This window comes from Procambarus clarkii, chromosome 10, assembly GCF_040958095.1.
Source record: "Procambarus clarkii isolate CNS0578487 chromosome 10, FALCON_Pclarkii_2.0, whole genome shotgun sequence".
Classification (NCBI taxonomy): Eukaryota; Metazoa; Arthropoda; class Malacostraca; order Decapoda; family Cambaridae; genus Procambarus; species Procambarus clarkii.
In genome coordinates, this window is record NC_091159.1 from 28,232,757 (window position 1) to 28,347,756 (window position 115,000).

General features: G+C 43.1%; 2 protein-coding genes across 5 annotated transcripts; one reads left to right on the top strand and one right to left on the bottom strand.

Moving 5' to 3' along the window:
* Nucleotides 1-9,530: 9,530 nt before the first annotated feature.
* On the top strand, nt 9,531-51,241 carry LOC138363245 (protein APCDD1-like). Its single transcript, XM_069322253.1, has 7 exons — nt 9,531-9,584; nt 13,136-13,200; nt 22,090-22,293; nt 28,635-28,719; nt 33,456-33,815; nt 45,262-45,428; nt 49,152-51,241. The coding sequence occupies exons 1-7, from the start codon at nt 9,531-9,533 to the stop codon at nt 49,726-49,728; spliced, it is 1,512 nt and encodes a 503-aa protein (XP_069178354.1). The 3' UTR covers nt 49,729-51,241.
* A 7,690-nt stretch (nt 51,242-58,931) lies between these two features.
* On the bottom strand, nt 58,932-99,306 carry LOC138363028 (prostaglandin reductase 1-like). 4 transcript variants are annotated; one of them, XM_069321800.1, is made up of 10 exons: nt 99,169-99,306; nt 95,566-95,678; nt 90,035-90,137; nt 84,397-84,579; nt 82,464-82,582; nt 77,434-77,585; nt 72,314-72,437; nt 68,199-68,317; nt 63,417-63,554; nt 58,932-60,873 (listed from the first exon to the last, which is right to left on the bottom strand). In XM_069321800.1, the coding sequence occupies exons 2-9, from the start codon at nt 95,669-95,671 to the stop codon at nt 63,444-63,446; spliced, it is 1,017 nt and encodes a 338-aa protein (XP_069177901.1). In that variant the 5' UTR covers nt 95,672-95,678; nt 99,169-99,306; the 3' UTR covers nt 58,932-60,873; nt 63,417-63,443. The 4 variants fall into 4 exon arrangements, with proteins under 4 accessions (XP_069177901.1, XP_069177898.1, XP_069177900.1 ...); XM_069321797.1 differs by lacking the exon at nt 58,932-60,873 and having other exon boundaries at nt 61,080-63,554; XM_069321799.1 differs by lacking the exon at nt 58,932-60,873 and having other exon boundaries at nt 61,080-63,554; nt 95,566-95,752.
* Nucleotides 99,307-115,000: the final 15,694 nt, after the last annotated feature.

Sequence of the window (115,000 nt, forward strand, 5' to 3'; positions counted from 1 at the left end):
ATGGAGGGAGCTGAGCGAAATGTTGAAAAGGTTTTCAGGCTTGGAAAGTACAACAAGGACAGAGACCGAATGATAAAGGTGGTTTTCATGAGCGAAATCGCGAAAGAGGAACTGCTAGCAAGGAAGTGTTGTCTAAAAGGTGTAGAGAAGTTCAAGAAAATATTCCTGCAGAGGGATATGACAAGGGAAGAGAGAATACGGACAGCAGACGCGAGGAAGGAGCGCAGGGAGAGAGAAGGAAATCAGAGTACCACAACCCGGAACCCTACAATCCCAGAGCGAAGTGGAGAACCCTCCTCAAACAGTGCAACAGCCACAGGGATTGGGGCACCACCCCCAAATTCTACCCAACAGACACCCAACCTGCCCCATCCCCTGTCAGCCCCCCACTAAGTACCCACCTAGGGCACCCTCCCCCCACCCACCCCCCTCCCCCCACTCACCCCCCTTCTCCCCCTCACCCCTCACCCCAGGACCTCCCTTCCCCCCCATCCCCCATGCCCTCCCTTCTCCCACATGCCTTCCCGTCTCCCCCACCCCCATGCCCTCCCTTCCCCCCCTCCCCCCTAAGCCCCCCACTCTCCCCCACCCCACCTAAGTCTTCCCCTCTCCCCCACTCCCCTAAACCCTCCCCTCTTCCTCACCCACCTCAGCCCTCCCTTTTCCCCCACGCCCCCCAAGCCCTCCACCCTTTTCTCTCCCCCCAAGCCCCCCCATCTCCCCTATCCCCCACAGCCTCTCCTCCCCCCATGCTTCCCCAACCCTCCCTCTCTTACCCACCCCCTGTACCCTCCCCCTCTTATCCACCCCCTGTACCCTCCCCCTCTCCCCCACCACCCCAAGCCCTCCCTCCTCCACCAATCCCCCCGTGCCAGGTCCCCCCAGCTCCCACTCACCCCAGATCCCAAAGGTCCCCCCCAGAAAAGAAGCAGAAGAGAGTCAGTTTCAGGGTGATGTACTCGAACATAGATGGGATCACAAGCAAGACAAGTGAACTACGGGAAAGAGCACAAGAAGTTAACCCAGATGTAATCGGACTCACTGAAACAAAACTCTCTGGAATCATAACGAATGCCGTGTTTCCCCAGGAGTATACAGTAATAAGGAAAGAGAGGGAAGGTAGAGGAGGAGGCGGAGTGGCCCTACTCATGAGAAGGGAATGGAGTTTTAAGGAGATGGCCATCCCGGGCTGTGAGGAGTTCAGAGACTACATAGCAGGCACCATAACAATGGGAGGACCAAGAATAGTAGTAGCAGTAATATACAACCCTCCACCAAATGACAGGAGACCCAGTCAAGAGTATGAAAACAACAACAAGGCAGTTAACACTATAATTGAGAGGGCAGCCTCTGCTGCCTGTAGAAATAGATCCCACCTGCTCATCATGGGCGACTTCAATCACGGAAAGATTGACTGGGAGAACAAGGAACCGCATGGAGGCGAGGATACGTGGAGAGCCAAACTATTGGAGGTGGTGACAAGCAACTTTTTAACCCAGCATGTCGGAGAACCCACAAGGATGAGAGGCAATGACGAACCAGCGAGACTCGACCTAGTCTTCACTCTGAACGACTCCGACATAAGAGAAATCGGTTTTGAGGACCCAGTAGGAATGAGCGACCACAGTGTACTGGTGTTTGAGTACTTGATTGAAGAAGGGTTATTGAACTCGAGGAGGGATACCGAAACCAAAAGGTTAGCATACCGAAAGGGAAACTATGAGGGGATAAGAAAATTCCTAACAGATATAGCATGGGAAACAGAGCTCAGGGGAAAGACGGCCCAAGATATGATGGATTACATCACGCAGAAGTGCAAGGACGCAGCGAACAAGTTTGTCCCAGTCCAAAAGGAAAACAGAGAAATGAAGATGAGAAACCCATGGTTTAATCAAAGATGTAGGCTAGCTAAGCAGCAAAGTAAAAGGGCATGGAGAAACTATAGGAATAACAGGACACTGGAGAGCAGAGAAAGATACCAGAATGCCAGGAATGAATATGTCAGGATGAGAAGAGAGGCAGAAAGACAATACGAAAATGACATCGCAAGCAAGGCAAAGACTCAGCCTAAATTGTTGCATAGCCACATTAGGAGAAAAACAACAGTAAAGGAACAGGTTATGAGATTAAGGATAGGGGCGGAAGGATTCACTACAAATGACAAGGAAGTGTGTGAGGAATTGAATAAGAAATTCCAGGAGGTCTTCACCTTAGAACAAGGAGAAATTCCAGAGGTAAGTGAGGGAATAGCTAACCAGGAACCACTGGAAGAGTTTGAGATTACCAGTGGGGAAGTAAGGAAGTGTTTACTAGAGTTGGACGTGACAAAGGCTATAGGCCCAGATGGAATCTCCCCTTGGGTTCTAAAGGAAGGAGCAAGAGAACTGAGCCTACCACTCTCCATAGTGTATAACAAATCACTGGCAACAGGGGAACTGCCAGATATTTGGAAAGCAGCTAACGTAGTCCCGATATACAAGAAAGGGGATAGACAGGAGGCACTGAACTACAGGCCAGTGTCCCTAACCTGCATACCATGCAAGCTGATGGAGAAGATTGTGCGAAAAAAACTAGTGGAGCATCTGGAGCGAAGGAACTTTGTAACACAGCATCAACATGGGTTCAGGGATGGCAGGTCCTGCCTCACAGGGTTACTTGAATTCTACGACCAGGCAACAAAAATAAGGCAAGAAAGAGAAGGGTGGGCAGACTGCATATTTTTGGATTGTCAGAAAGCCTTTGATACAGTGCCACACAAGAGGCTAGTGCGAAAGTTGGAGATGCAGGCTGGAGTGAGAGGGAAGGTACTCCGGTGGATAGAGGAATACCTAAGCAACAGGAGACAACGAGTCTGTGTGAGGGGTGAGGTCTCAGATTGGCGAGACGTCACAAGTGGAGTCCCGCAGGGGTCAGTCCTTGGACCTATACTGTTTCTGGTATATGTAAATGATCTCCCAGAGGGTATAGATTCGTTCCTCTCAATGTTTGCCGACGATGCAAAAATTATGAGGAGGATTGAAACAGAGGATGATAGTAGGAGGCTACAAGATGACCTGGATAGACTGAGTGAATGGTCCAACAAATGGCTGTTGAAGTTCAACCCGAGTAAATGCAAAGTAATGAAACTAGGAAGTGGAAACAGGAGGCCAGGCACAGGATACAGAATAGGAGATGAAGTACTTAATGAAACAGACAGAGAGAAAGATCTAGGAGTTGATATCACACCAAACCTGTCTCCTGAAGCCCACATAAAGAGAATAACGTCTGCGGCATATGCGAGGCTGGCTAACATCAGAACGGCGTTCAGGAACCTGTGTAAGGAATCATTCAGAATCTTGTACACCACATATGTAAGACCAATCCTGGAGTATGCGGCCCCAGCATGGAGCCCGTACCTTGTCAAGCACAAGACGAAGCTGGAAAAAGTCCAAAGGTATGCTACTAGACTAGTCCCAGAACTAAGAGGCATGAGTTATGAGGAAAGGCTGCGGGAAATGCACCTCACGACACTGGAAGACAGAAGAGTAAGGGGGGACATGATCACAACCTACAAAATCCTCAGGGGAATCGACCGGGTAAACAAGGATGAACTATTCAACACTGGTGGGACGCGAACAAGGGGACACAGGTGGAAGCTGAGTACCCAAATGAGCCACAGAGACGTTAGAAAGAACTTTTTCAGTGTCAGAGTAGTTAGTAAATGGAATGCATTAGGAAGTGATGTGGTGGAGGCTGACTCCATACACAGTTTCAAATGTAGATATGATAGAGCCCAATAGGCTCAGGAATCTGTACACCAGTTGATTGACGGTTGAGAGGCGGGACCAAAGAGCCAGAGCTCAACCCCCGCAAGCACAATTAGGTGAGTACACACACACACACACACACACACACACACACACACACACCAACACACACCAACACACACACACACACACACACACACACACACACACACACACACACACACACACACACACACACACACACACACACACACACACACACACCAACACACACACACACACACACACACACACACACACACACACACACACACACACACACACACACACACACACACACACACACACACACACACACACACACACACCAACACACACACACACACACACACACACACACACACACACACACACACACACACACACACACACACACACACACACACACACACACCAACACACACACACACACACACACACACACACACACACACACACACACACACACACACACACACACACACACACACACACACACCAACACACACACACACACACACACACACACACACACACACACACACACACACCAACACACACACACACACACACACACACACACACACACACACACACACACACACACACACACACACACACACACACACACACACACTTGGAGAAGCATTTCACAAAGGAACGATGTCCTTCTCTGTGACGAGTCGCCCATCCCGCCAGCACGTCAGCTGTGGTCTGAGTCGGTCACCTGTCATTCCTCACTCACACCTTAACATAAATTTTGACTTGATTGTCAGGAAATACAACTTGAGAATGAGTGCCGTCAGTGTTGGTGTAGCAAGTCTGTAATCTAGAATAAAACATCTAATCTTGATAAACAAAAGAGCAGCGACACCCGCAGCTGAATCCTTTGAAATGGTAAGGAACTACACCCACAAAGACCCGCCTTATTGGCAACCCGTTCTCGCACTTGCTTATAGTCAATATTGGCTTATTTAATAAGTGCATATGTGACATACTAATTGATTGTAAATATTTTAGTTTACCTTGAAAAGCTTCATAGAAAACACCGACCTCACCTAACCTTCTTAGTATGAAAAGATAAGCATCTTATTGCTTCTTATTTACAATTATTACTTAACCTATACCGTTGATAGGTTAAGTAATAACTGTAAATAAGAAGCAATAAGATGCTTTTCTTAACATACTAAGAAGGTTAGGTGAGGTCGGTGTTTTCTATGAAGCTTTTCAAGGTAAACTAAAATATTTACAATCAATTAGTATGTCACATATGCACTTATTAAATAAGCCAATATTGACTGTATTGGCCAGCTGGCCAGCCAGCATATTAAATCTTATTTAATAGGAATTAGCATCATAAGCATGCTACGTGTTGCCTTGAGAGTGAGGTTGATGCAGCCCGGTCCCTCACTTTGATTGATGTCTGGGAAAATTTCTATAACTATGATATAATCGTTTATATTAATTGTCCATCAAATTTCCTCGCCCTAATTTTATGCTAAGTGATGTCAGTAAGTCTGACAGCTCTAATTGGGAACAAAGCTTTAAGCTTTCTCTAGGGCTGTATAACACCTCACTCCAGCCACAACTGTGCAACATTGAGTCTGCAAGACACTATTGGTCAAATATAGATAACTTTTTTTATAGATCCCCGCGTTGCCCCCTCGAGATAAGATAAGTTTGAGGGTTGGCAAATATGCTGCAACCCGTCCTCGACTCAGTCCATTACATCCAGCGGTCAACCCCACAGACGCATTCTTAAATTTTAACATGCTGTTCATTCAAAACGGGAATTTTCTCAAGTATAAATTAATATTATAATATATTAGCATATTGTGCATATATAGGCATAGGATAGGTTGGGTTAGGTGTTTAGGTTCTGTTGGCGATTATTTGTATTTGTAGTACGTGGGTGAAGCATTTATAGCGTTGTGATTCGAACAAAAGTTGTCAGTGAAGCACTTGTTCCGGATATGTTCGAGCGTCAGCAGTTGTGAGTCGTGTGTAAACCGTTTTTCATTCATAAACAGGGCGGGGTTTGGCGGGTGCTTAGAATGGACTTCGGCCTTTGTTTATGAGGACGGGCTGCCTTGTTAGACAATGTGTTCACTTGAGGCAGTTGAGTGTCCGGTGTGTCTGGGTACAAATGACAGGATGAACAACCCAGCTGGTTTTCTTCCTCTTGGGCTGCTGTACATGCTAGCGTGACATTGGAAAATTAAAATTAGAGAGGGAAAGAGAGGGAGAGAATGTGGTGGGGTGATGGTGGGGGAGGAGGGGTGGGGGTGGTGGGGTGATGGTAGGGTGAGTGGTGGGGGTGGTGGGGGCGCCGCTGTGTCAACAGGAGTGAAGGACAGGCGACGGGTTCAGCCGAGATTTTCTTCGAGAGAAGAAAGGGGGAAAAAATTGTTGGAGAGGGTGAGAGGGGGGGGGGGGGCGGGGGGGTGGGGGGAGGGGGACTGGTGGCCCGTGACAGTTGGTGGTGCTGGCGCGCGCGCGCACCCTTGTGTACATATGTCTACACAGACACGCAGACGCACAGTCATACAAGCAGGTCACTGGAGGCGTGTGTGAGTGTAGTTTTTTTTTTTATTATTATTATTTTCTACCACAGACGTGGCCAGACATTTACAATGCTAACCAGCATATATACATTTTCTTCTGTCCTCCATGGACAGGGTTAGAGATGTGTTAAACACATAGTTCAGGGATTTATTGAACACTCAACCACAGAAGGTGATTCGGTGCTTTTAAAGTGCTAAGCTAACCTACATACGTAAATATATAGATACACAGATTTACGTATGCCCTACATAAAGTGTTAGATGTGTCTTTTACATAGTGCCATTAATGTACATTCACAAAGGTGAAATGTAATTCTGATCAGCTTCCATATATACTTTATACCCATACATATACATAAACACACACATATACATACACACACACACATATACATACATATATACACACACACACACATGCATTCACATACATTTGTCTCATTTACTCTGACAGGGTTAGGTAGCTGATAAAGAAACTAGTGTGCAATTAAGCACTTAATCACTGAAGGTGATGAAGGTGCTTTTACAAGCTCAGGTTATGAGTGTAGTGGACGGAGGGCCCAGCGTCCGTGTAGGGAGGACTGGCCTACACACCCTTGGGCTGGTAGGCCTACACCAGGCCAAGATGGACTTACTGTAAGTATATAGACCCGTGGAGGGAAAGGGGGGGGGGCATGTCACACAACGCACTACACCACAACTACTTGACCACTAAAACTTACTTATAAAATAATGTTGGGTACCCGGTGATGCCCGGGTCTTTCACTTCAACCTCCTATTCAAATGTACCCCCTCTCCCCCCCCCCCGTCTCTCCTCTCTACCCCCTGTCTCTTGCCCCATCCCCCCTTACCTTTCCTTGTTTACCTTAATCCCCTTTATCCCTCCTCCCCATTTCCTTCACGGTCTCCTTCCTTCCTTTCCCCTGATATAAAATATACAGTGTAGAGAATAAATATTTGAGAACCACTTCGTAGGTTTAAAATTGTATCTGAATGAAATGTGCGTGTCATGGGAGCTGAGACACGTCCCCTCGAACTAAGACCAGCCCTTCAAAACTTACCTCTTCTTGCAAAATTTAAGGTCGCGTATCCGTGGAACCATTTTAGCTACAGGTGTGAGACAAAAGTTCTTAAAGTTCTCTCACCGAGATCTATATGTGGACCAAGTTGCATACAAATCTGAGACAGGTGCCGGAAAATGTGCACAAAATCTGGGTGAACTGATATGGAATGACTCATTAGACGGATTCACAAGAAGTCACAGAAATTGTCAGAAACTTGAGCATACGAGTACACGCCCGCATGTGCACAGACACACACACACACACACACACACACACACACACACACACACACACACACACACACACACACACACACACACACACACACACACACACACACACACACCCAAGATGCAGCGTAATGGGAAGGAAAGATGAGGAAATCTCAGGCGAGACAATAGAAAATGCAAGAATTTGTATTTCAAAGGGATGACGGAGAAGATTGTGCGATAAAAGCTAGTGGAACATCTGGAGCGAAAGAACTTTGTAACACAACATCAACATGGGTTCAGGGATGGCAAATTACGCCTCACAGGATTAATTGAATTCTATGACCAGGCAACAAAAATTAGGTAAGTAGCGAGGCGTCACCAGAGGAGTCCCACTGGGATCAGTCCTTGGACCTATACTGTTTCTGATATATGTAAATGATCTCCCAGAGGAAATAGACTTGTTCCTCGCAATGTTTGCTGATGATGCAAAAATTATGATACAAATGATGATGATGATTTGCTAATAATGCAAAAATTAAGCACCTGACAGCTGAGTAGACAGCGCTTCGGATTCGTAGTCCTGAGGTTCAAGGTTCGATCCCGGTGGAGGTGGAGACAAATGGGCAAAATGTTTCTTTTACCCTGATGCCCCTTTTACCTAGCAGTAAATAGGTACCTGGGAGTTAGACAGCTGCTACGGGCTGTTTCCTGGGAGGGGGGGGGGTAACAAAAAGGAGGCCTGGTCGAGGACCGGGCCGCGGGGACGCTAAACCCCGAAATCATCTCAAGATAACCTCAAGATAGGATTAAGACAGAGGATAACAGCATGAGGCTACAACAGGACCTTGATAAGCTAAAGGAATGGTCCAACTAATGGCTATTAAAGTTCAACCCAAGTAAATGTAAGGTAATGAAACTAGGTGGAGGAAATAGGAGGCCAGACACGGGATACCGAATGGGAGACGGAGTCCTTCACGAAACGGACAGAAAGATCTAGGAGTTGATATCACATCAAACCTGTCTCCTTAAGCCCATGTCAAAAGATTAACATCGGCGGCGTATGCGAGGCTGGCTAATATCAGAACTGCCTTCAGGAACCTGTGTAAGGAATCAGAACCTTGTATACCACATATGTAAGGCCAATCCTGGAGTATGCGGCCCCAGCATGGAGCCCGTACCTTGTCAAGCACAAGACGAAGCTGGAAAAGGTTCAGAGGTATGCCACTAGATTAGTCCCAGAACTAAGAGGCATGAGTTACGAGGAAAGGCTGTGTGAACTGCACCTCATGTCACTTGAAGAAAGAAGAGCTTGGGGAGACATGATCACCACATATAGAATTCTCAGGGGAATTGACAGAGTAGATAGGGACAAAATATTTAATACGAGCGGTACTCGAACAAGGGAACACAGGTGGAAGCTGAGTACCCAAATGAACCACAGAGACATTATAAAAACTTTTTCAGTGTCAGAGCAGTTAGTAAATGGAATGCATTAGTCAGTGATGTGGTGGAGGCAGACTCCATACACAGTTTCAAATATAGATATGATAGAGCCCAGTAGGCTCAGGAATTTGCGCATCAGTTGATTGACATTTGAGAGGCGGGACCAAAGAGCCAGAGCTCAACCCCCGCAAGCACAACTAGGTGAGTACACAGCCATCAGTGCTGCCCACCCCACACACCCGCCCGTGCCCACCCCGCCCTTAAATGCCCTAAAAAAGCTATCATCCTCTTTATCAAAACTCTGTAGAAAAAAATACCAAACAAGAGGGAGCTTTTAAGTGGTTGGTGGGAGGCAGTTCTGGTGGCGAGGCCCAGTAGTGCTCGCTGGCACCAGTCCTCTCATTACGGAAGGTTTATGTGGACGGTAACTTACATATGGACGGTAAGGTACCGTCTGCTACGATGAAATGTGTACGACGTGCTGACGGAGGCCTCACACGATGCGTCCGCCCAGAAGTTAGTTGAGCTAATTTATTGTGGCCCCAATACCCATGCTGTGGGCGGTCCGTAAACAGGAAGGGAGTTCGCTATAGCCATATATTTGGCCAACTAAGAATCGCGCGAGTGTGCGCGAAGAGCGGGAGGAACTGTTTAGTCTCCCCAGATGGTTCACTCTTTCCGTTTTTTATGGTATCAGAAGACGCTCTCGGGAGGAAGATAGGAGTAGGGTAAATAGGGATATTTATAGGGTCGGCCGCACTTCAGATAAGGCGCTCCACCTCTTATAAGGGTCTGCTTGGTGAATGGCGGGCGAGGCGGCCTTCTACGGGTCGGGCAAGATCGTGGGTCATGGGATCTGGAGTGACAACCTTTCTAAACTGATCACACAGCCCAACCCGTCCTCCTAATGCAGCGTCGCATTTGGACGTACACTCTACCTAAGGCCAAAAATCGTCGTACTAGAAAATGATAGCGGCGCGTAAACTTGATACACTGTCCCGTTTTCTGTTTTGGGTCCTCTGGTAGGTTAGGATAAGGGCACTTTAGTACTACAGTATCTTGACGTTGGGAAACCTTTGGAGGACGGGTTGAATATTCACTACAAATGAAGGTAGTTATTCCGTACGCACCCCCATGCCCTATCCCGGGGGCGGTGGTGGAGAGGGTTACACAGGCACATAATGGGTTCACGAACTTAACCACAGTTAATTTAGCCAAGCAAGTAACAGTCTTGTGAAGCTAGTTACACACTGAAGGTAACCAAGAGAATTAATTTTTCAGAGGCCACGTTTAGCCTGGGGCGCGCCATGCCCTCCTCAAACGATGGGTAACCTCTCACCAGCTTGCTGACTGATTTAGACTACTCTGCTTTAAATACATCTCTCAGAGCTAAGTCTCTATATCAAAAATTACATTTCGACACCCGCAGCACTTTCCCACCCGATAGATTACAATCATTAATAGACATCTACACAATATTATATAACAGACATCTCTTGGGGGCTACTAAATGAAAATATTAACATTCCTTGATGTTAAATGCTGCCATAAGGTGTACATAAGTATGGGTGAACCAGCACTACGATAACAGGTAAGCAAGCGTCCTGCTCCCTACGGCACGCAGCCTAGTCGCTAGAAATATGATACAGAAGAAATATATATCGGTAGACTCGATAAGCCTAAATACAGTTGTGGGAAATATTCACCATAACTTGTAACCAATAATTTTTAATCATAAAATATTATACAATAAATCTTTATGATAAGTAACTTGTGTGTTTTGAATAATTGTCCTCCTCCCTGCTGGCCTCTGTCCTCCTCACTGCTGGCCTCTGTCCTCCTCCCTGCTGGCCTCTGTCCTCCTCCCTGCTGGCCTCTGTCCTCCTCCCTGCTGGCCTCTGTCCTCCTCCCTGCTGGCCTCTGTCCTCCTCCCTGCTGGCCTCTGTCCTCCTCCCTGCTGGCCTCTGTCCTCCTCCCTGCTGGCCTCTGTCCTCCTCCCTGCTGGCCTCTGTCCTCCTCCCTGCTGGCCTCTGTCCTCCTCCCTGCTGGCCTCTGTCCTCCTCCCTGCTGGCCTCTGTCCTCCTCCCTGCTGGCCTCTGTCCTCCTCCCTGCTGGCCTCTGTCCTCCTCCCTGCTGGCCTCTGTCCTCCTCCCTGCTGGCCTCTGTCCTCCTCCCTGCTGGCCTCTGTCCTCCTCCCTGCTGGCCTCTGTCCTCCTCCCTGCTGGCCTCTGTCCTCCTCCCTGCTGGCCTCTCCGTCACGCACCATAACAACAACTGAGAGATTGAATAATATCTCCAATCATTTCTTACAAAATATATAATTACAAGAAATTAACCAGTTCTTAAAGAAGAAAGTAAAGTGAATGTTGCTAATTCAAATATTTAAATAAACATAGCTTAATGCTCAGAATAAAATAATAATAATAAATATATATATATAATTATAGTTATAATTAATAATATATATATATAAATATATATATATATATATATATATATATATATATATATATATATGTATATATATATATATATATATATATATATATATATATATATATGTATATATATATATATATATATATATATATATATATATATATATATATATATATATATATATGTTAATTGGGATTGTAATGATACATAGCATAGTAATTACATTCTTGTAAAGCCACTAGTAAGCACAACGTTTCAGGCAGGTCCTTAATTTAAGACAATTTAACGTAGGTAAATACTTGCAAAATGTATAAAATTGATAACAAAAAAATGATAAATCATTATAAAAATGATAATTTATAACAAATGATAACCCTGGTGACATGTGTCAGTTCCCGGCCGCTTGAACCACCTCCACGACCAGCAGAGTGTGTCGTGCCCGCCTGTCCGTCACCTGCAGCTAAGTAACACATCATTCCGTCGTGTAGCTCGGTTATTGTGGCCATAATACACGTGTATGGGTCAATATTGGCGGGAGATGAGAGCGGTGACGAGGGAAGGGATCTAACATACCTCGCGTAAGAGAATAAATCTTAATTTAATTATCTGAATTGACGTGAGATAATTTTGGTATACTAAATGCAAACTGATTTACAATAGATGACACAGAGGCCATATTAGACACCACTTTCCTGCTGAGAATTAAATTTGTCCTCTTGTATTAATGATCATTAACTATATTTAAAATTGTAAAACATTATATTATTTTCAGTGACGTTTAATAATAAATTAAATATATGAGATCTTTGAACTTTATATCTAATTTAAACATAATTAGCAAGTATATAAGAGAAAATTTTCATTCAATCTAAACGAATAATTACCCTCCCCCCCCCAAGATTGTGGCTGGGGAACCCACACAAAGTTTGTGGTTAATACGGTCCACTAGACCCAACAAATTATACAACAACAGTCTTCCTGTCCCCGACAACTGAGGACCCGTGAGTGTGTATACTTCAAGTTCAAGTATGTTTATTGAGACAAGAAACAAATACATCTCAAAGGGATTGAGTAGCTTAGGCTATTTCTAACCCTCCCCCGCCCCCCTCTACTTCAAGTCCCTCAAGGGGCGCACAAATTCAGTGAGTACAAATACACAAATCACAATACAAGAATCCCATTTAACATTGCAGGTTAATATAGTAAGCACCGCATATAATTGTTACACTCTTGGGGCAAAACTCTTGTAGCTCTTAAGTATCCTGTCTATCATACCATTATCACACATCCAAACAATTTGATGTGGTACACTACTTATGTGTATACTTGTCCCTTGTTGATGCTTCCCTGGCGAGGCCCACCTTCCCCTGGTGTTTCCCTGGCGAGGCCCACCTTCCCCTGGTGCTTCCCTGGCGAGGTCCACCTTCCCCTGGTGCTTCCCTGGCGAGGCCCACCTTCCCCTGGTGCTTCCCTGGCGAGGCCCACCTTCCCCTGGTGCTTCCCTGGCGAGGCCCACCTTCCCCTGGTGCTTCCCTGGCGAGGCAGGGTTGAGGTGGGCAGGGCAGGCACCATCGTGGCGCGCCCCTTCTTTCATTAACATTCAGTAAGATGTTTGTCTTAATTGGCAGACAAGTAAACCCAACTCTTATGACGACCAGCTCAAGACCATAACTCTAGAGACAATCATGAGAGCGTGAGATCCCCTGATGTGCCTACACCCCCCCCCCCTTACCTCCCTCCCCCCAAGTACCTTAACCACCTGCACCACCTCCATCTCCACCACCTCCACCTCCACCACCTCCTACGACCGTCCCCTAATACCCACTGGTCACTCTGCAAACTTTGGAGAGGTCCTCAAAAGTTAGGCCTCAAAGCTTGTACAGACAGACATCCTCTTTCATTGATGTATATGATACTAGACATGGTAGACCTCCAATGTTATATCGTCGTCTTCGTTTTAAAAGCTGTACCAGAATGTCTCCCTTCCCATCAATATACAAAATATAAAGACTGAAACTAACAATTATTGTATTAATTATGTTAAATTTCACTTTAATATTAAACAATCAAAGTTTCATAAAATCCACTTTAATATGTTTTCCACTTAAGAATTTATTTTTTTATTTTAATCGAATTTACACTTGCAACAGCAGTCTAACAAAATGCTAAATTTAGTATGGTCTCTGTTTCAGCATAATATCCAAAACACCGCCAGAAAATGAAGACTCCTTAACGGTAGTCTTGGGTCGGTACTGGACCATTATCAAGTCGATGTATCCAGGCAAGACTTTATAACAGTCCAGGACGGGTCGAATCGCCATCGTTTCTTGATTTTAAATATTATATCTTCGCCACGTTATTGTGACTCATCGTCAACAGAAAATGAACAAATCCACAAGGGCCATGACGAGGATTCGAACCTGCGTCCGGGAGCATCCCAGACACTGCCTTAATCGACTGAGCTACGACAGGGTAAGAGTTGAAACCGAAGTTCTACTGAACTTACTGGATCCCGTAGCCTCTCCGAGGCATAAACCAGGATTCTGGGATGCTTCCGGACGCAGGTTCGAATCCTCGTCACGGCCCTTGTGGATTTGTTCATTTCCATGCATCACGTTAGTGTGATCTCTGTGTGTAATGATGTAAGGGCGAAGAGGGAGAACGGCCTATTGACATAGCTCGGGTGCAGGGGGGAGTTGTGTAAAAGCCTGGTTTGTGCCTCGGAGAGGCTACGGGATCCAGTAAGTTCAGTAGAACTTCGGTTTCAACTCTTACCCTGTCGTAGCTCAGTCGATTAAGGCAGTGTCTGGGATGCTCCCGGACGCAGGTTCGAATCCTCGTCATGGCCCTTGTGGATTTGTTCATTTGATGCATCACGTTAGTGTGATCTCTGTGTGTAACTCATCGTCAATTTCCTTACCTTGTTCACACCTACTGTGGCGGCAAGCACTCGGCATCACACACACCACGTAGAAGATATCGAGAATTTAGAGCATGAAATACCTCTAGGGGCCAGTGACCATTGTGTCTTAGTCTTTGACTACATGATGGAATTCAAACTTATGACCATGGGACAAGAGATCTGGGAAAGGAGAGTTGACTACAGGAAAGGGGACTATAAGAGGATAAGGGACTATCTGGGTGAAGTGCAGTGGGAGGAAGAAATTAGAGGAAAAACAGTCCAAGATATGATGGACCTAGTCATACAGAAATGCCAGGAGGCCGAAGAGAGATTTATACCAACAGTAAAGGGAAAAAATAAGAAGGAATATAATAACCCATGGTTTAATAGACAGTGTCAGGAAGCAAAAATGGCCAGCAGGCGGGAGTGGAGGAAGTACAGAAGACAAAGGACAGAGGACAACAGAATCAGATACAACAGAGCTAGGAACGATTACATTAACATAAGACGAACATCGGAAAGGGACTATGAGAACGATATTGCAATCAAAGCGAAAAAACAACCTAAGTTACTACACAGTCATATAAGAAGAAAAATGTCGGTGAACGACCAAGTGACAAGACTAAGGAAGACAGAGAGGGCATATACTGAAAGTGACAAGGAAATCTGCGAGGCACTGAATGCCAGTTTCCATGGAGTGTTCACTACCGAGCCTGAGCAGCTCCCATTGTTGGAAGGGGTTACCCTAGATGAAAGACTATCAGATATAGAGGTGACAGCAGAGGAGGAAATGAAACAGTTGACAACTCTAGATGCAACTAAAGCAGTTGGACCAGACAAAGTATCACCGTGGATACTAAAAGAAACAGCACAGGCCCTCAGCGTGCCTCTGGCAATGATCTTTAATGAGTCACTTATGTCAGGAGAATTGCCCAGTTGCTGGAAGAAGGCAAATGTCGTGCCGATCTTCAAGAAAGGTGATAGGGAGGAGGCACTTAGACCTGTATCACTGGCAAGCATCCCCTGTAAAATACTGGAAAGAATAATTAGGCTACGACTGGTTGCACACCTGGAGAACATTAGGTTTGTGAACAAACATCAACATGGGTTCTGGACAGAGAAATCGTGCCTAACAAACCTTCTGGAATTCTATGATAAAATAACGAGGATAAGACAGGACAGAGATGGTTGGGCAGACTGCATATTTCTGGACTGCCAAAAAGCCATTGATACAGTACCGCACATGAGACTGCTGTTCAAGCTCGAGAGGCAGGCGGGAAGGGGGGGGGAAAGGTCCTAGCATGGATAAGGAACTACCTAACAGGAAGGAGCCAAAGAGTTACGGTAAGGGGCGAGAAGTTGGACTGGCGAACAGTAACAAGTGGAGTACCACAAGGATCGGTGCTGGGACCAATTCTATTTCTTGTATATGTTAACGACATGTTTACAGGCGTAGAGTCCTACATGTCGATGTTTGCGGATGACGCAAAGTTGATGAGAAGAGTTGTGACAGATGAGGATTGCAGGATCGTCCAAGAGGACCTGAACAGGTTGCAGAGATGGTCAGAGAAATGGCTACTGGAATTCAACACGAGCAAATGTAAAGTTATGGAAATGGGACTAGGAGATAGGAGACCAAAGGGACAGTACACAATGAAGGGGGACAGCCTACCTGTGACGACGCGCGAAAGAGACCTGGGTGTGGACGTAACACCTAATCTATCTCCTGAGGCACATATTAATAGGATAACGACAGCAGCGTACTCTACACTGGCAAAAGTTAGAACATCATTCAGAAACCTAAGTAAGGAGGCATTTAGGGCGCTTTACACTGCCTACGTAAGGCCAGTCTTAGAGTATGCCGCCTCATCATGGAGTCCCCATCTGAAGAAGCATATAATGAAACTGGAAAAGGTTCAGAGGTTTGCAACGAGACTTGTCCCAGAGCTACGAGGGATGGGGTATGAGGAGCGCCTGAGGGAACTGTGCCTTACGACACTAGAAAGAAGAAGGGAGAGGGGGGACATGATAGGAACGTATAAAATACTCAGAGGGATTGACAGAGTGGACATAGACGAAATGTTCACACGGAATAGTAACAGAACGAGGGGACATGGATGGAAGCTTGAAACTCAGATGAGTCACAGAGATGTTAGGAAGTTTTCTTTTAGCGTGAAAGTAGTGGGAAAATGGAATGCACTTCAGGAACAGGTTGTGGAAGCAAATACTATTCATAATTTTAAAACCGGGTATGATAGGGAAATGGGACAGGAGTCATTGCTGTAAACAACCGATCCTCGAAAGGCGGGATCCAAGAGTCAATGCTCGATCCTGCAGACACAACTAGGTGAGTACACCAACTTATCATTGCTGGGGACGAGGCTCTCAGGGCTACACATCACATCCTGGGTTGTGGATCAATCGACTTGACATGATTGTCTACTCATACTCATTCGTGTCAGCTCTCTCTCTCTCTTTCTCTTTCTTTCTCTTTCTTTCTCTTTCTTTCTTTCTCTCTCTCTCTCTCTCTCTCTCTCTCTCTCTCTCTCTCTCTCTCTCTCTCTCTCTCTCTCTCTCTCTCTCTCTCTCTCTCTCTCTCTCTCACCCCCACCCTTCCTCCCTCCCTCCAGTTGGTACTTTAGTTTTAAGCAGTGTTATTATTGAATTCGTTTTGTTAGGGACATGAAGGTTGTGTATATATCAACCCGTCCTCGCATACAAAGATCCAAGCTCGTTAATCCAGCCGCCAAACCCCGCCCTGTTTATGAATGAAAAACGGTTTACACACGACTCGCAACTGATTTCGTTCGAACACTTCCGGAACAAGTGCTTCACTGACGAATTTTTTTCCGAACCACAACGCTGTAAATGCTTCACTCACGAACTTCAAATACAAATAATCGCCAACAGAACCTAAACACCTAACCTAACCTATGACTGTATATGCACAATATGCTATTATAATATTAATTTATATATGAAAAAATTTCCGTTTTGAATGAACAGCATGTACACATTTATGAATGCGTCTGCGGGGTCGACCGCTGGATGTAATGGACTCGAGTCGTGGACGGGTTGCTATAAATGCTTCACCCACATACTTCAAATACAAATAATCGCCAACAAACCCTAAACACCTAACCTAAACTACGCCTAAGTGCACATAGAATGTGTATGTACAATAATATTAATTTATATATGAGAACAAACCAATTTTTAATACACAGTATGTTGAGGTTGATGAATACTACTGGGGAGGACGGCCGCTGCTTTAAACAGCCTAGTGTGAGGACGGGTTGGTATAGATATATACTTTAGGCTTATATCCAGGTCTCCACAACGTCGGCCTACTGACCCTCCCCAGGAGGCAACCCCACAACACTTGCCTAACGCCTGGGTACCTATTTACTGCTAGGTGAACAGTGGCATTAGGTGAGAGGAAACGTGCTCAACCATTTCTGTATCGCCCGGGAATCGAACTCATGATTCTTCGAATGTAAGTCAAGAACGAAGCCAACTGTACAAAGAGATCCTTAAGCACTTACTGTTTATCATTACCCAATGATACATCACGCTATGTGATATCTGTGAGTAATGTCGTTACCCAAAACCTCTGAGAACATTAATCGCACAGGAGTGAGGGTGTTGGGGCTGAAGAAGATCCACACTGATGTAACATGCAGCTTGTCCCTATTGTACAATGTTCTCGTAGATGTATGTTAGTCCAATGTATAAGTTGCTCCTGCTTGGAGCTGTGTGTTAAATTGGATGATATTTTCTACACGACCCACAAAAATATTATGTTCTATCTCCAAAGCCATTTTTGTCTATCAGATGGATGACTATGGAACATAGCTCATATTTTTGATCGAATCAGTTTTAGTTTATTATTTCCTGCTGATTTTTTTTATTTTCTATATGACAATAAATTCATTGATATTGTTATTTCCTACTAAATATCCTGGCAACTCTTAACCAATGTGGATCCGTGTGTGTGAGGCTAGGATGTCCTCAGAGCCTTTAGGTACTCCGCACCGTGTAAGCGCCGACCTCTTGTACAAATACATATATTTATTCAAAAAACATGTGTACAAATAACACAAGAGTAATGTACAATTGTAGACACGACTTACACAATCAATGAACTCATTATTATGCAAAGCGTTTCGGGCAAAAATCAGGTGTTGAGGTGAACCTTTTACTCGCTTCCCAGCCCAGGTGTACTGGCTTTGTCCTGATTGCTTGTAGTAAGTTGATTGTCAGTATTCACCTGGACACCTGATACTAGTGTGGTCTCACCTGGAACCTGCACACCTAACATTTCTCTCGTCTCGCCCAGAATCGTAGGATGGGGACATGCCTGACGTATTAATATTCCAATTGAAAGTGTTCCAGTTGAGCGCGCACTGATACACAGGCAACACCGCCACTCCTGGTAAAGCGCGGTGTTCCAGTCCTTCAATGTTGGTACTAATCTTTAGGCAAATTTGTAAATACATTTTGTTGATAAAGATGTTAATCATCATCAATCCTATCAAAGTGGCAATTTCTTTCGACTTGGACTGGTCGGAGGAACGACGGCCTCGCTTCTTGCAAGGTCGGCGGTCGATTCCTGATGGTCCAAGTGGGCAGGCAGCGTCCAGTATCCCAGCTCCCATCTAGTCGTTATATTACTTCCAAGTGCTATATAGTTATTCAGGGTAAAGTGTTCTCATAAATACCTCGTCTTGCCTCATTGTTCGTGTACCTCTCTAGGAGGAGAAACCCAGCGTGCAGCGGCGCTGGCAATTGAAGGGTAGCTTGAATGACCAAGTGGTTTGACTAGTTTATACTTCTTTATTACTCTGTTATTAGGCTACCTCCAGCCACTACCCAGGGCGCGCTCCCCATACCACGCGCGCGCGCTCTATATTGACGGGTTGTGCCTGCAGGATCTAGTTATTAGCTCTTGGACCCCGACTTTCTAATCGACGCTTGTTTAATGTACTCTCTTCTGACCTATTTCCCTCTATCGTATCTACTATACATATTTATCTCTAACACATATCCCCAAGATGCAGCCCGTAGCAGCTGTCTAACTCCCAGGTACCTATTTACTGCAAGGTGTACAAGGGCATCAGGGTGAAAGAAACTGAACATTTGTTTCTGCCTAGACCGGGAATCGAACCCGGGCTCTTAGAACTACGACCCCCCCCCCCTTCGAACACTGTCCACTCAGCCGCGTGTGCGTGCGCGTGCGCGCCCGGGGGGGGGGGGGGGGGGATCACGTTCCCTCCTCGCCTCATGCTGTTCTTATTTATATTGTTTAATTAATTTTTTTCTTGGCAATCACTTTTGAGTCATAAACCGCAGAGCGGAGCGTTGGTCCGCCAGGCGACCCGTCGCCGCGCAGGGGGGCGGGGGAGGTCTCCTGATGCTCGGCTCCTGTCCCCCCACACCTGGCGCCCCCCTCCTCTCCCACACCTGATGCCCCCCTCCTCTCCCACACCTGGCGTCCCCCACACCTGGCGCCCCTCTCCTCCCCCACACCTGGCGCCCCTCTCCTCCCCCACACCTGGCGCCCCTCTCCTCCCCCACACCTGGCGCCCCTCTCCTCCCCCACACCTGGCGCCCCCCTTCTCCCCCATACCTGGCGCCCCTCTCTTCCCCCACACCTGGCGCCCCTCTCTTCCCCCACACCTGGCGCCCCTCTCCTCCCCCACACCTGGCGCCCCTCTCCTCCCCCACACCTGCACCCGCTCCTCCCCCACACCTGACGCCCCTCTGCTCCCCCACACCTGCACCCGCTCATCCCCCACACCTGGCGCCCCTCTGCTCCCTCACACCTGCCAACCGCCCCTCCCCCACACCTGACGCCCCTCTCCTCCACCACACCTGGCGCCCCTCTCCTCCTCCACACCTGCCACCCGCCCCTCCCCCACACCTGACGCCCCGCCACACATCACCCTGACATTTACTAGGATATAATTGGTTTTCTTCGCTAACTTAAGGAGCCAATTATATGGTTGTGTGCATGGCAGGCCAGCCGTCTCAGACGTAAAGTGCACCTAAATAGTTTAATGCTGGGAGGAAGAGCCGCCAGGATGGGCGCGTTCCCCCTCACTGCTAATTATAGAAAACGGAAGATCTAAGAGAAAACAGGTCAGCGATGTCTAACAACTAATATGGTAGACCGAAATAAAAATGGCTAAATGTGTATTTTTTTTTATTGCCTGCATTGTTCAGGAGTTATAGATATTAGATACATGATGAAGGAGAGTTATTGAGTGTTATATGTGGATCTGAGGGTAGTGGCCTCCTCCTCTCGTAGCAAATGGTAGCGAATGAGCTGAGGATGGTTCTGATTGAACCATAAACTAGTAAGGAAGTGTTGAATGGTCCAGTGGGCGAACACGCCTCAATGTGCGGGTTGTACGGTGGGCCGGCGTGCTGTGTGTAGTTGGGAGCGGTGTGTTGTGCGGTGTTAACTAGTGCAGGTGTTGTGACGGCCTCGCTGGATGACACCATGATACATTATAGTGTATAGCGGGCACGGCTCGTGGCGGCACCTGCAGCCATGCCTCGCCCCACCCCACAATGGTTCCTTTTGATCTGTACACACTGGTTGGTGACGCTTATTGTGAAAGGCGGTCACTCTCATCTCTCATCTCATCTCTCGCTCCCATCTCTCTCTCCCATCTCTCTCATCTCTCTCTCTCTCTCTCTCTCTCTCTCTCTCTCTCTCTCTCTCTCTCTCTCTCTCTCTCTCTCTCTCTCTCTCTCTGTCTCTGTCTCTGTCTCTCTCTCTCTCTCTCTCTCTCTCTCTCTCTCTCTCTCTCTCTCTCTCTCTCTCTCTCTCTCTCTCTCTCTCTCTCTCTCTCTGAAAATGTAATATTAAGTGTTTTTTAAATTGCTCCAAAACTGTACGGAAACCAAATTACTAATTTCAGACGTGATCAAAATAACGCCTTCGACAGTGACCCCTTTCTTGAAGTGTGTGTATGGGGGGGGGGGGGAAGGGGGCATTATTATTGACACCGACCATCTTCCCGTTTTCATATTAATGTACTTATAGTAACGATGAGGACCATAGTACATATACCGGCGTACACGCAGTTAGAAAGTAGAAATCTATACTATTGAAATTGGACAAACTGGAAAACAATTTTCTACTTATGTTGTAAAGACAAACTAAACTAACCTAAGCCTCCTAGGCCTAATACACACTATCTGAGGCCTAGTATAGTACATATGTGTACTATACTGGGCCTGGGAATATTTTAAGTTTGTGTTTTAGCTTAATTTTTTCGGGCTATAAAGTGAATAGTGCCAAATTCTACTAATTGCTTAATACGTCAGTGTTTGTACTGACGTATTGAATTTAGAAGTGTTTATTGTCTCCAGGCTGATCCCCCCCCCCCCTCCACTCCATGAGAGTGGGAGGAGCATGGGAATAATTTTGTCTGAATTACTATTATTATTATTATTATTATTTAGAGTCGGTTAGACCAATGCGGGGACATGAAGCAGCGACCAGGGTACTTACCCTTTGGCGCACCCCTTAACAAGGTCGCTGGTTCGAATCCCTGTATTGCTCCAATTGATTTTCTCATTGATATGACATTAGTACAATTTCCTTGTGTAATTATATTATAATTATTATTGTGGTAATTAAGTGTTGTTGTTGTTGTTGTGGTCCAGGTGCGAGACGCGTCCGGGACCCCGCCACGTGCTGCGGGCCTACACCTTCCACGGGGACGGCAGCTTCCAGCTGGCCCTCCACACCTACCACGACGCCTTCTGCGCCCACCCCGCCTACACCCTGGCCGCCCACGGCCGCCTCGCCCTCGGCCGCCCCTCCTGGGTCACCCCTGGGGGCACGGAGGCCGACTACACCCTCTCCAGGTGAGAACACAATCTTTAATGCTCTTCACTACCTCATATATCTTTCAGTTAACTGAAAGTGGTGCTGGCATACTGTTGGCACTTTCACCAAATTCAGCTTGTTAAGGGTACTAATTTTATTGTGTTAAAGGCACCAATTGGACTGGGACACAATGGGCATTTGTAATAGCAGTTACCGTTTTTCATTCATAAACATGGGGTTTGGCGGGTGCATGGAATGGACTTTGGGTGCTTGGAGGACGGGCTGCTGTTCTTCAGCCTGTGCTCCGTGGGCAGGTGCCGGTGTGCGGAAATTTCTTTGCGGTTCGCAAAAAAATTCTGCCGAATCATGTAGCAGCTACATCGTTGTGAGCCGAGCTGGATGCACAACCTTCTCCATTGCCTCAAAATTCAGCCCGTCCATCAAGCAAAGTCCATTCCATGCACCCGCCAAACCCCGCCCTGTTTATGAATGAAAAACTGTTTACACACGACTCACAACTGATGACGTTCGAACACTTCCGGAACAAGTGCTTCACTGACGAATTTTGTTCGAACCACAACACTGTAAATGCTTCACCCACGTACTACAAATACAAATAATCGCCAACAGAACCTAAACACCTAACCTAACCTATGCCTATATATTCACAATATGCTAATATACTATAATATTAATTTATATTTGAGAAAAGTCTTGTTTTAAACAGCATGTTAAAATTGATGAATGTATCTTTGGGGTTGACTTCTGGATGGAATAGACTTGATCTGAGGACTGGTTGCAAAATGATTTTCATGTACTGTATATAGAAAGAAATTCGTTAACATTTTGTTACATTTATTTAAAATTAGATTCAGTAATGTGTATATGGTTTAGTTTAAACTGTAGTAATTTTACATGCCAGAAAAATAATGGAAAATGAGTATATGAAGCCGGGTGTGAGACTTGAAGACTGTGTCAGTCAGTCCCAGTTGGTGTTGCTGCCCCCATCCCCCCCCCCCCCCCGCCCACACACACGGGGCAACCCACGTGTGTGTGTGTATGTGTGTGTGTGTGTATGTGTGTGTGTGTGTGTGTATGTGTGTGTGTGTGTGTGTGTGTATGTGTGTGTGTGTGTGTGTGTGTGTGTGTGTGTGTGTGTGTGTGTGTGTGTGTGTGTGTGTGTGTGTGTGTGTGTGTGTGTGTGTGTGTGTGTGTGTGTGTGTGTGTGTGTGTGTGTGTATGTGTATGTGTGTGTGTGTGTGTGTGTGTGTGTGTGTGTGTGTGTGTGTGTGTGTGTGTGTGTGTGTGTGTGTGTGTGTGTGTGTGTGTGTGTGTGTGTGTGTGTGGATATATATCCACCTTGACGTAGTGCTGCTGGAAGCTTGTTGCCCGGGGAGGGGGGCGTGGCCCACTGGGTGCTCCGACGTCCTCACTAAATTTGCCTGTCCTTATGAGACCTTCCGCTCATGACTGTGGACACCACCCGTCCACAGCTGGGACGGCCTCCCGTCACCTCGCTCTCCTGTCGCCTCGCCCTTCAACACTTCCTCTGGATACACTAGAATCTCACGTTGGACAAACAGAGTACATTCATGATGGTCATCACTGGACCATATTAAGGGCCACCTAATGACCCTGGAGGGGGTCATGACCCTCCACGTATACACCATTGGCTGACAGAGATTACTGGACACTTGCCTCCACCTTCACCCCAACCACACGAAGTAAGGCACCACCACCACCACCACTACCACCACCACCACAAATGGTGGTGGTGCTGGTGGAAAATGCCACAATTCTAATTTTCTTTGCCTGGGTAAATAAAATAATTTGTGTTAGTATGTGTTAATTTGTTAGTACAAGAACACAAGCAATATTATCTACATATTGTATTATAGGTTAGTAAATGGTGTCGGATTTTTTCCAATAGTGTGATAGCCCATAATATGAGATCAATAGGAATAACGGGTAAAGTGGGGCGTTGGATTTTCAACTTTGTCAAAGAGAATGCAGAGAGTGACGGTCAATCAAATAAGATCAAACCCAAGTGCAGTGAAAAGCTGTGTACCTCACGGCACAGTCCTGGCACCACTGCTGTTTCTTATTCTTATCTCGAATATAGACAAAAATACTAGTCACAGCTTCGTGTTATCCTTTGCATATGATACAAAAATCAGCATGAAAATTTCCTCTGTAGAAGACATTGAAAAACTACAAGCAGATATTAATAAAGTCTTCGATTGGGCAACTGAAAATAAGATGATGTTTAACGGTGATAAGTTCCAGGTACTTAGGTACGGTGGAAACGATGAGCTTAACGAAACACAGGGTACAGGACCTACTCATAGAAGGAAAGCAATAAGTAAAAGATCTGGGAATTATGATGTCTGATCACCTGATATTTAGTGAACTTAACCGAGCAAATATAGCGGCGGCGGCCAGGAAAATGATAGGATGGATTATGAGAACGTTCAAATCCAGAACCCACAGCAATGTTAATACTATTTAAATCAATGGTGCTGTCCCGTCTTGAGAAGGATAAGTTATCCTGGAGGATAACTCCTCCAGGGTATGTAAAGGTACTTCATTCTTGACCAACACATTACAATTCTTTGCCACTACCTATTAACCCAAATGACAGTTTAATGCAGTTACTGTGCGCTCACGTGCGCGCGAGATCTGGTGACCATAGGGTGACAAGGCTTAACTTGGATACTAATTAAGGATGGCAGAAGGTCATCCTCCTCCTCTGAGCATCAGGAATAACCATTCCCTCAATTCTCTCGGGGACTGGAATTACTGAAGACAATTCCAGTTCAACCTTTGACACATAGTTTCAATTTATTTAAGTGGATGATTCTTTCAGCCTGGTCATCAAATATACCCATGGTTATGAAATTTACTGGAGCCTAGTTTCATAATGACTCTGTAAGGGCCTCGAAACCTTGCTGCTAACTTCCTACTGTGATTGGCGGACGCTGGCTCATTCAGTCGCATCACCAGGCTTCCCTCCTCCGCTGTTTTCGAACCGAACCCGATCACTTTGTACTAGCAAGCTAGCGCCCTTGACCACTACGCCACGACTCGGGAAAAGCAATGTAACCTGGGATTCAGGTGAATCCACTAGGAGTCCCGAGGCTCCCAACCGGAGCCTAAACCTAGGCTTTCACCCCCCCCCCTACCCGGCTGTTCCCGGTGGAATACCCATGCCCTAATGATTAGGATTCACCCTATGAGCTAGGACCATGGACCACACTATGAGCTAGGACCATGGGCCACACTATGAGCTAGGACCATGGGCCACACTATGAGCCAGGACCATGGGCCACACTATGAGCCAGGACCATGGACCACACTATGAGCCAGGACCATGGGCCACACTATGAGCTAGGACCATGGACCACACTATGAGCCAGGACCATGGACCACACTATGAGCCAGGACCATGGACGACACTATGAGCCAGGACCATGGACCACACTATGAGCCAGGACCATGGACCACACTTTGAGCCAGGACCATGGACCACACTATGAGCCAGGACCATGGACCACACTATGAGCTTGGACCATGGACCACACTATGAGCCAGGACCATGGTCCACACTATGAGCCAGGACCATGGTCCACACTATGAGCCAGGACCATGGACCACACTATGAGCCACGACCATGGACCACACTATGAGCCAGGACCATGGACCACACTATGAGCCAGGACCATGGACCACACTATGAGCTATTACCATGGACCACACTATGAGCTAGGACCATGGACCACACTATGAACCATGACCATGGTCCACACTATGAGCCAGGACCATGGACCACACTATGAGCCAGGACCATGGACCACACTATGAGCCAGGACCATGGTCCACACTTTGAGCTAGGATCATGGACCACACTATGAGCTAGGACTATGGACCACACTATGAGCCAGGACCATGGGCTATACTATGAGCCAGGACCATGGGCCACACTATGAGCCAGGACTATGGACCACACTCTGAGCTAGGACCATGGACCACACTATGAGCCAGGACCATGGACCACACTATGAGCTAGGGCCATGGACCACACTGTAATGATCTGGGGCTCAGCTCATTGGTTCTCCCTTCTCCCCTCCTCTCCTGCTCCTTCTCCCCTGCTTTTCCCTCTCCTTGATCTGGGGCTCAGCTCATTGGTTCTCCCTTCTCCCCTCCTCTCCTGCTCCTTCTCCCCTGCTTTTCCCTCTCCTTCTCCCCTCCTTTCCTTCTCCCTCTCCCCTCCTTCCTTCTCCCCTCCCCTTGGCCGTCATTCGTCTCCTCTTCCTCCCCCCCCCTTGTCGCCCATTTGTCAAGGTCAAGAGGTTGACCTGAGGGTAGGGTGGTCTTGGATACCTTGGCTTCTCCCACTCAACTTCCCCCTCTCATCCCCTCTCTTTCCCTCTCATCTTCTCTCTTCCCCTCTCACCGGCCTTTTCCCCATACGAGGCAGAGTCAAATGTCCCTACTCGCTATCTTAGAGGAGACAGGCTTGAACATAATTTATCAGTTTTGTAAACATTGCTCGCAGGTGCCTGGGCTCCATAGACGCGCCTTGTCCCCCTTCTCTTTAGCTGGGGAGAGCTGACTCAATCTTCAGGAATTCATGTAGCTTTCCACGACAGATCAGTGAAGGTGATTGGCCTGAGATAAGGGCCAAGTCCTTATTGGCCCTAGAGAGCCAGACCTCAGGCCTACGTGTTAAATGGTTGGCCATTGCCAAAATAATGGGTGGAGCCCTGGGGCTGTATTAGATGGTGGGAGGAGTAATCCTTCCTAGCAATAAGTTGGAAAAACTAAATTTCATCAGTGTGTCTTGGGAGTGTATAGGAACAGGGCCGCAAGCCCGTATCCTCGGGGCTGAGGGCAGCCATTAACATCGTGGCCGTAGTGCGGGTATTTAAGGTATAGTAGCACTTGAGTTTTGTGTCCTCGGTAAATATCCATTGTGCCTCTAGGGGAATAGAATAGGTGATGTGTTCAAATTGTCTTAATTTACATGTTTCATAAAATAAATTGTATAGCTTGTCCAGTGGTATTCACTTAACTCCCCTTTGATATATTTTGCTTCTTTGTCATTTTTAGGTGTTGTATTGGAAGCCCCCAGGTTCTCCTACTATTAATGGATACTAAAGTTGCCCTTGGATTCAAATAAGTAACGGGAATTAAACAAACTAATTTTTCCAAAATTTATTACTGTAATTCATATTACCCGGAGTCCCATGGTTACTGATTCCTTGCCTTCCTGGGGGATCGGTGATAGACACATTCAGGTATGGTTGGTCAGGAAGGTGGTGGCAGTGTTAATGTGTTTTGTTATTGTTTCAACTAATAACCCTTGTCCTTGGTGTATCTTCCTCATTTAATATTCCTCTTATATACGTGGCCGTCCAGTGAGGGGTCATGCTGGACTGTAACAGTGTTAAGCTGGGGTATTGAGTGAAGAGAGACAGAGATGTACAACAGAGAGCGTATATTACGATCATGAGAGATCACAAGATAACAGGATTAATACTGGGGAACATTGGGTTATTACAATAGAGGTCGCGGTTATTACGGCAGGGTAAGCGGTCATTACAACACTATGAGCCAGGACCATGGTCCACACTATGAGCTAGGACCATGGACCACACTATGAGCTAGGACTATGGACCACACTATGAGCCAGGACCATGGACCACACTATGAGCCAGGACCATGGTCCACACTATGAGCTAGGACTATGGACCACATTATGAGCCAGGACCATGGGCCACACTATGAGCCAGGACCATGAACCACACTATGAGCTAGGACTATGGACCACACTATGAGCCAGGACCATGGGCCACACTATGAGCCAGGACCATGGGCCACACTATGAGCCAGGACTATGGACCACACTATGAGCTAGGACCATGGACCACACTATGAGCCAGGACCATGGACCACACTATGAGCTAGGACCATGGGCCACACTATGAGCCAGGACCATGGGCCACACTATGAGCCAGGACCATGGGCCACACTATGAGCTAGGACCATGGACCACACTATGAGCTAGGACCATGGGCCACACTATGAGCCAGGACCATGGGCCAACACTATGAGCCAGGACCATGGTCCACACTATGAGCCAGGACCATGGACCACACTATGAGCCAGGACCATGGACCACACTATGAGCCAGGACCATGGACCACACTATGAGCCAGGACCATGGACCACACTATGAGCTAGGACCATGGACCACACTATGAGCTAGGACCATGGACCACACTATGAGCTAGGACCATAGACCACACTATGAGCCAGGACCATGGTCCACACTGAGGATTATGAAGAAGAGTGAACCATGGTTGGTGTTTCTCCTCAGGGTGGAGGTGGTGGGCCACACCCACGGTGATGCTGCTCTGCTGGCGGCCGCTGTCAACGCCTCCTGCCCCGGCAAAGTTGTCAAGGTGAGCACTGTACAGTATGTGTCTCCCTGCCTCCCTGCCTGCCTCCCTGCCTGCCTCCCTGCCTGCCTCCCTGCCTCCCTGCCTCCCTGCCTGCCTGCCTGCCTGCCTGCCTCCCTGCCTGCCTGCCTGCCTCCCTGCCTCCCTGCCTGCCTGCCTGCCTGCCTGCCTGCCTGCCTGCCTGCCTGCCTGCCTGCCTGCCTGCCTGCCTCCCTGCCTGCCTGCCTGCATGCCTGCCTCCCTCCCTGCCTGCCTCCCTGCCTGCCTCCCTGCCTGCCTGCCTGCCTCCCTGCCTGCCTGCCTGCCTCCCTGCCTGCCTGCCTCCCTCCCTGCCTGCCTGCCTGCCTCCCTGCCTGCCTGCCTGCCTCCCTGCCTGCCTCCCTGCCTGCCTGCCTGCCTGCCTGCCTGCCTGCCTGCCTGCCTGCCTGCCTGCCTGCCTCCCTGCCTGCCTGCCTGCCTGCCTGCCTGCCTGCCTCCCTCCCTCCCTCCCTCCCTGCCTGCCTGCCTGCCTGCCTGCCTGCCTGCCTGCCTGCCTGCCTGCCTGCCTGCCTCCCTGCCTGCCTGCCTGCCTGCCTGCCTGCCTCCCTGCCTGCCTGCCTGCCTGCCTGCCTGCCTGCCTGCCTGCCTCCCTACCTGCCTGTCTGCCTGCCTCCCTCCCTCTCTGCCTGCCTCCCTGCCTGCTCCCCTGCCTCCCTCCCTGCCCCCCTGCCTCCCTCCCTCCCTGCCTGCCCCCCTGCCTCCCTCTCTGCCTCCCTCCCTCCCTCCCTCCCTGCCTGTTTCAGCGCCCTAACACCCGTCCCCCTGGGGTGTCCCAGACCACGGACGTCCATAATGGCAGCGTCTCGTCCACTCAGGTTATGATAGTCTGGGTTGTGGAGAGCAATGTTGTCTATCTGGAATATTTATGGAGTCCCTGGCAGCAGAGTCCAACGAAATATATGGGTCCACGTCCAGCCATTCTGGGCGCCGGTGGGGGTTTTCAGAGATTTACTCACCTATATGTACTTTTAGGGAGAAGCTTCTGTGAGGGGCTCCTCAGGGCTAGAGAGCTGTTCCACTAATTATTTGATGATTGAGAACTCCACCACGGAAGACGACTGAAGAACTTTTATGACTCCAAGTTGTAATGATAAAGCTTTATATCACAACAGTGTTTCATTACAGAGTAAATCTTGGGTACAGTATGTGTGTGTGTGTGTGTGTGTGTGTGTGTGTGTGTGTGTGTGTGTGTGTGTGTGTGTGTGTGTGTTTACTAGTTGTGTTTTTGCGGGGATTGAGCTTTGCTCTTTCGGCCCGCCTCTCAACTGTCAATCAACTGTTTACTAACTACTTTTTTTTTTTTCCACACCACACACACACACACCAGGAAGCAGCCCGTGACAGCTGACTAACTCCCAGGTACCTATTTACTGCTAGGTAACAGGGGCACTTAGGGTGAAAGAAACTTTGCCCATTTGTTTCTGCCTCGTTCGGGAATCGAACCCGCGCCACAGAATTACGAGTCCTGCGCTCTATCCACCAGGCTACGAGGCCCCCCTTGTGTGTGTGTGTACTCACCTATTTGTACTCACCTATTTGTGCTTGCAGGATCGAGCATTGACTCTTGGATCCCGCCTTTCCAGCTATCGGTTGTTTACAGCAATGACTCCTGTCCCATTTCCCTATCATACCTAGTTTTAAAAGTATGAATAGTATTTGCTTCCACAACCTGTTCCCCAAGTGCATTCCATTTTTCCACTACTCTCACGCTAAAAGAAAACTTCCTAACATCTCTGTGACTCATCTGAGTTTCCAGTTTCCACCCATGTCCCCTCGTTCTGTTATTATTACGTGTGAACATTTCATCTATTTCTACTTTGTCAATTCCCCTGAGTATTTTATATGTCCCTATCATATCTCCTCTCTCCCTTCTTTTCTCTAGTGTCGTAAGGTTCAGTTCCTTCAGCCGCTCTTCATATCCCATCCCTCGTAACTCTGGGACAAGCCTCGTCGCAAACCTCTGAACCTTCTCCAGTTTCTTTATGTGTTTCTTTAGGTGGGGGCTCCATGATGGCGCGGCATACTCTAAGACTGGTCTCACGTAGGCAGTGTAAAGCGCCCTAAAAGCCTCCTCATTTAGGTTTCTGAATGAAGTTCTAATTTTCGCCGGTGTAGAGTACGCTGCTGTCATTATCCTACTTATATGTGCCTCAGGAGTTAGATTAGGTGTCACATCCACTCCCAGGTCTCTTTCTCGAATCGTTACAGGTAGGCAGTTCCCTTCATTGTGTACTGTCCCTTTGGTCTCCTGTCACCTGATCCCATTTCCATAACTTTACATTTACTGGTGTTAAACTCCAGTAGCCATTTCCCTGACCATCTCTGCAGCCTGTTTAAGTCCTCTTGGAGGATCCTACAATCCTCGTCTGTCACAACTCTTCTCATTAATTTTGCGTCATCCGCAAACATTGACATGTATGATTCCACTCCTGTAAACATAACATTTACGTAAATTAGAAAGAGGATTGGTCCCAGCACCGATCCTTGAGGTACTCCACTTGTTACTGTTCGCCAGTCCGACTTCTCGCCCCTTACCATTACCCTCTGGCTCCTTCCTGTTAGGTAGGAACCTCTTCACCCATACTAGGGCCTTTCCGCTTACTCCTGCCTGCCTCTCAAGTTTGTATAGCAGTCTCATGTGCGGTACTGTATCAAAGGCCTTTTGGCAGTCAAGAAATATGCAGTCTGCCCAGCCTTCTCTGTCCTGCCTTATCCTTGTTACTTTATCATAGAATTCTAAAAGGTTTGTTAGGCATGATTTCCCTGTCCAGAACCCATGTTGGTGCTTGTTTACAAACCCAATGCTCTCCAGGTGCTCAACAAGTCTTAGCCTAATTATTCTTTCCAGTATTTTGCAGGGGATGCTTGTCAGTGATACGGGTCTGTAGTTAAGTGCCTCCTCCCTATCACCTTTTTTGAAAATCGGTACGACATTTGCCTCCTTCCAGCAACTGGGCAATTCTCCCGACATAAGTGACTCATTAAAGATCATTGCCAGAGGCACGCTGAGAGCCTGCGCTGCCTCTTTAAGTATCCACGGTGATACTTTGTCTGGTCCAACAGCTTTATTTGCATCCAGTGTTGTCAACTGTTTCATTACATCCTCTGCTGTCACCTCTATATCTGATAGTCTTTCATCTTGGGTAATCTCTTCTAACAATGGGAGCTGCTCAGGCTCGGTTGTGAACACTCCATGGAATTTTGCATTCAGTACCTCGCAGATTTCCTTGTCGCTTTCTTTATATGCCCCTTCTGTTTTCCTCAGTCTTGTCACTTGGTCATTTACCGACATCTTCCTTCTTATATGGCTATGTAGTAATTTAGGTTGCTTTTTCGCTTTGACTGCAATATCATTCTCATAATTTCTTTCCGACACTCGTCTTATGTTAATGTAATCATTCCTAGCTCTGTTACATCTAATCCTGTTGTCCTCTGTCCCTTGTCTTCTGTACTTCCTCCACTCCCTCCTGCTTCTCACCTTTGCTTCCTGACACTGTCTATTAAACCATGGGTTATTCTGTTCCCTCCTGCTTTTTTCCTTTATTGTTGGAATAAATCTCTCTTCAGCCTCCTTGCATTTCAATATGACTTGGTTCATCATACCTTGCACTGTTTTTCCTCTAAGTTCTTCCTCCCACTGCACTTCTCCCAGGTAGTCCCTTATCCTTCTGTAGTCCCCTTTTCTGTAATCAAGTCTCTTTTCCCGGACCTCTTGTCCTTTGGTCACAATTTTAAGCTCCATCATGTAGTCAAAGACTAGGACACAATGGTCACTAGCTCCTAGTGGTATTTCATGTTCCAACTGCTCGATGTCTTCTACATTCTGGGTGAAAATGAGATCTAATAGGCTGGGCGTATCCCCTCCTCTTTCCCTAGTATCTTCTTTCACATGCTGTGTTAGGAAATTCCTGTCAATAACGTCTACCAGCTTCGCTCCCCAGGTCTCCTCCCCGCCATGGGGATTCCTCGTTTCCCAATCTATCTCTCCGTGATTTAGGTCCCCCATGACCAGCAGCTTCGCTCTCATTCTATGCGCTATAGTTGCTGCCCTCTGCAGTTCATCTATACATGTCTTGTTGCTGTCCTCGTACTCCTGCCTGGGCCTTCTACTGTTTGGTGGGGGATTGTAGAGTATCAAGATTACAATCTTCTTCCCATCCACTGTCAGAGTTCCATGTATGAAGCTCGTGCTTTCATTGGTACCCGGATTTTCCAGCTCATCAAACTTCCATTTCCGCTTTATTAGTAGTGCCACTCCTCCTCCCTGTCTCTGTGTCCTTGTGTGTGTGTGTGTGTGTGTGTGTGTGTGTGTGTGTGTGTGTGTGTGTGTGTGTGTGTGTGTGTGTGTGTGTGTGTGTGTGTGTGTGTGTGTGTGTGTGTGTGTGTGTGTGTGTGTGTGTGTGTGTGTTTGTGCGCAGAGTACAGTACATCTGAACAGTCAGTGTGAAGTCACTCAGTACGTATTGTTATCTTCAAGATACATGGTTTCTCTTTCAAAGTTTTGACACTTTGCTCCAGAATCAACATTCAGACTTAAAATCGGCCTATTATTAATAATTCCCCATTTTCCAATTATGTATTATCGTCCTCCCCTCCACCCTCCGTCTCGATCACCCCCCCCCTGCTCCCCCCCACATTCCAGTCTTTACCAAATTCTTTGATGATGATTACATGAGTCCATTTGGTCGTGCCGCCACCAGCCGTGGAAGCCTCACAAGGCGCACACCGTCCTGGCCTACACCGACACTGCCAACGAGGTCACGGAGGACGATGACTGCGCCAGGGGCCTGGGTGGTGCCTGGCACGAACTGCAGCTCCTGAGGGTGGAGATCACTGGCCCCGTCCACAACCACCACCACCACCGCCAGCAGCAGCAGCAGCAGCAGCAGCAGCAGCAGCACCAGCAGCAGCAGCACCAGCAGCACCCGCGCGACGCCGCCGCCGCCTCCAAGACGGGCGCCAGGAAGGAACTCTTCCTGGGTGATATTCACACAGATGTCTCCAAGCAAGACCACTACCGCCCTACGGGCTACCAGCCGCCTCTCATCAACGCTGAATACGTGAGTACCTTCATGTGTTTGATTTTATTTATTTCCATATATAAGAGTTGTTACATTCTTGTACAGTCACTAGCACATACAGCGTTTAAGGCAGGTCTTTAATCCTAATTTTCCCCGGAATACGACCCACCAAATCGTTTAACATCCAGGTACGTATTCCCTGCTGGGTGAACAGAGGCTACAGTTAAGGATTGGCGCCCTATGAATCATCCTCGGCCAGGATACGAACCCAGGTCAAAGCGCTCGTGAAGCGATGGGTGAGTGTTTTACCACTGCGCCACGGTGACTACCAGTGTATGTATACTGCTAGTTGATGTGTTCTCCCGTCAGTACTCCCACCTCGGGAGTGACTCAGCCCACCTCGGGAGTGACTCAGCCCAGGTCGGGAGTGACTCAGCCCAGCTCGGGAGTGACTCAGCCCAGGTCGGGAGAACAAGTGTAGCAGGTACTGGCGTGGTTGGGACCAGTGAGGTAACTGGCGGGTTGAAGCATGTTAATGATACCGTTGTGTAGTTTAGCGGCTCTTGGCTTCTGCCAGCTGTGTTTATTGCTACCACATTAGCCATCTTCCAGCAGTCTGGCAGCTCCCTCTTTCTACACAGGTATTTAATGTTATATCTTTGGATTTTACAGTGCGTCCATTGCATCCTGTAGTATATGAGGTGCTATCTTGTCTGACCCTAAGGGGCTATCTTGTCTGACCCTAAGGGGCTATCTTGTCTGACCCTAAGGGGCTATCTTGTCTGACCCTAAGGGGCTATCTTGTCTGACCCTAAGGGGCTATCTTGTCTGACCCTAAGGGGCTATCTTGTCTGACCCTAAGGGGCTATCTTGTCTGACCCTAAGGGGCTATCTTGTCTGATCCTAAGGGGCTATCTTGTCTGACCCTAAGGGGCTATCTTGTCTGACCCTAAGGGGCTATCTTGTCTGACCCTACAGCTTTTTGTCATATCCAGTTCCTGTAGTTGCTTCTTCTCGTGTTTCTATCATTTCCGCGAGTCTCTGCTGTTGGGGTGGGGGGGGGGGGGGTCTCTTCCCTTAGGGCTAGTAGCAGGTTAGGGTCAGGCTTGAAAATTTCCTGGAAGGTGTTTGTTAAGCTCTTTGCCAGCTTGTCCATCTCCGTGTGACCCCCCCCCTCCCCCCACCCTTCCCTACCTTCTGTATAGGCTGATCACTTGGTCGTTCCCTCATCTCCCTCCTGATGTGCTTATGGGGCAATTTACCCTTGAGCGCTATGTGATTGTCGCACTTCACCACCACTCTCCTTCATACTGTGTACTACTGTCTTGCCCTCTTGTGTACATTATGGCCTCCTTCTGTACTGTCTGCCACGTGGACTGTCTTGTCCACGTGTCTCCTGTCTGTCTCTCTCATTCCTGTTTGTTCCCTTGTGTGGGTGGGTGTTGGCGGGGTGTACAGGTGTGGGTGGGTGTGGGGGGGTGTAGGTGTGTGTGGGGGGTGTAGGAGTGTGTGGGGGTGTAGGTGTGTGGACGTGTACACACGAGCACACCCTACATGTGTACATAAAGATTGCTTGTTTGCATAATACTCTTCATAATTAAATAAGCCTACCTATGTGTACACGTGCTCTTGTACGTCTATAAATACACGCACACACACGCGCGCGCTCACACACACACACACACACACACACACACACACACACACACACACACACACACACACACACACACACACACACACACACACACACACACACACACACACACCCCACATTCAAAATTCTCAAGGGAATCGACAGGGTTGATAAAGACAGGCTATTTAACACAAGGGGCACACTCACTAGGGGACACATGTGGAAACTGAGTGCCCAAATGAGCCACAGAGATATTAGAAAGAACTTTTTTAGTGTCAGAGTGGTTGACAAATGGAATGCATTAGGCAGTGATGTGGTGGAGGCTGACTCCATACACAGTTTCAAGTGTAGATATGATAGAGCCCAATAGGCTCAGGAACCTGTACACCAGTTGATTGACGGTTGAGAGGCGGGACCAAAGAGCGAGAGCTCAACCCCCGCAAGCCCAATTAGGTGAGTACACACACACACACACACACACACACACACACACACACACACACACACACACACACACACACACACACACACACACACACACACACAAACACACACACACACACACATTAAACTCCCAGGTAGGCCTAAGGTGGCATAATTGGCCGACAGATTTACGCTAATATAAATTGATGGCGAAACTCTCCATATAGGCATAGAGGCGGGCGAGGCGGGAGTCAACCTTATGAATAGTCAAGTGTATCTTTACCTGTGGTTACCTTGCTGGCTCCCGCCCCCCCCCCCCCCTCCCCTGGGGGCCATCCATCATGGTGGGTGGTGGGGGGGAGGTGTGGTGGGGGTGTGGGGGGTGGCCCACGGTGATGGTGGCGGTGGTGGGGGGGGGAGTACTTTGAAGAATTTACCAACCAGTGACTATACAGGGGAGTATAGTGCTATATGCCCTACCTACCAACATTATTTTAGCTGTTGTGTTATAATTGAACTATTCTGATGTTGTAATTCATCATCCACAGCCCCGCTCCTGTGCCAGGTAAGTCCACAACGGGCTCACCATAGCCCGTGCTACTTGGAACTTTTTGTTCCAAGTAGCGAATCTTAAACAACAACAACGACGTTGTAATTGCTTGTGGACGCAGGTTATATCCACTCTCAAACAATTGCCCTTCTCCGACTCTTGAAGTTGCTCTCCCAAGTTTACAATGTAAATACCTTGTGGTCTCCTTTCACTCTTTTCCCACCATCATTACCTTACACTTGTTGGAACTGAACTCCAACAACCATTTGTTTGGCCAATGATGGAGTTTGTCAAGGTCATCCCGTAAGACATGTGCAAGTCTTGGCCGGTGTTTACACTCCTCGTTACCTTATGATCGCGTGCAAACATTGACCTGTATGAGCTCACTCCTCCAGTATATCATTAACATACATTAGCAATATTAGTGGTCTCACCACCGACCTCGGCGCCACTCTTTACAACCCTCAAACTTGTAAGCTTATCTCACTGTAATGCCTAATGTTCTGTCCTTTAGGTACTCCTTTAGTTATCCCTCGATTATATTGAGGTTATCCTGAGATGATTTCGGGGCTTAGCGTCCCCGTGGCCCGGTCCTCGACCAGGCCTCCTTTTTGTTACACCCCCGCAGGACGTAGCCCGTAGCAGCTGTCTAACTCCCAGGTACCTATTTACTGCTAGGTGAACCGGGGCATTAGGGTGAAAAACTCTGCCCATTTGTTTCCGCCTCAACCGGAGATTGAACAGGAAACCTCAGGACTACGAATCCCGAGCGCTGTCCACTCAGCAGTCAGGCCCCCTTGCTTGCTTCTCGTCTCTCAAAGCAGGAGAGATTGCTGAAATATAGGGAGTACAGAGAACATATACGGCGTACATAAACGCGATAAATTATCTAAATTATTGGGATCGTCTCAAAGATCTCCAAATGTACTCACTAGAAAGGAGACGAGAGAGATACCAAATAATATACACATGGAAAATACTGGAGGGACAGGTCCCAAATCTGCACAGTAAAATAACAACGTACTAGAGTGAACGATATGGAAGAAAATGCAGAATAGAACCAGTGAAGAGCAGAGGTGCCATAGGCACAATCAGAGAACACTGTATAAACATCAGAGGTTCGCGGCTGTTCAACATCCTTCCAGCGAGCATAAGAAATATTACCGGGACAACCGTGGACATCTTCAAGAGGAAACTAGATTGTTTTCTTCAGTGAGTCCCGGACCAACCGGGCTGTGGTGGGTATGTGGGCCGCTCCAATCAACAGCCTGGTGGACCAAACTCTCACAATTCAAGCCTGGCCTCGGGCCGGGCTTAGGGAGTAGATCTCTCAGAACCCCATCAACCAAGTAAACTATTTAGCACGGGAGGTATGGGAACAAGGGGACACAGGTGGATACTTAGTATCGAAACGAGACACAGAAACATAAGAAAGAATTTTTCCGGTGTCAGATTAGTTAAGTGGAATGCATTAAGCAGTGATGTGGTGGAGGCTGATTCCATACACAGTTTCAAATGTAGATATGATAGCGCTCAATAGGCACGGGAATCTGCACACCAGTTGATAGACGGTTGAGAGGTGGGACCAAAGAGATGAAACTCAACCCTCGCAAGCACAAGTAGGAGAGTTCAACTAGGTAAGTACACGACACCCTCCCCCCCCCCACACACACGCTAAAAACACACACTCGCTCTGACAGAATCGTGGGAGGATTGACTTAGAACCAATTCATAAACAGTATACTAGTTCCTCTGTGTTCAGCGAGCAGTAATGGTCAACTGGGTTTTACTGGCAGTAAAACTGCTGAGCTGTGGTGGTGTAGGGGGCAGTATAGGGTAAGGTTGACTGTGTTATGAGAGGGAGAGCTCTCAGGCCACTAACACCAGTCACGACATGTTTACTTCTGTAAAACTTCAGGTTAATTACCACCACCAACACAATACCTAATGAACGCTGCCAGTGGTATAACAGGAGAGGCGGCGGCGGACCGGACCCGGGCACCGCCAGCTACACCTTCTAGTACATATGTACACCTTCTAGTACATATGTACACCTTCTAGTACATATGTGCACCTTCTAGTACACATGTACACCTTCTAGTACATATATAGAAGCAAGGCGAGTCACGTGTTATAATAATGAGAGCCGTAAGAAGTATCCAGCAAGACTGAGAGCGCCATACCCGTCACCCCGGGAGAGACTGGTAGTGCGGAATATAATTAACGAGGCTTCACAGCCCATCATACTGGGCGCAGCTCCTATGTTCCGCCAAATGGTTTTTATTCCATTTTTTCTGGTCTATAACTTACGACGAGGACAAGGCAAGCGACATTTATTTTAGCTCGTTAAAAAGGCATACATTTCGGTGTTCAGATGGACGGGGGGGGGGGGGTGAAGTGATGGGGGGAGATGTGGGGAGGGAGGGAGGTGATGGGGAAGATGGGGGAAGGGAGGTCTGTGGGAGATAAGGGGGGGGGGGTTGTTGGGGAGAGGAGAGCCCCAGCTCCTACAGATATAATGATGTCTGCCCCCCACACATGGGTGGGTGGCCCTGCCCCATAGGGTGTGTTCTACCGCAGACATGGTCATACAATGGTAGCTGGATTATATACATTGTCCTCTGTCCTACACCGGCTGAGTTAGCGATGCTAGGCAGTAAGGTGATAGCCGGCAGGGAGGAAGACGGGAAGGCTTAGTACTTCACCGTCTCAAAGGAGTTATTTAGCGTGTGTTGCGACCATCATGTTTGTCAAGACGTGAGGCTCAAGTGACCAACCAGCAGCAACAGCCACAACAGTGTAGTCATCTATCAGACACCAGTGACGACGGACGGGTGTTGCTGCTCGCTGCTCTTTGTGTTGCAGCACTATTGGTCGCCCTGGGAGTGACTTGTTCCACTGTTGTTGTTTTAGATTCAGCTACTCTGAACAAAAGTTCCAAGTAGCACGGGCTATGGTGAGCCCGTAGTGGACTTACCTGGCACAGGACCGGGGCTGTAACTGTTGTTCCACTGTTGACAGTGGAACATATAGTGTGTATATGGTGTGGTGTGTGGGAATGTGTGGTGGGAACTATAGTGTGTATAGCAGACACACTAATAGCGATCTAGCCAACACACTAAGTGATCTGCCAGACACTATAGCTAGTTACCACACACTTCGAACTACCAGACACAATATTGATCCACTAGACACACTAGTGATCTGTCAGATGTTATACAGCGATGTATATATAGTGATCTACCAAGCACAATATAGTGCTCTACCAGACACTTGAGGGTATTCTAGGTGCAGGTGGACCGGTGTTGCCGGGTGTTCGGGCTAACGTTGCACAATCCCCTCAGATGTCATATGTTCTTTTGCTTTATTTATTGTCCTTGACGTGAGTTTGCATTGGTGTTGTGTCCTGCCTACACCAGTATGCTGGGCTGTCAAGGGTCCGGCCTCCGGGTTACCTTATACAATGTGTAGGGTTTTTAACTTTGCTTTGTTGGTACTTAAATTCCATTGCTTTTTTCACAGTTCTTTATGACTTCTATTACCGTCTTGAGTTTTGTTGGCCAGTAGCGTCTTTGGCTGTCGAGATGGGCAGGTTTCAGTTATGTCTTGTGCATAAGTGATGCATTCCCCGTGTTGGGGATGGGGCGAGTCAGGTGTGGACATTCCCCGTGTTGGGGGATGGGGCGAGTCAGGTGTGGACATTCCCCGTGTTGGGGATGGGGCGAATCAGGTGTGGACATTCCCCGTGTTGGGGGATGGGGCGAGTCAGGTGTGGACATTCCCCGTGTTGGGGATGGGGCGAGTCAGGTGTGGACATTCCCCGTGTTGGGGATGGGGCGAATCAGGTGTGGACATTCCCCGTGTTGGGGGATGGGGCGAGTCAGGTGTGGACATTCCCCGTGTTGGGGATGGGGCGAATCAGGTGTGGACATTCCCCGTGTTGGGGGATGGGGCGAGTCAGGTGTGGACATTCCCCGTGTTGGGGATGGGGCGGGTCAGGTGTGGACATTCCCCGTGTTGGGGATGGGGCGAATCAGGTGTGGACATTCCCCGTGTTGGGGATGGGGCGAATCAGGTGTGGACATTCCCCGTGTTGGGGATGGGGCGAATCAGGTGTGGACATTCCCCGTGTTGGGGGATGGGGCGAGTCAGGTGTGGACATTCCCCGTGTTGGGGATGGGGCGGGTCAGGTGTGGACATTCCCCGTGTTGGGGATGGGGCGAGTCAGGTGTGGACATTCCCCGTGTTGGGGATGGGGCGAGTCAGGTGTGGACATTCCCCGTGTTGGGGGATGGGGCGAGTCAGGTGTGGACATTCCCCGTGTTGGGGATGGGGCGAATCAGGTGTGGACATTCCCCGTGTTGGGGATGGGGCGGGTCAGGTGTGGACATTCCCCGTGTTGGGGGATGGGGCGAGTCAGGTGTGGACATTCCCCGTGTTGGGGATGGGGCGAGTCAGGTGTGGACATTCCCCGTGTTGGGGATGGGGCGAATCAGGTGTGGACATTCCCCGTGTTGGGGATGGGACGGGTCAGGTGTGGATATTCCCCGTGTTGGGGATGGGGCGGGTCAGGTGTGGATATTCCCCGTGTTGGGGATGGGGCGGGTCAGGTGTGGATATTCCCCGTGTTGGGGATGGGGCGGGTCAGGTGTGGATATTCCCCGTGTTGGGGATGGGGCGGGTCAGGTGTGGGGATGGGGCGGGTCAGGTGTATATATGTTATAAAAGTGGTGATAGGCAGCTTCCTTGTGGTACAACACTTTTCATTTCGGTGTTGTCACTCCCAAGTAGCTACCAATACTGGACAGTACTCTTGTGTTGTCTACGAAGCTGCAAAGTGTGGCAGTGTATCTCTGTGTGGGATCTTAGTTCTCATGGCTTGTACTTTAGGCCTATTTTCTCTATGACCAGAAGAAATGGATGGTGGGGGGGGAATAGCCTGGTTAGGGAATTTTGAGGATGGAGAGTGACTGGTGGGCAGTGTCAGGGTGTGTTAAGGTCAGGGAAACTCTGCCAGCCTTGTGTATAGTGATCATTGTGTGTGGTGCCGGGGGATAATAGTTCTCTCCTGGGCCCCGGGGTTGTATACCCCGGGGGGGGGGGGCGGTGGCCATGCCTTTAAGTTTATTTTTTTTCACTACGAACTCTTGTCATTCATGTACAATGCTAACTCCACATATATTCTGTCCTCCGTGGACAGGGTAAGTTTTATCTTACTTTTTAAGATAACTCTTACTAATGAGTTTTATCGCTCGTTATAATTACATAACATATAGTAAATATTGGGTTCAGTATATCATTGTCTAGACAATAAATCACAAATGTGAAAATAAAATAAAAGAATATACATTTCTTGGACCATTATCAAGTCGTGTAATGACTTGATAATGGTACTCCTTTACCTGGGCGAAGGAGTACCTGAAAGACAGAAAACAGAGTCACAGTCACAAAAGATGTTTGGAGCTGGAGGCATGTAACAGCGTTCCCAGAGGGTTGGTCCTGGTTAACCACTACGGCTCCTAGGTCAAGTGCACGACCTACCCGAGGGAGTGAGCCCGTACATGGCAGTGTTTGAACACCTTCAAAGCTGATTAATGTAAAAACCGAGGAGGAGGAACGCATAAAAGTTACAAGATAACCTTGACAAACTCCAGAAGTGTACAAACTGTTAATAGAATTCAATCCCAAGAAGTGTAAGGTAAGGATGATGGGGAAAATGAGAAAGGAGATTAGGAGGTGTCTGCATCATAACATGGAGGCAGCTACAGGAAATGGAGAGATTTAGGAGTGAATATAATTGCACCAGGAGGGGCGCGCGCACAACAGGGTGACATCAGCAGCAACCAAACTTACAAACATTAGTCTGTCGTTTAGAAGCCAAAGTCAGGCATTCTGCACAGCCTTTGTTAGACTAATACTTAAATATGCACCACCGGCACGGAATCCACATCACGTCAAGCATAAAATCAAATGTCTTATATTATAAAGGTTTGCAAGGAGTTTAGTGACAAATAGGCTTCCCAGCTGTACCCAATGAGAGGCTTCCCCTAACTTCCAGCAGGGTGGTGCATGGAATTATGTGATAACTTCAAAAGTTTTGAACAATTTCTGTAGTTTTCCTCACGGTCCATGTATTTAAAAACGGTTCTGAATTTGGAGAACGCGGCATATTCTCTCGCACAATTTCTTTTATGTGATCCTCAGATGACACAACTATCCATTGATCTCTTTGTCCAAATTCTTTGAAGCCTCTTCACATTATTTGCAGGTGTGCGCGCGCGCGCCGTTGTTCTATTCCATATTCCTCAACGTGACACTTATTGACGTTAAATTCTATCTGCCACTTGTTGCTGCGTACATTTATTTTGTCCAGGTCATCTGGACCTGGACAAAATATGACAATTGGGTATGACAATTATCTAAGTCTCTTATCTTTCCTGATAATAATCAGCAAACATTTTAAAATAATTCTGTGTTTCTTCAGATAGATCTTTATATAGAGAATATCACTGGGCCCTGAACTGAACCCTGTAGTACTCCACTAGTAACATTGCTCCTGTCTTATATATTGCCTCTGATTATCTTTCATTTTTGTCAGAACATATTTTATCCATGTCAGAAGTCTTCCTGTCATCCCTCCAGAATGTTTCAGCTTCCATAATAACCTCTTGTGGGGACTGCCAAAAGCCTGCCCCCCCCCCCTGATAAATTTAGTCAACCCATCCGTCTTCTTTCCAGTATACTGTCCACGGCTCTATCATAAAAACTATGCAAATGTGTTACACAGTATCGTCCTGTTCCGAAGTCATACTGTGCGTGTTATCATGTCATTTCTCTCCAGATATTCTACCCATTTCATTTTAAATATTTCTCTAGTGCTTTTGACTACCATGGTTGTCAAGATTGAGTTCTGTAATTTAGAGGGTCTTCTCTGCTACCATTCCTTGTAGAGTGAAACCGTGTTTGTTTTTCGTAGATCTGCTAAGATTCCTGTACGTAGAGTTGTGTGAAAAGTCAACTGGAATGGAATAGTGAGCTGAGGTGCACCTTCTCTCAGCACCCAAGATGAAATTCCATCTGGTGCAACTGCTTTATTTCTACCTAACAACCTGAGCATTTTTTCAAACTTCATCTCTAGACACTAATATGTACTCTATATTGTTCTCTTAAATTCGTATTGTGTCTGGTTCTGGTTCATTTTGTACAACACACTTTCGAACTGTTCATTTAGTGTTTGAATGAAAGACCCCAGCACCTAGGGCAAGCCTCGCCCAACTTTCCAAGATGACACTGGGGGAAGGGAAGGGGGTATGGGAGTGTCATGGGTCAGCAGAGGTAGCTCGAGTGCCACACTTAAATATCTGAAGCTCTAAGTCTCCGTCCTCCCGGTGATTTTCATAAAGTCAAGTCTGAAATGTTGTTTCCATAGAATTATTTAGAAGCTTCATTGCTTCTTAATAATCATTTTTTTGTGAGAGGGGAACTGATGTGATGACCGAGCTTTGCTCGCTGCACACACCACTTTGAAATTCAATCCTCACACATTTGCCTATTGAGACATGAACCTTTTCTCATTAAGTGTTTATGTAGAGCATGTATGATAACAGGAGACGTAGCCCTGCTCCATGGCTGGGGGGGGGGGGGGGCTCGAGGTGTCTTGATGGCCATGACAGCTGCCACACTGGGCACGGGCGCGCCTCCGAGACGGAGGGCAAAGGTGGCGTCTCATCAACACGTATTCTTGATTTGCCACGCCATAAAAAAGGCAAGAATAGGTGTGGATATGAGGCCAGGCAGGAAGTGTAGGTGTGGCCGACACACCTGGAGCCTGGCCTCCGGGTGTGGCCGACACACGTGGAGCCTGGCCTCTGGGTATGGCCGACACACCTGGAGTCTGGCCTCCGGGTGTGGCCGACACACGTGGAGCCTGGCCTCCGGGTGTGGCCGACACACCTGGAGCCTGGCCTCCGGGTGTGGCCGACACACGTGGAGCCTGGCCTCTGGGTATGGCCGACACACCTGGAGTCTGGCCTCCGGGTGTGGCCGACACACGTGGAGCCTGGCCTCCGGGTGTGGCCGACACACCTGGAGCCTGGCCTCCGGGTGTGGCCGACACACCTGGAGCCTGGCCTCCGGGTGTGGCCGACACACCTGGAGCCTGGCCTCCGGGTGTGGCCGACACACCTGGAGCCTGGCCTCCGGGTGTGGCCGACACACGTGGAGCCTGGCCTCTGGGTATGGCCGACACACCTGGAGTCTGGCCTCCGGGTGTGGCCGACACACCTGGAGCCTGATCTCCGGGTGTGGTCGACACACCTGGAGCCTGATCTCCGGGTGTGGTCGACACACCTGGAGCTTGGCCTCCGGGTGTGGCCGACACACGTGGAGCCTGGCCTCCGGGTGTGGCCGACACACGTGGAGCCTGGCCTCTGGGTATGGCCGACACACCTGGAGTCTGGCCTCCGGGTGTGGCCGACACACCTGGAGCCTGGCCTCCGGGGTATATGTGTGGGGCTGAAACATGATGATGATCAAGAATTTACTCCAATACCTGGATAATGTATAACTGCCTTGTTACACTTTTTTTTTGTTTTTTGCTAAATTGTGTCTAGTTTTTTCTTTTATTGTTCAGATCTTTTTTTTTACTAGTTTAGTTACCGATTAAAATAATGCTAATTTAATTTCCTAAACTTGTGAAGGTATTGTATGTATATGGTCTTCCCATTTAATATTTATATAGAGAGTAATAATGATGGGAACATGTATACAATTGATTATATGTGTAGCCCTTGAGCTGGAGTGTTGGGTGTGAGGCAGATGGCGGTCAGTGATAGCACGTGTGTTGACTGTATTGTTTGTTGTTGTTGTTGTTGCAGGCGAGTGAGTGCAGCGTGTGCAGGGAGGTGGGCCGGAGCAACCAGTGGAGTCCCGCCCATCTGCACGCTGGGCCCACCCTCCCACTGATGCTGGCCGGGGCCTGGGCCTCTCCCTCGTGTGAGACCAGACCCTACGGCATGTTTCTCACCCGTAACCTCCTCTTCAGGTAAACTAACACCCACTTGACACTTCTCATATCTTCTCATATCACTTCGTAAATAATCTTTGGCATTATGTACTATCAAAAGGTTTTCCTCAAATTATTTTCAGAGTTTAAGGCCTATTTGAGGGTCACTTTCTTTTTTGAAGGTGAGTACAGCAGAATATGACTTTTGTTAGCAAGTTTACAGCTTTCGTGTCCCACTGTTCATCCCACCTGAGACTGGTAGGTCAGTTGTATACCGAGCCACCAGTCGGTTTACAACTAGGTCCCCATTTACTCACTGCCTAGGGTGAATGAATCTAATGACAAAGTAAATTTCAGTGTCCACAACAGGCACCAAAGCAAATCCTGTCAAGCCACAGTGAAGAAACATAAACACTGGAACCTGAGTATAGATAGTATATTCAACTCAAGAAAGGAAAACCAAAAATTTACCCTCGGGATGAGCAAAGGAAACATCACCGAGGGTCAGAGCACCTTTGGTTTCTCTTCCAGCAACCTAAAACCCCCAAGACCTTTTTCCTCAGAGCCGCAACAAAGAAGAGAGACTGGGGTTCCAACCAGAGAAGCACACGAATCCTGGAAAGTAGATTCCTGAGGTTCAACTCAAAAAGAGAAGGGAATCAATGTGGAGGGTCGCTCTGATTTCTTTCACAACCCCTTAGTGGGTCAACCCCCTGATGCTGCATTTGCCAGCCTCGCAACTGGCTGGGCGTGTGAGCCTCAAACTGCTTTAGCTAGACTCGGTAAATGGAACACACACACGAACTTGGTAAACCCAACAAAAACGAGGGACACCGACCACTCACTATAGTATAAGTAAGGAGGCAAATCAGCTGCAAGGCAGACACAATTCCAATCAAAACCACTTGACAAGGGAGAGTGAAATCTGTCATGTTAGAATTGACCCAAGTGCACCTTCAGTTAACATGCACTGCTCCAACACACAACTGGAGCTGAGCTAAGTAATAGAGGCTGGTTATTTAACATGCCTACAAAAGTATAAAGTGTGAAGTGTTACAGTTCAAAACAAAGGGGTCATTATATCAAACGAAAGACTCATCTCCTTGCATCAACCTCCTTGCATCAACAGGGTCTGCAAATTATAAAACAAAATTCATGCACTGCCAGGAGACTAAGATAATTTGAGGAGTCACTCATACAGGAAGCCTCCAGCCCCTTAGAGAAAATATCTCTGGTGGGGTGAAATGAAATGCAGGCTTAACCTCAGGAAAGGGGACCCTGGCCATGGTTAGAGTGAAATAGAAGCTAGGAATGGCTCTCGGTTGAACAGAAGTGCCATGGCGTGCCAACTCCACTTTGCCTGAAAAATTGGAGAGAGCCCAACAGAGATAAAGTGGTGAGGATCGTGTCACACCAGGTGAAGGAGTAAGCAGGTAGGCCAGCTGACACCGTGGATATCCTGGGTTACATTCTGATGGGGTTTACCCTGGATATGGGTTGATCCCCAGCCTACCTTTTCCTTCTTAGAGCAAATCAGATTTTGGTTCTAGTTTCTGGTAGGCGATGGATGATCTCAGATGTTTAGTTTGGGAATCTAAGGATTAGTTACTTGGTGTATAAGTAAGGAGAGCTACTAAGGGAGGGGCCTTGCCAGAAAGATTGATTGATAAAGATTAAGCCACCCAAGAGGTGGCACGAGCATGAATAGCCCGTAAGTGGTGGCCCTTTTGAACCATCACCAGTATCAATAGATGATACTGGAGATCCGTGGAGGTGCGACTGCACCCTGCGTGACGGGAGATGTCTCCCGTGTTGCCTGAGAACTTTGCAGGTTTTCTTAGATGACAAAGGCTAGTATAATACTTTTGGCACAGGAATTTTATACTCTATAATGTTTTTGTTTGATTTGTGTCCGTCACCCTTGAGCTGACGATCAATAAATTTATATTTTTAAAATTTTGATTAGTGACAATTACTTTGTATGAAGATTGGATTGTTTTAAATCGAAGTACATTCTTGCCAAGCCACTAATAGGTTCTGCACAACATTCAGGGAAAATCTTAAACCAAACAAAATTGATGTTTAATACATAGTACTTGTATAAATTCATTACTATAATGCAAATACTTTAATTACAGTAATAGTAAATTTGCAAAACAAGGATCTATAGTTGTATCACGTTGGCACTAGGGGGCATGTACTGTAATTTAATACAGTACTGCAGTAATTGCATGATATGGAGAAAAAGTAATTATCATGAGAAAATACTAAACAAGTGTGGCTATATACCTTTCTTAAGCAGTACAATACAGTATGTTTGGCATGTTTGAGTTCAAAGATACCGTATCATTCAGGATACCAATATGAGTACAATTTTTAAGTAAGATAGTTGATGTAGAGTCATTTGATGGGGAAGTCTCCAAAGATGACCTAGGATCAGAGGTCATGGAAATTGTCATATGACAATTTTGCTTACGATAAAACAGACCCGTTTTGTCGTAAGTAGGGACAGGATTAGTTAAATTCCACTGCCTGCTCTTAAGGGGCCGTCTGGTTATTATAATGAAAGTTGTTCAATGTCAACCAATATTATTTTTCTAGTTGTATATGAAAAGTGCTTAAATTGTCCCAAGTTTCAGTACTGCAGCGTAAATAGAAAGGGAGTTTTTTTTTTTTTTTTTGAACGTTTTTTACACATTTTCAAGTCCACACGTCAGAACACACGTTTCAGATAAAATTATTCTGTGACACTTTTCTGACACATTAGCATATAGTAAAGGATTTGGGGATTTAGAATTTCCAAAACATCTTTAGTTTTCCTAATACAAATGTTCAAAGTTCCCCAAAATTTTTTTGCAAATATGGCATGTTTATTGCTATTATAAAATCAATAAATGAACTTAGAGAAAAATGAAAGCCCCCCAATGTAGAGACATGCCCTCCACATATACTGTGTAAGTTTCATGTAAATTGAATAAAAAATGAATCAGTTTTGTAAACGTTTGTGTCAATTGAAAAAAAAAACAGAAATGAATAAAGTCTAAGGTTCTAAAATCTGTGGCTGAGGTTGACATCAACCAATTTTCTCCAAAATTGGCATCCTTACAGATAGGCTTACGTACAGTCAGGTGTGTAAGTTTGATGCAAATCGCCCAAAAAAAATGAAAAAAAAAAAATTTAAAAAAAAGAAAGAAAAAAAATCCTTTTTTTTTTTCCTTAAAATTTTTTTCCAATTAAACTAATTATATTATTTGTTTAATATATGCTATTGTGATAGCAAAGAGTCGTAGCTATGATTTCAGTTGACACTTTTGATTGATAATCGATTTTGACCATTTTTGCATAATTTTCACAACTACTTCAACATTTTTTTTCTCCCTTCCTATTTATGCTACAATGCTGAAACTTGGACCAGATGAAACACTTTTCATATAAAACTTGTCAAAAAAGTTTGATTGAAATCGAATGAGTTTTCATTTTTGCATTTTTGGACCCAGATGCCAACCAGACATAAGGTCAATACACTTAAGGTCATACACTCGGCACAATTTGCTATCATATCGAATTCATTACATAGTTGTTACCCGGTTTGCTTTACTTCTCTTCACTGTATTATGTGATCATTTATGTTACTTTGAGTTATATGAGTTGTTGTAACATTGTAATTTAAGCATGGTTTACTTACCTAAAGGAACACCTATATCTTAACAACCATAGTTTGTCTTATCAATGACCCGTTGATCTGCTCTATCCTCTCCACAGCCCAGTGGGCCAGGAATGGTCGATGACACTACGCTACTACCACGATCCCGAGTGTTCCAGGCCTTCCTTCACTCTCCATGCTACTGGCACATATGCCCTTGCCACACCTGCTCCTTATGCCCACGACTTTATTGTTAGTCATCTTGTGATGACACCAGAAGACACAGACATGGCCAATGCTCTCAACTCATACAAAGGAAAGGAGTGTGGGCGACCAGGAAGGTGGCTGCCAAAGAAATCACAGGATGTCACATCCACCGGAGGGTGCAAAGCTGTTGGTGTGCGGGTGCCTATCGTCGAGAAGGAGATTATTCGCACCGGTGTGGACGAGATGGGTGGCATGTGGCTAACACTGGGGCAAACACCCACCACTCCACGACAGATGGGTGACTCCCCAAGACCCACCAGCTGGGGGCCCACCCTCATCAGCTGCAGACATTACAGCTCTCATGACCAAGACAACTCTATCCTACCCATGATGGGGGCCCGTACTGCTTCATCCTGCACATCCTTGACTTACACAAAATTCCTTATCATCCCGCTCCTGGTCCTGTCGCTGCACACTAGGGAACCTTGAGACTGAGAGCAAAGTTTCAGGGAAGAGTCATAAAAAGTATAAATATCAGTAAGCTGTCATAGAAAGTGAGGAAGCTTACAGCAGATACTAAGAGCCGTGTAAGTTATGATTGAACGTTAGAATTCTGCGACAATATTAGCATTCATTCGTAGTTGTCATATCCAATGTAAGTTATCTTAACTTACTTTTTGTCGACAGTGTAGAATCACAAATGTTGTTTATGCAGCACCCGACATTCTAACACGGGATTAAAATCTTAAACATTGTACTATACATAAAGCTCCTAATGATGATGATATTAATTATAAAATAATTTTTATAATTTATCAGTACTGTATATGAAAGGAGCACAAGAGCTTCATGTATAGTACAGTGCTTAAGATTTTGTTGGGCTTAATGTAATGAATGGTTTAAATGTGCCATTACTTCCAATATTTAATAGCAACATCTGTCTCAAGAATTGGTTTCGAGAGAATTTATATAAATTGCTTCTCTTCTGCCCCATTTGGTTTTTCAACATTCCATTTAGCTATACAAGGACATAAAAATAACAATTAGTGTGTTAGCTTTAAGTAGATAGTTTGATATGCTCCTATAAGCCCACCTGTAACATTCTCCCTAGACTTTAATATCTTTAATGTTTACATTTTGTATACCAATTCGTCCAGCTAGAGTTGTTGTACTAATCTGACAATGTCTTTAGGAGCTTTGTTATTGTTAACAGGTATGTATTATAAACTGCATCTTCGTCAGTGTAGAGAGGTTAGACATGGATTTACTATTCGATCTTACCTATGCAACCAATGGGGTGGTCCAGTGGATGATAGACATGTGGTCCAAGCTGAGCACAGATGTGTCGGACCAACACTGAAAACGTCATTGGATAGGGAGACCTTGATAAGCCTAACAGGTATTCTCCCTAACAGTAGTACACTGTACCAGAATTCCAGTAAACATAATGGAAACAGGGATCTTGTGCTATACTGAGTACTACTGCATTTTTTACCCTGAATATTTTATTGCTGTACGTAATCATGTTTGGATTTCTAGCACCATTTATGATGATTCATCATGCAATTTGCCTCAATCTATGTTTAATGTGAGGAGTTATTTAGTTAAAGTATTTATTCACTGTATATAAACATAAAAATACAGAAAGTCAGTATAGGAAATTAGCTCCAATATTTTTTAAGGAGACTTGGCTAACTTAGGACCTGAATGATGATTATTGGTAGTGGAAATCACACAATGTTCCTTAAACACAAAGGTTACGTAACTTTGCAGCAACAGCCTGTCTCATGTGGAAAAAGGTATTCAATGCTTGAAATTAATTTGGTTTGAAATGTCATCATTTAATGAAAATGCTTGAGATCAGGACTACGTATGTATTGTACGGTATCTGATTTAATGTTACTACAGATGCTCAAAATTACTACAGATGCAAAATATTTTATTTATATTTGAAACTATTTATACCTACACCCTTTAACAAAATTTAATTTTTGAAAACTTGTTACCATTTTTGATAAACTTTACTAACGAAATAACCTCAAATATGAACATTCTCAAACTATCTCGGGATTTTCAATGCAAGGACAATGAACATACTTTTATCAACGTCAGATGAATACTTAAATTACTTCATCTTAAAACAATTCAATATCTGGCAATTCTCAAGACATTCTGCAGTCCATCTTGCCTATGGCTGCCCTACAGCAGTTCAAACCCTGAACCACCTACCTCAACCTCACGTCACAATACTACATCCATATAAATTACTTTTAAAAAGTATAAAAAAATAATCACCCCAGCATTACCATAATTAATTATGTATAATTTTCAAGTATGGTTAGGTTTTCTTGTATATAATTGTACTTTACTTTCTGCTTTAGGCAGCTGTATAGTTACACTGCAAATGTGTAACAATGTATGTTGTTGGTGGTAAACACAGACCCAAGTTGACATAACTGGGATGCTTTAGCTCTCTGGTGATTGTGTGCCGATTTAAGTGTTCCTCCCTAGTGGCTTGGTAACCACTTACTTACTTACTGAATACTAAATGTGTAGATTTTGTGTGTAAGACAATAGGATTGTGTGTGTGTGTGTGTGTAATACTGTAGTCGTCAGTATTAACTAAGAACTACAACTAGTTCCTGTATTTATCGTGCACTACTCGATTTGAACCATGAATGGTCTTACTCGACTAAAACTCGAGAATGATTATCATTTGCAGTTATTATTATTTGTGCTGCCTGGGGTATTTGCTGTCATGCCAGGGCAGGTGTCAACAAAAACATGTTATAGGATATCGTTTCACATTATTTTTTTAGCAGGTATGGCAACAGGTTAATATTAGTTTACAAAATTCATAGCACTAATATAGTGTAGTAAATTTTTCATAATTTTCTAGTATAAATATTGTAAAGTTTACAGCATATTGAGACATTAAACCTTTAGTAGAAAGGAAACTCTAACTTTAAATACAAATTTGAAAAGCCTAGTTATGGATATGAGAGAAACTTTGAATAAGGTTAACACAAGTTTGTGCTCATTTTACTCTGGCTCATCATAAGCTAGCACTTCTGACTTTAATAAGCATTATCTAGTCAAAATGTTTTGTATTGCATCTGATAGTTAGCAAATAATGATGTTGTAAAAAATGTGGTGTCAGACTCGAGCTTCCTGTAACTTACACCTATGGATGCTTAACACAGACAAAATTCTCCACGGAAGTTAGCACACTGGAACTGTACACAGAATATATATATATATATATATATATATATATATATATATATATATATATATATATATATATATATATATATATATATATATATATATATATATATATATATATATATATATATATATATATAATATATATATATATATTATAACATATTGCTTAAAAACTTTTTATTGCAGTTTATGAACTAAAATTGAAGGTTGCCATTTGTAGTTAACAGATCTTGAGTGGATCTGATCGTAAGTTACAAGTGTGCAATTCCTACATTCACATCTGCAAAAGTATGTCCAAGTCACTGTGCCCATCCAATTTATTTTTTTCCAAACACTAAGGCGCATTATATGCTCATATTTATATCTAACCAAAATGTAGCAAGGAATCAACTCTCCAAAAGCTAACAGTAGTATTAAATTTCAACTTTGCTATTACAGTATTTGTCACCAATGCCCCCAACTATTCTACCCAATTTGGCGCACTTTTTTCACCCCTTTCCCTGCTTAGTAGTGGTACCTCCGCTCAGCTCCCACGTCCACCACTTGGAGGTTTTTACCCTCCACTCAGTATGCTACTCCCCCACTTATTACTCCTAGCATACCTATCCCCTTGCAAGGCTCTTACTGCTTATATTCAATACTCTTACTCCACATTTACAACTGCCAACAATCAAATACTTAGATATCTAGTCCTCATTTGTGGTAAAATGTAGTTTAAAAAAAAAAGTACTGTCCCTTAAGTATTGTTTTCATCACATACAACTGTGTGCAGCCTCTGTTGTGAGCCTCAACAACCGCCCACCAATGTTAGGAACAAGAAGGTAATCATCAGTGGGATGTCACACTCTGGGTCCCACCGGAAAAAAATATTATGTAAAATTTGATTCATGTAAATGTAATAAATAATGAATTTGTAGATGATAGCCAACGACAAATTAAGCTTTCACCATCACTAGGAATTTGCCCACACTCTTGTTCCTTCCCCCAATCTTACCTTTTAAGTCAAAGTAACTTCATGTTCCATTATTAATGTAATGTAAACAGGAATAATATTATAGTACACATGTTTTGATGAGTATCAAATTAAACTGAAGTTTATGACTAAGAAATTAGGAATAATTTGACAGCTCAGCCAGGGCTCATGGGGTAACTACAGTATGCTGATGTATATCTAATAAATTTAGACCTGATATATGTTTTAATCATCCAAATAGGTGTTACATATATATAATATATAATTACAAGTGCATCACTGTAGAGCGCAAAGGCGCCGTTTGCTCCAATTTTAAAGGATAATGTTATTTTTCCAGCCAAACTTCTGATGTGAACTTTACGTACTATTTTCCAAGGTTATTCGAATATCATGGATCAGCTACATCAAATTGAAGGCTTTTAGTTTTGTTTTGAGAAATCTTGGAAGTTCTAAGTAAATTATAATAAGCACTATAAATTATTACATATAATAATGGTGTGTTCGCCAATCAATATTATATACAATAGTGTATGCTTTGAAAATCGAAAGAGAATGAATTGTGGGAACGTCTACAGAAAACGATGTTATTTTGAAATGTCTATAGGGTAAACTACTGCAAACAGGATAGATATACAAATACAATTTTTTATTCAGGAAATGTACATATATACAAGGTAATATACAAAAGTTGATGGACTCATAGATAGAGCTAGTACATACAATGCCTAAAGCCACTATTACGCAAAGCGTTTCGGGCAGGAAAAACACTAAGACTAAAACTTAATACTAATTGTGTACTAACCTTTGTGTACTTAGGCTCTGCCTTTCCTTTCAAAAGGTTTTGACTTTAGTTAAAAAAAAAATAATAATATTGTCATCTTTATTATTGTCTTTTTTCTTTTTACTCCCATGTTCCATAGTACACTGGCTTTGCCTGTGTCCTCTAGTATAAACTTCATTATCCAGTGTTCCTGAGTGTATCTCTATTTAAACTACCTCAGTTTGTTTTAGTGTAACTTTAGTATTCAACTATAGTGTACTTATAAAAGTATAGTAAGCAAGCTTTTCATTTTATAGATTTCATAATTGCTTTTTGACTTTTTTGGTCATCTATTGTTATTAATTATTCAAGTTCATTTTTTACATTCCTAGTTCCCATTAAGTTTTTTTTACTTAAAATTACCATTAAGTTTATATTACTTTAGAATTTTTATTCTACTTTTTTCTTTGTTTTCTATTTTGTAATTTGCCATTCTTGCCTTGTTTTCCTGCAAACAGCCTTTTTATGCAGACAAGTATAGACCCAGAACTAAACCTCTTATCCACTATCTGTGACAATCATCACTTCAATGATCAAAATTGCAGATATTTTACAGCACATGATGTAAACAATGTATTAACAGATAATCACAATATCTCTGTAATCAACTTGAATGTTAGATCCCTAGGTAAACACTTCGATGATGTTAGTGCCTTGATTGAAACTATTGACAACAAATTCTCTTTTATTATACTCACTGAAACATGGTTGAAAGAGGATACTACTCAACTCTTTAACATGCCTAACTACTCGGCAATTCACAACTGTCGTCAAATTCAGAGAGGTGGTGGTACTGCTCTTTACTACCACCAAGAACTAACATGCTTAAAAATAATTAGAACTAGAGACTGCTGTGGGGAGTATATCTTCGCCAGTTTCAGAGTCAAGGGTGCCGAGTCTGTCCTGTCTGTGGGCGCAGTCTATAGAATTCCTAACACTGATGTGTCCGAATTCAATTCAAACTTTAGAAATCTAATACTAGATAACAGACTGAACAAAAACCATCTAATTATCGCAGGGGACTTTAATATTGACCTCTGCGAGCCTGAACACCCTACTGCTGTTAGCTTCCTCAACTGTATGAATTCCTGCTTCCTCATACCCTTAATCACTAGACCAACTAGAATCACTGATAGTACTGCTACGACTCTAGATCACATCTGGACCAACATAACCTCTCCGCTTACTTCAGGTATAATCACCGATAGCACTACAGACCATTACCCAACATTTCTCTTAACTAACATTATCAAACCACCTCTTGAGTCAAGGGAGTTAAGCTTTATGTTAATGTTAAATAATAAAATAATGTTAATGTTAGTTAATGCCCGAAACGCTTTGCGTAATAGTGGCTTTAGGCATTGTATGTACTAGCTCTATCTATAAAGCCAACAAACTTTGTAAAATCTCTTTATGTATGTACCTTTGCCTAAATAAAAATTATTATTATTATTATTATTAACTGGGAGTCCGAGTTAGGTAACATAGGGGACATCAACCTAGCAGTGCAATCTTTTCTTCAAACAACTCTTAGCCTTTATAACACCCACTGTCCTATCCTTACAAAACAAGTCACAAACAAAAGGCTTAATAATCCTTGGCTTACAAAGGGAATACTTAAATCCATTAACAAAAAACATGACCTTGAGAAGAAGTATAGGTTAGGAACCGTCTCCAAAGAATTCTCAAAGAATTACTCGTTATTGCTATCTAAAATAATTAGACGAGCCAAAACTAAATACTATGAAGATAAATTTACCCAAATAAAGAGCAACATTAAAAAAACTTGGAGCACAATTTCACAAATATTGGGATCAAAGAAGATTTTAAATAACAAACCAACACTCCTGTCCAATAACGTTAGTCAGCTTTCAGCCTCTGATTCTGCTATTGAGTTCAATAGGTTCTTCTCTTCCATTGGGTCATCCCTTGCAAATGATATTCCATCTTCCAGTACTGATGTTAAGGACTATCTTACAGGTAACTATCCAGTCTCTGTACCTAAAGCCTACTAATTCCACTGATGTCAATGAGATAATCCTTTCCCTTAAAACCAAGTCTAGTGCCCTCGAGGAGATACCAACTTTAATTTACAAAAAAGCCTCCAGATCTTTAGCCCCTGCTATTGCATTGCTCTTCAACAAGTCACTTGAACTCCAAACCTTTCCAGACATTCTAAAAAAAACAAGAGTAACCCCTGTCCACAAACGTGGTGATCTCACAGATGTTAACAACTACAGACCTATATCAATCCTGCCTAACTTGTCAAAAATATTTGAAAAACTAATCTACAAGCAGCTTTACTCTTTTCTAGCCAAACACAATATACTTAGCTCTTGTCAATATGGCTTCAGACCCAAAAAAGCACTAACGATACACTTATTAGTATGATTAACTTGATTCACGCAGCTCTTGATAAAAAGGAGTTCCCTGTTGGGTTATTGTGGACCTGCGTAAGGCTTTTGACACTGTCAACCACCAAAACCTTCTTCTTAAATTACATCATTATGGAGTCAGAGGACACTCCCTGCATTACCTCAAATCTTACCTTACTGACAGGCTCCAGTATGTTTCTGTGAATAATACAATTTCTCCCACCCTACCCATCAACACTGGTGTTCCTCAGGGCAGCATACTTGGCCCTCTCCTCTTTCTCATCTACATTAATGACCTTCCAAATGCCTCCCCACACCTCAAACCAATTCTATTTGCTGACGACACAACCTTCATTTACTCCAGTCCTGATCCCCTTGCTCTAAATGCCACTGTAAATACTGAGCTAAAGAAAGTCCATCTTTGGCTAACTGCCAACAAACTCACCCTTAACATTGACAAAACGTTCTATATTCTGTTTGGCAATAAATCCTCTAATCAAATAAATCTCAAAATAAACAATACCCAAATTTGTAACAAATTAGATGGCAAATTCCTTGGCGTTCTCATCGACCACAAGCTGAATTTTCAGGGACACATTCTAAATATATCAAAAAAAGTTAAAAAAAACTGTTGGCATTCTTTCTAAGATCAGATATTATGTATCCCGCCCTGCCCTGGTGACTCTATTACTCCCTCATCTATCCATATCTCAACTATGGTATTTGTGCTTGGGGTTCTACTACCCAAAATCATTTACGTCCTCTAATTACTCAACACAAAGCTGCTATTAGGACAATATCAAACTCTAGCCCCAGACATAACTCGGTACCCCTACTCAAATCTCTGAATATGTTAGATATTAAGTCACTGCACATTCTCTCATGTGTATTATACATACAGTATATAAAACGCTGAACTGTAATGCCAATCCTGACCTCAAAAGATTCATTGAAGGTTGTAACAGAACCCATGAGCACCACACCAGAAATAAATACAGTTTTGATATTCCTAGAGTACGACTTAACCAAACTAGAAATGCTCTTCAAATCAAGGGACACAGAATGTGGAATGATCTTCCCAACCATGTTAAAGACAGTACCTCTCTCAACCAGTTTAAGTTATAAACGAAGCACTACCTAATAAATTCCCTGTAACCTACCTTACCCCTCTGTTGTCAACCCATGTATGTTTTTTTTTTTTTTTTTTTTTCAAAACAATGCTGTTTGAATGTAATTTTCTGTAATAATTTGTAATTGTATTTGTGCTGCTTTTTCAGCCATGTTCCCCCCTCTTTTACCTCTATTTTTATTTGTTCTCAACACATTTTATTCTTTTTACCCATTAGTATTAAGCTTTAGTCATTAATGTTTTTCCTGCCCGAAACGCTTTGCGTAATAGTGGCTTTAGGCATTGTATGTACTAGCTCTATTAATCCAACAAACTTTGTAAAATCTCTTTATGTATGTACCTTACCTAAATAAACATTTATTTATTTATTTATATATTCATCCTATGGGCGGTAGTGGACTGTATACCAATCATGTAGGTGGTGGTGGTCCCAATATCCATCCTGTTGGTAATAGTGGACCGCATCCTCATTCTGTTGGTGGTAGTGGACCCCATACCCAACCTACAACTGGTAGAGGACCCCATATACATTCTACGGGTGTTAGTGGACCTCATACACATCGTGTGACTAGTTGTGAAGCCTATATTCATGCTGTGAGCAGTAGTGGATCATATACTCATCCTGTGGGCGGTAGTGGATCATATACTCGTCCTGTGGGCGGTATAGGACCCAATACCCATCCTGTGGATGATAGATCAATCCCGTATGCTGTAGTGGAGCCCATACTAATCCTGTGGGCAGTAGTGGACCCCATACTCATCCTGTGGGCAGTAGTGGACCCAATACCCATCCTGTGGATGATAGTCCAATCCCGTGGGCAGTAGTGGACCCTATACTCAGCCTTTGGGCGGTAGTGGACCATATGCCAATCCTGTGGACGGTAGTGGACCCTATACCCATCCTATGAATTGATATGGCAAAAAACAAACTCCAAAATAACACACTGTTTTCAACCAACATGTCAGATCATTTATTTCTGTTCTCATATTGGCATCTTCAGTAATATTTAGCACCCTCTGATTATCCAGCACATTTGATGGTGCCTTCTTTGATAATTACTTACATGGTATACATTTTGATGATATAAATGCACTATTCACAGCACTTGGTACTAAATTATCGTTCCTTATTTTAACAGAAACGTGGCTAAGTAAAGATCATACTCAACTTTACAATTTAGCTGGTTATAAAGACATTCACAACTGTAGACCTAACAAAAAAGGTGGCAACATAGCTATATATTATCAAGATACTGTACCTTCATCTGCAAGTGTCATTAGCAATAGAGACAACTACTATGAATATACCTTTGCTCAATCAATTCTTGATTAAATCCTATAAACCCTCCTTGACTATTGGAGCTATCTATAGATTTCCCAATACAAACATAGCTGCATTCTCAGATAACCTAAGGAATCTTATCATAAACAACAACCTCAACAAAAATCATATTCTGGGAGGTGACTTTAATATTGACCTGTGTCAACAAAATACAGTAGCCCTCAAGTCAACTATTTCCTAAACAGCATGAACTCCTGTATGCTAATCCCCACAATCACCAGGCCCACCCGAATCACTCAAACATCCGCTACTACTTTAGATCATTTATGGACTAACATAACAGCTCCCCTTGCATCTGGTGTAATCACTGACAGAATAACTGACCACTATCCTACCTTCCTCATAGCAAACATGGACATAACACCACCAGCTAACAAGAAACTTACCTTTAGGTTGCACAGTGAAGCAGCAATAGGCAATCTCACAAATGCACCTCACAATATAAACTGGGAATATGAACTTAATACACAGGATATAAATTCATTAACCTTCTTCCTTTCCAAAATTCTAAGCCTTTACAACACTCATTGTCCTCTCCTCACCAAGTATATAACAGGCAAAAAGTTAAACAATCCCTGGCTCACAAATGGCATACTCAAAGCAATCAACAAGAAACATTAATATGAAAAAAAAACTTCAGATTGTCCTAGTTGCAAAGGAAGTAGTTAAGAGGCACTCATCAGTGCTCACCAGTATAATAAGAAAAGCAAAACTTTCCTATTATGAGAATAGAGTCAAAGAAGCAAACAGCAACATGAAAAGCACATGGAGAGCCATCTTTAACATTCTAAGACTTAAACAACATTCACATAACCAGATAAAAATCTCCAAGGATGGTTACACACCTGCAACAGATCTAGAAACGGCAACCAAATTTAATAGCTTCTTTTCATCTGTTGGTGCTAACCTTGTCAGAAAAATCCCACAAACTCAAGTCACATGTTACTATACATCTTTCAGACAGCTATCCAAACTCTACCCAAATTCCTTTGATTGTCAGAAACAACACTAGTGCCAATGCCATACTCCATTTTCCTCCCCAGCCTTTATCACATTCTTCTAATAACTCGACAGTATCGTCCATGGTAAGGAAGTTCCTTTTACTCTTGTCTCGTGTACCCCATACTACTATTGCCACACGAGATGTCTTCAACTCACTATTATATATTGGAAGAAAAGCTAGTGAAAATGTGAGTAACACAGGGTTTGTCTGCACTCACACAAAGATAATACACACACATTATGTGTGCCCTCACAGTAGGGGTGGATGCCTCGGAGAAAACATCACAAACTCGTACTGTACTGTTACTATCAGTTATACAAATAAGTTTTGTAGAACATTTCCAAATACACCACACTGCACTAGTACACTGAAAATACATTACACTGCACTTCCTCTTTCAATGGAAATGACAGGATAGACAGGGATGGATTATTTAAACATTTTGGGTGGTACACGCACAAGGAGACACAGGTGGAAGCAGAGTACCCAAATGAGTCACAGAGACATTAGAAAGAACTTCTTTAGTGTCAGAGTAGTTAGTAAATGGAATGCACTGGGAAGTGATGTGGCGGAGGCTGACTCCATACAGTTTCAAATGTAGATATGATGGAGCTCGAGAAGCTCAGGAATCTGTACGCCAGTGGATTGACGGTCGAGAGGGGCGGCCAAAGATCCAAAGCTCAACCCACCGCAAGCATAACTAGGTGAGTACATGACCTCATTGAACAAGCCAGAGGCTTAGAGCCTGTACATGAATATCCCTGAAAAAAAAAAAAAAAATTGAACACCAACCAATTACATAACGATAGCACATACAATAGTTGAAAAGGGTCTTGGTTAACTCCATTACACCTGAAGAGCTGTAATATCAGCATTATTTTCATAAATACTACAATTGGCAAATTACAACAACAGTGGCTCAGATCAACACACAACAATACCTCTATCATGGGATTAAAATATAGCGTGCATATTCTTTTTATTATGGTATAGATTCCAAAATAAATAGCATACATTTTTATGAAAAACCTGAAGCCTAATTTTATCCAAAGCATTCAATATATGGATTTATTTAATACAAGTTCCACAATAATAAAGGGTTTTAATATACAGAACAGCCTCACAAAAACTATGCAACATTAAATTGATTTAAAATACATAAAATCACCTTATCACAACCTCCCATACAGTTTCCTCTTGTAACTGTGTACAGTACTTCACTGCTTACTTATTGTTATCGTTACTCGGCAATATACAATAACTATACAGTATATAAATATATTTACACCCTTGCTGCTTCTTAAACTCTTACATTACATATATTAATGCTTAGTATATCATCAATTCATGTAGGTGATGAATGATACCATCAGTTATAATCAAATTCTGTAACATGTATATTTTATATAAATCCCACATGTTAAAATACAGTACTTACATCTGTCATAAATACCAAAGTTAAAACTGCCTCTATTGAACCTATGATAAACACACACACTTATCTTATTCTTACTTCTGAAAATTACCGGTATCTGATTTCCTTTTGTAAATTAGCAAAAAACAATATTTAGTTGTCAATATTACCAGTATTATATTGTGTCTGTAATACAGTGTCTGTATATTTAAACTTATGACTATTATATTTGTCTTCATATGAAGTTATGTTGCAAAATTGAATATTATTTTAAAATGTTTACTATAATATTTTCTTCAATCAAATTATGTCCGATTCGCTAGTACTGTGGTTACTGGAAGTGAATCGCAATCGATTGGACCCAAGTTAGATTCCAATGCAGTGAAACATTTGAGTACATTTTCTTATACCTGATGCCTCTGTTCACCGAGCAGTAAATAGGTACCAGGGAGTTATTCAACTGTTGTGTTGCATTCTGGGAAAAGATCAGTCATTGACCTCGGGGGACATCAACAAGCCTAACATGCTTCCTTTTCCCGCAACAGAAAACCCCTAACATCACTATTAAATTATCATTTGTATAAACCAGACCTTACTCTAACAGACAATGTTAACACTAAACAACATGTAATGTTATATACCTATATAATTGAAGTCTATAATGTTTTCATTAACTTAAATTCTGTAACCATTTCCAAAGTGTAATGTTGCTGTCATCGGTCCGACATACATCTATATACAACTTATTCTGACGGGGATGGGAAGGCTGTGTATACCCTGTATACAATATATACTTTAGGCTTGTATTGAGGTCACCCCAAGGTCAACTTACTGACCCTCCCCATGATGCAATCCCTCAACATGCTGACTAACTATAGGGTACCTATTTACTGCTAGGTGAACAGAGGCATCAGGTGAAAGGAAATCATTTTTGTTCCACTCGGGATTCGAGCCCGGGATCCCTGATTGCAAATCGAGAATGAACCCACTAGACCACTACGTATACAAAGGGCTTCGTATTAAATTTAGCAAGGCAATATTCTAATAATTTCAAAATTGTTGTAACCAAGTACTATTGTATGAGCTTGCTTATCCAGATTCCGCTAAACTGGATATTTGGGTTATCCGTTCAAAACACAGCTGGATAATTTTCGGGCAAAACTTCTCCATATCTGGACAGAAATCCGGATAACCGGAGATCGGGAAACGTAAATTTTCAATAATTACACATTTCAAAATCTACATAATCAAACAAGAAGACCAACTACAACAAGGTAAGCTTTAGTTTCTCATTTAAATTATATTTTTGATTTATAGTGTGTGTTTAAGTTCAAATTATGTTGGTTGGGGTACAAAAAATTTGGAATATGGTCATTTTTGGACTTCCCCCGTAAGAATTCTGCTTATCTGGATGGGGGTCCTTCCCATATAGTTCGGATAATCGAGCTTACACAGAATATATTTAGCATTAAAAAATACAAATTATAATTACATTAATCATACTAAATGATGCCAGTGTCTCGTGAAAGTCTACAGGAATTCTTTCTTGAGAGAATGAGTGTTAGTGGGTATGGCAAGATGTTGTGGAAGGGTGGGCATAGTGGGAAGAGTGGGCATAGTGGGTAGGGTGAGCATACAGTGGGTAGGGTATATTTAGTATATAGTGTATATTTGGGTGGGGTGTAGGGAAGGCTTGGAAAGTTGGCCTTGTTCTCACCTAGTTGTGCTTGAAGGGGTTGAGCTCTGGCTCTTTGGGCCTGCTTCTCAACTGTCAATCAACTGATTTTATTTTTTTATTTTTTTCAAACACACACACACACACACACAGCTGCTATGGGTTGCTACCTGGGATGAGATAATATGGGATAAAAATATGCCCACTTTACTCACAGACCAACACTGCAGTCCAGTAGGTCTTCATGCCTTTACTACAGCCTTTCCTATATTCTCACCATCAAAGAGGCCAATGAAGGCACCTGGCATCTTGTCAAATCCGTCATAAAGTGTCTCCCTGTACTTTATCTTACCCTGTAAAAAAGACAAAGAAAAAGTGGGGTGAAATGAAATGAAAAGCCCTTTCCCGAGGTCTACCTACGTAGCACTAGACTTATTAGCCAGCACTAGATTCTGAACAACTCCTGCACCAAGATGAAAATTACCCTTGCTCCATGCCTGGTTCCAGCTATAAATGAGGCAGGGAAAATGGTGGAAGGAACCTGTACAAATAGTAGCTAATACGCAATGAGCCAAATCAGGGCAGCCATACTCAAAACCCTCTTGAGAAAGTCTAGAATTTTCACCAGAAAAGTAACTATGATAACTAGACACCTCTTTCCACTCCAGCACAGCAGAATGAATGAATGAATGAAAAAAAAATAAAAAGAACAGCGTTGAATGTAATGAAACACTATTTTCTGGGTGAGACCCGGAGGCTCCCCGGCATCCATCCCTCCCTCCCTCTGGTTGGCATTTTTTCATGTGTTTTTGACATCCAGCCTCTGAACTGGTGTGTGGGTAGCCAGCATGTGAGGTCTGGGGCTCCCCCTTCCCCCTCCTGGGGAGGAGGGAGCTGCAAAGATAGCAGTGTAGAACATGGTGACGTCATGCTTGTTTGCTTGTTTTCTTTGGGGAGTTCTGTCCACTCGTTTGAGTTTTAGTAGTAGTTTCAACCAGAGTAGGAGTTTGTTTTGGGATGCTTAACTTTCTGGGTGCCTGACCCAGTCGATGGCTGACAAAGAATTCTCTAAATCTCATGTGCAATTCTATAGGCCATTGGTCCTCGTGCCTCTCTGAGGGGGCCAGGTTCTGGCTCGTGGTAGACCTAAGAACTCCATTCACACTGACTGATGCCAAAGTCTAATAATTCCATGTCAGTCTGGATAAGCTCCGGGAAGCCGAAGGAGCTCCCACCAGAAAAAGTGTTATTTTTTTCAAAGGAAAACAAAAGGTTGTTTGCCAGCCAGGAGGAGGCAAGGACCAAATACTGCTACCAGAAAGCAGCAGAGAACCTAAACTCAGACTAAGAAGAGTCCTGATCAAATGCATATTTGCTGGTTCTTAGCAGGAATAAAAGCATATCATGTCTAGCGTGAGCAGACGACTGACGGAATTATACACGTATTGTAAAAACCTGCATAACAGGGAAGGATCTTTTTCCATCTCAAAGATAAGGGTGGATCTGAAGAGGTACTAAGGAGGAGGCTCAAATTGGGAGGGAAGGTAAAGAAATTCACCTAAGAGAAAGTTCTTATCTGGCTTTCCAGCTATTGTTCACTATAGGTTTTTAACACTTTTGCATTTTGGGCGAGCAAGCATTTCTCCTACCCTAGTGGTCTTGGACATTCCGCGGGAGCGTGCGGTAATACTGAAAAGTGTAGACTCTTCAACTTTGTAACCTTAATTCTCGTCCTAGGTTTTTCAATTTTGTATCAAAGTGTTCGCAATAGAATGCTCTACAGAACTCAAAGCAAATAAACTCAAAAAGCCTGGCTTACCACCTGCAGCAAACAGAGAAAGTGAGAGAAAGTTACCCGGGAGCACACTAGAGCGATAAAATGTGTTCTCTCCTTTCTCTTTGGTCACCTCAATTTTCGTCCTAGGTCTTTCATTTTGGTATCATTGTGTTCATAATAAAATTCCCAACAGGAGTATATGCATATATTGTCAAAAACCATGGCGCGCTTCACCCACCGATGTGATGAAAGCAGGTGATGAGAGCAGGTAGGAGCGCCGGACCTTCCATTAGAGCGCGCGGTAATACTGAGAAGTGTATACTCTTTTCAACTTTGTCACCTTAATTCTCATCCTAGGTTTCCCAATTTGATATCAATGTATTCGCAATAGAATTCTCTACACGATTAAATGCATGTGAAGTCCGAAAGCCCGACATACCACCCGCACAAAGCAGACAAAGTGAAAGAGTGTTACCCGGGAGCGCTAAAGAGCAATGAAATGTGCACACTATTTACACTTTGGTCACCTCAATTCTCGTCTTAGGTCTTTCATTTTTGTATCTTTGTGTTCGCAATAAAATTCCCTACAGGTGTATATGCAAATATAAAGTCCAAAAGCCCGACGTACCACCCACAACAAACAGAGAAAGTGACGGTGCGCTACCCCAGTGAGCACTAGTAAAGAGCAATAAAATGTGTTTACTCTTTTCAACTTTATTACCTCAATTCTCATTCTAGGTCTTTCATTTTGGTATCAATGTGTTTGCAATGAAAATCCCTACAGGTGTATATGCATATAATGTCCAAAACCACGGTTTTCACAAAACAAAATGTTTTAATTTTTTACTCCATCCGTAGTCATCAGTGGGTATTGAACTAGTAAACTTTTGACTCCAGACGTCGTCATTGGTGGGCGAAAGTGTTAAACATCCTCAGCTTGTGGAAGAGCAGAAAACAGTGGGGAATGTCAAAGGTTGAAGCTTTGGGGACCATTATTCATGAATCAATGTCTAGAAAAGCAAAAATTATTATATTATATTATATATATATATATATATATATATATATAATATATATGTTGTACCTAGTAGCCAGAACGTCGTACTCGGCCTGCTATGCAAGGCCCGATTTGCTTAATAAGCCAAATTTTCCTTAATTAATATATTTTCTCTAATTTTTTTCTTATGAAATGATAAAGCTACCCATTTCATTATGTATGAGGTCATTTTTTTTATTGGAGTTAAAATTAACGTAGATATATGACCGAACCTAACCAACCCTACCTAACCTAACCTAACCTATCTTTATAGGTTAGGTTAGGTTAGGTAGCCAAAAAAGTTAAGTTAGGTTAGGTAGTCGAAAAACAATTCATGAAAACTTGGCTTATTAGGCAAATCGGGCCTTGCATAGTAGGCTGAGAAGTGCGTTCTGGCTACTAGGTACGACATATATATATATATATATATATATATATATATATATATATATATATATATATATATATATATTGTGACAATAATCTCCTTCAAGAGATTGAGCCTGCTCTTCCCTCCACAAATACGTCGTTACATCTATATAAAACTACTATGGAAGAAATGTCCAACAACGACAACAACACCAGCAAGGTTTGCCAGAGAGCAAAACGTATGCAGCCAGGGACACCTCCTCAGTCCTCAGAATATTCAGTACTTTCACACAGTTAACACTTCTCCCTGCTAGACGTAAGCTTTGGCGTACGTGTACTAAGAGAGGTGATAGCTTAAAGCCGATATTCCCGCACCTCTCATTTACTTGTCTATTGCACTTCTTGTTATTTTGCTCACTTGTCTTAACGTAACTTTTCATTGTGTCATTTAATTATTCTTATTATTTTGATTGATTTTATTATACGAATTTGTAAGTCCATTTTATTCATGTTTTGATTTATTTAACGTAATTAAAATTCCATTGTTAAAATTTACTTGTGTTTTGTGTGTCTTCTCCTTACCTTACCACAGACGAAGTTCCAGATTTTCTATTTTTTTTTATACTATGTGACGAGGCCATACCCCTAGCTTTGAACAGCCGAACACCAACGTGTTACCGTCACAATATATATATATATATATATATATATATATATATATATATATATATATATATATATATATATATATATATATATATATATATAGTATATATATATGTGTCGTACCTAGTAGTCAAAACACACTTCTCGGCCTACTATGCAAGGACCGACTTGCCTAATAGGCCTAGTGATTTTCTTTATTTGCAACAAAATGTTTCCAATTGGGTTATTTGTATTATTATTATTATATTATATTAAGAACATAAATTATTGACTTAGTTATGTTAGTTGAGATAGGGTTAAGATATATTAGGTTAGGTTAGGTAGGGTTGGTTAGGTTCATTCATATATCTACATTAGTTTTAACTCAAATTTAAAAAAAATAAAGTCATACATAATGAAATGAAAAGCTTTATCACTCATAAGAAAAAAAATTAGAAAAATATATAAATTCAGGAAAATTTGGCTCATTACGCAAATCTGGCCTTGCATAGTAGGCCGAGTACTGCATTTTGGCTACTAGGTACATACATACATACATACATACATTTATGTTGTACCTAGTGACCAGAACATCCCAACAGGTAGTAGTAGGTAGTAGCAGGTACAACCTGTAGGGTTGTACCTGCAGTCAATTCCGAGAATTCTACTTCACAAGCCTGACCTAGGACCAGGCGTGTGTTAAATAAAAAAAAGAGTGTTGCTTGAAACCGCCTGCAGGCCTACATAGCCATTACCATCTGGTTGGTCCAGCATTTTCTATAGGGGCTTGTCCAATATTTGAAGGGTTGGTGTGTGCAAGAGGGAGCACTTACCTCAAGGTGCAATGATGTATACTCTTCACTGAGCTCTACCTCATTTATAGTTGGGACAAGACCATACAGCAAGGGTACTTGTTTTCTAGGGGCTGGAAGTGTAGTGTCTATCTTGATGGGTCCATTGCATAATGATAAAGGGAGCTACCAAGGGGAACTTGCTCACAAAAGCTGTATTAGAAGAATCAAGTTCATAGTGAATTAACTTTCAAGTGATCATGTGAAGCACCTGTCAGTTGAAAGCATCTCATATCTGGGGGTAACATAAGAATGAGGTAGGAGTTGAAGGTAAGGGATAAAAATGAAGTTTAAAAAAAATAAAATTTGATTCACTCACCTCCAGTATCCATAGCTTAAGCTTCTCTAGACCTTCCATAATGCGATCACTCCAGCGGTAAACTAGAAAACCCTCAACACGCAGCTGTTTCCAGATTAATGTAGCTTCACTGAAGGGACCTAAACAAGATTTGTAATTTAAACTTTATACTTGAAGATGTTCAGTACATTAACAATTTTAAAGGAAAGTTGGCAAAGACATGAATACAAGCAGATCTTCATGAATATAGTTTTATGTGGTATTAACAAATGTGGAGATCCATGGATATTTACTTATACAGTAGAAAAAATATAAATGTCTGAAAGCATGAAGCAAAATGTAAGCCCCAGGAGAGAGGGACCATCCTGGCTGCACTAGGTAGATGAATATGATGGCTGGCTAATAGGAATCCCTGATGACACGGGATCCCATCTGGTGGCAGTTGGGTACACTATGACACGACCCATTCATTTATACAATGCTATCCAGCATGTATACAATTTCATTTGTCCTCCATGGACAGGGTTAAAGATCTGTTTGACTAAATATACCGTAGAACATCTGAGTGTGTGTGTGTGTGTGTTATTACCTAAGTAATTACCTTAGTTACTACTACATCTTCTACCTAAGTGTGGTTACAGGAGGAGAGCTACTCTCGTGGTGTCCCATTTTTCCCAGTACTCTGTCATATAATGCTTTGAAACTACCAACTGTTTTGGCTTCTGCCACCTTCTCATTTAGTCTACCTTCCAAGTCTACCACTTTGTTTACAAAAGAAAAATTTCTAATATTTTTTCAACCTTTATTTCCTTAGCTTGCATCTGTGTCTATTTGTTCATGAATTAGTTGATTTCAGAAATTCCTTTGTCAATTTGGTCGATTCCTGTTAGTATTTTGTAAGCAGTGATCTTATCTCCTCTTTTTCTTCTATCTTCTAGTTTTGGCATGTTTAACGCTTCTAGTCTCTCCTCATAACTCTTGTTTTTCAGTTTCAGAAGCCATCTTGTAGCATGCCGTTGCACCTTTTCAAGTTTATTTACGCGCTTCTTGAGATTTTGGCACCATACAACTGCTGCATATTACAATTCTGTTCTCACAAAAAGTCATGAACAGTTTCTTTAGTGTTTTGCCATCCATGTAAATTAATAATAAGTCTGAAGTTGGAAAGCAACGCATATGTTCCTCTCACAATTTTCTGTGTGTGTTCCTCTTGTGACAGCTAACAATCCAAAACCACCTCTAGCTCTTGTTCTTTATTAGAGTTTGTAATTCCTTTTCACATAATTTGTAAGCTGTGTGTGGACTGTTTTTTCCAAATCCATATTCCATAACATGGTATTTATTCACATTGAATTCCATTTGCTATGTGACGCTCTAAGCACCTATTTTATCTAGATCAATTTGAAGGGCTTTACAATTGTCTGCATCTCCTATCTTCTCCAATATCTTAGCATCATAGGCAAACTTCATATAATTCTGTATTTCTTCCGGTAGGTCGTTTATGCAGACGATGAACATTACTGGTGCAAGAACTGAACCTTGTGATACTCTGCTAGTAACACTCATCCAGTCGGATACACTGTCTCTGATTACTGCCCTCATCTGTCTGTCAGAACATTTTTCATCCAAGTCAGAAGTCTTCCTGTCATCCCTTCAGCACATACCAGTATCCAGAACAGCCTCTTGTGTGGTACTCTGTCAAAAGCCATTTTTAGGTCCAGATAAACAGTCAAACCAACCACCCCTTTCCTGTAGTATCTCTGTGGCTCTATCATAAAAACTGAGTAGATTTGTTACACAGTATTTTCCTGTTCAAAAACCATACTGTCTGTCCATTATTATGTCATTACTATCTAAATGTTTAACCCATTTGGCTTGAACTGTTGTTTCTAGTGTTTTGACTACCACACTTGTTAGTGATACAGGTCTAATATTTAGAGGTTCCTCTTGACTACCATTTTTATAGATTGGTACTATGTTTGCCTGTTTCCATATATCTGCCATGATTCCTGTGCACAAGGATGTCTGGAATATTAATTTTAGTGGAATGCTCAGCTCAGTTGCACATTCTTGCTGCACCCCAAGGTGAAATTCCATCAGGTCCAACTGCTTTATTTCTTCCTAGCCCCCTCGAGTAATTTGTCCACTTTGTCTTGAGGTATCTTTATGTATTCTATGGCACGCTCTGGAATTGGTATTGGATCCGGCTCTCTGAAATCCTCCTTTTATACAAACACACTTTGGAACTGTTCATTTAGTGTTTCACACATTTCTTTTTCATTCTCAGTACTCCTGTTTCCTGTTCTCAATTTCTGGATTTTATCCTTTAAATGCAGCTTGCTTTTAATAAATTTATAGAAAAAGCCTGGATCTGTTTTACATTTGTCTGCTATACCTTTCTCAAAGTTCATTCTGCTTCTCTCCTCACTGTTGTGTAATTGTTTCTTGCTTGCATGTAGTGCTGGTATGTTTGCGGATTAGGCCTCTTCCTATATTGAACCCATTTTTTTATCTTTTCCTCTTCCTAACTGGGTCAATGGCAGACATGGAATGCTCCCAACCACATGGGGGGGTTTCTATAAGCCATTGATCTTTGCGCCTCTCTGAGGGGGCCAGGCTCTGGCTCGTGGTCCCCGGTAGGCAAGAACTCCATCGAATAAACTCATGTCACAGTTAATACATACATATCAGCCTGGTATAGCTCTGGGGAGCTGGAGAGGCTCTCCACAGAAAAACCACCTACACTGTAAATATTATAAATATATGCATGCCACATGTGCACATAAAAAAAAAAAAGACAATGTTGACTGTAATGAAACGCCATTTTTTGGGCGAGACCTGAAAGCTCCCTAGAGCTTATCCAGACTGATATGGATATATTAGACTTTGGCATCAGTCAGTGTGAATGGAGTTCTTAGGTCTACTGGAGACTATGAACCAGAACCTGCCCCCCCCCCCCTCTCAAAGAGGCACGAAGAGCAATGGCCTATATAAATGAACGTATGATTTGGAGCACCCTATGTCTGCCATTGACTGGGGTCAGTCATCCAGAAAGGTAAGCATTCCAAAACAATCCCCTATTCTAGTTGAAACTACTACTAAAATTCAAACAAGTGGACAGAACTCCCCAAAGGAAAACAAGCAAACAAGCATGATGTCACCACGTTGCCACGCAGCTGTCTGCGCAGCTCCCCATTCCCCAGGAGGGGGAAAGGAGAGCCCCAGACCCCTTGTGTCGATTATCCACACCTCCAGTCCAGAGGCTGGATGTCAAAAACACGCAAAAAAAAAAAAAAAAAAAAAAAAAAAAAAAAAAAAAAAAAAAAAAAAAAAAAAAAAAAAAAAAAAAAAAACACCAACCAGAGGGAGGGTGGGATGCCGAGGAGAGTCCGGGTCTCACCCAGACAATGGCGTTTCATTACCTTCCACACCAATTTTCTTGGGAGAGCCCCTTCGGCTCCCCGGAGCTACTTACCAAAAGACGAAAACAAAAGGGACTTACTGGGAGGTGGATGGCACTCGCCCCCAACGCGAAGTCAAGACAGCGGCTGCAACCGCTGACCCAAAGCAACACAGGTCCAACTAGACCCTGGAACATTGACCAGGTGGTGCGCAGCCAGGACCCCTATTCAACCGCCAAAAACCCATCCTTTCCCATAAGTGTTTGAATGCAAAACACCTTTAGGCATTATGATACACACACAATTCATTAAAGATAAAAATAACTAATTTGAAAAACTTATTTGTTTTTATGAACTTTTCTGGGAGGGTTCCTTTTGGTGGCTCCAGTTATTACCCAAGTGTACTAGTGGCTTTACAAGAGTGCAATTACTGTACCATGCTATGTATTCTCACAAATCCAATGTACCTTCTTGTATATAAATAAATAAATAAACCCTGCGCCCGAATGTCAGCCCAAGACATGTTATCGAATGTTCCAAACCACATGTGCATTTCTATAGGCCATTGCTCCTCGTGCCTATTTGAGGGGGCCCAGGTTCTGGCTCGTGGTCCCTGGTAAGCCTAAGAACTCCATTCACACTGATGCCAAAATCTAATATATCCATATCAGCCTGAATAAGCTCCGGGAAGTTGAAGGGCTTCCCCCAGAAATAAGACAAATATTTGAAACATACTTGTCAAAGTGACTGCACCAATGTCCTTGCTGTCATCATTGTAGGAGGAAATAGCACCACACACAGCCACTCGGCCAAAATCAGCTAAATGAGGCAGTGCCTCGGCGGTAAACTGTCCACCAACCTAAATAAAGAATAACATTTAATTGTACTTATGCAGACTAGATACTAAAGTCAGATGGTCTAATTACATTGTGACAAGATGGACAAATTACCAAGCATTACAGTAGTGAGTGTGTGAAGTTTTGTTACATCTTTCCCATAAGTGTTTGAATGCAAAACACCTTTAGGCATTATGATAGACACACAATTCATTAAAGATAAAAATAACTAATTTGAAAAACTTATTTGTTTTTATGAACTTTTCTGGGAGGGTTCCTTTTGGTGGCTCCAGTTATTACCCAAGTGTAATTACTTATAAGTAGTTATAGGATATGAGCTGCACTCGAGGTGTCCCATCTTGCCAGTACTCTGTCATATGATGTTTTGTAATCACTGACACTTTGGCATCCACCACCTTTTCACTTAACGTGTTCTAACCATCTACCATTGTTTGCATAAGCGAACTTTTTAATTTTATTGGCAGTTTTGTTTCCTTAGCTTGAGTCTATGACCTTCTGCTTCAATTCATATTTGGTAAGGAAAGAGAAAGGGACGAGAGAAATGAATACTAGAAATCAGGAAATGGGATGAGGATGAAGTATGAGTGAGATGAAAAGTGTAGTAACCTGTCCACTTTGGCTTGGTAGTAGTTGTGTTACTGGTGGTGTATGATGTGTGGTGGCAATTTGGTAATATATCAACTGGTTTGGCTAGTGAAGGCCGTCAGTGTTGATCAGTACTTGGTAGATGTTCTGATTTTGGGCTGGTGGAGTTAGCCTCACCGCGTGGGCTGGAGGGTAGAGCGACGGTCTCGCTTCATGTAGGTCGGTGTTCACTTCCCGACCATCCAAGTGGTTGGGCACCATTCCTTCCTTCCGTCCCATCCCAAATCCTTATCCTGACCTCTTCCAAGTGCTATATCGTTGTAATGGCTTGGTACATTCCCCTGAAAATTCCCTTCCCTTCACCAAGGTAGCTCCCACAAGCATGAAGCTTTCTGCACTGCTTGCCCTCAAAATGTTTTTGTAGTGTGTTATACATTTAATTTTTATTTATTTTTTAGTTGTAACATCAAGTGAAGATTGATCTGGGGAAGATCCATTCCTCTGGGTCTTCTGGGAGATCATCGAGGATGTGCGAGTCTTGGGAAGTCGGGCCTATGGATGTGCCTTATTCCCTTGTGCTGAAGTGTGATTATGTTCTACGAGATGGTTTTTTTGAGTTTCATAATCACTAGCTGCGTTAATGATTAGTAGGGAACCTTCCTGGTCTTGAATGTAGAGGGAGGGAATTATCAGGGAAAAATGGCAAGCCATTACGACTATATAACACTTGGAAGGGATCAAGATAAGGATTTGGGATGGGACGGGGGAATGGAATGGTGCCCAACCACTTGGATGGTTGGGGACTGAATGCCGACCTGCATGAAGTGAGACCATCTCTCTACCAACCAGTCCAAGTGGTTTTACAAGTCTGGGATGTAGAGATGTTACATTATACAGTATATAATCATTTTCTGAAGAGGTGACTGATATGGATAATCATGGGCATCATCTTCAGAGACTTGTGAAGCTCTTTTTCTCACCCTGTCTAAGGAGATGTTTGCCAAGAAATAGAGTGCCCTATTTTGATCTCTTTGGATCTTCTTTTGGTTGGTTCTGGTTGTCAGGTTCAAGGGGAGGGGGTTATGTGGATATTCCAGTGCTAGTCTGATTTCATTATCCAAATAAGCACTGGTGGCTGGAATGTAGGAGGAGTTCAAATTAGGAGCGAGTTCATAGCAAGCAATCAGGAACATCAACACAATCCTAGGCTACAACATTAACCCACTCCTCAACTCCACCCAGCATGTCTGAAAACACCAGTAGCCAAGTTCTTTAATATTCTGCCATCCATGTATTTAGTAGAATAGGCTCTTCACACAATGTTCTTTATATGTCCTTTCCAGGACCACTCCTAGATCTCTCTATCAGAGTTCTTTAACTCTGAGTTAACATATAACATACATAGAGGATCAGAGTCCTTCATGTATGCTGTGTGGCCTATTTTCTCCTATTCCACATTCCATGAAGTGGCATTTACCCATTAAATTCCATTAGCCAAGTGTTGCTCCTCTGTGGTACATCACTTGCAACATTTCTTCAGTCTGACACACTGCCTCTGATTACCACCTGAATTTTTCTGTTGGTTAGAAAATTTTTCATCCATGTAATAAGTTTCCCTCTGTCTACTTGGGTGTATGTCTGAATCTGCCTCTGCCTGTGTACTCACCTAATTGTGCTTGCAGGGGTAGAGCTTTGGCTTTTTGGTCCCACTTCACAACAGGTTTCTGAGCCTATCAGGCTCTGTAATATATACAGGACACCACAAGTGTAGCTCTCGTCCTGTAACTGCACTTGGGTAACTATACATCCAAGGAGAAATGTCACTAGCATTCCACAAGGTCAGTTCTTGTGCTAGCAATGTTCATTGTCTATTTAAACAATCTACAGAGGGGAGTCAGTCATGTAATATATTTACATTTCATAAAAATTTACTAAGGAAAGTAAAAGACTTAGATGACTGCCTTGTCCTTCAAAATGTCCTATACAAAACAAGTGAATGGAGTAACAGATGAGAAATTAAACCTAATGTGGAAAAAATTCCCTATAATGAAACATGGAATCCGGGAAAAATAAACGACAAATGATCGGCAAGTTATGTGAAAAGACATTAAAGATCTCGGACTTGGAAAGAGATCTAGGGGTGGCTCTGGGTAGTAAACTATCAACAGAGGAACACATCAAATGCATTGTGAGAGGAGCCTATGCTCCTCTCACAAGGCATTTGATGAGACCAAAATTAGAGTATGCAGCAACTGTATGATGTCTATTTAAAAATGTATAAACAAAATAGAAAAAGTACAGAGACATGCAACCTAATAGCTTCCAGACCTAAACACAAAAGCTATGAGGAAAGACTGGAGGCCTTAAAGATGCAAAAGCTAGTACACAGAAAGAAGAGAGAAACATGACCACCACACATGAAATCATCACAAATCTACAACATTGACAAGGAGGATTTAAAAAAAAAAATTGCAACAAACAAGAGGCCACAGACTCTAGCTTAGAAAGCAAAGATATTCAAAAGTTCCCTTTTGCTAACAAAGTTGCTGATGGTTGGCATGATTTTAGTGAGAAAATGGTAAATGCAAAAGCTATCAGTAGCTTCAAATAGTCACATGACAAATTATTGGAACGACAAAACACTACAAGCATAACCATCATCCTGAAACTACTCTTGGATAATTACATGCACACATACACACATACACTTCTGGGAGACAGAAGAGTTAGAGGGGACATGATCACCACATACAAGATTCTCAGAGAAATTGATAGGGTAGATAAAGACAGACTATTTACCACAAGGGACACATGCACTAGGGGAGAACAGGTGGAAGTTGAGTGCCCAAATGAGCTATAGAGATGTTAGAATTTTTTTTCAGTGTCAGAGTAGTAGACAAATGGAATGCATTAGGAAGTGATGTGGTGGAGGGTGACTCCACACACAGCTTCAAGTGTAGATATGATAGAGCCCAGTAGGCTCAGAAACCTGTACATTAGTTGATTGACAGTTGAGAGGCGGGACTAAAGCTCAACCCCCGCAAGCACAATTAGGTAAGCCAATTAGGTAAATACACACATACACCTCAATTGGTGTGTGTAAAGTAATGAAATTAAGCAAAGGGAACAGAAGGCTGAATAAAATGTACCATCTGGGAGGTGATATCCTGCAAGAGTAAAATAGAGAAAAAAATCTGGGGGTTAATATCACACCGGACCTGTCCCCAGAGGCCCACATCAAAAGGATATCATCTGCGGCATATGCAAGACTGGCCAGCATAAGAACTGACTTTAGAAACTTGTGTAAGGAATCGTTCAGGACCCTGTATACCACTTATGTAAAACCAATCCAGCTCCAGCCTGGAGTCCATACCTAGTTAAACACAAGATGAAGTTAGAGAAAGACGAAGTTAGAGAAGATTCAGAGGTATGCCACCAGACTGGTCCCAGAACTGAGAGGTATGAGCTACGAGGAAAGGGTAAGGGAGCTGAACCTCACATCCCTGGAAAACCGAAGATTAAGGGGAGACATGATAACCACCTACAAAATTCTCAGGGGAATTGACAGGGTGGACAAAGACAAACTCTTTAGCATGGGTGGAACACGAACAAGGGGACACAGGTGGAAACTTAGTACCCAGATGAACCACAGAGACATTAGAAAGAATTTTTTCAGTGTCAGAGTAGTTAACAAATGGAATGCATTAAGTAGTGATGTGGTGGAGGCTGACTCCATATACTGTTTCAAATGTAGATACGATAGAGCCCAATAGGCTCAGGAATCTGTACACCAGTTGATTGACAGTTGAGAGGTGGGACCACAGAGCCAGAGCTCAACCCCTGCAAACACAACTAGGTGAGTACACACACAGTATTGTACACTGTGTACAGAATGTGTATTGTATTGTATGTGTATTGTACACTGGTGTATAGTATTGTACACCGGTGCCCCGGTGGGGTGCCAGTGGTTGTGTGGATAGCACGCTGGACCCGTAATCCTGTGGCCTGGGTTCGATTCCCGGCGCTGGCAAGAAACAATGTGCAGAGTTTCTTTCACTTTGATACCCTTGATACCTAGCAGTAAATAAGTACCTAGGAGTCAGCCAGCTGTTACGGGCTGCTTCCTTGGGGGGGGGGGGGGATATTAGTTAGTAATTAGTAACAGTTGATTGATTGACAGTTGAGGGCCAAAAGAGCAGAGCTCAACCCCCGCAAGCACAGCTAGGTGAATACACCGTATGAGGCATACACTGACAGAGATCCAGACGAACCCAGTGAATGAGTGTTATGCCACTGTATTTCTGATCTAGGTCCCCGTCAATTCCTCCACAAGCCACAACCTGACATTTCCTATCTACTTTTCAATCCTTCCTCTCACAATAAATTTGTTTGTTTCCTTGCAGCTGAACTTACATTGTCAAAGAAACAGTTGATTTTTTCTGGTGCTACCCGCTTGAGTGCCTCTCCAACATTGGTGGTCTTGTAGTTGAAAACGTGGTCAGCTCCTAGTTCCTTGACATATGCAACCTTTTCGTCTGATCCAGCAAAAGCAATCACTTTGCAACCTGAAAATAGAAGTGAATGCATTAGGACAGTTGAGAAAATTAAAGATAATGCTGTTCAAATTAGTTCAGTTGTGAATCGGTTAAGTTCGCCTGTTGAATGTATGTGTTCATCACGAAGGAACTTGTCACAATTAATTCTTGCCTTGACACAAACGTCAAGCAACATCAGTCCCCCCTTGTTTCCGTTACAGAATAACCTGCTGATTACATAACTCTGAACGAATTTCCTCTTGTACATGTCTTAATGAATGCTCCATTATATGCAGATAACGTGTCACAATAACGTGGTGCAAGATCAGACAATCGCCCCACAAATCTGAAAATTAAGAACTAATGACATTTTAGTCTATCTTGGACTATTATCAAATCACGTAATTGGTCACCAGGCCATTAGGTCACCTGTTCTGACACCCTTTGGCCTAGCTGTCAAAGGAAGAGTTGTAAGCCATCCTTAACCTAACAGTGTATAAACAATTAACAATGTAAGGATTGAGAAGTCAACAGCAAACACAAATGCACTAAAAACAAATACAGCTCTGATAACTAACAGGGCGTGACCCAATGGGTTACAAATTTGTCCAAGCACAATGTGAAGAAACAGCTGAATACATGCAGTGCCAAATGCCAATCACTTACATCCAAGACTAACTAACTTGCAAACCTTGAAAAAAGTTGTAAAGCTCACCAGGCCATCACAACTGTCCCCCAACTGACTGTAAATAGACCAGCAAAAAATTGGGGGGTAGGTTACTCGGTTGCTATTTGAAGATGCGACAGATGTTACGTACCTCTATAAGATACGTAATTAAATAAATTAATATGTACCTTTATAATTGTGTGTAAATTACAAGTATGCGAACAAGCCTGAATGGTCCCCAGGACAATATGCAACTGAAGTATTACAAGTATGTATATTGATATACTTATATGTTCTATGTAAAATAATTTCATGTTACATTGTTGGCGTTAGGCCCAACGTATCGTGGGAATGATTGTTTTATTTCTTTGTGTACTCAGTTTCCCACGGGAACTAATGATTTATATGTGATCATATGTGGGTAACATAGGTGAATAATAATTGTGTGAACTGTATCTGGCAAATTGTCGTGGGATAGTTCGTTGCTGGGTGAGCATGCCATCATTCCCCCTTTGTATGTGTATTTTAATTACTATGTAAAGCAAATATTACCTTATTTTTGTATACCAATATGTATTGACCATTCATTACGTTAGTTTAAGATTACTCTTGTCACAATGTATTGCTCCATTGTAGAAATAATAAATATTGTAACTTTGGCAAATTTTTTGCGGGGCAAGGCAATGATTTTGACTCCCGCGTATATGTAAGTCAGTAGCTGATCCAGAACCAGAGAGTTAACATCTTGTGGAGTTAAGTTTTACATTATTGTTCTGTCATAACCATACATATAATAATATTATATTAATTTCCGGGAGAGACAGTGATATTTTAATTTGATATATTTGTGAGGAAATAACCATCTGTATGCTATTGAGATTTATGTAATATATTTATATACAGTATAAGTTTTATATGTATTCCTTCAGTCCTAAAGGAAAGTTTTAACAAAGTGCTCATTACTTATTAAGGGGTTTTACTGGTAACCCGCTCTTGTGAACAGCAGTTTTTAGTAACCCTAGACCTTTTTTAAAGTTGGCTGTTGTAGGGTCACGAGCCGTAACGTACGATAGGTAACAACAGACAAGGTAGAAAAGGTGTAGGTGTTGCAATCCTGGTGAAGAAATGACTAACGGCAACAGAATTGATACTTGACAACCCTCAAGACGTAGACACTGCTAGAGATTTGCATTCAGAAGGATAAACTAAATCATTACTGCATACAGTTCACCAGCAAGCAATACATGGACTAAGAAGGAGCTCGATGACAAAAGAGAGGGCCTTATAACGATCATAAAAGAAATTATAGTAAAAGCTGATAACGATAAATCCTGACTGTTGATTCTTGGTGACTTCAATTTAAAATCGATAGGCTGGGACAACTATGAGCAAGAACAGAGGATTTTTGAACTAGCTGATTCGTAAACCTCATCCTGGAATCTCGTGTATCAAAATGTAAACAGCCAACATGAATGAGAGGTGATGATGCTCCACTATTGCTGGAATTAGTATTTACCAGAAAAGAATGAGAGATATTTGACATTCAGTATCTTCCTCCCTTGGAAAATAGTGACCACATCCTATTGGAAATTAGACACGCTATGCAATATAATCTAGAAGAGAATGGTGAAATTGAAAAAGTTGACAATCTTTATTATAAGAGAGGACACTATGGGGAACTTAGCAAATTCTTTAATGAATTTGATTGGAAACACTTGTTGCTAGGCAAGGAAATCACGAGATGTATGACAAATTCTGTGAACTCTATGATGAAGGTACAAAAAATATATACCAAAACAGAGATGCAGAACAATTAAAATAGGATTGGTTCAATAGAAATTATGAGAAGGCCAGAGAGGAAAAGTCAAGGAAATGGGTACACTATAGGAAGAGGCCTAACCCTCAAACATACCAGCACTACAAACAAGTAAGAAACAAATACACAGCAGTGAGGAGAGAGGCAAATAGGAACTTTAAGAAAGGGGGTTACGGATAAATGTAAAACAGATCCCTGCCTTTTTGTTAAATTCATTAAAAGCAAGCTGCATGTAAAGGAAAATATCCAGAGATTGAGAATGAGGAAAAGGTTCACTGAGAATGAAAAAGAAATGTGTGTAACACAAAATGAACAACTCCAAAGTGTGTGAAAAATGAGGATTTCAGAGAGCCGAACCCAATGCCAATTCCAGAAAACACCATAGAGTACATAGATGTGTTTCGAGATGAAGTGGAAAATTTATTGAAGAGGCTATGAAGAAATGAAGCTGTTGGCCCAGATGGAGTTTCACATCGGGTGCTGAGAGAATGTGCAACCGAGTTGAGCATCCCACTCAAATTGATATTCAAGACATCTTTGTCTACAGGAATCTTAGCAAATATTTTGAAAAAGGCAAACATAGTTCCAATCTACAAAAATGATAGCCGAGTAGACCTTCTAAATTATAGACCTTTATCATTAATAAGCATGGTAGTCTAAACACTAGAAAAAATAGTTAAGACCAAGTGGGTAGAACACCTGGAGAGTAATGACATAATAATGGACAGGCAGTATGGTTTTCAAACAGGAAGATCCTGTGTAACAAATCTACTTAGTTTTTATGATAGAGCCACAAAGATTCTACAGGAAAGAGATGGTCGGGTTGACTTTGTCTACCTGGACCTAAAAAAGGCTTTAGACAGTCCCACACAAGTGGTGTTTTGGAAACTGAAACATGCTATAGGGGGTGACGGTTATCTTGAGGTTATCATGAGATGATTTCGGGGCTTAGCGTCCCCCACGGCCCGGTCTTCGACCAGGCCTCCTTTTTGTTACACATTCCCAGGAAGCAGCCTGTAGCAGCTGTCTAACTCCCAGGTACCTATTTACTGCTAACAGGGGCATCAGGGTGAAAGAAACTCTGCCCATTTGTTTCCCCCTCCACCAGGACTCAAACCCGGAACTTCAGCACTACGAATCCGAAGCACTGTCCATTCAGCTGTCAGGGCCCCTAGGGGCCTGACAGTGGAGTGACAGGGAAACTTCTGACATGGATGAAAAATTTTCTAACCGACAGATGAGGACAGTAATCAGAATATGTATCCAATTGTAGGAATGTTACTAGCAGAGTACCACAGGGTTCAGTTCTTGCACCAGTAATGTTCATCGTCTACATAAATGATCTACCAGAAAGAGTAGAGAATTACATGAACATGTTTACTAATGATGCTACGGTACTGGAGAAGGTAGGATACGTAGACAATTATCATGCCCTTCAAATCGATCTAGATAAGATAAGTGCTAGGAGTGACGTGGTAAATGGAATTGAATGTGAATAAATAGCATGTTATGGAATATGGAATCGGAGAGAAAAGACCACACACTACTTACAAATTATGTAGAAAGGAATTAAAGAACTTACAAAGAACGAGATTTAGGGGTGGTTTTGGATAGTAGACTGTCACCAAAGGAACACACAGAACATTGTGAGTGGAGCATTTGCATCGCTTTCTAACTTCAAAACTGCTTTTAATTACATGGAAGGTGAAATACTGAAGAAACTGTTCATGACGTTTGTGAGGCCAAAATTGGAATTTGCAGTTGTATGATACCCATATCTCAAGAAGTACATCAATAAACTGGAAAAGATCCAAAGGCATGCTACAAAATGGCTTCCAGACCTGAAAAACAAGAGATATGAAGAGAGGCTTGAAATATGCCAAAGCTAGAAGATATATGAAAAAAAGAGGTAATATTATCACCACTTAAAAAATAATAACAGGAATTGACCAAATTGACAAAGAGGAATTTCTGAAACCAGCAACTACAAGAATAAGATGTCACAGAGTCAAGCTAAGGAAACAAAGGTGCTGAAAAAATATTAGAAAGTTTTCTTTTGCAAACAGTGGTAGACTGTTGGAACAAGTTAAGCGAGATTATTAAATCACCTCATAATGTTTAATATGCTGCTGATAATTAATTTTTTTGTTGGGGGACTGGCAGATTGTGTATGTCTATATGTTAGGCTTGTATCGAGATTCCTCCCCAAGGTCTAACTACTCTACTGACTAATCCCATGATGCAACTCCACAATAGATGACTAACTTCTGGGTACCTGTTTACTGCTAGGTGAAGGGAAATGTGCCCAAATGTCCCACCCAGGAACCGAACCAAGGATTCCTGATTGTGAGTCGAGAACTAACCCAACTGTACCACCAAGACCCATAAAGGTTGATTTCTTCCTGCAAGTGAAGACTGTTCTCACCTTTGATCTTGGCAATCTGCACCACAGCACTGCCTACAGCTCCAGCGGCCCCGTTCACTAGCACCGTATCATCTGCCTTTGGTTCACAAATTTCCAACAATCCAAAATATGCTGTATTCCTGCATGTAAAAAGTGCATTAGGTTACAAATCAACTTTTTCAGTTGTTATCCAAGATTCATATATATATATTTGTAGTGGGGTAGAGGTAATAATTGTCAATGCTCAGGTAACAATGGTCACATCTTCACTAACTGGACTCTGCCAGGTACCACATCAACAACAATAATCATCACTGCCTCCCTCTTCTTCACCACATTTCCTATCCTTCTCACCTGTTACAACCTACGCAACTGAGCAATGCTCGTATTCCCAGAAATAGCTACTAATTGTCCTGTTATATTTACCTACTGCTAAAGGAATCATTAAGTTAAACACTGTAATTAAAAAGGAACCCATTTACTCTGGGGTAGGGACAAAAATAAAATAAATGAACAGAGTACAGACAAAGTTAAAATATGGGCTGATGACCACTGACACAAATATACGAGTTATGGCTTAATTAATAAATCACAAAATACCAGACTCATAGTAAGACCTAGACACAAACAAAGCACAAAACTACTTAACTTGGTGACATGCCCAGCAGCCAAACTCACTCCCCCTGCAACTGAACTCTCATTCGCTCTGACCGACGCGTGAGTGCAACCAGGCACACACTAGCCAAGCACAACAAACATAACTTGAAAGCCACACATCTACACTGAGATAATCACTCTCAAAAATTTCTAAACATAAGTATATAAAAACACTCTGGAACAACAACTCAAGTAATTATTCTTCTCATACGGAAACCAATATCATTTAATGAAACAAAGCTGGTACCACTGGCACTCACTCCATGCTCGTGACTAATACTCTTCTTACACAGGTCAACTCATGCATGCCCGCACCACTGACCAACTCATACAATAAAATAAAACAGGGTAATACAATAGCATAAATGTCAAACAAGCAACATAATGATAATAATATATCATAATACTTATGAACTGAAATCAGAAATATGGAATTCTGTATTACATAGCAAAATGAGGTGTGATGAATGTATAAATACCTGTATGCATAAATTTGAATAGTTAGGATCCAGGTAAATACCCGAGACCAGATTCATGAAGCAGTTACACAAGAACTTACAAACCTGTACACCGTTTCTCAATCTTTGGCGGCTTTGTTTACAATTATTAAACAGTTAATGAGCTCAGAAGCACCAGGAGGCTGTTTATAACAATAACAACAGTTGATTGGGAAGTTTTCATGCTTATAAACTGTTTAATAAATGTAACCAAAGCTGTCAGATTGAGGAAAGATGTACACGTTCGTAAGTACTTGTGTAACTGCTTTGTGAATCTGGCCCCTGGGTCGTAGCATCACCCCACATTTTTATCCTTCTTACTCCCCCTTTGCTACCCCTCTCACACCACCTTCCCGACCCTTCTCACACCATCGTCCCAATCCTTCTCACACCATCGTCCAGACCCTTCTCACACCACCTTCCCGACCCTTCTCACACCACCATCCCGACCCTTTTCACACCATCTTCCCGACCCTTCTCACCCCTACCCTTCAGTTTCTCTCATCAATGTAACCATCTTCAATACAAATTGCCTTCTTCAACAAATAAACTTTATAAGACAAACTAACATTTAATCATCATGTAGAAAATAATATGCAGAATAAATCTAAGTGACGATGGAGTGTGGCATTTAGAGATTGGAAATTGGTATAATTTGACGTTTCATGCAAAGAAGGGGCATGGGGGTCAACCTCATGCCTGAACTTAAATCACTGAATCTTATGCAAAAAGACTAGCAATAATATAATCCTGAAACTTTCCTTTGACATACAGGTACATACCTACTGTTTCAAACTTACCCTGGCATGCCTAAAATCCCAATACCAAGGCTTCTGGGTAATTCTCCCATATCGGGTAATGGCAAGACATTATTGCCTTTAGTTTGTAGAAATTCCCGAGAAAGATGAGTGTGTGTCCGCCAACCCTGGTAATGCACCATGAAAGATCCAACTGACCACTGAGGATTATTGCTCTCAATTACCCTAGAAATATACACCAAAATTAATTAAACTGTAATTACAGCCATTAACAACATGTATCTAAATGTTTTTTATAATTAGTCTAATTAATATTTTGTGAAACAACAAAATAACAGAGTTGAATGTAATAAAACATGATTTTCTGGGTGAGCCCTGTTGGCTCCCTGAAGCTATCCAAATTGCTATGAGCTATATTGGTTTGGGGTCATCAGTCACAGGAGTCCTCATGCCTACCAGGGACCATGAGCCAGAACCTGGCCTCAGAGGTGCAGAGAGCAATGGCCTATGAGCACTTTACATTTAAAGCACTGCATGTCATAATTGCCATCGACTGGGGAATGACCGAGAAAGGTAGGCAAATCAAAACAGACCACTGTCTGGTTAACCTGTGCAATCTACTTCCTAAAAGATCAAAATAACTCCCATAAAAGGAAATCAAACAAGCAACGCTTCATGCAACTACTGCTCCCGCTCGTTGGTGTTACCCCCCCCACCCCATGGAAAGGGGGGAGCCGGTGGGGAGCCAGCCCACCAACCCAGTTCTTAAACAATGAAAAACCACTGACCGGAAAGAGGGAGGGTGTCAGGGAGCCTCTGGGGCTCACCCAGAAAATTGCATTTATTACATTCAAACGCTGGTTTTCTGTGAAGAGCCCCGTCGGTTCCCTGAAGTTAACTACTTAAAGTAAAAGGAGGGACTTGCCTGAGAGGCAGCAGCACTGCAGGACTCAAGACGATGAAGAGACAGACGGCCACGACAGGTGTCGCAAAGCCACACACGGATGAGAAGGAACTGGAACGTTCATTAGATTAACGGCATCTAGGACCCTGTTCAACCTCCAAAACCCCCGTGCCCGAATGTCTGCCCAAGACATGTTGCCAAAAACTGCTGTGAGAGCAGCATACTGTCGAACATCTTGGGCACAAGGGTAGACCGCAGGCTGGCTGGACATAATGACACTGCAGACAACCTGAGACACACGAACCCTGGAACAGGGAACCAGGGGAAACTGGATCCACCCAAAGGAGCGTCCACTGTCACGGAATCAATGGCCCGCAGGTAGCAGCATAAAGCCGCCACCGGACACAACATGTGATGCACCCCCCGGCCTAATCAACCAACCATCCTCAACCAACGAACCCCTCCGAAAGCCCACTGTCTCATTCTTCACCAGAATAGGAGAAGGCTGCAAATGAACAAAACAACCACCTGGACCAAACAAACAGAACCCCCCGTCAGAAGAGGAGAGCATGAAGCTCCCCAACCCGACCCCCAGAGGACAAGGTCAACAAAAATATGGCCTTCCAAAAGCAATCACAAACCACAACAAAATGAGAAGAAAAGAAAGAACACGGTCTAATGACCAAGAAGGCTCGGGCGGCGCACGAGCAGGCCGGAGGTGAAAAAATGCACGAGAGCTTGTGGAATGGAGTAGATGCGACATCCACCCCAAACCCAAGCTCAGCAGCTCTGCAAGCACCGTATGAGATGCCGATCCAGAACAAGCCAAGAAAGAGAGGACAAAACAACCTGGTTGACAAAAGCTGACGAAGAAAAAGAAAAAGATGGAAAGTCTGTCAGGAAACTTCATACTGTCGGCGAGATGAAGACCACAGATGGAACACCACCAAAGAAGCCACTTGATCACCACACATATTGTGATACACGTGTCAGAAAAACGTGTGATACACGTGTCAGGAAAACGACATTCCGCATGTCAAATGCGAAGTGTCAGTCCACACTCCGCAACTGACATGCCATGCTAAATGCGGAGTGGAACAGTAAGGCGAACCAGCATGGTACTTCACCAGCCCTACCTGCCGAAAGAGGCGGAGTCACAAAAAAATGCCCAGGTTCGGACACAGAGCAAGCAGCGCCTAAAACCAAGGCTGGGCCTGCCACCACGGAACCAAGACAACCATTCTCCCTCGATAGGAACCAGCCGTGCCAGAACCCGGAGCAACAGCTGGACCAGGGGAAGAGGTACAGGAACCCCGCACCTCTACCAGTCCTGCCGAAAATTATCTACCTCGAGGGCCTCGCAATTGGAGAATGGTCCCATGTATAGTGGGAGATGCCAATGCGAAGAGGTTCACCTCTGGACACCAGGATGTCTGGCAAAGTCAAAGGAAGGATGTGGCATCGACCATCTGCCAGGACGTTGGACACCCCCCTAAATGAACAGCACTAAAACCTGAGAACTCAGCGGCACAGCTACCCGAAGTGAACAGCCCCAAAGAGCCACGAACCAAAGAGACCCCTCCCAGATGAGACAATGAACCATGGGGAAGCAGTCCGAATGGAGCCAGAACACTGAGCCCCAAGAAAGCCAAATCCGTTGCAGCACCTGCCACATCACCACAAACACCCACACAGTGCTGTGAGCTCGACGTAAGGACAGCCTCCCAATGCCCCCCAGCCTGACTGGTGAGCACTGGTCCCAAAGCCCCAACCGAGAGACAAGAATACGTGAACACATCAAGCGAGGGTAGAGGAAAGCAAAATGGCACCAAACCCCAAATAGGAAGCCGGTAACTCAGCAACTGGCAAAAAGACACCGGGGAAAGAACCCAGCGATCATGAGAGTGGCGAAAGAGGCCACCTCCGAAGATACCAGAGCAGCCTCCGAAGTCAAACCCTGCCCAGCAGATAAACCAACAGAACAAAGTTCAGGCTCCCACACAGATGTTTGAGCAACCACAGAGTGACCTAGGTCCTCTGTGGTTGCCCCCACAGAGGGAGGGGGGGGCGGGCCACAGCTGAAAGCAGGACTGCAGCCGTAGCAGAGCTGTGGGGAAGGGGGGTGGAGGGAAAGGGACACAGTCCGAGAATCCCATACCAGGTACAGCCAAGTCCAAACCTGGGACGGAACCGACTGGGACTTCCACAAAATTACCAGGAACCTGAATCCGACAAGCCGGGAAAGAACCAGACCCCTGGCTAGCAAACCGGCTGTGAGCCGACACCAACCAGTCATTGAGGTAGGCCAAAACCCGAATACCTAGCAGATGCAGATGAGCCATCACGACTCGAGTTAAGCGTGTGAAAACGCGAGGTGCCAGATTCAAGGCAAATGGAAAAGTGCTAAGCCTGTTGTCCCACCTTGAACCCCAACCAATCCCTGAACCCCAGATGAATTGGGACATGCCAGTAAGCATCCTAGAGATCATGCGAAATCATCCAAGCACCCAGCTTGAGGACGAGCCATACCTGTGACAACGTGGTCATCCGAAAAGAAGGGCAAGGAATCAATCAGTTCAGATGAGACAAGTCCAGACTGTACCAGAGATCTGCACAGTCCCGCCTCGGAAATGAAAACGGGTGGGGAAACCCACTTGAAAGACAAGGTCATTTCTACCACGCCCAAGTAAGGCCACTTCAAGATAACCCAACAGAAGGATGGCCAAGAAGCCTGCCCCCAGAAACCCGACCCTCTGACAAAGGGAAGGTCCGCCCAACTCCACCAAAGGCCGGAAGAAACAACCCATAAAGCCTACAAATCGCGGGATCAAGTGCAGGCAAAAAGAGCCACACTCCCCCCACCCCACATTGCCCTGTCAACGGGGTGACCAAAAGCCATTGCAAACCCCCAAGTGGCCAACCACCGCAGAGTGAACACCACTCCGCTTTGTACAAAGGCCCCTCACTCAACGTCCCCACATCCTCCGAAAACCAATCTGAAGACAACTCCAGAAGACCAAAGAAGCGTAAGATCGAGGCCAAATGACCGCAAGTTTGAAAGTCCTCAGCCCCCAAGGCAGCCGAAAGTGTGAGAACCTAAGCATGCAACTGCACCAGACCCACTTCATGAGGAAGAGCAGAAGCAAAGATACACTCATTGAGAAACCTTAGAGAACCCTCAAGAATGCCTGCAACATCGAAGACACCTCCCGCCACTCAAGCGTGTGGGTATGACAAAAGTCACCCAAAGCTCCAAGGGAGAAAAAGGGGCCATCTGCCAGCCAGAAGACTCTGGAACCTCATAATGTACCCAATACGGAGAAGAACCGAACTCAAACGAAGCAGGATCTATCAAAGGGATAAACCGGGTCTCGCAGGAGGTACATGCCAAGGGCCTTCCGAAACTCCCCAGAGAAAATCCGCGAGGAAGGAAACCTCCGGAAGGACGAATCCAAGGAACCAAAAGCACCCGGAAACGAACATGGGAGGAACTGCACCTTACTCAAATTAATATAGGAAAAAAGGGTACGAAAACCCCCTCCCTTGCAGCAACAATCCCTGCCCAGAAGGCAAAAGGGCCCAAGCAGGGTCGAAAGGAGGCCAAGTGCTCCAAGCGGACTCACGAGCCCTGGGAACTTGACACGGATCCTTGGGAAGGAGTCCTCTTCCAGTCCAAGGGTAAAGCTTCTTAGAAGGGAGTCGGCTGGGTCGACCCGGAAGCCTCAGGGCAACAGAGGAGGACTACCAACACAACCTTGACTAGCCTAATAAGCTAAACAGACCACCTCCGTTAACAAAAGGCAAAAATACTAGAACATAAAAACAAAACCTCCTTAAACACACAACTAACAAACTGGCAACCCGAGAAAATCGTCAGCCGCCGTACATGCAAATTGTGCCAGTGGCAGTGCGCCCCACCCAGCCAATAACGCTTCCCAACCTGAGGCAAGACAAAGCCCAAGACAATGGGGTGGGGGGGGCAACGGGTGAAGACAACGCCAAGCAATGAAGTCCTCAAATGGGAGCGATTCCCAAACGCCCCAAGGAATACATTCCTGAAACCCAAGGGAATATTCCTGATATTCCTGAAATGCAAGGGAATATTCCAGATATTCCTGAAATGCAAACTAATACGTACTGATAGACCTAGAGAAGATCACCCTAGGCGCATGCTGCTCATGTACTTTAAGACAGGCATGTTAAACATACGGCCCTTTGTAAGCACACCTGCAACCCGCACAAAGGATACTGTAATTTGGTAAATTAATAGCCAAAATTGTAGTTTTTATTATTTAAACCATCACCTTTTAACAGATTTCAAAAGCACAAATGAATCACGAATGCCAACACAAATGAGACTCATATGGCCCTCGTAGGACCCCTCAGTTTGACATGCCTGCTCTAAGACACCCGGCCACCACACCACACACAGCAAAATCCAGAACAGGAACTTGCCAATGACGCTGAGGAGGAGGAAGATGCTGCGATAATTGTTGCAATCGCTTCTGTCACCTTTATTTTTGTAGAGAGTAATGATGTTCGCATTTCTCATGTCTTGTGGCACAGAGCCCTCCCTCCAGCATGCAGCACAATACAGTATGTAATAGGATAGATTCTTTTAAAATTGTTGACAGTTCGTAAAATACTAAGATCGAATTTTGGTCATGATACAGTATATTATCAAATCATGATTTTTAGGAAAAAAAAATCACAAAATGACAAATTTGACGGACCATAGTACATATGTTAAATAACTGCACAGAGCATGCAACTAACCTGGCAACCTGTGAGCCAACCATTGTTGTGTTGAGAGGGATCTGTCGAGCCCTGTACCTCATGTAGGGGTCCACACTTAGATATTCTGCTTCTGTTATTACATCTGATGATTGACCATGTTTTATTTAAAACATTATTACCTTCAGGTGATTTTTGTTAAGTACAGTATTTACTTAATTATTTAATTCCTCTGTATGTATACAGTTCAAGCAATGCTATAATATTGTATTGTACAGTACTTTTATATACTGTACTGTACTCGGGGCCAGATTAAGACATTCATAAATCTTAGGCATCTCCAAAATATGGGACCAATTTTGACAGCACATTCACTAATATCACAAGCTAGTACCTACTATTTTGCTTTCATCTATGGCTAGACTAACTAAAAAAAAATAGTATAAAAGATCATTAAATAGCATAGATACTGTACTAATATGATTAAGTAATAAATAACTGAAAATGTATCTTGGTATTAACTTAATAATATCCTGTAAAAGTTAGTTAGGCCTCCACTACTCATGACATTTGAGAGGCGGGACCAAAGAGCTGAAGTTCAACCCCTGCAAGCACAGCTAGGTGAGTATTACTATATCTCAAATACCCCTAGGCTCTGTGCCTAATGGATAACCCAGCACTGACTGTACTGTACTTACTAAACTATAGAATACAATAACAATACAAATTTCTTTATGCAGTACAGTACAGTATATACTACTGTACTAGACAATTAAATTATTTGATGAAAAGAAATTTCATCAAGCATACCAGCAAAATACTGCACTTCAATATACTCTATGTACATAATAATAATAATAATAATAATAATAATAATAATAAATAATAATAAATAATAATAACAATAAAATCCAAAGGAGTCGTGATGAGGATTCGAACTTATGTGGTGCATATTCCCATGCATATGCCCTAGTCAACTAGGCCAAGGAATGGCCAAAAGTATTGCAACCTGGAGTTCTACTGAGGTCACAAAGGTTTCCCAAGGCTTCCACTGAAGCTGGACCAAGATTTTTGCACAAATCCACTTGTAAGCTCGGTAGAACTCCAGGTTGCAATCCTTTTGACCATGTCATGGTCTGTTGATTAGGGTGTGAGCAAGAGAACACCTACCATAGGTTCGAATCCTCATCACAGCTCCTATGGATTTTCTTAGTCACATCACACTAGTGTGATTACTCTGTATTATTATTATTATTATTATTATTCAGCTACTGTGGTAGTGCTAATGCTTCCATGTTCTTTCTTATAATACCAGGTTTAATGAGAGACAGTAAATACACATTACTGTATTTAAAACTATTATATATCACATTTATGTCCTATATGACTCCTAAATATTCAAACCACTTCAACATGTCAAGACTGAATGATGCATTTGGCCATCACAGTAGCAAAGCAACTGCCACTTGCTTGCAACAAGAAAATGTGAGTGAGGCTGATGACTGGCTTAGAAAGCTTAAAAAGCACAAAAATACAGTGGTACCTCGCATAACGATTGCCCCAAAAGACGAATATTTTGGGTAACGAACGACCCGATCGGCATCAAATCGTCCCGTATGACGAACGCTGGTTTGAGTAACGTCAACACCACATGGTGGGGTCGCGCTGTTTCTTGCACATTCTTAGACGCCTCCGACGATGCACATAAATTATGTTGTTCTTGTTTAAAGATGCTAATGATGCTGGGATATAAAAGGGTGACTGCTGAGATGTTGCAAAGCATTGACGTTTTTGTAGGAAAAAAGAAATGAAATGTCTGATATATAACAAATGTCAAAAAGGTTCGTTCGGTGTTCGGCAGGTAGGCTGCTCCATTATAACAATCTTTCTTTGTTTCAAATGTGTTCCATTTGTTTTTTATTTGTCATTTACGTCTCAATAATGGAGCAGCCTACCTTACATACACTGAGTAAACCATTATGACATTTTCCTTTCTTCAAATGTGTTCAATATTTATTTTTCATTTGTCTTATAGCAAAAGGTTCGTTCGGTGGTCGGCAGGTCGGCTGCTCCATGTTTCTTAAAAAAAAAAAAAAAAAAAAAAAAAAAAAAAAAAAAATAAAAGAACTGTTGAAACAATTTGAAAAAATGGACAAATGTTATAAAGGTTCGTTCAGTGTTTGTCGGGTAGGCTGCTCCATTATTGAGACGTAAGTGACAAATACAAAACAAATGGAACACATTTGAAACAAAGAAAGATTGTCATAATGGAGCAGCCTACCCAACAAACACTGAACGAACCTTTTGCTATAACGAATATGAAAGACAAGGGCTGCTGGCTGAGTTAGTACTGCGTGAGCAACATTTGTAGCACACGTGCCTCTGGCTCTCAAACACCTGTCCCACACGGTGTAGAAAGACTGTGCTCAGTCGGTGCAATTCAGACCCTATTGTTTGAAGAACATAAGGGTCATAACATTGGTGAAGCTAGGCGCAATAAGGGCTTAACACAACGATCGGATGCCAGTGATACAGCACCTATGAGGATGATACAGCGAGCGTATCCAGGTGTAGCTCTGAGCCCCACCCTTGCCATCTCTAATGTATATAGATGATACATAGATGAATCATTTTCTGCGTTCAGTGATGATGCATCTGATACAAGTAGCATAGATGAACAGTGTTAGCGGCTTCCATGGTGGTGGTCATTGATATTTTCAAGAATACCTGAATCTCTTCCTGACTGATGGACACGCTTTGAGGCTAGCTGAATCTCTTCCCGTGTGGGACCTTACAAAGCGATCTTTTCAAGACTACCTTACAAATTGAGCTTTTCCTATAATCGTTTCAATACTACTTTATGCTTTACAAGCTTGGCTACATACCACCTACAAGTACTAAAGCCAAGGGTGCACGCGAGTGCGTTATTTGCAAGCACACAGAACGATGAAACAGGAAACGAAAATCTATCTGTAGCTGGTGCAAGGAGAGCAAAGTCGCGCTGTGTACCATGGACTACTTCGTTGACTATTACGCACCTCCAAAGTACTGAGTGTGTAATACAGTGTGTTACTGTGTAAATAGTATGTGAAACTGTACATATTGTAATTTTAGTGAATTTTTACCACGTAATATTGTGACAATAAACATTTAATGTGGACACATTACTGACACATGTATCACAGTTTCATGGAAAATTATGAACATTCTACTGTATACATATTGTAAAGGTCACAAATATGCATCATATACGATAAAAGAAACAAATAAAACCGCATTGGAAATGCATAGAAAAAATATTTGAAAATATATTTGTGGCAACACGCGGTGCTTGAATGGCCCGCGCGACCGTGTCTGGAAGCTTCACACACGGGCGACCAGCCCCTGATGACGTCACAGCACACCTTGTCCACGCCCTCACAGCCAAATTAAGTGGAATTTGGTAATTATTTTTACATAGACATGTTCAGGGACGGTAATTTATCATTTTGCAAAGAAAAATTATATTTTGGGGAACATTTGATGTCATGCACACTGGGGAAATTTCACAATAAACACAGTGCATCACACTGGTTATATGGGGGACACTCGTTTTGTATGACGTCCGTTTCACATGACGAACATGGAACGGATTAAATTCGTTATGCGAGGTACCACTGTATATATCCAGCATTGAATGTAATGAAACGCCAATTTCTGGGTGAACCCCGGAGCCTCCCTGATACCGAGGCTTCCCTGGAAAGACAACAGTGTGGGAGATATCAATAAAGGCAAAAACAAATAATAAAAATGGAGAAATCACCAAAATGGGTGAAACGTAATGTTTATTGATGATTTGCCAGATCACAACCCTCACAAAATTTTTCAAGAGATATGAAAAAGTTTGCAATTTTACAAACATTTCCTAGTGAAAAGTATCTTTCCAATAGGATGCTATTTTACAAAGAAGTCAGCAATTTTGCAAAATTTTCTATTACAGAGTAGATAAACAGCAATCATTACAATAACTGTGCAGAGAATAAATACCATAAGGGGGACAACAACACTTCTTCCTTCATTATAGTGCCTCAATGAGGAGCTAACTATGGTTAAACACTGTTGCTGCCTTTAGGATAATATAAAATATTTAAATCTTACAGAAACCAATGGGTTGTTTATCAGATGTTTTCTAGAGTAAAGAAAATACACAAATCCTAGAAGAAAGATAAATATGTCATATAGAACCAAAAGGAGGTGGATAATTAGAGAAAAGCTTTCAAGTGAACTTGAAAAGCTTCTTTCCAAGTTGTATCATTCAACTGCTTCCTCAAACAAAAATTCAAGGTGTTCATGAGAAATGACACAGACAGGGCAATATTTAGTATAATGCAGCAGGGAAGCAAAATAAAAGAACAGGCCAGAAGATCAGGGTAATCCAAAAAGGTAAATAAATTTCACACACATGAAGTGATAAATTGTATGCATGTATATGTTTCTATACAAACAACCACATGCTTTCCGGACGCCACTTATCTGGACATGCCTGTTATCACCCTCCCCCTCTGTAGGACTCTAACATGTACCAGGACCCAGAGCAACAGTTGGACTGGGGAGCAAGAGGTACAGGAACCCCCATCTCGACCAGTCAAGCCAAAAGGTATCTACCACTAGAGCCTCACAGTTGGAGAATAGCACCTCATAAAAGGGGGAGATGCCGGGACCAGGAGGCATCTCCCCCTTTTATGAGGAGATGCCTCCTCCTTTTAGAAGGAGGAGGCATCAATGATCCATTTCGTGGAAACAGGGAGGAGCTGGGACAAACCACTGGCCAGGAAGTTGGGCACACTGGACGTGAATGCCTACTGAGCCAAGCTTTCACAAGTCAAGCCTGGCCTCGGGCTGAGATTGGGGAGTAGAAGAACTCCCAGAACCCTATCAAGAAGGTATCAAGCAGAAATGGCATAGAGATCCAAACCCTGAGAAACCAGCAGATGAACCAACCATAGAGACCAGCTACAAAGAGGCAGAGGCCAAAGAGAACTCCCATGGTCAAGATAATGAACCATGAAAGAATAGTCCATGTGAAGATGGATCACAGAACCCAGTGGAATCAGAACTCTCCACAACACATGCCACACGGCTGCAAACTTTCCCACCGTACTGCGTGTCAAGCAACAACCCTTGTAAGTTTGGTAGGTATTGGTCACAAAGCCCCAACCGTGAGCCGAAGCACTCGTGAAGACGTTGAGTAAGGGCAGAGGAAGGCACCAGAGAACCAAACCCCGAAAAGCCCAAAGAAGAAGTTGGCAATGCAGCAGTCAGCGGAGAACAACCAGTCACTTAAAACTCTGCTGTACTTAGCCCTGCCCAAGAGCCCATTCTATACCAAAGTACACAATGGGAATCATACTTTAGAGAGTAGCTGAATGTAGGAGCTCAGAAATACAGCACACTTTCAGAATTTAATTTCAGTTATGTGAAAGAAAATATATTAATTAAATAAGACTTTATAATTGCTTCAAAACTTCTCAACTATTTTTGCTCATTATTACAAGCCTAATTTATCAAATAAATTTCACCAATGTCACTCTTACCACCATCAGAACACGGTGGCAGCTGCTCCTCAACACAAGCAAAATCTTCCGGTGTAGGCTTTCCAACAGGTCGCCTCACCAACTGCCATACCTTAGCTGTAGTCATATTGCGTCTGTGGAAAAAAACTTCAGAAAAGTTATACACAGTATACTGTCAAGTTTCTGTGGTAGAGGGCAGTTGTTCACACTGAAAATATGCAGGAGATGAGTCACAATAATGTGGCTAAAGTATGTTGACCAGACCACACACTAGAAGGTGAAGGAACGAAGACGTTTCGGTCCGTCCTGGACCATTCTCAAGTCAATTGAGAATGGCCCAGGATGGACCAAAACGTCATCGTCCTTTCACCTTCTAGTGTGTAGTCTGGTCAACACACTGAAAATATATATTATATTTAAATACATACATTCTGACATCTGTTTTGAAGAAAGCTCAATACCAGTAGAATAGCTGGGTTCATTCTCAACTCACAAGCGCGAATTTTGAGTTCAAATCCTGGGCGAGACAGAAATGGTTGGGTGCGCTATCGCCTAATGCTTCTGTTCACCTAGCAGTAAATAGGTATGCAGGAATTAGTCCGCTTACGAGTTTATAGCATGATGCATCACGCTATTGTGATTTCTGTGTTATGAAGTAAGGGCGAAGAGGTAGAATAGCTTATTGACAGAGCTCGGGTGCATGGGGAAATTGTGTAAAACCCTGGTTTGTGTCTTGGAAAGACTGCAGGATCTGTGTGAGGTCAGTTGAATTACCCATTGCAATTCTTTTACCATGTCGTAGCACAGTCGATTAAGGCGCATCTGGGATCCTCTCTGACGTAGATTCGAACCCTCATCATGGCCCCTTGTGGATTTGTTCATTTAAATATCTTTGATATCCCCAGAGTCAAACTTAATATGTGTAAACACTACGCAAATAACAGGACCTAGTTTATGGAACTCACTCCTAATGAATTGTAAATCTGTCCAACTTTTGCTTTATTCAAAAAGAAAAAAGAAAAAGTACAGTACCTAATTTCATTTTCATAGTTTCCTACCTAGTGCTTGAAACTTGCACTGTATCTAGTTCTACCTAACCCCCCCCCCCCAATATATGTACCTAAGCTATACAACTTTACCATTGTGATCATTGCTGTCCTCTTATATGTGCTATCAATATGCTTTATTGTGTCTACTAATCTTTGTCAAATTATCAATCAAGCCATCAATGTTATCAATCAAAGCTATCAATGTGCTTTAATAAACCAACTAATCTCAAATTTTCTTACAATGTACCTGTTAACATTTTATAAATTTTGCTAGAATTTACATACTTAATATTATCTGTTAGATTAAGGACCTGCCCGAAACGCTGTGTGTCCTAGTGGCTTTACAAGAATGTAAGCACATCATACTATGTACTCTCATAAATCCAATGTGCCTTCTTGTATATACGTATATATAAATAAATAACAACATTTAAATAAATTATAAATAAATAAATAAATCCTTCTGTACATATATTTGTTATGGTTGCTAACACTGAGGATCCTAGAGTTAAATGTTTGTTTGTTTATTTATTTATTTATATATAAGAAGATACACTGGGTTCATGAGAGTACAGTACCTCTGGACTGTGAGAGGACTGTACCTCTCTCAATCAGTTTAAGATAAAAACTAAGCACTACCTAATAAATTCCCTGTAACCTATCTTACCCCTATATTGTCAACCCATGTCTGTTTTTTTAAACAACGCTGTTTGTCGACCTAATTGTATTTGTGCTGCTTTTTCTGCCATGTTCCCCACTTTTTTTTTTTTTTATTTGTTCTCAACACATTTTATACTTTAATCTCAATTAGTATTAAGTTTTAGTCTTTAATGTTTTTCCTGCCCGAAACGCTTTGCGTAATAGTGGCTTTAGGCATTGTATGTACTAGCTCTATCTATAAATCTATCAATTTTTGTAAAACCTCTTGTATGTCTGTACTTTACCTGAATAAACATTTATTTATTTATTTACATAGTATTGATGTTATTACATCCTTGTAAAGCCACTAGCACACATAGCATTTCGGGCAGGGTCTTAATCTGACAAATAATTTTAAGTAGTTAAATTCTAGCAAAATTGAAAAAAGTTTACAGGTACATTGTAAGAAAATTTGACACATATAGTAGTAGGTACATTAAAGTATAATAAAATTTGGGAGTTATCAACAGGCATGTTGTGGCATAATTTGAGGATTATTTCAGGGTATAATGAAGTAAAATATGCATTCAATTAAACAACCAAGATGTAAGGTGATAGCAATGATTACAATGATAAAGTTGTATGACTTAGGAATATGAATTGGGGATTGGGTAGCACTAGATACCCAAAGTTTCTTCCCTTGACATGCTATTTATGATACAGAAAATCACATTGTAAGCTATGAGGGTGAGAAAACTGTAATCACTTACTATAGCACTTTAATATACACTTATTGCAAGGTTAACTAAACCTAACCTAAACTCGCATAATAAAATGGACGAGCCCTGAAAATATTTCAGACATTAGTATGGTAGTGTTACACAGTTACCTTACACAGTTTTATATGTGAACTTGGTATGGGATACATAATGATAATGAATATCTTATGACTGCTAGAAAGTGCAGCAAGGTGGCTTGCCTTGTAGAGCAGTATATGGTCAAAGTATACAAAAAATATTTCAACAAGGATCATTTTATAACTGTAGAAATCATATTAATTCATTTATAATGAATGCAAGTCACTTCATACAGAAGACAACTCTCCAATCGATTTTAAAATCTACCTAATCTAACCTAACCCAACCCAACCGAGCCAAAGACAGCATAACCACACCTAATACTGCCCAAAATGCTATGGGTGTTAGTGGCTTTGCAAGCCTGTAAGAACACCAATGTTATGTACTCTCACAAACCCAATGTACCTTATTGCAATAAATAAATACATTATAGCATAACCACATATGGTTTTTAACAGGAAACGCCCACTGAAGAATCGTTGTGTAGGAAATGACCATACCCCATAGCACTGGGATAAGTCGAGTGCTTGGGGGGAGGGAGAGATACAAGTCTCGTCATAAACATGTCAGGTCGCCATCGGATTTTAACCTAACCTAACCTAACCAACCTGGCCGTACCTAGCACAACCTATCTAACGAGATATATACATATATACGGCTACGATAATCAGAAAACAACCTTTTTGTTTTTCAAACCTTCCTGTGTGCGATTTGACCGTGCCGCCGTGGGTATGATGCGACTATTTTCTTGTTATTGATTTATTTATATATGTAAGAACTTTATACAAGTTCTTACATTCTTGTACAGTCACAGCACGCACAGCGTTTCGGGCAGGTCCTTAATACTAATTTTCCCCGGAATACGACCCGCCAAATCATTTAACAACCAGGTACCCATTCACTGCTGCGTAAACAGAGGCTAGTTAAGGATTGGCGCCCAGTCAATCCTTCCCGGCCCAGGATACGAACCCAAGCCAAAGCGCCGAGCGAGTGTTTTACCACTGCGCCACGAGGACTTTACGTATTCACCCCTACAGCTGGAAATACACAATGTTGAGGATAGCGATTCAAATACTTACAGTGGCCTAGGTAGATCACAGATCGTCAGTCTCGGGAGGACACCTGGCACCGTCTGGGGCCAGAGGTGTGGGCTGTGACTCTCACATGCGCCTCTCACAATCACCGTGACAATTCAGTACTCTGCTTATCTTAGTCATTACTGAACTTGAAGGTCTTGCAACCTAATAAGTGTTGTTGTTGATTTAGGGGCGACGACGATCGATAAGTGTACAGCGTTATATTTATTTATATACAAGAAGGTACATTGGGGGTTAACAGATAATATAGAAATTAAGTTGAATTTACATTCTTGTAAAGCCACTAGCACTCATATAGCGTTTCGAGCAAGTCCTTAAACTAACAGAAAATTTTAGATAAATTAAGAGTAAAATTGATAAAAATGTTTACAGGTACTTTACAGCTTTTCTTTACAGGTACAGATAATTTTAAGTAGAATAATTACAGTAAAATTGACAAAATGTTTACAGGTACATTGAAGAAATTTTGACACAAAAGCAGAATAGAATAATACACAATGATAACAATACACAATACAGAAACAAGGATATTTTTATTATTATTATTATTATTATTATTTTTTACCACAAACGTGGCCACACATTTACAATGCTAACCAGCATATATACATTTTCTTCTGTCCTCCATGGACAGGGTTAGAGATGTGTTAAACATATAGTTCAAGGGTTTATTGAACAATCAACCACAGAAGGTGATTCGGTGCTTTTAAAATGCTAAGCTAACCTACATACGTAAGTACATAGATACACAGATTTACGTATGCCCTACATAAGGTGTTCGATGTGTCTTTTAAGGATAACATTTCAGTTATACATTGGTTCACTGAAGCACAATATGAGGATCATTTCAAGGAAAAGTTTAAAGGAATAATGCAGTAGAATATGCATTCAATACAACAACCATGATATCAGATGATATCTAAGATTACAATGGTAAAGTAATATGGCTTAGGTACAAATATTGGGGATTGAGTAGCACTAGATAGTGTGTGAAGATAAAGCACTTGGTAGAAAACTATGAAAATGAAATTAGGTACTTTTTTTAGTACTTTAAGTATTTTAGGTACTTTGTGACTCTCACATGCGCCTCTCACAATCACCGTGACAATTCAGTACTCTGCTTATCTTAGTTATTACTGAACTTGAAGGTCTTGCAACCTAATAAGTGTTCTTGTTGATTTAGGGGCGACGACGATCGAGAAGTAATAAGTGTACAGCGTTATATTTATTTGTATACAAGAAGATACATTGGGGGTTAACAGATAATATAGAAATTAAGTTGAATTTACATTCTTGTAAAGCCACTAGCACTCAAATAGCGTTTCGAGCAAGTCCTTAAACTAACAGAAAATTTTAGATAAATTAAGAGTAAAATTGATAAAAATGTTTACAGGTACTTTACAGCTTTTCTTTACAGGTACAGATAATTTTAAGTAGAATAATTACAGTAAAATTGACAAAATGTTTACAGGTACATTGAAGAAATTTTGACACAAAAGCAGAATAGAATAATACAAAATGATAACAATACACAATACAGAAACAAGGATATTTTTTTTCTACCCACGTGGCCAGGCTTGCTTGCCCTAGGCGTGGTCCTTGGGGGCTCTGCTTCGCCCCTTGACCTGGTGGGCGCCCGGGCACGAGGCGTGCACGTGCGGGCTCTTAACGCCCGGGGGCGGGCGGCGCCACACTGGTGGTGTCGCCCATCTGGCCGCCACCCCAGTTACTAAGATTCTTTCCTACGAGAAAGATTGTTTTCTTTATGCTTATATCCTACTTTAATATAAAATCAAGAATTACTTCAGTTCCGAAGAATCGATTCAGACGAATCCAGCCAATTTCTTTATTATTGTTATCCTTTATTGTTATTATTATTTATTATTATTCTTTATTATTATTCTTTATTATAATCGTCATTAATCTATTCTTAATTATTGGAGAGAGAACAACTGCTGTACCACATTACTCGATGTCGTATAACATAACTGAGCAGTGCGCCAGTGATTATTAATCACTATGACTGGATCATCGCCCTTACTATTGTTATTCTTCATTGTTATTATTCTTTATTATTTATTATTTATTATAATTAATTATTAACCCAGCTGCTGAAGTTCCGGCTGGCGAGGTTCCAGCCGATGATCCAGCAGCTGAGGCTTCAGTTACTAAGAATCTTTGCTTTAAGAAAAGATTAAGTTTTCTTTACGCTTATATTATCTTTAATAAGTCAAGAATTACTTCAGTTCCGAAGATTCGATTCAGCCGAATCCTGTCAATTATTCCTTATCATTGTTATCCTTTAGTGTTATAATTCTTTGTTATTCTCTATTATAATCGTTCTCCACCTATTCTTACTATTTATTGGATAGAGAAAAACTGCGATACCATATTACTCGATGTCGTATAACATAACTGAGCAGTGCGCCAGTGCTGCTAAGATGCAACTAGGGAGTATGAGTCGTGGCACATTGTTGATGGAGCCTAGTGCAAGTGCCAATGCAATGTCGGAGTACACACAAATGAAGTCTCAATTATTAATCAGTCATTATGTCTGGTTAGGTCTATTCACTTTTCTCTGTTTATTATCATCCCTCATATTTATTTATCCCATATTTATTTACCCCATATTTATTTATCCCATATTTATTTATGGATTTATGTTAAACAGGGCAAGTGGTTTCAGGCATTGGTCTTACTACTTCTTACGCGACTTTACAATCCTACATTTTACTCTGGTTATAAATTTTTAACCCTCATCTTTTTTTGTTTGCCTGCCTGCGGGCAGACCCAGCTGCTGATGTCCCGGCAGATGTAGTCCCTGCCGATGATCCAGCAGCTGATGGCACAGCTGCCCTGGGGCCAGACTCAGCTGCTGAGGTTCCCGATGATCCAGCAGCGGCTGATGTGGTCCCTGCTGATGATGGCCCAGCTGGTGGTGTTCCAGCTGAGCATGCCCCTGGGGCCAAGCCCAACTGCGGAGGTTCCGGCTGATGTGGTCCCAGCCGATGATCCAGCAGCTAATGGCCCGTCCCGGCTGCAGATGTTCCGGCGGATGTGGTTCCCGCCGATGATCCTGCAGCCGCGGGCTCAGCTGGCGGTGTTCCAGCTGAGCATGCCCTTATGATGACTAATTTATTATGATAGTTATTATTAATTAATTATTTGTAGTTATAATTACGTATTATTATTATATGCTGCCGATCACCCAGCAGCTGATGGCCCAGCTGGTGGTGTTCCGGCCGAGCACGCCCCCAGGGGGCCAAGCCCAGCTGCTGATGTGGTCCCAGCAGATGATACAGCAGATAATGTCCCGTCCTGGCTGCTAATGTTCCGGAGGATGTGTTTCCCGCCGATGATCCAGCAGCCGAAAGCTCAGCCGGCGGTGTTCCAGCTGACCATGCCCTTGTAATTAATCATTTCTTATGATTTTTATTATCAATTAATTATTTTAGTTAATAATTAATTCGTATTATTATATGCCCCAGCTGTTGAAGTTCCAACTGACGAGGTTCCAGCCGAGGACCCAGCAGCTGATGTCCCAGTCGGTGGTATTCCGGCATGAAGTTGCCCCAGCCGCCGACGTTCCGGCTGCTGATGTTACGTCGGATGGGGTTTCCCGCCGATAATCTAGCAGCCGAATGGCTTAGCTGGCGGTGTTCCAGCTGAGCACGCACAGTTGTCCTCTTTATTTATATACGATTTCTTTTCTTTACATTTGTTATTCTTTATATTCCTTTCTAATTTACATATTACATATTGTTAGTTTTGTTTCTCGGGGCCAGACCCAGCTGCTGACGTGCCGACTGACGTGGTCCATGCCGATGATCCAGCAGCTGATGGCCCAGCTGGTAGTGTTACGGCCGCTGATCGAGGCCCAGTCCCTGGTGTTCCGGCTGAAGAGTTTCTAGCCGATGACCCAGCACCTGAGGCTCCAGAAGGAGGTATCCAGCCGAGGATGTCCCAGCTGCTGAAGTTGATATCTAGCGGTGTCCAACCGAAGATGCCACAGCTGCAATGGTCCAGCTGCCGAGGCTCCAAATGGCGAGTTCCAGCCGAGGATTTTCACGGGAGAAGAAGGGAAGATCGCATTTTCTCTCCATTCTTAATAATAATTTCTTTACAGTTCTAATTCGTCTTGTTTGAGCGTAAGTGGTTTCACAGTTCGATGCCCACTTAACATCCTCTTACCTTGGCCTGTTGGCGTTATTTAGTATTTACCTGCTGCATAGCGATATAGACATCGCTGCACTCTATGCAGTCATTTGGAGCCACCTGTCTGCTCTGTGTTTTAACATTGACTTATAATTTGCCTTGTTATTAATAATTGCCGTACTGGAGCCTACTAACTACTAGACGCTGACATTCACTATTTCTTTTCGTTTCCCACAGAGGAGGCGTCTGATTGTTCCAGGAGTTAGCACTTCTTGTATCTGGCAGTACCATCACTAGGCTTCTATGCTACTCCCCACTCAGTTATGCTTGGGACTTCATTCAATTCTACCCATTCCTACCTTTCGCTACAGGTGTCGCATCCAGTCATCCCCACTTTTGCAGCCTAAGTTGCCAGCAGTATACTTAGGGGTGGGTTCCCCGCAACTGTGCCTTTGCCTTTCACGTTACCACTGCACACCAGCTTCTGCCCACCCTTACTGCTTTTAATACTTCCAGATCCACGATAGGACGCGCACGAGGAAAACCATTGATGATCGAGGAACACACGGTGGGGCCCTAAAGGCGGACCACTGCTCTCATGCCCGCCGTGAGAGGTATCCTGGGAGGCGACTTACATGCTTCTAAGCTGCCACCTCCGCTCCACATCCGTGGGGCTCACCACAGCGACAACGACTGACACGGGGGCGACCCTGGGGAGTCGGCCTCGGTGTGGACAGCGTTCACTTTCCCACACCCGCCCTGGGGCCAGCCTTCCAGGACTGGTCTCTGTGAGGGCGGGCTCCTGCGACGAAGATGTACACGGGATCGACCAGTCATTCGCCTTGATGAAAAGCACTCCCTGCATGGAGTACAAACCCGGCAGTATGCACTCCTCCCAGGGTCACGGTTGGTGGGCTCTCCCGCCCTCTACGCCACATGGCTCGTCAAGATGGCGCTCTGTCGGCCCTCCAAGGGAGCTGCGTCAGTTAGCAGCATCTGCCTAGTAGACCCGGAATGGTACCTTTTTCAGTCAGGAAAACCTGACTGAAAAAGCACCCCCGGGATTGGGGGTGCTCCGACGGAACCCCCAAAGTGATAAGCCAAGAATTGGAATTACCATAAATTCAATCTTGCAACTTTCAATTAGAGATCTCTCTTCATTGTATTTGATTTAATCATTATAACGGCTATCCATTAATTTTATTTCTGTATAATAATTTATGTTTATTCACTAATCATTATTAGTCACCATAATTAATTCCACTTTAATCATCTATCTATTCGTTATAATGAGCTATTATGCTTCTTCATTTAAGGATTATCAATTATTAAATCATTAATTATGACTATTATTAATTAATTATTTGTATTTAAATAATTAATTATTATTATTATTATAAAATAAAATAATTCCCCCACTCTGTGAACATTTTCTTCCAACCGCAGAAAAAGCACTTGGTAGAAAACTATGAAAATGAAATTAGGTACTTTTTTTTAATAATGCAAAAGTTGGACAGTTTTTCAAATCATTAGGGAGTGAGTTCTATAGACTAAGTCCCTTTATTTGCATAGAGTGTTTACAAAGATTAAGTTTGACTCTGGGGATATCAAAGATATATGGTAGGCGTGTTCTGTTACATCTGTCCAGGAAATTTCAGGACAGGGTTTGCACTTAAAAAAAAGGGTTTTATAAGCGTAATTTACACAAGAGAATGTATGGAGTGAATTTATGTTTAGCATGTTTAGGGATTTGAACAGGGGAGCTGTGTGTTGTCTGAAAAGCAGAGTTAGTTATTGTCCTGATAGCAGATTTTTGCTGGATGATGATGGGTTTGAGGTAGTTTGCAGAGGTTGAACCCCAAGTACAGATACTATAAGTAAGATAGAGATAGATAAGTGCATAATAGAGTGAGAGAAGAACAGAGTAGAGTACATAGTATCTGATCTTAGAGAGTTAGTTTAGTTCATTTATTATGCACCCCATACCCATCTTGTGGGCGGTAGTGGAAAGGGTTACAGATGTACATAATGGGCTCAGGGACTGAACCCCACAATTCAATTAGCTAAGCAAGTTACAATCTTGATGAGCTAGTTACAAAATTCAGTATAAGTCGTCACATCAACAATGGGTTCGAGATCGACCACAAGTACAGTTTCTTAATTAAGCAACTGACATGTGGAGAGCTAGTGTCACAATTGATATGTTTGTCCTGCACACCGCCCCCCATCCAGTGGGCAGCGGTGGATAGGTTACAATCACTCTTAGTTACTACCTACAGTTAGCAAACTGGGGATATTTGGCTAACACTTCTGGTAGCAGATCATTTTGAATGAAATATTGACACATCGTTGGTACATTGGTTATAGAATTGTCTCTGAATTCACGTATCTTTTCGCACTCTATCACATAGTGACGGAGGGTGTGCGAATAATTTTGTTGACACAGTTTACATTTGGTCAGGTCTACATCGGCAGATAATGAGAATTCCCAGAGATACTTGTAACCGAGTCTAAGCTGAGCAGTAGTACCATCTAGAAGTCTGCTGATTTTATTGGATGAACCATAGATGTGTGGCTCCTCTTACATGATAGTATGATGATAGATGGAATTATTGGTGTCGATTTCACTTTGCCTCAGATCTAGAAGATCTTGTTGAAGTTCTCGGTGTACTGCTGCTCTCGTCTTCTTCTTCTTGAGAATAGGTGCAGTTTGCATGAAGGGTTAACCCTCCCGATGACTGCACCAGGACAGATGTAAGGAGACGCGTTGACGGTTAGGAGGAGAAGAAAGTCAAAAGCGGTAGATGTGATGGGCCGTAGAGAGAGGACTGCTGCTCTCAGATTGCTCATTGGCAATCCAAGGTTACACTCAACATCTCCTTTGGCTAACTCATCAGCTCTATCATGCATTCGGAGGCCAACATGAGATGGACACCACATGAAATGAACTCTGTTACCATCCTTAATCATTTTGTTGTATTTGTGTCTAGCTTCGGACACGAGTATGTTACAGTTATGTCTTAAAGAGTTGAGAGCAATTAAGGATGATAAGGAGTCACTTACAATTAATGTATCAAGTTTGGAGACTTATACACATTTCAGTGTAAGGATCAAGGCAAATAGTTCGGTCTGAGGGGTAGAGGCCCAGTTGTTTATACGAACTCCCCACTCAAAGTACAAGCCATCGCCAATTGTCAGAACAACTGCACTTCCAGCTGCACCCGTGGTGCGGTGTAGGGAACCATCAGTGTATATAATTTGAGAGAGAGAATGCTCTGTGGACAGAGCATCAATATTAACCTAACCCAACCTAACCTAACCTAACCTAACCTAAATTTGGGCTACTTTCGCTACTTTGCAGCCCAAATTTGGGCTACTTTCGCTACTTTGTAGCCCAAATTTGGGCTACTTTCGCTACTTTGTAGCCCAAATTTGGGCTACTTTCGCTACATTGTAGCCTAAATTTGGGCTACTTTCGCTACTTTGTAGCCCAAATTTGTTCTAATTTCGCTACTTTGTAGCCCAAATTAGGGCTACTTTCGCTACTTTGTAGCCCAAATTTGGGCTACTTTCGCTACTTTGTAGCCCAAATTTGGGCTCCTTTCTAGCCTAAAATTGGGCTACTTTTGCTACTTTGTAGCCCAAAGTTGGGCTACAAAGTAGCAAAATTACCTACTTTGTTCTAATGTTCTAAATTTGGGCTACTTTCGCTACTTTGCAGCCCAAATTTGGGCTACTTTCGCTACTTTGCAGCCCAAATTTGGGCTACTTTCGCTACTTTGTAGCCCAAATTTGGGCTACTTTCGCTACTTTGTAGCCTACATTTGGGCTACTTTCGCTACTTTGTAGCCCAAATTTGTTCTAATTTCGCTACTTTGTAGCCCAAATTTGTGCTACTTTCGCTACTTTGTAGCCCAAATTTGGGCTACTTTCGCTACTTTGTAGCCCAAATTTGGGCTCCTTTCTAGCCTAAAATTGGGCTACTTTCGCTACTTTGTAGCCCAAATTTGGGCTACTTTCGCTACTTTGTAGCCCAAAATTGGGCTACTTTCGCTACTTTGTAGCCCAAAATGGGCTACTTTCGCTACTAGTAGCCCAAAATTGGGCTACTTTTGCTATTACTAGCCCAAAAATGGGCTACCTTCGCTACTAGTTGCCCAAAATTGGGCTACTTTTGCTATTACAAGCCCAAAAATTGGGCTACCTTCGCTACTAGTTGCCCCAAAATTGGGCTACTTTCGCTAGTAGTAGCACGAAATTGGGCTACTTATACAAAAAAATGGGCTACTTTCGCTACTAGTAGCCCAAAAATTGGGCAAACTAATCTAACATTACCTAACCTAACCTAACCTAACCTGACCTAACCTAACCTAACCTAACCTAACTTAACCTAACCTAACCAAACCTAACCTCACCTAACCTCACCTAACCTATCCCAACGTAATCTAACCTAACCTAACCTAACCTAACCTTACCTAATCTAACCTAACCTAAGCTAACCCAACCTAACCTAACCTAACCTAACCTAACCTAATCCGACCTAACCTAACCTAACCTAACACAACCCAACCTAACCTAACCTAACCTAACCTAACCTAACCAAACCCAATGTAATCTAACCTAACCTAACCTAACCTTACCTAACCTAACCTAACCCAACCTAACCTAACCTAACCTAACCAAACCTAACCTAACCTAACCTAACCCAACCTAACCTAACCTAACCTAACCTAACCTAACCAAACCTAACCTTACCTAACCTAACCCAACCTAACCTAACCTAACCTAACTCAAACTAACCTAACCTAACCTAACCTAACTTAACCTAACCTAACCTATCCTAACCAAACGTGACCTAACCTAACCTAACCTAACCTAACCTAACCCAACCTAACCTAACCTAACCTAACCCAAACTAACCCAAACTAACCTACCCTAACCTAACCTAACCTAGCCTAACCTAACCTAACCTAACCCAACCTAACCTAATCTAACCTAACCTAACCTAACCTAACCTAACCTAACCTAACCTAACCTAACCTAACATAACCTAACCCAACCTAACCTAACCTAACCTTACCTAACCCAACTTAACCTAACCTAACCCAACCTAGCCTAACCTAACCTAACCTAACCTAACCCAACCTAACCTAACCCAACCTAACCTAACCTAACCTAACCCAACCTAACCTAACCTAACCTAACCTAACCTAATCTAACCTAACCTAACCTAACCAAACCTAACCTAACCTAACCCATACTAACCTAACTTAACCTAACCTAACCTAACCTAACCTAACCTAACCTAACCTAACCTAACCTAACCCAAACTAACCCAACCTAACCTAACCTAACCCAACCAAACCTAACCTAACCTAACTTAACCTAACCTAACCCAACCTAACCTAACCTAACCTAACCTAACCTGACCCAACCCAACCTAACCTAACCTAACCTAAATTAACCTAACCTAACCCAACCTAACCTAACCCCACCCTACCTAATCTAACCTAACCTAACCTAACCTAACCTAATCTAACCTAACCTAACCTAACCTAACCAAACCTAACCTAACCTAACCTAACCCAACCTAACCTAACCTAACCTAACCTAACCTAACCTAACCTAACCTAACCTAACCTAACCCAACCTAACCTAACCTAACCTAACCCAAACTAACGCAAACTAACCTAACCTAACCTACCCTAACCTAACCCAACCTAACCCAACCTAACCTAACCTAACCTAACCTAACCTAACCTAACCCAACCTAACCTAACCTTACCCAACCTAACCTAACCTAACCCAACCTAGCCTAACCTAACCTAACCTAACCTAACCCAACCTAACCTAACCTAACCTAACCTAACCTAACCTAACCTAACCTAACCCAACCTAACCTAACCTAACCTAACCTAACCTAACCTAACCTAACCTAACCTAACCTAACCGAACCTAACCTAACCTAACCCATACTAACCTAACTTAACCTAACCTAACCTAACCTAACCTAACCCAACCTAACCTAACCTAACCTAACCCAAACTAACCCAACCTAACCTAACCTAACCTAACCTAACCCAACCTAACCAAACCTAACCCAACCTAGCCTAACCTAACCTAACCTAACCTAACCCAACCTAACCTAACCTAACCTAACCTAACCTAACCTAACCTAACATAACCTAACCTAACCGAACCTAACCTAACCTAACCCATACTAACCTAACTTAACCTAACCTAACCTAACCTAACCTAACCTAACCTAACCTAACCTAACCTAACCTAACCTAACCCAACCTAACCTAACCTAACCCAACCTAACCTAACCTAACCTAACCTAACCTAACCTAACCTAACCTAACCTACCCCAAACTAACCCAACTTAACCTAACCTAATCTAACCTAACCTAACCTAACCTAACCTAACCCAACCTAACATAACCTAAACTAACCTAACCTAACCCAACCTAACCTAACCTAACCTAACTTAACCTAACCTAACCCAACCTAACCTAACCAAACCTAACCTAACCTAACCTAACCCCACCCTACCTAATCTAACCTAACCTAACCCAACCTAACCTAACATAACATAACCCAACCAAACCTAACCTAACCTAACGTAACCACACCTAACCTAACATAACCCAACCTAACCTAACCTAACCTAACCTAACCTAACCTAACCCAACCTAACCTAACCTAACCTAACCTAACCTATCCCAACCCAACCTAACCTAACCTAACCTAACCTAACCTAACCTAACCTAACCTAACCTAACCTAACCCAACCTAACCTAACCTAACCTAACCTAACCCAACCTAACCTAACCTAACCTAACCTAACCTAACCTAACCTAACCAAACCTAACCTCACCTAACCTAACCTAACCTAACCTAACCTAACCCAACCTAACCTAACCTAACCTAATCTAACCTAACCTAACCTAACCCAACCTAACCTAACCTAACCAAAACTAACCCAAACTAACCTAACCTAACCTAACCTAACCTAACCTAACCTAACCTAACCTAACCTAACCTAACCCAACCTAACCTAACCTAACCTAACCTAACCTAAACTAACCTAACCTAACCCAACCTAACCTAACCTAACCCAACCTAACCTAACCTAACCCAACTTAGCCTAACCTAACCTAACCTAACCCAACCTAACCTAACCTAACCTAACCTAACCTAACCTAACCTAACCTAACCTAACCCAACCTAACCTAACCTAACCTAACCCAACCTAACCTAACCTAACCTAAGGTAACCTAACCTAACCTAACCGAATGTAACCTAACCTAACCCATACTAACCTAACTTAACCTAACCTAACCTAACCTAACCTAACCTAACCTAACTTAACCTAACCCAACCTAACCTAACCTAACCCAACCTAACCTAACCTAACCTAACCTAACCTAACCCAAACTAACCCAACCTAACCTAACCTAACCTAACCCAACCTAACCTAACCTAATCCAACCTAGCCTAACCTAACCTAACCTAACCTAACCCAACCTAACCTAACCTAACCTAACCTAACCTAACCGAACCTAACCTAACCTAACCCATACTAACCTAACTTAAGCTAACCTAACCTAACCCAACCTATCCTAACCTAACCTAACCTAACCCAACCTAACCTAACCTAACCTAACCTAACCTAACCTAACCTAACCTAACCTAACCTAACCCAACCTAACCTAACCTAACCTAACCTAACCTAACCTAACCCAACGTAACCTAACCAAACCTAACCTATCCTAACCTAACCCCACCCTACCTAATCTAACCTAACCTAACCCAACCTAACCTAACATAACATAACCCAACCTAACCTAACCTAACCTAACGTAACTACACCTACCCTAATATAACCCAACCTAACCTAACCTAACCTAACCTAACCTAACCCAACCTAACCTAGCCTAACCTAACCTAACCTAACCTAACCTAACCTAACCGAACCTAACCTAACCTAACCTATCCCAACCCAACCTAACCTAACCTAACCTAACCTAACCTAACCTAACCCAACCTAACCTAACCTAACCCAACCTAACCTAACCTAACCTAACCTAACCTAACCTAACCTAACCTAACCAAACCTCACCTAACCTAACCTAACCTAACCTAACCCAACGTAATCTAACCTAACCTAACCTAACCTTACCTAACCTAACCTAACCTAACCTAACCTAACCTAACCTAACCTAACCTAACCTAACTCAACCTAACCTAACCTAACCTAACCTAATCCAATCTAACCTAACCTAACCTAACCTAACCTAACCTAACCCAACCTAACCTAACCTACCCTAACCTAACCTAATGTAACCCAACCTAACCTAACCTAACCTAACCTAACCCAACCTAACCTAACCTAACCTAACCTAACCTAACCTAAACTAACCAAACCCAACCTAACCTAACCTAACCTAACCCATACTAACCTAACCTAACCTAACCCAACCCAACCTAACCTAACCTAACCTAACCTAACATAACCCAACCTAACCTAACCTAACCCAACCTAACCTAACCTAATGTAACCCAACCTAACCTAACCTAACCTAACCTAACCTAACCTAACCTAACCTAACCAAACCAAACCTAACCTAACCTAACCTAACCTAACCTAACCTAACCTAACCTAATCTAACCCAAACTAACCTATTCTAACCTAACCTAACCTAACCTAACCTAACCTAACCTAACCCAACCTAACCTAACCTAACCTAACCTTACCTAACCTAACCTAACCTAACCCAACCTAACCTAACCTAACCTAACCCAACCTAACCTAACCTAACCTAGCCTAACCTAACCTAACCTAACCTAACCTAACCCAAACTAACCTAACCTAACCCAACCTAACCTAACCTAATGTAACCCAACCTAACCTAACCTAACCTAACCTAACCCAACGTAACCTAACCTAACCTAACCTAACCTAACCTAACCTAACCTAACCTAACCTAACCAAACCTAACCTAACCTAACCTAACCTAACCTAACCTAACCAATACTAACCTAACCTAACCTAACCTAACCTAACCTAACCTGACCTAACCCAACCTAACCTAACTTAACCTAACCTAACCTAACCCAATCTAACCTAACCTAACCTAACCTAAATTTGGGCTACTTTTGCTACTTTGCAGCCCAAATTTGGACTACTTTGGCTATTTTGTAGTCCAAATTTGGGCTACTTTCGCTACTTTGTAGCCGAAAATTGGGCTACTTTCGCTACTTTGTAGCTCAAAATTGGGCTACTTTCTCTACTTCGTAGTCGAAAATTGGGCTACTTTCGCTACTTTATAGCCCAAAATTGGGCTACTTTCGCTGCTTTGTCGCCCAAAATTAGGCTACTTTCGTTATTAGTAGCCCAAAATTGGGATACTTTTGCTATTAATAGTCCAAAAATTGGGCTACCTTCGCTACTAGTTGCCCAAAAATTGGGCTACTTTCGCTAGTAGTAGCACGAAATTGGGCTACTTATACAAATAAAATGGGCTACTTTCGCTACTAGTAGCCCAAAAATTGGGCAAACTAATCTAACCTTACCTAACCTAACCTAACCTAACCTAACCTAACCTAACCTGACCTGACCTAACCTAACTGAACCTAACCTAACCCAACCTAACCTAACTAAACCTCACCTAACCTAACCTAATCTAACCTAACCTAACCTAACCTAACCTAACCAAACCTAACTTCACCTAACCTAACCTAACCTAACCCAACGTAATCTAACCTAACCTCACCTTACCTAACCTAACCTAACCTAACCTAACCAAACCTAAGCTAACCCTACCTAACCTAACCTAACCTAACCTAACCCAACCTAACCTAACCTAACCCAAACTAACCTAACCTAACCTAACCTAACCTAACCTAATCTAGCCTAACCTAACCTAACCCAACCTAACCTAACCTAACCTAACCCAAACTAACCCAAACTAACCTAACCTAACCTAACCTAACCTAACCTAACCTAACCTAACCTAACCTAACCTAACCCAACCTATCCTAACCTTACCTAACCTAACCTAACATAACCTAACCTAACCTAACCTAACCCAACCTAACCTAACCTAACCCAACCTAGCCTAACCTAACCTAACCTAACCTAACCCAACCTAACCTAACCTAACCTAACCTAACCTAACCTAACCTAACCTAACCCAACCTAACCTAACCTAACCTAACCTAACCTAACCTAACCTAACCTAACCTAACCTAACCCAACGTAATCTAACCTAACCTCACCTTACCTAACCTAACCTAACCTAACCTAACCAAACCTAAGCTAACCCTACCTAACCTAACCTAACCTAACCTAACCTAACCCAACCTAACCTAACCTAACCCAAACTAACCCAAACTAACCTAACCTAACCTAACCTAACCTAACCTAATCTAGCCTAACCTAACCTAACCCAACCTAACCTAACCTAACCTAACCCAAACTAACCCAAACTAACCTAACCTAACCTAACCTAACCTAACCTAACCTAACCTAACCTAACCTAACCTAACCCAACCTATCCTAACCTTACCTAACCTAACCTAACATAACCTAACCTAACCTAACCTAACCCAACCTAACCTAACCTAACCCAACCTAGCCTAACCTAACCTAACCTAACCTAACCCAACCTAACCTAACCTAACCTAACCTAACCTAACCTAACCCAACCTAACCTAACCTAACCTAACCTAACCTAACCTAACCTAACCTAACCTAACCTAACTGAACCTAACCTAACCTAACCCATACTAACCTAACCTAACCTAACCTAACCTAACCTAACCTAACCTAACCTAACCTAACCCAACTAAACCTAACCTAACCCAACCTAACCTAACCTAACCTAAATTTGGGCTACTTTCACTACTTTGCAGCCCAAATTTGGACTACTTTGGCTACTTTGTAGCCCAAAATTGGGCTACTTTCGCTACTTCGTAGCCCAATATTGGGCTACTTTCGCTACTTTGTAGCCCAAAATTGGGCTACTTTTGCTACTTTGTAGCCCAAATTTGGGCTACTTTCGCTACTTTACAGCCCAAAATTGGGCTACTTTCGCTACTAGTAGCCCAAAATTGGGCTACTTTTGCTATTACTAGCCAAAAAATTGGGCTACCTTCGCTACTAGTTGCCCAAAAATTGGGCTACTTTTGCTAGTAGTAGCACAAAATTGGGCAAACTAATCTAACCTAACCTAACCTAACCTAACCTAACCTAACCTAACCTAACCTAACCTAACCTGACCGGACCTAACCTAACCTAACCTAACCTAACCTAACCTAACCTAACCTAACCTAACCAAACCTCACCTAACCTAACCTAACCTAACCTAACCTAACCTAACCTGACCTAACCTAACCTAACCTAACCAAACCTAACCTCACCTAACCTAACCTAACCCAACGTAATCTAACCTAACCTAACCTTACCTAACCTAACCTAACCTAACCTAACCTAACCTAACCTAAGCTAACCCAACCTAACCTAACCTAACCTAACCTAACCTAACCTAACCCAACCTAACCTAACCTAACCCAACCAAACCTAACCTAACCTAACCTAACATAACCTAACTGAACCTAACCTAACCTAACTGAACCTAACCTAACCTAACCC

Bases quoted from the DNA above. Each gene is read 5' to 3' on its own strand.
- LOC138363245 (XM_069322253.1), top strand. From the start codon at position 9,531: ATGAAATGTGTACGACGTGCTGACGGAGGCCTCACACGATGCGTCCGC. The intron at 9,585-13,135 runs GTTAGTTGAGCT...CTTAATTGGCAG, and splicing joins CACGATGCGTCCGCCCAGAA to ACAAGTAAACCCAACTCTTA. The intron at 22,294-28,634 runs GTGAGAACACAA...GTTTCTCCTCAG, and splicing joins GCCGACTACACCCTCTCCAG to GGTGGAGGTGGTGGGCCACA.
- LOC138363028 (XM_069321800.1), bottom strand. From the start codon at position 95,671: ATGACTACAGCTAAGGTATGGCAGTTGGTGAGGCGACCTGTTGGAAAG. The intron at 82,583-84,396 runs GTAAGTTTGAAA...TTTTACATGCAG, and splicing joins GGGATTTTAGGCATGCCAGG to GAATACAGCATATTTTGGAT. The intron at 68,318-72,313 runs GTATGTTTCAAA...AATCTTGTTTAG, and splicing joins TGGTGCAGTCACTTTGACAA to GTCCCTTCAGTGAAGCTACA.